The 110,170-nt window shown below is 43.6% G+C and overlaps 2 protein-coding genes across 3 annotated transcripts; one reads left to right on the forward strand and one right to left on the reverse strand.

Moving 5' to 3' along the window:
- Positions 1-15,473: 15,473 nt before the first annotated feature.
- Positions 15,474-56,641, reverse strand: UBAC1 (UBA domain containing 1). Its single transcript, XM_040324190.1, has 10 exons — positions 56,402-56,641; positions 32,631-32,751; positions 30,431-30,504; positions 29,733-29,840; positions 29,129-29,231; positions 26,082-26,190; positions 23,568-23,787; positions 21,237-21,323; positions 20,913-21,051; positions 15,474-15,667 (listed from the first exon to the last, which is right to left on the reverse strand). The coding sequence occupies exons 1-10, from the start codon at positions 56,537-56,539 to the stop codon at positions 15,552-15,554; spliced, it is 1,215 nt and encodes a 404-aa protein (XP_040180124.1). The 5' UTR covers positions 56,540-56,641; the 3' UTR covers positions 15,474-15,551.
- An 8,209-nt stretch (positions 56,642-64,850) lies between these two features.
- On the forward strand, positions 64,851-97,322 carry SURF4 (surfeit 4). 2 transcript variants are annotated; one of them, XM_040324193.1, is made up of 7 exons: positions 64,851-64,970; positions 80,074-80,082; positions 85,017-85,203; positions 86,994-87,070; positions 90,667-90,710; positions 95,094-95,280; positions 95,615-97,322. In XM_040324193.1, exons 1-7 carry the CDS (start codon positions 64,923-64,925, stop codon positions 95,879-95,881), a joined length of 819 nt encoding a protein of 272 aa, XP_040180127.1. In that variant the 5' UTR covers positions 64,851-64,922; the 3' UTR covers positions 95,882-97,322. The 2 variants fall into 2 exon arrangements, with proteins under 2 accessions (XP_040180127.1, XP_040180128.1); XM_040324194.1 differs by lacking the exon at positions 80,074-80,082.
- Positions 97,323-110,170: the final 12,848 nt, after the last annotated feature.

Below are 110,170 nucleotides of genomic sequence, written 5' to 3' on the forward strand. Positions count from 1 at the left end.
AGTGCAGGTCACTCAGCAAATGAAACCTTTCCCTTAACTTAAAGGGTAACTCCACGGTCATGAAAAAATAAACAAATAAATAATATAGCATATATAATTGCAACACAAGCCATATTGTAGTTAAATGTAAATAAAAAATGACCTTTCCTTTTCAAGCTGAATCGCTGTCATTTTCTGTAAAATTTAATGCAATATGGCAACCTGGAGGCAATCTGTACGCAGATGGTGTGTGGATCTCCCCCTAGAAATGTAAGTTTCCTGCTTGTGTGATTGGTTCACTGATTAGAGTTTGGGCATCCCCTGCAACAAAAATATCATTTTTGGCGAAATGCTTCAAAAACAATGCAGACCCTGTAACTTTTCTTATTAGAACACTGCAAATGCATCAGCTGATCAGTAATAAAAAAGTCACTCCCATTCAGGATCAGAATCCAAAAGCCACAGAAGAACAAACAGCCTTTTCTTCAGAGCAGAAACGAGTAGGACTCTGCAACAAAGCTTGTTAAAAATCCATGCAAAGTACATAGATCACCCAGAGGTAATTGTATTTTCCACAACAAAAGTGGAGTTACAGAGCAACTTTTTATAATCAACTCCATGACGATGCCACAAAAGCATCTTGTCCTCTTTTTGTTGCAAAAAAAACACCTTGGGAAACCTCCAATTTTCTCTTGTGGCATATTATTTGGGGTGTGTAGCATCTCTAGTTCTATGTGTGTGCCTAGTTTCTAAACTCTACGAAGATGACCCAAAACAGTTACTTACCCCAATGCTGCCTCTTCTTCTTTCAACCTCTTCAGGGTCCCTGTCTGATTCCTGTGCTCTTACCCCCCATCACCATTTTGAAGTTATTTTCTGGTGTCCACTCGCAATATTGTCCTACTGTTAATGCACAAGATAGAGCACATGGGCCAAATGACATTTTGTCGATTTAAAAAAAAAAAAAAAAAAAAAAAAAAAAAGGATCTCGGGGGAAGGCGCTTTGTTTTATAAACAGATTAATGCGACAATGTACAATGCATGTGCAGAATGATTTGCATGACCTCGTACACCCCAGGAAGTGAGAGGAAATTCCCCCAAAGTAGTTCCCCCTGGTTATCACTAGAACAAGTGTCCCCATTGGAAAACTCCCCCTATATTCTTGTTCTGAATTTGGGATTTTCTTTTACTTTCAAAGATAATAGAGAGGTTAAATTTCCTTAATGGGGACATATACAGCAATAACTAACAGGTGTTCTAATTCATCTCCACTCTATCCAAATTTAAAAACAATTATATTATATTGTCACCCGTTATACTAATTCAGGGCCCCCATTTGCCCATTACTGTTGTATTCTATCCTGTGTAATATTACAAAAGAGGAGTGCAGAGATAAAACCGTTCATTATGTGTCCTCCTGCGTCACACCGGTGGTTTCCACCGCATTCGTCCAAACACAGCTTTCCTTTTTGAATATCTGACTTGGTTCTTAGCTCAGCTGGAGCTTGTTGTGTTCTCTTAAATACATTCCTAAGTGGTTGCTCAGTGTTCTCAGAACACATCTATTGAAATAACAATCTTACAATTTTTTTCCTTCTCGACATTAAATTAAGAACATTCAGCTTGTGATCAGCGGAGAGGCTGAAATTGTTCTGTTGTAAGAACCACCCACAGCCTGCTATAAAATGATCAAACGGCGGATTCCAGGTGGTGCTGACGTATTAGAACCAGCCAATAAACACTGATTAATTGAATAGGCTGCCATATTTTACATCTCACAAACTAATAAGGCATCCTTTACACTGTTTGTATAAAGATCTTCATTATAAAGAACGACTGCTTAAAAATACGCTGCAAGGAAAGGGAATCTGAACTGACAGTAATATGCCATTGCTGACTTGTTTTTCAAGATGACATTTCCAGGGCTGTCATTCACTATATTCCAGACATATGCAGTGAATCAAATCTAATGAAGCAAATAGGACAAGTATGGCAGCCCTAGAATATGCACCAGTAAAACAAAGCAGCTACCATAATTCTTTCCCAATGGAATCCATTAAAACTGGAATTTCAAACCATTTTTTTCTAATTCTGGAGTGTGGCAGGGAGAGAACCTCTGTTTACACACGTCTGCCAGCCCGATCCGATAGATGGAAGAGAATGGGGACCCTATAGGTCTGTTTTAAGCAGACTGGATTGGATGTTGGCAGGTGTAAAGGGACACATCCATTTACATACGCAGCTCCATAGAGGAGATTGGAAGTTCCATTTGCCTGTAAAACAAACAGGCAGACCTAATTTGAAAGGCGTTTATTTGGGCGATTTCCAGCACGGACAAAACTGCACCAGTCCTTAAAGGGTTAAAAATAATTGGACAAAACAAAAACAGGCAGACCTAATTGGAACGCTAGTGTGAAAGGGACCTGAAGTTTCACTCCTGGTGCTGCAGCGTTGGATGAATATACATGTTCATATCAACCTAGAGCCATCTGGGGTCTTACACTCAGAGGTGCCATGCATATCAATTAGTTCTGGTTATATTTAGAGGATTAAAAAATTTTTACTTCTGATGCATCATTCACATTGACTTGTTAAATTGGGACATATTTTCTTTTAGCTAAAAAATAAAAATGTACATTATTTTTTCTACACTGCAGCCTGAAAGCATTCACAATCAGCAGATCAAGGGGGTTTAGGGAGAAAAAGGCTCTGGATTCAAGGGGTTATAGAGGAGCGCCATCCAAAAGGGGAAGCGCCACTTGTTTGCCTGCTTACCACATTTGGCACCTTTCGGGGTAGCTGCTGACATTACATTTTTTCTAAAGGAGCCTAGTGCCCCGCTTTAAAGAGGTTCTAAGGGCTTAAGGTTTTTTACATTCATGCATTCTATACATAAAGGTTAAAAAAAAAAACTTCTCTGATGCAGCAGCTCCCACTAATACTCACTGAGACCAATTGCGATCCAGTGATGTGCACTAGAACCTCGGCTCTCTCTCCTCATTGGCTAAGACAGCAGTGGGAGCCATTTGCTCCTGCTGCTGTCAATCACAGCCAGTGAGCCAATGAGGAGAGGGGGGCAGTCCTGTGTGAATGGCCACGCTGAAGCAGTGGCTCAGGAGTGAGCCTGCTTGGATGCCCCCATTGCAAGCTTCTTGCTCTGGGGGCACTAGGCAGGAGGGAGGGACCAGGAGCACCGGCAAGGGACCGAGGAGGAGGATTGGGGTTGCTCTGTGCAAAACTGTTGCACAGAACAGTTAAGTATAACATGTTTGTTATTAACCACTTAAGCCCCGGACCAATATGCTGCCTAAAGACCCAAGGGGTTTTTACAGTTCGGGACTGCGTCGCTTTAACAGACAATTGCGCGATCGTGCGACGTGGCTCCCAAACAAAATTGGCGTTCTTTTTTCCCCACAAATAGAGCTTTTTTTGGGGGTATTTGATCACCTCTGCGGTTTCTATTTTTTGCGCTATGAACAAAAATAGAGCGACAATTTTGAAAAAAATGCAATATTTTTTACTCTTTGCTATAATAAATATCCCCCAAAAACATATTTAAAAATATTTTTTTCCTCAGTTTAGGCCGATACGTATTCTACCTATTTTTGTTAAAAAAAAAATCGCAATAATCGTTTATCGGTTGGTTTGCGCAAAATTTATAGCGTTTACAAAATAGGGGATAGTTTTATTGCATTTTTTTTTTTTTTTACTACTAATGGCGGCGATCAGCGATTTTTTTCGTGACTGCGACATTATGGCGGACACTTCGGACAATTTTGACACATTTTTGGGACCATTGTCATTTTCACAGCAAAAAATGCATTTAAATTGCATTCTTTATTGTGAAAATGACAGTTGCAGTTTGGGAGTTAAACACAGGGGGCACTGTAACATTTAGGGTTCACTTTGTGTGTGTTTACAACTGTAGGGGGGTGTGGCTGTAGGACTGACATCATCGATCGAGTCTCCCTAATAAAAGGGATCACTCGATCGATGCGCCGCCACAGTGAAGCACGGGGAAGCCGTGTTTACATACGGCTCTCCCCGTTCTTCAGCAATCGCGACGGGGCGGCTATAAACGTATAGCCGCGCCGTCGTCCCGGATCGCTCCCCGAGGCTTGCACTTTCAGTGCTCTCGTATTTTGATTGCCAATTAGTGATGCAACAGTTTACCCAAACAAAATTTTTATAATTATTTTTTCACACAAATAGAGCTTTCTTTTGGTGGTATTTAATCATCACCACTGGGTTTTTATTTTTTGCGACATAAGTGGGAAAAAAAGCAAAAATATTGAAGAAAAAAAAAATTGTAATTTCTCTGATAACATTTTACAAATAAGTAATTTTTGTTAATAAATTTGGGCCAAAATTTATACCGCTACATATCTTTGGTAAAAATAACCCAAAGAAGTATATTATTTGATCTGTGTGAAAATTATAGCGTCTGAGCCTAGGTTCACACTACTGCGAATTCAAAATCGCGGTAAAATGCGCGATTTTACCACAATTTTGCGGCCGCGATTTTGCCCGCAATTTTATGTAAATCGCGGCCCGAAATCGCAAGAAGTAGTACAGGAACTACTTTTTTAAATCGCAGATGCGGCGTCGCACCGATTAGGACAGTGCCATTGCCGACAATTGCTGCCGATTTGAGATGCGATTTGACATGTCAAATCGCATCTCAAATCGTACCCAGTGTGAACCAGGGCTAAAAGCTATGGTGCAAATCATTGAAAATTGATCACACCTGATGCACCGATCTCATTTCTTGAGGCCCTGAAATGTAAGGAAAGTACAAATACCTCCCAAATGACCCCTTTTTGGAAAGTATACATTCCAAGATATTTAGTAATAGGCATGGTGAATTTTTTGAAGTTGTAATTTTTTTCCCACAATTCTTGGAAATTTAATTTTTTTATTTTTACTGTATTTTGTACACAAAATTGTCATAACAACAAGGTTATTTCAAACACACAGCATGTGCATTCTTCCAAATAAACCCCAAAATACATTCTGCTACTCCTCCATGTGTGAGACTTTTACACAGCCTGGCAACATAGAGAGATCCAACATGCAGGGAGCACCATCAGGTGTTCTAGGAGAATAAATTGCACATAAAATTTCTTAACGACCTATGACACTTTTGAAGGCCCTGGAGCGACAGGACAATGAAATTACCCCCAAAATAACAAAATACCCACAACATAGAGAGGTCCAACGTTAAAGTAGTACCTTCAGGCGTTCTAGGAGCATAAATTACATTCCTTTCACATTTTTGAAGGTTCTGGGGTACTAGGACAGTGGAATTACCCACAAAATGACCCTATTTGGAAAGAAATCACCCCAACATATATTCTATAAGGCATGGGATGCATATAGGTACTCGGGTACTGATGTGTGGTGACAGGACCTCTTTATTGGGGGGGGGGGGGGTGAGTGTGATTGGTGTGTACTGTAGGCGGTAACGACCCTCTTTACACATGATCAGTGTGTGAGGAGGAGAACCTGGCAACAGCTTGTTACCGCAATTTGTTGACATTCTGTTACCGGCTGTGATAGAACACAGCCAGTCACGTGGTAAAGAGCCAATTTAATTGGCTCTTTACCGCAATCAGGACTGGGCTGTGTCATGGTGACAAGCTTCGCCCCCGACCGTCGCTCTGCACACCATGCACGACGACAGAGCATGTGGCCTGCAGTGTTTGGACACAGCCGGGCATGTGGTAAAGAGCCAATTTTTATTGGCTCCGTACACTGATCTGGCAGGGGTGTGTCCCCCGAGGGACACGCCTCCCCCCGATCACAGGCCCCCAGGAGCAGCAAGAAGCCCAAGATGTCATAGGATGCCCGCTCAGGATGGCAGAGTGCTCCTGTAGACCTCATATGACAATGCCCAGTATGGAAATGGTTAATAACACTTCAAGGTCTATGTAGTCAACTTCCCTAGTTGTTGTTAAAAAACAAAAAAACAAAACAAATGTAACAGATGGATAGTGTGAATGGTAGACATGTTAAGAACAACTTGCAAGGTCAAGGTATAAATCAGTGTCTGATGGCACTATCATTCGCTTTTTAGGGGCCGTGGGCTCATGGGAAGAAGACCCATGACAACTATATTGTTGAATGAAAAACATAAAAAAGCCAGACTCAAATTCAATAAAATGCATACTGAAAAGCCACAATGTTTCTGAAAGAAGAGACAAAAATGTAACTTTTAAATAAGTTACATCAGGTCTATATTCAGAGATAAAGTAACGTTCAAAGAAAACAACACTGTACCTACTGTGAAACATAGGGGGTTTAATTAGGTTTTGGGATTGCTGTGCTGTCTGGCACTGGGCACAAAGGTATCTGTGCAGGGCACAATGTAATCTGAAAACTACCAAGAATTCTGAAGTGAAGCATACTACTTGTACTGCTCAGTGGCAGGTCATAGGTTCTCCAACAGGATAGCAAGATAACACAAAAGCTTAAAGCACCAAAGAATGACTAAGAAATATTGGACCATTCTGAAGTGGCCCTGAGCTCCTCCATGCCTCTTTTCAGGTTGGTTGATCTTCTCTGCATTTCCTCCAGTTCCTGGATATCTTTTTTTGTGAACTGGTGCCCAAATCTGCATATTCCAGGTAAGGTCCTTCTATATTATATATATATATATATATATATATATATATATATATATATATATATATATCTCTATATATCTATATATATCTCTGGAGTCTACACCTCTCTTAATACAAGAAAGGACTTTTCTTGCTTTGGAAACTGCAGCTTGGCATTGCATGCTTTTATTGGGATCTGAACACCCAGATCCTTCACTACGGATTCTACCCAGCTGTACTCCCCCTAGTATGTATGATGCATGCATATTGTTAGCCCCCAAGTGCATAACTTTACATTTATCAATAATAAACCTACATTTTTCCACAGTCGTCCAATTAAACAGTGCATTGAGGCCAGCTTGTAAGTTGGAGATATCCTGCATAGCTTGGTGTGAGACTGAAATTGTGCTTTTAAAACACCCAAGCTCAGCTAAATTTAGAAAAAAACACATTTGAAGTTTCCCAAAAGCATGTGGGAAAATGTGTTATGGTCTGATGAAACCAATTTTGAACTTTTTGGCCATAATTCCAAAAGATATGTTTGGCGCAAAGACAACACTGCACATCGCCAAATAGGAACACCATACCCACAATGAAGCATGATGGGGGCAGAAACATGCTTTGGGGCAGTTATTTCTTCAGCTGGAACAGGGGTCTTAGTCAAGGTAGAGAGAATTATTAAAAGTTCCAAATGCCAGTCAATATTGGCACAAAACCTTCAGGCTTCTGCTAGAAAGCTGAACATTTCAGCATGACAATGACCCAAAGCATACATCCAAATCAACAAAGGAATGGCTTCACCAGAAGAATTTTTAAGTTTTGGAACAACCCATCCAGAGCCCAGACCTGAATCCGATTGAAAATCTGTGGGGTGATCGGAGGATGGCTGTGCACAGGAGATGTCCCTGCAATCTGACAGATTTGGAGTGTTATTGCAAAGAAGAGTGGGCAAATATTGCCAAGTCAAGATGTGCCATGCTGATCGACTCGTACCCAAAAAGACGGAGTGCTGTAATAAAATCAAAAGGTGCTTCAACAAAGTATTAGTTTAAGGGTGTGCACACTTATGCAACCATATTTTATTTTTACTTCCCTCCACCTAAAAGATTTCAGTTTGTTGTTCAACCGAGTTTTATAGCTTATCGGTCACATTAAAAAGGTGAAGAAAAAAAATTCTGAAATGATTTATCCTTGTCTTTTTTTTTTTTTTTACATAACAGAAACCCGACATTTTAACAAGGGTGTGTAGACGTTTTGTATCCCCTGCATATAATAATTCATTTTGGCTGAATATTTAATTAGACTTTTGGTAAAATAAACAGAAGTTTAAAAGGGTTGTAAAGGTTCATGTATTTTCAACTAAACACCTCGCTGTCACGGGCCCCCCCATTTTAATTACCTGAGCCCATTCACCTGCTGTGCACGTCCCCCTCCCCACTGCTTCTTGGCGTTGATTGGATAGATTGATAGCAGCGCAGCCATTGGCCACTCTTATGATCAATACATATATATATATATACACATAGAGTTAAAATGTACTGGGCGATTGTGTTCACCCATGTGATTTAATTGTTTTTATTCATAAGTTGTGATGCTGTCGTTTCTCTTTGCTGCCTATGCACAATGCGGACCATGGACACTTATCCAACCCCTCCCTCATCTTCCTGCCTTTCTGGGGCCAGCCCCCTCTGTTGGTGCACTGTTATTACATATATTTTTTTTATGGGCGCCGCCATTTTGTTGCCATTGGAGCATGTGCAGTGAACTATGACCCGCGGTATGACGTAATTTCTGGGTGTAATGATGCACTTCCTGTGGGGAGCACTATATAAACAGCAAACACTGCTGCTCTCCTCTTACACACGGGATCACGGCGCCTATGCACGGACCTCCGTTTTTTTTGCTGGTCTCTTTTCCTGGCTGTTTCAACTTCGTTATGATCAGGTACCTCTCTTATGGCTTGCGATTTATGGGCTGCCTGGGGAAATCATATCTATATAAAGAAAATCTCCCTTTTTTTCCCCCTAACTTAATTTCCTGTGCTTTCTCTGCAGACACTGTTCTACTTAATGACAGATTTATTTTTCTGTCGGTAGCTGTTGAGGTGGTTACCTCCCCTCTACTGTCTGGCCAATTGGCAATCTGCCATTTGGAGTCTACTTCAGTCCAAGGTCTGCCAGTGGGATCCCGGTTAGGGCTTTTATGCCCATTTACATATACTGTTTACCAACAGTTTGTACCATAGTTCTACCTTTGTACCTTCAGACACAACGGTGAGTCACCCCCCCCCCTTTTTTTTTGTCGTTACTGAGGTATTGTCTTTTCTCTCCTTGTGTCCTCTTAGAGTACCTACCACATGCCCAGGAGACTAGTTAGGTTAAAAACGTTGTACACTCTTTTCCACACAATCAGTGGTTGGATCGACTCTGAGATTCGATTGATCCGTAAGTTCAATAATTAATCATTTATTTTTGTTTTAACGCTCGTGTATGGATTTTTTGTTTGAATGCCCAAAAAAAGGGTGTTTTTGTAGATAAGGCTATACCTGTATGAACCATCTAATCTTGTTTCTGATCACACTATATGTACCTCGTATGTGATTGGCTACTGATTTGTTGGGTTTCTTACCTGAATTTTTTGCACTTGATGTATGGGTTGGTCCGTTTATTGCATGGGCAGCAACATGTTAACAGCTTTTTAATCTTATATTTGCGATTGACATCTTTTGATGTTTCTCTGTTTGTTATGCATGTCCGTTATTAGACCTTTATGCTCCTGATGAAGCGTCCTGTACGCGAAACATGTCAAGAGTTAATGCAAGATCTACCATTATGCATATTGGATTCAGCTTCAAACACAGAGTTCTATACCTTCTTGACGCTATGTGCTTTTATGCCATGAATGTATCTGTACAAGTATAAATTTATCTCTTACTTTGTGTTAGATGCACTGATATCATATGCTGATATCGCTTATGTATACAAGTTTCTATTTATGCATTTTTTACAAAATAAATATTTATAGATCTTTTACATTAACTACCTATACTGCCAAAAGTCCAATTTATTAGTCCATTAATTTCCATTCTCAAGTATGACATGTTTGTTATTTAAAAAAGAAAATGGTAATTAAACCTTTAAAACCACTTTAAGAGATTTTAAAAGAAGGGAATTTATATGAATCTGTTGGGCTTAGCCACCTCATCTTTTATTTAGTCATTACTAGGTGACCAACGTTAATATCCGCTAGAGAATCCATAAACTTCTTTGCAAGATATTCCACATTTCACCCACGCAATCATTTTTTAATTCAGACAGCGCGACAGACCAAAATCTCTGTTCGTTTTGACCTGCAGGAAATACAAGCTGAACGTCAAAATTAGGCTTGCAGCAGAGATGCCTGCTGTTTACACTGCTGGGCAGGTTTTGGAGGGATTTAGGTGACCTTACAAGGAAAAAAAACTCCAACTATTTTCATCATAAGCTCTGCAAAATTGCATGCTATATGTACAGGAGCATGTGCTGAACATATAATATACTGTATATGCTTTAATGTACACATCTTTTGGCAAGCAAAACATGAATTTATACATTTTTAAAAGTAGATTTATCTGTCTGGATTCAGTTTCTCACTAAAATAATAGAAAACACTTGTTAAACGCAATAAAAAAGTGACAATACGACAGATGTCAATGTTACATTCATTACCATTTCTTCAATTGACAGAAAACAACAACAAGAGATTGAGGCAATAAATAAATATATTTTTCCTTCGGATAGGAGGTATATCAGATTGTTAAAAACATTTCATTAAATTGTGTAAAAATGCACGATACATCCTTAGTGACTCTGATGATTGTGGGATGACATCCGAGACGGTTGATGTTGAATGGCAAGTCCCAGCATTATCAAATAAGCAAAAGAAGCTTGTGAGGGGAAGAAAAGGCATTCATCTAGTCAGAATTTAAAGGCTGTTCAGCCGTTTCACACCAAACACTTTTTTCCAAATGAAATGCAGAAAATGCCAACTGTAGAAACAGAGAGGACTGTATTTCCAGGTATCCTTTGTGATAGCACCCTTTACCCAACAGAGGGATCCTACTTATCTTATGTGGCAGTAAACTGGTATCTTTAAAAGTCCTGCCCTAAAATACCTTTTCAACATATCCTGCAGATGTGTAAAATAAAGCTCTGGTCTATGTTACATGAAGCAATATACATGAGGTTTCCTGGTAATAAAATACTGACATCTGATTTATTCTTCTAACTTATACACCCCAACAACATTTATTTGAGAGAATTACAATAGAAACATAGTTCCTCCCAGCATTAAAGGGTCACTAAAGGATTTTTTTTTTAGCTAAATAGCTTCCTTTACCTTACTGCAGTCCTGGTTTCATGTCCTCATTGTTCGTTTTTGCTCTGATGTTGCTGTAATCCTTTTCTGTTCTGAACACTTCCTGGTTGTCTGTTTCCCGATGAAAAAAGTAATGGGAGCTTTCTCTCTGTGGTCACTAATCAAGGAGGTGTGATTACTGTGTGTCAAACCCCTCAACACCAATCAGTTTCGTTTTAGAACCACCACTGCCCTGTATTGGCTCTGAGTCTCTGTACATCACAGAAGCAGGAAACCGCATGCAAAAACGAAACTGAAACTGTAGGTACATTATATGATTGATTTTTATCTATTTTTAATAATTTTTAAAAGGAATCAGTTAACTATTATGTCTCTATACCCTGTAAACAGTAATTTCAGCAAAACATTTTTTCCTTTACAACTCCTTTAAAGCGGGAGTTCACCCGAAAAACAATTTTTAACATTAGATTGAGACTCATTTTGTCAAGGGGAATCGGGTGTTTTTTTTTTTAAATCGAAGCAGTACTTACCGTTTTAGAGATAGATCTTCTCCGCCGCTTCCGGGTATGGTCTTCGGGACTGGGCATTCCTATTTGATTGACAGGCTTCCGACGGTCGCATACATCGCGTCACGAGTAGCCGACGTTCGGCTACTTTCGGAAAATCGTGATGCGATGTATGCGACAGTCGGAAGCCTGTCAATCAAAAAGGAATGCCCAGTCCCGCAGCCCATACCGGACAGCGGCGGAGAAGATCGCTCTCTAAAACGGTAAGTACTACTTCGATTAAAAAAAAAAAAAAAAACACCAGATTCCCCTTGACAAAATGAGCCTCAATCTAATGTTAAAAATTAAGTTTTTGGGTGAACCTCCACTTTAAGTCACCTATATGACTTAAGATATTGTTAAAGATGACTTTACACACTCATCTAAAGATAATACCTCCACCAACTTTACACTCGGGCAGCAAAACACTGGGCAGGTGTGCGAAGGTTGGCAATTTTAAACTCTTTGCTTTCTGTAGGATTAGGAGGTAATCTTTTGGGTAAAGGGTGCTTGTCAGGAAGGACAAACTAAAACTTTCCAAGTCTCATTATTCACTGATGCTAGCAGCTGAGAAAACCTTGCTGTAGAGAGCAAACAACTACAATATGATGTGGGTGGCATTAGCAAAGGCTTGCATGTGCAACTCATATTCGAGATTAAGGCACATGCAGTCAACATGTTTTTGTAGAAACATTGTTCAGACAGGATTACAAAACATTTCCACTCTTACCTTCACACTCAACATGTGGGATATGCACCATTGTTGGCATTTGGCAAGGCTTGGCAAAAGCATGTGCAGCTGTGCATAGAAACCAATCGGCTTCCTTTTTTTTTTGGTCAAAGCTTAAAGGGGTTGTAAAGGTTTGTTTTTTATTTTCTAAATAGGTTACTTTAAGCTAGTGCATTGTTGGTTCACTTACCCTTTCCTTCGATTTTCCTTCTAAATGTTTTTTTTCCTTTGTCCGAATTTCTCACTTCCTGTTTCTCCTCAGTAAGCTTGTCCCCATCATCTGAGCCATTCTGGCTGGGGGTTAGTCAGCCAGAAGAGCTTACCGAGGAGGAACAGGAAGTGAGAAATTCAGACAAAGAAAAAATAAACTTTTAGAAGGGAAATCGAAAGGAAAAGGTAAGTGAACCAACAATACAACTAGCTTAAAGAAACCTATTTAGAAAATAAAAAACAAACCTTTACAACCCCTTTAAATTGAACAAACTAAAGTTAGAAGCCGATTAGCTACAATGCAAAACTGCACCAGATTTTGCACTCTCCAGTTTGAGTAAATCAATACATTTCTGTCCATGATCGTGCCCTATAAAGGGTCTGGTAGCAGTCACTAGAATTTGCGTAGCAACTCAATCTTAGGACATCTACCAGGCACTGGAGGGAGTATAGAGATTCAAAAGAAAACTTGCAATAAAATGAAACAAATGCGCTGCTCTTACAAAAGCTCCTTCAGGCATGACTATCAAGCTGAAGCTCCAGTTTCAATACAGTCACTGACTACAAAAAATTATGCAGAAGGTGAAGTGAGACCCACAAATTTCTTTCATGCTTCATTTAAATAGTTGTAGTGTCTGCTTATCATTGCTCTAAGGGCTGTATTAAGAGAGCAGTGTATTGGTGGAACTCCCAGGAGGCAGTAGGATCCCAATGGCAATAGTCACCTATGAAGAGCAAGCATACAGATTTCACAAGACAAGATTTTCATGCTTGCATCAAAAAGACCCCCTCCGCAACGGCAGGAAAATAGTACCTTAGACATTCCAAATTTTGCAGGAGCATCATAAGACTGACCAAATTTTGGAAAACAGTGTTCTAGCGTTGCCCAACTGGCTGCCTTCAAAGCCAATGAAAGTTAAGAAACAGGGCAAGTAGCTTCATTAAGACTGGTCTGGTGGGGATTAACCAGATGTCTGAAAACCATGCATCAAGGTGGACATGACCAAAGACTTGTTGTGCAAATTAAGAGATCACATGACAGTACCGCATCACCAACATGTAAAATCAGCCACAGCTCACACCCATCACTGTATCCGTTAAAGTGCAAGTTCACCCGTTAGTATATCTGCTGTGCGTTTTTCATTTTTCAGCTACTGGGCATTACCTTTTCACCTTTCTTTTGCCTTTCCTCCTTCTCCTACCTTTGACAAGTTACAGGTTGCCCCAAGGACACTGGGAGTTTGCCCAGCTCTTCTAAATGCCTTTGTCTTAGCAGGAGAAAAGTGGTGTCAAAATGCATCTAGACACGTCAAGTGCTTGGTTCATTGTTTTTCAACCAAAATATGAATTTATTCTGGCCATTGAAATGACTGAACACTCACACGCATGACATTGCCTCACATTTAGATGCATTGGCCATTTTTATAGCAACAAAACACTCCTCTTCTGAACACGCGCTAGCTCCGAGTTTTTTTTTTTCCTGCATGTAACATGGGACACATAGGCCAACATGGAAGGGTGTTTAGAGGCAGAAAAAGAAAAAACACCCTTAAAAATTATATTTTTGATGCCCAGTGTGCATGGAGCCTAACTCTAAATTTGTATGTGTGGGAAAAAGAAATTAATAAGTAAAACAAACACATCTCATCTCTGCAGCACATGCACAGTTCCCCTATGTTTTGTCTCCTTGCCTCCTGCAAGTATAAATAAATACACGTTCATCCAGCCAGAAATCTGGCAAGCTCCTAACTTCCTGTAGTGGGCCAACATTGCTACCTCTGCTGCACTAAAATTCAATGCAGTGTAAGCCCTGTCTGAGTTGTCCCCTGCTGGACTACCGAACACCTCCCTTTATCTTCTTTTCCATAACACCTCGTTCAGCAAGGAAAATCTTAGTCAGGACTGACAAGTATATCAATGTTAGCACCACCTATAAGAATCAACAGCTATAAAGACCAAAAGATGTGTGTGTTTTTTTCCCAAAGATAAAAAGGCCATTGTTGGAAACAAAAGTGAGTTGGGGCTCCCCTATGTAAGCCCCCCCCCCTCATCTCTTCTGCCACTTCAAGTGCGTAGTGAATTAAAGGCTGACATTAAAAAAAAAAAAAAAAAAAGTATGTATGTATGTATGTATGTATATATATATATATGTGTGTATGTGTGTGTATGTATGTATGTATGTATATATATATATGTGTGTATGTGTGTGTGTGTATGTGTGTGTGTGTGTGTGTGTGTGTGTGTGTGTGTGTGTGTGTGTGTGTGTGTGTGTGTGTGTATATATATATATATATATATGTGTGTGTGTGTGTGTGTGTGTCTCATTGAGCAAAATATTCTATGCTGAAATAAATCTAGTCTCTTTAAAGTAAATTTTGTAGGCGATACATGAGTAGCTTTTAAGGCCCCCCACTCACCCGAATGCAGCCCAGTTTTAACTTAACAAAGCTCTGACATGGTTTTGTATTGTTTGAGCATGTCCATTCCCTACTTTTAGAGTAAAGGCCATCACAATTCAACTGGTCCCACTTTTTAAGGGTGAATTTAAAAGTGAGCCTATTTTCTTAAATTTTACATATGCAAGCAAAACTTTTAAATATGCCTTTTAGGATCCATCATCTCATATTCCAGCAGTAAGTGCTACATACAGTACATTAAATCTTCAAGAGAATGTGGGACCTATAGGAGGGATGGGAGTACTCAACACCGCCACTACTTGAGGGCTTCCAAACGTAGGGGAATGTTATTTTTGCACCATGGGATATATATATGTATGTATACATATATATATATATATACACACACACACACACACACACACACACACACACACACACCATGTTTGTGTCTATTTTCCTTCTTGAAATACAAAAAGGTGAACTTGCAATTTAACAGCCTCTCAATCTAATCACAAAACAACAGCAATACACTCACAAATCCAAGTGGTTTTTGTGATAAAAGAAAATTCACACTCACACTCTCCTGAGCTGAATAAATGACAGGGGCCAAGAATAATAATAATAATAATAAAAAAAAGTAATGCAATCATTAAGATTTTGGTATTCTTTCCCCAAGTCCCAGGACACAATAAAGCGAAGGTGATTTCTCCTGCAGTGCCAGCGCCTCCTACGTGCGGTTTAAGGTCTGAAAAATTCTAGAAATTTGCAGCATGACGGGACCGGTTTCAGAGTCATTCATCCACTGCGTGCTATTTAACGGGTTTTCAAGCATGTCTTCAAATGCTGAAAAATAAAAAAAAATATATAAAAAACGTATATAATTAGCAAAATTTGGGGTTGGCAGTTCAATAAACACAGTAGCACCATCATATATTTTTGGGCTGAACCAGCATTCCAACATCTTCATCAATCTACAAGCAAGATTATAGTCTTGATTCGAAAGAAGCGGGATATGTTTATAATATTGTAGAACTGATGGATTAACAAGACCCACAGGTTTAATTAATACTATACACTGTATTTCTGCCACCATTCAAGACCCTATAAAATGTTAAAAGGGAAACGATAATATCTTTTGGACCACAAATGTATAATTTTCTTGGTTCTATAAAACAATAGGTTTCTTTTAGGAATGCTGGAAGCTAATCTAGCTGGATATGTGAACACCAGAGCTCCATCTGCTGGCAGGATAGAAGACGGCATACAGAATATATAGAACGTTTACATTTTAGATTAAGGCCCCTTTCACACATACGACAACCACCGCCCAGGGTTGTCCGGAAGAGGAACTTGTCCCCATTAACATGGCATGCCCTCAACAAAGCACCCAGCCCCCCCCCCTCCCATGTTGAGGGCATGCGGCCTTGTATGGTTCAGGAAGGGGGGGCACTTGTTCGCCCCCTCCCTTTCCTGCCAGGCTGCATGTTCGGATAAGGGTCTGGTATAGAATTTGAGGGAGACCCCACGCGTTGGGGTGGTCCCCTTCTAATCCATAATAGACCCAAAAGGGTCTGGTATGGACATGAGGGGGGGGAACCCCCATGCTATTTTTTTTCACAATTTGACAGCTGATGACTTATTGGTTGTTAAGGACGTGACGGCCAGCTTCCTGGCCCCCTCCTTGGCAACCAGCTAATATACAGTGTTTGAAGTTTAGTCACTTTTTTGGGGGAAAAACTGATGAATGCTTCATCCGTTTTGACGTGACTGAACTGATGAAATGTACCTTGTGCCCCCTGCAGGCAGAAGTAGGTGTGTGTATATACACACACACACACACATACATGATACAATGAAAAAAAAATAATAATAATTAAGTGCAACTGCCCCATCATGACCTGAATGTTGCAGTAACAGACAGAAAAGAGGGATTGAGAAGATCACAGTAAATGCTTTATCCGTTACGTATTCTAGAAAGAAGTTTCAGGTTTGTTATTGTATATAATCACAGATTTGTGGTTTGACATTGTATATTCCAAAAAGGTAAAATGTTCCCGTTGTTACTTCAGGAAGGGCAGAGAGCCTCTAAAACCTGCTTCAGTTTGAACAGGGAACTCCAATAGGGCAAAGTTATTAGTGATGTTACTATTTAAGCCCTGGCACAGCCGTGCACTTGAGATCACAGCCAAGAATTGTACAGTACTATGATGAGAAATCCTGTGTAACTGAGCTCACAATAAGATTATCAGCAACACTAGATGTGCCAGATGAAGGAAAGACACGGGGGCTAGCAGCACAAACACTAAGGACTCTTTCACACTGCTGTGACTTGAAAGTTGCGTGATTTTTCAGCAAATTTTAGGGAATGCCTGTGTAAACTTGAGGTCTAGGGACCTCAACACGCATCAAAGTCTGACCAAAGTAGTACAGGGACTACTTTGAAGCCGGTCCCAAGTCGCAGGAAAAGTCGCGTAAGTGTGAAAGGGGCCTTACCCATATTTAATGATGGCAAAGGACTCTGGGAAATTAAATTTAAAGAAGTCTAAATAAAGTAAAAATAGTATCTGCTAAAATTGCCATATACAGCCAAATAACAGTTTTCTCTTCTCCCCTCATTGGTAATTAGAAGGTAGCCAATGTGCAGTCTAGTACCAAACACCCTCTCACCCCTGACATCACAGCATACATATAGCATATTGTGGAGCTTCTAAATTTAGCTTGTTCAATTAACCACTTGCCCACCAGGTGAATTCTGGCACTTCTCTCCTTCATGTGAAAATCACAATTTTTTTGCTAGAAAATTAATCAGAACCCCCAAACATTATATATTTTTTTTAGCAGACATCCTAGGGAATAAAATGGCAGTCATTGCAATACTTTTTGTCACACCGTATTTGCGCAGCGGTCTTACAAGCGCACTTTTTTTGGATAAAAATCACTTTTTTGAATTAAAAAATAAGACAATACATTTTGCCCAATTTTTTTATATATGGTGAAAGATAATGTTACACCGAGTAAAATGATACCCAACATGTCACGCTTAAAAATTGCGCCCGCTCGTGGCATGGCGTCAAACTTTTACCCTTAAAAATCTCGATAGGCGACGTTTAAAAAATTCTACAGGTTGCATTTTTTGAGTTGCAGAGTAGGTCTAGGGCTAGAATTATTGCTCTCACTCTAACGATCGCGGCGATACCTCACTTGTGTGGTTTGAATACCGTTTTCATATGCGGGCGCTACTCGCGTATGCGTTTGCTTCTGCGCGCGAGCTCGTCGGGATGGGGCGCTTTAAAAAATTTTTTTTGGTTTTCTTATTTATTTTTATTTAGTTTTATAATTTTTTACACTGAAATAAAAAAAATTGATCACTTTTATTCCTATTACAAGGAATGTAAACATCCCTTGTAATAGAAAAAAGCATGACAGGTCCTCTTAAATATGAGATCTGGGGTCAAAAAGACCTCAGATCTCATAATTAGACTTAAATGCAAAAAAAAAAAAAAAAAAAAAGTCATTTTTTCAAATGACAAAAAAAAAAATGTTTCTTTAAGAGGCTGGGCGGGACTGACGTTTTGACGTCACTTCCGCCCAGCAGAGCTATGAGGACGGGTGAAGGAGAATCCGCCGCGGAGACCGCCATTATCGTGTACACCACCGCCCCCTGAAAAGATGAATATCTCGGTTGTGGCAGCAGCTGCTGCCGTTATCGAGATATTCAACTTTAAAAACAGGACGTCTTTTTGACATGGGGCGGTGGTCAAGTGGTTAAGCTTTGGAGGAAAAAAACTAAAACCTGGAAGCCAGTGTTGCCAACCGTCAGTATTTTTGCTGGCAGCCAGTAAAAAAAAAAGGGCACTTTTCTCCTGCTAGCAACAGGAAAATGTTGGCAGTAAAAAATATGGCCGTGATGCTCGGCTTGAAACTGCGCATGCACAGTTCTGCTCTGGAGCCACCCGAGACCATCCGAGTGTTTGCTACAGTGTTCAGGCGGCAGAGGCAGTGCCTGCGCACGTTGTATGATGTCACAGTGCAAGGAAGCCGAGAGGAGTCTGCGGGACAGGAGCAAGGCAAGCATTGAGCAACTGTCAGTGCTGTTTGGACTGAAGGGACCACCTGCCATGGAGAGATACTGACTCAGGAGTCCAGTCCCTGAGCTACCATATTTGCCGGCGTATAAGGCGACTGGGCGTATAAGATGACCCCCTATTTTTCAAGTGAACACATAGCTTTTGGGCTATACTCACCTTATAAGACTACCCCCTTCCAAGGCAACACCATTTAAAAAAAAAAAAACAACAACCCATGGATTCAACCACATATTAACCATCGACCTAAATGTAGACACATGGGCATACTTTACATCCACCACAATATTTTTCGCTATTCCAACAGGTGTTAAAGTCACCTGTGCCCCCATTCCAGCCTCTGCTCACCTGTGCAGAGGATCATCACAAGGAAGAGAAAAGCTGTGGGATTACAGAGCGGAAAGTCGGCTGTTACAGCAGAGTTTACACATTATGAATGCCTGCGCTCCGCTCGTGGTTACACACAGCCCTGCCTCCTGACCTCACGCTTGTAAGATAGAATGCCAGTCAAATGCTGGGACGTGTTCTGTCTATCTTACAGGCACGGGGTCAGGAGGCGGGGCTGTGTGTAACCACGAGCGGACCGGAGGCATTTATAATGTATACTCTGCTGTAACAGCCGCCTATCCGCGTTTTTTTTTAAATGTAAAAAAGGTCATCTTATACGCTGGAAAATACGGTACTTACCATTTAAAAAATAAAAGAAATATGTTTTTGCCTTATCTACCTTAAATCACATTGCTAACTGCATATTGTACTTGTTTGTAGCCTGAATAGTGAAATTTGCACTTAAAACTGTAATTGTGTACCTTTTGGAAATGCCAGTAAAAACTTGGCTGTGCAAGTAAATTTTGGGTGCCGCGTCAGTAAATTGTAATCTGGTAGGTTGGCAACACTGCTGGAAGGTGATTGGGAAAAATCTGATGCAGTTCTGCAAAGAAACCCCTCTCCAGTTTTAGTAAATCAACCCACTTGCGTCAATGTATAGGGAATGTAAACATTCTATATGCTCTATTGTTAAAAAAAAAACCCACACATTATATATGCAAGCTGTATTTCCTGTTTAGTAATGTCTGTGTGGCTATTCAATCTAAATTCAGCATCTCCCAGAAGGCAAGCAGGTCTTGGGCTAATCTATTAACCTATATATGAAATACCGTATTTATCGGCGTATACCACGCACTTTGTTGCCCTGAAAATCAGGGCAAAATCGTGGGTGCGCGGTATACGCCGATACCCGCGCCAAGTTTGAATACTGCGCCGACATATACCGAGCGCAGTACACTCGGGCAGTCTCGGCTCCTTCCGCGCTCACGTCCTGGACGTACAGGACGTCAGCGCGAGAGTTGCCGAGCCTGCCCGACAATACACGAGTGTACTGCGCTCTGTATATGTCGGCGCAGTATTCAAACTTGGCGCGGGAAACGAGCGGGGAGGACGCCGCAGATGGACGCCGGACCCGACGAAGAGGACAACCGAAGCCGCAGACTGACGCCGGACCCGACGAGGCCGCCGCACAAGACACCTAAACTGTAAGTACAAAAAAACTTTTTTCCACAGGAATCCGCTGCAACTTTAGGGGTGTGCGCTATACCCCAATAAATGGTATAAGATTCATATATATATAAAAAAAAAAGTCTGAAACCTATCTCAAAAATGATACTAAAATAATACATGATGTAACTGAAAATGCACAATAGTTTTCATTTAAAAGCAGAAAAGTACTTCATATCTGAGCAAAGCAAACAGACGGTTAAACCCATGATGCCAAATGTAAAGGTCCTTCACACCCATACACAAGCCTGAAATCATCCAGCTTGACAACAATCCTTCAAACTCTGAGGATTCCATTTACTGGAACAAAACATGCTCACTGCAGTTCCAACACCACACACACACAATAACGTTCAATAATCTAATGGCTTCATGTGGTGCCATCTTCACCACTCCTGGATAGGGCAGACTGCAGCACAGCTTTACGAGTGATTCCAAAGGACACCTACCTAGCAAGGTCTTAGGGTTGGTTAGGCCTAGTTGTACAACAGGGTTGTCTAGGATGGCTTGGAATAAAGGACTAGCAGTGTCAATTCCCTTGTCCAGCTCCTCTGGGGATGGTTTTCGGTCTCCCAGAAGCCATTCGCACTGCAGAAACAAACATGAATGACTACATTGTTCTAGGAACCGATAAGAGAAAGAAAATGTAATTGGGGGAAGGAATACGAAAAAGGCAATAAAAGTAATGAGAACGTAAAAGTGATGAAAGTGGAGGTCAGCAAAACAGAACAGAAGGGCAGAAAAAGATCTTAAGATATCAAACTACTACTCACAGCTGCATCCTGCTGGTTGTTGTTCACACGGAGTGCGTCAATCACTTCCTTCTCATCAAATCCCATTTCCATCAGAGCAATGACAGCCTAAGAGGATGAGGAGCAATGACACTAAATCAAAACATATACTGTACAGTAGAATGACAAGGGCTACACACATTCCATCCCTCGCCTTTGTGCATTACCCTGTAGCCCCCAGCAATACAAACACAATTAGTTCTATGTGACACGAGCCCAATTCTACTGCTGGTGATGGACATAAACAAAATTGGCTTTTATTTTACAGTTTATGGGTGAACGCACCATACTGCCCCACCTTTTGGACTAGTAGCTGGTTATCCCTTACAAAATTTTCACATTTCAGCTGTGGACCTACTGATTTCATATGAACAGTGCCATTATTGATACAAAAGCAAGATGTATATTTTTTGGGGGGCATGGCTGGTGGTATTCCCCTTCAAAAATGTTATTCTTCCACTCTGTTCAGTTACTGCAGAATTTAACCGGTTTATCATAACCCAAAAATTACATTTCTGGTACAAAGCATAATACATTTACTTGTAATTATATTTTTACAGTGTGTTTAGTTTTTTAAATAAACAAAAAAATCACCTGTAAAAAGTAAAAAAAAAAAAGAAAAGAAAAGAAAATAAAAGAAAAAAGGGAGAAAAATAAGCTGCAGATTCCATATCAATATTCACGTCTATTATAAGTGTTTAATTAGCCAATCTTTGAGCTCGTACATATCTACATAGAACCGTGGACAATTTATCTCGTTTTCTGGGACCAAATGCTATTAAGTCGATACCCGTGCGTTTTGGGTCTGAATGAATGTGTGGTTGGTGTTGCTATCCGTGTCATGATAACGTTATCATTCTTTACAATGTATGGTGGAGGGATCGCTAGACTTTTCTATAAGGTGGAATCATTTATAATAATAAAATGTATATTTTTTGCTAAAACCAGTTTTTGTTCCTCTTTGATGAATCCTGTCTGGGCTGTTTGCCCTCTCTTTTCCTTTTTCTATATGCATTAATCCCGATTCAGAGGCACACGCCTTAATTGATTTCATTAATCTATTTTTTTTTTTTTTTTTTTTTTAGGTGTATGTTTTAGCATTTGGGTAGTTAAAGAATTTATGATGTATTCTGAAAAATTACTAATTCTTTCTACCCAAATCTATATATTAGGGTGATACTTTTCTCCCGTTTTTTTTTCAATCTGCAATAACAGCTGGAACATTTCAACTTGGCAATAAAGTGTTGCAAATTTACAATGTATGATTGCTGTAATATGATTTTGTGTGTGATAACTAAATCGCTAAAGCAGTAACTGCCACTATTGGCTTTATTACAGACGGAAGCTTTACCCGTCAAGCTGACAACCAGCTCTGGCTAGTGTGCACTGCAAAAACAACCTGTCCGCAATGCAACATAAATGATCTAAAGACTTAAATGGGGTTGTAAATTTACAATTTTTTTCCCTAAATAGCTTCCTTTACCTTAGTGCAGTCCTCCTTCACTTGCCTCATCCTTTGATTTTGCTTTTAAATGTCCTGATTTCTTCTGAGAAATCCTCACTTCCTGTTCTTCTGTCTGTAACTCCACACAGTAATGCAAGGCGTTCTCCCTGGTGTGGAGTGTCATGCTCGCCCCCTCCCTTGGACTACAGGAGAGTCAGGACGGTCACTAACACACAGCTCCTTTATCTGCAACGTAGAGAGCATCCTAACTCTCCTGTAGTCCAAGGGAGCAACGTAGAGAGCATCCTAACTCTCCTGTAGTCCAAGGGAGGGGGCGAGCACGACACTCCACACCAGGGAGAAAGCCTCGCATTACTGTGTGGAGTTACAGACAGAACAGGAAGTGAGGATTTCTCAGAAGAAATAAGGACATTTAAAAGCAAAATTAAAGGATGAGGTAAGTGAAGGAGGAATGCACCAAGGTAAAGGAAACTATTTAGAAAAAATAAAAAATGTTCCTTTACAACCCCTTTAAGAGAATAGTATTCCGAAACAATGGTTTTCATGACCTAGTTCAGAAAATGGTTACCAGGATGTCTCTGCCCTAAATACTTGAGTCACCGACTCAGCAGCATAAAACTAGTTTAGCTGGAAGTCCTAATAAATATTCTTATTCTGGGCCAATAAATACATTGAAATGTTTTTTGGGTTAAACTTACAAATGATATCCTCAAAGAGGGTTCTGCAATGGCAGCCAATGTATTTTACGATTACAGGTATCCTGTAAGTGAATATCTCAAAGGCTTTTATATACACCATAGCAGGTTTTTAAATGCTTAAACATTTTCTTACTGAACTAGTTAACTCACCCGAGGATCAGGCCGAAATTCTCTTTTCCTTCGAATCTTTTTAAAGATTTCTGTGAGTTCATCTGTTGGCTCCTCTGCTGTGGCTCCTAAGCTGGTTTTGGGATCAGCAGAGGCTGAATCTCCTGCTGCTTCAGGTATATTCTCATTTGGGAGAGGAGCGTCTGCTGCTGGATCATCTGCATGCTCGATCAACCACTCCATGGCCTGAGTCACCGACATGCTGAAACAATAACAAAAAAAAATAATAATCAGAAAATGATAGAGGGAATGAAATGGAGTCCAAGAGGTACTAACAGATTGATAAAAACAATGGAGCAGCAAGAACCGAAGTCCCAAAAAATAAAATAAAAAACTAATTTAATCGCGCAGTCAATCTAGACATAAAACCATCATACAATGTCCATGAACCCTCATAATGCTTTAAACAGTAACCCTGCAGTACATGCAAGTGTTCAAGCCAACACTACTGACCTCTCCTCCTGAAAATGCCATTCACCTGGCTGTCAGAGTAAACCAATGGTTTTCACATTTTCAAAATCACCGATTCGTAACAAGCAAGCAGATTAAAGGGATTGTAAAAGTGTTTTTTTGTGCAGCCTCACTCCTGAGTCGCATTGTCAGTGTCTGTAGACAGTGTGGCTTGGCCCTGCCGCCGCTCAATTGTCACTGGCTTTGATTAACAGCAACAGGAGCAATTGGTGAGGGAGACAAGAGCTGCAGATGTACACAGCGCTGCATCTAATGAGAGCTCAAGTAAGTGTAATGCCCTGTACACACAATCGGAAATTCCGTCAGCAAAAGTCCGATGTGAGCTTGAAATCCGATTGTCTTTAGCAATTTCGACGTGCAAAATTTTGACGCATGCTCGGACGCATTAAACTTAATTTTCTCGGCTCGTCGTAGTGTTGTACGCCACAGCCTTCTTGACGATCAAAAGTTCAGAGAACTTGTGTGACCGTGTGTATGCAAGCCACGCTTGAGCGGAATTCCGTCAGAAAAACCATCCAAGGTTTTTTCCAGCAGAAAATCTGATCAAGTGTACAGGGCATAAGGGGCATTTTTTTTCCTTAAAAGGGATACTAAAGCCTTGTTTTTTTTTTCCTTCTTAAAAATAACAAACACATTATGCTTACCTGCTCTGTGCAGTGGGTTTTGCAAAGAGCAGCCCGGATCTTCCACTTCATGGGTCCCTCTTTGGTGCTTCTGACCCCTCCCTCAAGCAAGCCCCCTGTCAAGTGCCCCGACAGCAAGCAGTTTGCTATGGGGGCACCCGAGCCGAGCCTCAGCTCCCTGTGTCCATTCAGACACAGAACCACAGTTCAGTCTCACCCCCTCTTCTGATTGGCACACTTTGACAAGTCAGGAGGGAATGTCTCAGACAGCCGAGACACTCATGCACATCACTGGATAGATATGGGGCTCAGGTAAGTATTAGGGGGTCTGCTGCACACAGAAGGATTTTTTATCTTAATGCATTAAGATTAAAAACCTTCTGCCTTTACAACCACTTTAATGCAAGAAGTGTATTAAGTAGGGTTGTCCCGATACCACTTTTTTAGCACCGAGTACAAGTACCGATACTTTTTTTCATGTAGTCGCCGATACCGAATACCGATACTTTTTTTAAATGTCATGTGACAGTTTTCAAACCACAATACAGACTAAGGATATTTTCTTTAGAATTATGAAGAACTCTAACTCAAGACATTATAAAAGAATAAAAATGAGTAAAAATGAATAAAAATGTTTTATTTGCTTGTCACGCAGTAGTAAAAAACTCAAAGAATTTTCATAGAACATGTTGATAAATACAAAAAAAGTATTCTATTTAGGTATCGGGAGCATTTGCGCGAGTACGAGTACTCCCGCAAATACTAGTATCGGTATCGGGACCGATACCGAGTATCGGTATCTGGACAACCCTAGTATTAAGGTAAAATAGTTTAGGCTTTAGAACGACCAAGATCGACAGATTTTTCCTGACCCAAGACACTGTCTCAAAGCACCAAATTCTGAGACAGCCAGGAAACTAGCATTTTCAAAAGTAGATCAGCAATTGTAACCACAGTATTTCTCACATTAGAACAACAAAAATGCTTCAGTGCAGTGCAGCAATCCATCTGGTAGAGATGAGCAAAATCTCAGATAAACCATAATTATTTTTTAATAAAGGGCACCAAGACCAAAGAGTATGCTATTCAATACAACAGAGATGAAATACCCCAGTATGTGGTGACCCAAAGTGGGTATATACATAACATACGTTGAGACAGTAAACACCTTAAGATTTTATACAACTACTCAGAGACTGACTGCTTATCTGCTGCCATATCAGAACTCTGACATCTGCAGATTCACTGGAAGGAAAGGGCCCAGTACAGATTGCCACTCTGTTTCAGGTTTCATTAGTTGCTCAGAGTATCTGCTGATATTACATCCAGTACTGGCTTCTGCAATGTAACAAAATGTATGTGCTGCGATAAGAAGCATTATTACAAACTCAGAAGTACCTACTGATTTAACCGGAGGGACTTCACTGCTCGGCTCTCAGGAAACCCCATCTCCGTCAGCTGCCTTAGTGCGATCTCATCCACCCGATCCTCCTCATCTTCATCTAACATGGCTGCAAGGGATGAAAAAAGAATGGTAAAGTACCACATACAAAATCATTTTATCTGTAAATGAATGCAAATACCCTTCATACACATTCCTTCTGCGCTATATGGCAGTGTAACATGAAGAGGATAAAAGCACTTTTCAGAGCAGCAACTGTGCAGTGGTGTGACCCTTTTTATTTATTTTATTACAGACACTTGTATAGGATTGTCAATTTATGCAGCGCCTTATAAATACACTCACATGTAGCAACTCCATGCATTTAGACATGGTAAAGACGACCTGCTAAAATTCAAACAGAGCATCAGAATGGGGAAGAAAGGGGATTTAAGTGACTTTGAACATGGCATGGTTGTTGGTGCCAGACAGGCTGGTCTGAGTATTTAAAAAACTGCTATTTTACTGGGATTTTCACGCACAACCATCTCTAGGATTTACAGAGAATGGTCCGAAAAATAGAATATCCAGTGAGCGGCAGTTGTGTGGACGAAAATGCCTCAATGTCAAAAGGACAATGGGCAGACTGGTTCGAGATGATAGAACACCATCTCTGGTACGCACCACACATCGAACCTTGAAGCAGAAGACCACACCCGGTGCCACGCCTGTCAGCTAAGAACAGAAAACGGAGGCTACAATTCGCACAGGCTCCCCAAAATGTGACAATCGGAGATTGGAAAAACGTTGCCTGGTCTGACGAGCCTTGATTTCAGCTGTGACATTCGGATGTTAGGGTCGTCACAATTTAGGATAATCATCATGAAAGCATGGATCCACCCTGCCTTCTATCAGCAGGCCAGGCTGGTGGTGATGGTGGTGTAATAGTGTAAGGGATATTTTCTTAGCATACTTTGGGCCCCTTAGTACCAATTGAGCATTGTTTAAATGCTTTAAACTGCCTGAGTATTGTTGCCGACCATGTCCATCCCTTTATGAAAGGGTTGCCCAACCGCTGACCTGTGGGCCTCGCTCTGATGTGGCCGGTCACTTCCTGCTCTGGGATGGTGGGTTGGAAAGCCAAGATCATGGTTCCTGATCCGCCATCCCTGAGCATCGGTGTGAAGAATGGAGCCGACTCTAGAGGAAGCAAATTATACCAAATGAACTCCACCTGACCTGGGACAGCAGCTGCCAGCTACACCCACCAGTAGTAACCACCAGCCTTACTCACCCAGGGGGGCAGCCGGCAGTACCTGCCAGCCACGCCCCCCGTAGGGTAACCGCAGCAGCAGGCCATGCCAACCCAGGGCAACATTTGCCAGCCACATCCAGCCATACCCATCTTAGAAACACCGGCCCTGGGGGACAGCAGCAGCCGCCAGCCACACCCAGCCATACCCATCTAAGGGACACTCCGCAGCCGCCAGCACCATCCACCCTGGGGGAAAGCAGCAGCCGCCAGCACCATCCGTCCTGGGGGAAAGCAGCAGCCGCCAGCCACATGTCTCATTTAGCACAACTACCCAGCTAAACATGCCTATCATTTTGCCAATCTCTCCTAATAAGCCTGTTAACAATCACAAAGAAGTTCTGAAGTGTCTAATAGTTGATAAGTCACCTGAAAGGAGACAAGCCAAAGCAATTGTCACAAAAACCAACAGATGAAGAAGTTTCCTAAAAGGCCATATTTTAGGGGTCAATATAGTCTTTGAAAAACATAAAAAGTCATCTTCAAGTGACAGAGCAGTTGTACAGCAGACAAAATATAGAGGATATAGCGAGCAAGACGCTAGTGATGGTCCTCTGTTACTTGAGATACTGGAATGTTACTGTAAATAACACCAGGACAGAATTATCCCTGAGCTTTAATCACCACAAATAGCACACAGTGCACCAAGGCAAGAGCAGGCAAAGATCCACTAGTCATGCCTTAAGAAGCAATAAACCACATAAAAATGCAGCAACAAATTTTTCCCTTATAGAAGAACTCCAAGAAAAAATTGTAACCTAAATGATATGGCCCACAAATATGTCTTAAGCTGGCCAAACACTGTGCGAGTTTCATTTGGTTCTTGTGGGACTGGACGAAATTCACTCTGCCGGGGCACTGTCTGTTGGACAACAGTCGATCAGTCTACTCAAAGAAGACTGCTGGAAATTATTAGCAGAACTGACAGTTAAACAATAGCGAGAGATTTGATCATCCGCACTGTAAAGTATGATAGGAGCACGCTTTTATTTAAAAAAAAATTGCTGCAAGCATTGCAGTTTTGAACCACATCTTCCACCTCATCGATGGTCTCCAATCTGACAGGTGACCCGACAAATGTCTGACAAGCATGCAGCAGCCGACCGCCTCCAGATCAGTGCCCTCAGCCAATGGTGGAGAGGACTGATCGGATTGTTCTGGCGGGGGGGGGGGGACCCCCCTGTCAAAATACAACAGCTCAGTGTGCGAGAACGCTGTACTAATGTCAGAGCGTCTCCGACTGGAGCTGGCAATTTTTTTTTTTCTTTCAACCAGGTATTAAGCGCAACAGGATTGGGTGTACACATATGTTCGACAGCTCAGCCACATGTCCTGTTTGCTCATATGAAGCAAGATGCAAGTGGGAGGCAAGTGGCACCGACAGAAGCTGCAGCCCATCTCTGCTGGATTGCACGGAAAAAACCCTGACAGCTCTGGTCGGGAGAGATAGAGCTATATATATTCCACCCACTTTTTTTTTTTTTATTATTTAGAATATATTAAAAATATGTAAAATTACAAAATATTAAAATTATGCTAAAAAGTGTTTTAAATGTGTTTAATATTTGCCTGGAGTAATGCTTTTAAGCGATCAGCACAGTGGAAAATAAAAGGGTTCCAAAGGAGTAGTGTTTACTATATAAAAAAAGGCAATAAGTACGACCAAACAACCAGTGCCCAGTCATTTGACCAAAACCCAGCCAATAAAAACAGCAGTTTACCGAGTAACTTGTCATTTGAATTGCCTTCAACTCACCGTTTGCCTTTTTAAAGAGTTCAACAGCATCAGGGTTCAGAGCCAACAACTTTTGCGCAACTTCAATAAGGGACACCAAAATCTTTCGTAGCTCTGTCTGAAACTGTAGAAGAACAAGATGAAGACATATTTTAGGTTTGGCTACTGTAGGGGGCCATGCTGCGTTAGCGGTAAAGTGCGGCTAGTTTTAACTGCGCTTTACCATCGTTTTAGCTGTGCTCTTTGGGAGCGCTTTTAACCCCCACTGGCGGCTGAAGCAAGGGTTAAAATTGCCCGTGTTGCTGCGCTTCCGAAGCTTTGCCCATGCATTCCAATGGGCAGGAGTAGTGTGGGAGCGCTGTATACAGCGCTCCCACACCACCCCAAAGAAGCCGCTTGCAGGACTTTTTGTAACATCCCGCAGGCGCACCACCCCAGTGTGAAAGCACTCGGGCTTTCACACTAGGGTCACATGGGAGGCTTTTTTCAGGCGTCATTTTTAGCGCTAAAATGCCTGAAAAATGCCTTTAGTCTGAAAAAGGTTTTACACAGACAGTACTGAAAAAACTAGTAAACACACAAAAAAAAGTTTGCAACTAGAGTTTCACTCTAAGCAAGCACTTACATCTCTCATGTTGTGATGAGCAACTGAACGGTCCGCGTTGCGAACGGGTAGACCAGCAGTGGCCTTGAGGATGGCGTCCTTGTCTGGTGCTTTCTGCTCCTGCTTTCGCTGTCAAGAACAAGGACAGAATGTTTTCTTAAGAAACTATGATTGTTATGGTCTCTTTATAAATAAGTTTACTCTCTAAAAATACTCCTGAGGAAGTGGACATTAACGCAAAACATGTTGAGACGATATGGATATACTCCATGTAATAGACCATGAGAATATGCTTTTTGGTATTACTATGTAATTATACATCGAATTGAGAGCGTTTTTTGTGCCTTTAATTGGGCAAAATACTGTGTATGTTTTATCCAATTGTTGTAATAAAAGAAGAATTTTAGACCATTTACGTGTTGTTGTTCATGGAAGAACTATTTAAGTCCACACAGCCTCTAAATATTTATTTTCCATGAAAAAGGGGAAGTTCCTCTGAGCCTCAACCTCTATCCCATAGTAAACATGGCAGCTCCATACAGAGCTATGGGCAACAGAGCCGTGGCCTGGGTGAGGACAGTGCTGGATCCCTTGACTGGCAAGTGTCTTTATTAAAAGTCAGCAGCCACAGTATTTATTTGTGGTTGCTGAGTTCATTTTTTTTCCCCCAGGGTTAAGATCCACTTTAACCTAGCAATGGCAAAATGACACTGACCCACCTTTTCCTCTGCGGAAACCTCAGCCATCTTGGGTGGCGGAGGTGGTGCCCGCTTTTTAATTAACAGCAGGACATCTGTAAAGAGAGGACAGGAAAATTAGCATTCTATTGGCCTCAACAGATAAAGCAGCTAGAGCCAATAATAGGTTTTAAAAATGTATCACCAAAAGAAAATTTGTGTGAGTAAAATGATAAAAATTTAGTTTAGGTAAAGTGTTACATGACCTCGCAATTGCGACAGCGCTGAAAGCTGAAAATTTGCCTGAGTAAGAAGGGGGGTAAAAGTGCCTGGAATTGAAACATTGCAACATTGAAAAATGTTTGGCCTTTTTTTTTGTTGCAAAAAATAAATAAAAAATCCCAGTGGTGATTAAATACCACCAAAAGAAAGCTCTATTTGTGTGAAAAAAATTGATAAACATTTCTTATGGGTACAGTGTTGCTTGATCGCAAAATTGTCACTTAAAGTACAACAAGGTGAAAGCTTAAAATAGGCCTGGGCAGGAAGGGGGTAAAAGTGCCCTGTACTGAACTGGTTAACCACTTAAGGACCGAGCCTGTTTTTCAGACTCGGTATTAAGACGTTAAAAACAATTTTTTTTGCTAGAAAATTACTTGGAACTCCCAAACAATATACAATTTTTTTTCTAACACCCTAGAGAATAAAATGGCGGTCATTGCAATACTTTGTCACACAAGCGCCCTTTTTTTGGGGGGGGGGGGGGGGGGGAACACTTTTTTTAATTAAAAAATAAAACAGTAAAGTTAGCCCAATCGCTTTTTTATATTGTGAAAGATAATGTTACGCTGAATAAATTAATACTCAACATGTCACGCTTAAAAATTGCACCCGCTCATGGAATGGCGTCAACTTTTACCCTTAGAAAAATCTCCATAGGCGACGTTTAAAAGATTCTACAAGTTGCATGTTTTGAGTTACAGAGGAGGTCTAGGGCTAGAATTATTGCTCACTCCAACGATCGCGGCGTTACCTTACATGTGTGGTTTGAACACTGTTTTCATATGCGGGCACTACTCACGCATGAGCTCGCTTCTGCGTCGGGGCACTTTCAAAAAATGTTTATTTTTTTCTTATTTTACTTGATTTTATTTATTTTTACACTGTTTTTAAAGAAGAAAAAATTGGGTCACTTTTATTCCTATTACAAGGAATGTAAACATCCCTTGTAATAGAAGAAAGCATGACAGGCCCTCTTAAATAGGAGATCTGTGGTCAAAAAGACCTCAGATCTCATATTTAGGCAAAAAAAAAAAAAAAAAAAAAATTTGTCATTAAAAAAAAAAAAATTACAAAAATAAAAAAACGGCTCTTTAAGATGTATGGGCAGAAGTGACGTTTTGACGTCACTTCTGCTATGGTATGGAGATGGGTGGGGTCACCTTGCCCTGACTCGTATCCATACCCTGCCACGGAAAGGACCCGATCGCCTCTGCCGCTACCAAAGGCTCTGGTAAGCCTCTCTTCTGCCGCCGATAACTGATCTGTATCCGCCGCAGAGACCACCATTATCGTTAACCGGACCACCACCTGAAGAGATGGATACCTTGGTTGTGGCAGCAGCTGCCTTCAGTGGTTAAAGTTTTAACTTTTTACATAATTGCTGAATATTTTGTGTGACTTTATTTCATATCAAGATTTGCGGGGGAAAGTGGCTGTATTTACATCAGACAGTGAAATCAGCATCCTTGCTGAATGTCTGTTAGGAAATCAGCAACAGCTTACATCACCTAGAAGCTTTATTGTTTGGGGGGAAAAAATAGAACTAAAAAGGAAAATGGTTTCCTTTTTTCATTTTGGATAGAGTAAGGGGGAGGGAATATTATCGCTCTCATTTTTATATTTGCCATCTCTGTCCAATAGAGGAGATTTTCCTATACTTCCTGTCCCAGTCAAAACAAAGAGGGGAGAGGAAATCCCTTTAAAGTGATGGGATCCTGGGGGTGTCACCAGAACTAGTGTCCTCATTAGAAGCTTTTCCCTCAATCCCTATTCTACAGACAACCCAAAATTTGGGATTTTCCTTTACTTTCAATGATAACTGGAAAACGGGACAAAGAGGGTGAATCTCCCCAACCGGGGCACAAAGAGCAATAGAAACACCACAGGTGTTGTTTTTCCTTTAGTTACACTTTAATAGCAATTGACAATAATTCCGAACACTTCACAACACATGGATCACCTCTGTCCTGAAGGTTTTCTTCTGCAACGGTCTTGGTGTCAGACAGGACTCGCTCTGAAGCGGCATGGACTAGCTTATGATGTGTTAAGACCTTGGGATCTTCTAGGCTTCCGTGTGCACACTGCCAATGAGAGAAAAATATGTATCAGCCGATTATTAACTGAGGACAATGATTAAAAGACAATTCTTACTAGCATAACAATCTGCAATCCACATTTATGTGGAATTGGTTACTTTTTATTTAAATACTAAATTCACTTTTAGGAAAAGGTTACACCCATATCTAGAGTACATGTAACAGTGCCCCCATTCACCCATGTCCCACCACCAGAGCCACCCCTCCATGTGACAGCAGGCCAGGAATCTGCTCCCTGTACCTGCTGTCACATTTGAAAATGGTATGGGTGTATGGGGCTCTGTCTGCACAGCCTTGTCATTCATTCACAGAAATCAGTGAATGAATGAATTATAAGTCCTGTCTGCCACAACAGCAGACAGACTTGTAGTTTCAATAGACAGCGAGCCTGCTGATCAACACACTCGCAGTCCAATCACACTACCATTAGCTTAGTAACTGAAAGCCCGCACAGAGGTACAGGCAACAGAGCAGAGGCAGTGTGTGCAGGAGCCAGACAATCCACTCCATCGTGGGTGTAAGGCTGTGCAGGCTCCTGTAAAGAAAAAAAAAAATGCACTTTTTTTTCTCTTGTCAAAATATGAGCATTTATTAAAAAGCTTCACTGGTATGAGAACCTATGTACCCTATGTTGCTGTAAGAGGCAGATTTGGTGGATTGTTGTGATGCCGCTATCCTGGTGATATACTGCCATAATATTATAGGGTGCTGATCCATTGGCCTCAGTGTGTGCTTTTTTTGGGGGGTCAGCCCTGAGTGATTTGCAGTAGATGGAAAAGTGACAAGATACATTTAGTTTTTATCCAAAATCCTTAATAATACCAAAGAGCGAAGAACAAAATAGTACATATCAGTCCACATATCATAAGAGTCACAGGAGATCCAATAAGGACAAATACGGTCAGATCAAGACATACAAAAATAAAATATACAGTCACGTAGCAGCTCTATTTTTATTATGTCACAGCATAAGGACCTAATCCATTTCAGAGCAGATAAAAACCCAACTGGTGGGTACAGAAACATTACCACTATTAATACGGAAACCATTAACACTCATAACTGTAGGAGCCCATCCATCACCAACCGTGGAGGGGCCAATCTGAGGGTGCCCAACCAACTCTGTCATATGAGATCAAATTTACACAGCGCCTTACGATGGTGATAGGCAAGCTTTTTTCATCAGCAGGAGAGAGTTAACATAATCTACCAACTGTATTACAAGACATTTAATATCTAGTACCAGTAATTTGTTTTCTTATTAGATACAGAAGACGAATGATCATAAAATAAAATACTTGGTTGCTATAATTCAGCACCCAGAGCCCCTAGTAAACACACAACAGATCATTAGGAATGGGAACTTGTGCAAAAGTAGAAATTAATTGTAAAACCTTCCCCAAGTTTTGGGCAATGCCAAATCATGTGTATAAAGTCGCCTCTGTACATTACGTTTAGGGCAAATGGACATATCTCTTCTTCCCCAATCAAACAATCTAGCAGGTGCCTTAACAGTAGCACCGGAGAATAGCTAAGCAATATACCAAATGGCCCCCCCGTCTCCATTCATAAAATCCCCGTAAATTACTGAGCTTTGGATATCGGCGGTTGTGCCATAGAAGAGAAAATTTGAAAAAGCCAGGAATGGACAACGTGTCCTTTAGGCATCCCATACATAATCTGTTTTAATACTATTGGCTTGTTGCACATTATACACACTGGCCCAGATTCAAGAAGCTATTGCGCCCGCGCAACCATAGGTTGCGCGGCGCAATAGCTGTTTTGCTCCCGCGTAGCGAATGCCCCTGATTCAGGAACATCGCTACGCGGACTGCAGCCTAGGATATGACAGACATAAGCCTCCTTATGCCTTCATATCTCAGGCTGCATTCTTGCGTTGTCCGCTAGAGGGCGCGGCCATTGTGATCGGCGTATAGTATGCAAATTGCATACTACCACCGATTCACAAAAGTTGCGCGGGCCCTGCGCACGCAAGGTACAGAGTTTCCGTACGGCGACTTTAGCGCAAGGTTGCTCCTGCTATAGCAGGGGCAGCCAATGCTAAAGTATAGCCGCCCTTCCCGCTCGTGAAATTTAAATTTCACGTCGTTTACGTAAGTGATTCGTGAATGGCGCTGGACGCCATTCACGTTCACTTAGAAGCAAATGACGTCCTTGCGACGTCATTTGCCGCAATGCACGTCGGGAAAGTTTCCCGACGGAGTATGCGCTGTTCGCTCGGCGCGGGAGCGCGCCTAATTTAAATGATTCCCGCCCCCGGCGGGATCATTTACATTAGGCGCCCTTACGCCGGGCTATTTAGCATAGCGCCCGCGCAATTTACGGAGCTACTGCTCCGTGAATCGCGGGGATATCAAAATATTTGCGTGGGCGCAGAGCAAAAATCGTTGCCCTTTGCCCACGCAAATATTGCGCGGATCTACCTGAATCTGGCCCAATATATTCATACCCAATATACCGCTGAAGAAGGAATTTACTTGAAACGCGCCAGTTGGTCCAATACCTGGGAATGGTTCCAACTTCCATCTTACTCTGGATATGCTCTCATAAGTTCTAAAGCTATGGACTGCTAAAAGGGTATCCTATATAACTGTATCCCACCAAATGTGTTTTTTATATTACATATTTGTGTGGATTAGTGTACACATTGCCTCCAAAGTCCCATTAAAACGTATATATTTGTCACTGTTGACGTGTGCATTACAGCAGTAATGTGCTAGCTCCTCCTGACACCCCCCCACTAGGTGGTGCAAATAAAGGGGAAAAAAACAATCTCAGATAAATGTCAAAATAATGTCAGAAAGCTGCACAGTAGGTGGAGTCTAACAGAAAACGCCTGTTCTTTAAAGTGCACAAAGGACACGCAATTAAAAGGGCTGTAAAGGTTTGTTTTTTATTTTCTAAATAGGTTCCTTTAAGCTAGTGCATTGTTGGTTCACTTACCTTTTCCCTCGATTTTCCTTCTAAATGTTGTTTGTTTTCTTTGTCTGAATTTCTCACTTCCTGTTCCTCCTCAGTAAGCTGTTCTGGCTGACTAACCACCGCTTGGATGATGGTGGCAAGTTTACTGAGGAGAAACCGTAAGTGAGAAATTCAGACAAAGAAAAAAAACATTTAGAAGGGAAATCGAAGGAAAAGGTAAGTGAACCAACAATGCACTAGCTTAAAGAAACCCATTTGGAAAATAAAAAACAAACCTTTACAACCCCTTTAAGTAATTCACCTACAGAGGGTTATATTGCTGTCTACAGGAGATTGGACATTGGCAAGCAAAGCTGAAAGGGCAGCCTAGTATAATCTCCCCCACTGCAGCTGTGATCCCATCACAGTCCTGTGCCTTGCAGTTGCCATCTGGGGTCCATAGATTTCAATTGAACACCTTCCCCTGCAATTTGTCTAAAGACAGCAGGAGCCGATCGCTCTGTCGTCTCAGGTGCCCAGAGATTCTGGGAAGTAACACAGATCAGTGAGGACTGGTGCCAAAAAACAGGCCTTTAGGGAATTGGGGGCACAGATAGGTACTGGGGCATTTTTTACCCTAATGTAGAGAATGCATAAAGAAACACCCAACCTTGAATACCACTTTCAGTCCATCTGCTTTAATGAGTTTCTGAATCCTGGTAAAATAGAACCACTAGGGCCAAGATTCCACCAGATGAGTGCACTGAATCCCTGGACCTGTAAAGCGCCCTGCAGCTGACTCGCGTGTTTACACGTGTCCACTGTTCAAGAACCCATTACAGCCCAGCCATGCTTCTTACTCTTAGTGGGACCTGGGTACAGCTTTCATGGCATTTGAAGAAACCGAAAGGGATCATTAGAAGAATGATCATGATAAAAAGGCAAGAAAAGGTTTAGCTTCTCTTTAAGGAGAGAAGACATCCATTCTCCTAGGACACGCACAAAAAAAATGGTAGCACGATGGGAGTGGAAGGAGTTATTCTAGGTTGCCCTTACAGCTTTGTTTGCCTATGTCCAATCTTCTTAAGGCAGCAGTATAACCCAATCTACCTGAATTACTTCATCCTGTGTCCCTTAAAGCGGAGTTCCTCTGAAAAAAATAAAAAGTTAAATTCAGCAGCTACAAATACTAAGGACACTGATCTGTCCAGGGCACCTGCGATGTCCTCACCTGAAGCCAACCCATCCCTTGGCTCCAGCATCTTTAGTAAGGGAATCAAGAAGTGAAGCCCTGCGGCTTCACAGCCTGGTTCCCTATTGCGCAAGTCGTGCTGCGCATTCTGAATAGTCACTGCTGTCTTGTGGGACATGTGTGTCTCTCAGTGGGAGCAAATACCTGTATTAGACAGGCAACTGCTCCCCCCTGCAAGGTGCTAAATGTGACACCGAAGGGGGAGAGGAAGCGGAAGTTACTTCTTTTGGGTGGAACTCCGCTTTAACATACAATTAAGAATTATAGATTGCAGGTTTATTTAGGGTTATTTATATAGTTAAAGTTTTGAAAAAAAGCCATTTTGCTTGCCAATAAAGGTGTCTTTTTTTTACACCTCTTCATTAAAATAAGTAAATGTGAGAAAAGAGGACTGAGCTCATGGAAGAGTCCTCGGTGGTTATATTAGCACTCACTGTAGTTCTTTGATAATTCCCCTGAGGTCTCATACATTACAGTAGAATATTCTGTAACACAAATGCCTTCAGTGACTGCCAAACAATGATGTCAGCCTCTAAGAACTGCTCCTGGGATGCTCTTTGTTTTATCCACCAGTCCTGTGAAAGTCAGCACTGAAAAATGACTACCATTACAGTAATGCTACACCTCATCCAAATCCAGGCCCTCAATGGAATAGAAACACTGCATCATCATATGACGTTGCCACTCTCGGGCATCTAAAAATTTAGTATGGCTGTGTACAAGTGTGTAGAGCTCCTTCCCGTAGGCTGAGAGAGCTTAGGGCTTGAGACTACTAAAAAGCGTGCGACAGACAACTGGGTTCATATACTGTCCATTTAAAGACCTTAAATTGGGGTTTCGGGCATAATTTTATTTTTTTGGAAGCTAAAATTAACCACATTAAATAGTCCCTAAAATATATTAATAGCTCCCCAATCTTCCAGAAATCATTGCAAACACTTGCCTTATATCCTCCCAGCTCATGTTGTGGCCATATCCATCATATGTGTGGGCATGTGAAGCCCAGTTCCCTTTTCTTCCTGGTTTTTAGGGAGAGGTGCATTCTGGGTGATTTTTAGGTCCAGTAATGCCCAGAGATGCCTGGGAAATGAGTGTCATAATTTCCTAGGAGGCAATGGGCTCTTAGGACAGGAAGTTGAACCACCGCGGACTAGGAACTAGGCAGATTATGAAATCTGGCTAGTAAAAGCCAGATAGAAGCGAGTAAAAAAAAATTTACATTTTTTTTACATTAAAGGCAAGCTGTTAATAGAAAGTTCATTTTTAGAGCCGGTTCACACACAGGCGGCACAACTTTGGGGGCGACTTGGCAAGGCGATCTCAAGGCGACTTGAGAGGCAACGTGCAAAATGACTTCTGTATTGAAGTCAATGCAAGTCGTCCCAAAGTCGTACAGGAACCTTTTTTTTAAGTCGGAGTGACTTGCGTCGCTCCTATTAGAACGGTTCCATTGACTACTCCGGACCGCGACTTGTCAGGCGGCTGAGTCGCCTGACAGGTCGCCCCTGTGTGAACTGGCTCTTAGGGTGGAACTCTGCTTTAAAAAAAAAATATATATATATAATTTATTAGACCCCGTTTGCATTAAAAAAAATCCAACTGCAGCTGTATAATGTAGTATACTCCCTTCTCCCGTGCTGCAGCCTCCATTGCACTCCTCAGCATTTAATACCTTCAGAAGTGCCATACGATTGCTTACTGTGGTTCCATCTGGTAGCCCCTACATCACTATAGGGACACAGCAGTAATATATGGACTAGAAGACGGAACCACATTGTGCAGCAGGGGACACAAGCATTAAAGGGATTGTAAAGGTTGTTTTTTTATTTTCTAAATAGGTTCCTTTAAGCTAGTGCATTGTTGGTTCACTTACCTTTTCCTTCAATTTCCCTTCTAAATGTTTTTTTTTCTTGGTTTTCTTTGTCTGAATTTCTCACTTCCTGTTTCTCCTCAGTAAGGTGTTCAGTAAGCTGTTCTAAATGACTTTCCACCACTCGGATGATGGTGGAAAGCTTACTGAGGAGAAACAGGAAATGAGAAATTCAAACAAAGAAAAAAAACATTTAGAAGGGAAATGGAAGGAAAAGGTAAGTGAACCAACAATGCACTAGCTTAAAGGAACCAATTTAGAAAATAAAAAACGAACCTTTACAACCCCTTTAAACACTCCTGAAAGGTTAAAATGCTAAAGGGTCCTACAGAGGCTGCAGTGCTGGAACTGAGCAAACATTGGAGGCACAGGCCACAATGCTTTGCCTTTGCAGGGAAGCTGCAATTGGATTTTTATAGGTGGCTGACAGGGTCACTATAAGGGCTGGATGATTATATTTAACGTGTGTGAGAAACAGTGAATGGATGAGATTGAACATCTAAGCCAATTTTACAATGCGATTTTGTACATTTTACAGTTTACAATGTACAAAGCAACTGTCCATTCTACCGGTTTTTATCTATGGAAGGGTGTTGGATTATACACTCAGAACCACTGCGAGGGAGAAAAACAACCTTTTTGCTGCAAACCTCAATCTGTACTGGGTGCAAAACTGCACGAAAAATAAAGGAAATGGATTAAAAAAATAAAACTAAAATGCATATTGCGGTCAGCTTGAAAGCCACCTTCAGAAAAATCTTATAGGCCGAGACACAGCCCAGCTCTGTATCCAGCGAGATGGCTCAGGTGTCTTGGAGCACAACAATAATGTGAAATCCAATATTGAAGAGAGAGGCAGAGACTTAAGATTTCTGTTACATGAGTGGGTGCACTTTGACCAGCGTGCGATAAATAATTGCATGCTTACAGTGCCCATACATGCGCACCCAAATGCTTGTCCTTCCATTTTAATTAGAAATTGAAAAACATCTGATACCCATTGAACAATGCTTGAAGTTTAAACTTACTGCCCGATTTTAAAGCCCAACTTTGGGAAACGTATAAATGATTCCTTGCAGTAGAACCGTTCCCTGTAAAAATTGCTCATGTAGGTCTGGAGAGAACATAAGGTTTACTTACTAAATCCTTTGTGCTGCTTGACCGTTCCCCACAGTGTCTTCTCCACCATGCTCCAGATGTTAGCAAATCCAAACTAGGGTCCAAAGCCCTGCACCTGACATAAAGATGCCGAGGGGCAATTCACCACCAAAGCATGGGGGAGCACTATATTCTGGGGGAGCAGAGGATCGGATAGGAAAGAAAAGATGAGCAGTTACTTTGCAGTGTAGGCCCAGCCCCACTGTAAGGGATAATTTAATGTTTCCCAACTTAGAGTTGTAAAGGCAGATGCATTAAGATAAAAAAATAACTTGTGTGGCAGCCTCCCCAGCACCCCCTAATTACTTACCTGAGCCCCATCTCTCTCCAGCGATGTCTAAGGCGTCTGGGACACTCCTCCTGATTGGCTGCGACAGAGCACGGCTATCAAAGTCAGTCAGCCAATCAGGGGAGAGAGGGGGCAGGGTCTGGGCTCTGTGTCTGAATGGACACACAGAGCTGTGACTCGGCTCCAGTGCCCCCATAGGAAGCTGCTGACTGGGGGCACTCGATAGGAGGGAGGGGCCAGGAGCAGCAAAGAGGGACCCGAGAAGAGGAGGATCTGAGATGCTCTATGAAAAACCAACTGCACAGAAGAGGCAAGTATAACTTTTTTTTTTTTTTTAGGCTTTACAAATCACTTTAAAGCGGATCTCCACTCTAAAGTGAAGTCGCGCTGATCGGCACCCTCCCCCCTCCGGTGTCACATTTGACACCTTTCAGGGGGGAGGGGGGTGCAGATACCTGTCTACAGACAGGTATCTGCACCCACTTCCGGCCCTACGATACGGGCAAAAGACGGGTTTTTTTCTTGCTTCCCGTCCGTCCCCCGTTGTATGCTGGGAACACTCGGCTCCCAGCACACAGCCAGAGCCAATCGGCGGGCGCAGCGTGACTCGCGCATGCGCCGTAGGGAACCGGGCAGTGAAGCCGGAGCGCTTCACTTCCTGGTTCCCTCACCGTGGATGGAGGGGGGAGCAGCAGGGTGACGAGCGATCGCTCGTCATCTGCTGCGGACGGCACTGGACTCCAGGACAGCTAAGTGTCCTTAGATTAAAAGTCAGCAGCTGCAGTATTTGTAGCTGCTGGCTTTTAATATATTTTTTTAGTGGCACATCCGCTTTAAAGTGTTACCAAGGTCAGATTTTGTTTTTTTAATTAAAATAACAAACATGTTATACATACCAGCGATCTTGGCTCCTCCTCTTCTTCTTAGGACAACCATAGCCAACCACTTGCCATGGGGAGAAACAGTTTGCATTCTCCGGACCTTACACAGCGGGAATTAGGCCTTTTGACTGCATTTGGTTGACAGCAGCCAATGGCTCCTGCTGCTTCTCGAATGATGTGCGAGGAGGAAGTAAGGGGAGAATAGATGCAGCCGTGCACAGCGCTCATCTCTTCTCCCAGGGAAGGGGGGCACGTGTGTTACCTTAAATGGAGAAGTCCAGCCTGAGCTTTTTAGGCTTTTCCTCTGGGTCACAGGAGTGCAATTCAATTTGCATGCCTGTGACCCGTTTTCAGCGGAGTCAGTTCTCTGTGGACTTCAGCCATGCGGAGTGACAGTCAGCATCGCTTTGCTCGGGGAGGAGTGAGAACCAAGCCATCGGTGGTGTTTGGTTCTCAGTGCAGAGACGTCGGGGAACAGATGCAGCATTGGTCTGATGCTACATCAACCAAGGTAAGTATGAATAGCCCCCCCCAAAAAAAAACACTTTTGATGCAAACAATGTATTAAGGTAAAAAAACATTTTTAGGTTTACTAACACTTTAAAGGAGATGTATGACCATTTTGTCTGTACTTCTCCTACAGAAGGCAGAAGTTCTGCACTCCTGTGACTCATTTTCAGCTGACAGCGGGTTAAACTCCACTGCCAATGGCTTCCACTGCTGCCAAGCCTCCTGTGAAAGGAGAGGGGGCAGAAGAGCTGCTGCAGACCGACACAGCGCTGGATCAAGAGAGGGCTCAAGTAAGTATTTAAAGGGGTTGTAAACCCTCACGGTTTTTCACCTTACTGCATTCATTGAAAAAGCTTTTGTGCTGTAGTACCCCCCCCCCAGAACCCCCCCCCTTTTTCTTACCCGAGCCTGATCGTTCCAGCGATGGGATGAGCGCAGTAGCTCCAGCCACTGTCTTGGGTCCTCATTGGATAGATTGATAGCAGCAGGAGCCTTTTTAAAAACTCTATGTATACCAGTATTAAGACAAAGTTTAAAAAGGGATGCATTTTTATTAAACTTTTCTTGCGCTAAAAAGGTGCCAAAAATGGCCGACAAATTCATATTAAAGTGGAGGTTCACCCGGAAATTGCTATTTTTAACCTTAGATTGATGCTCATTTAGTCAAGGGGAATCGGCTAGTTTATTTAAAATCGAAGCTGTACTTACCTTTTTACAGAGCGATCTTCTCCGCCGCTTCCGGGTATGGGCTGCGGGACTGGGCGTTCCTATTTTGATTGACAGTCTTCCGAAAGGTTTCTGACAGTCGCATCCATTGCGTCACGATTTTCCGAAAGTAGCCGAACGTCGGTGCGCAGGCGCAGTATAGAGCCGCACCGACGTTCGGCTTCTTTCGGCTACTCGTGACGCGATGGATGCGACCGTCGGAAGCCTTTCGGAAGACTGTCAATCAAGAAGGAACGCCCAGTCCCGAAGACCATACCCAGGAGCGGTGGAGAAGATCGCTCTCTACAATGGTAAGTACTGCTCGGATTTTAAAACAACTAGCTGATTCCCCTAGACAAAACGAGCCTCAATCTAAGGGTAAAAAAAATGTATGGGTGAACTCCCGCTTTAATGATATTAAATTAAAAAGTCAAAACAGAATACAATATATATATATATATATATATATATATATATATATATTTTTTTTTTTAACTGTAATTTTAGGTTTTCCGCCTCAAAATATCTAAACTGAAATTATGCTTCATCTATGTAGAAAGTAATGGGTTCACTTTAAAGTCAGCCCTGCCACAGCATATACCCGTCTCCTCTTCCCTCCCCCACTGCTCTGTCCACCAATAAAGGGAATAAAGAGTATGTAAGATCCAAGTCCATCATGGTCTGAGGACTCTCTCCCTGTCCCTATGTGATGCACTGAAGCCTGACCCTCCCCCCCCCCCCCCCCCCCCCCATACCCACAAGTACACAATAGTGCTCTTCAAGCCTGGTGGTAAATGGAGTGCAGGGGAGCAAAGGGAGGGTAATCACACACCGAGGTGGAGGCCAGCATGAAAGTCAACCTGTAGCTTGGAGACGTACAGCTCTATATATTGAGGTCCACATGACCTGCAATATACAAAGGTGATATACGAGCATTCGGGGAGTAATGGGTTATATGTATTGGGGAACAGACAGAGCCAACTTAACCGTTTGCCAATGCTTGTCACAGACTTCGGGAACGGTGAGAAATAAAGAGAAATTAAATATAAATACCGATAATAATGGGTCACACAGCATCCCGGAAAGCCATGTGGTTCTAAATCTGTTACAAAAACGCTACATAGTTTTAATGTATGAAAACTTGGCTGGAGAGAATCTTTGTAGCCATTTGTTTAGTTTGTATTCACAAGATGAATAATCATAAAGGAAGGGTCAATGATTGTTGTCTCTGTTTACAAATTAAAGCCAATTTTGCTGTTTATTCTTCTAATCTGCCTTATGCCCCGTACACACGATCTGAAAATCTGACGACAGATCGACTTTTTTCGCTTACTAGTCGCAAGTAGAAATTGAATAGGTTACTAAAGTCACGGAAACTCTCATACGACAGAAAAAAAATACAAAAACGGAAGTGATGTCATGTGTTGTAATGTATTTGTGTTGTATTTTCGGACGGCAACTGTACTGACTAAATCGTACGATTAGGAATCGCATGAGAAAAGTTTTTGTGCATGTCCGATAAAATAATATCGGATGAACTGTCATGATCGGCTCACGGAAGCCCTGTACCAACGATCCGATTATTGTACAATGCTTCCTCGAACGCTATTTTTCATACGATATTCGGATCATGTGTAGGGGCCATTACTCTAAGGGCTCATGCACACCGAATCTCACAGAAGCGCAAAGAAGCGGCTACAACAGGCTTTTGAGCGCTTATTTTTACTGCCTGGAAACTCCCCTCCATGTTAGCCAATGTGTCAATGCACACTATCTATTTTTCAGTTTACAGGCATATGCTTTTACAGGCAGAAAAAAAAATAACGCACCAAACTCGCACTTCAGAGGAGCTTTCAAGCAGAAAAGACACCCAAATGCCCAAAAATGTGCCAAATCGCACCAAAGAGCATAAAAAAAAAGCTCAAAGAAGCCGGAAAACGCTAAAAAAATAAAAATAAAAAAGAAATTGGAGAAACGAATGCTTATGCTCCAAGAAGGCTTAAACCAGCTCAATAAAAACATGCATAAGAGTCCAAAAAAGTTCATGCACGCTGCACCTCAAAGGATCTCAAGGAAGCGGATCCTGCAGGTTTTTGAGCTCTCATTTTTTCTGCCTGGAAACTCCCCTCCATGTTAGCCAATGTGTCAATGCAGACTATGGGCCAGATTCTCGTACATCCGCGTAAAATTGTGCGGGCGTAACGTATCTGATTTATGTTACGCCTCCGCAACTCACACGGGCAAGTGCTGTATTCTCAAAGCACTTGCTCCGTAAGTTGTGGCGGCGTAGCGTAAATCGGCCGGCGTAAGCCCGCCTAATTCAAATTTGGATCAGGGGGGCATGTTTTATGTAAATGTACTGTGACCCGACGTGATTGACGTTTTTCCCTAACAGCGCATGCGCCGTCCGTGGAATTTCCCAGTGTGCATTGCTCCAAAGTACGCCGCAAGGACATCATTGGTTTCGACGTGAACGTAAATGACGTCCAGCCCCATTCACGGACGACTTGCGCAAACGATGTAACTTTTTCAAATTTAGACGCGGGAACGACGGCCATACTTAACATTATGCCACACTTATGCCACCATATAGCAGGGGCAACTATACACCGGGAAAAGCCTAACGTAAACGGCGTAACTTTACTACGTCGGCCGGGCGTACGTTCGGGAATTCGCGTATCTACCTAATTTGCATACTCAAAACGGAATTCGACGGAAGCGCCACCTAGCGGCCAGCGTAAATATGCATTTACGATACGATGGTGTAACCTGTCGGATCTAAGGGAAATCTATGCGTAACTGATTCTAAGAATCAGGCGCATACATACGACAGCGCAACTTAGAGATACAACGGTGTATCTGGAGATACGCCGTCGTATCTTGTTTAAGAATCTGGCCCTATGGCTTTTCAGGAGTTTACAGGCATATGCTCTTACATGCGAAAAAACCCCAAACTCATGTTTTTGAGAGGAGCTTTTGAACAAAAAAGATGCTCAAGTGCCCAAAAACACGTGAAAAAGCATGAAAAAGCTCAAAAATGCAAAAAAATATAATAAAAAAAAAAAAGAAGATAAAATGAGCTGATGGGAGGGTTTGTGAAAAAAATGCTTATGCACAAAAAAGGCCTAGTTAGACTTACCGGTGACGGTATTTCTAAGAGCCTTTCAGGACAACCTTGGAGAGAGCGCAGCTCCGCCTCTTCTGTAGGAAACACCCACAGGCTTTAAATCCCTCCTCTTCCACCATGGCTTCAGTTATTGTGTGGCCTCCGGCACTGGAAAACAAAGCACAGAGAACCACAACACCATGATAGATACATACTTTACTTTTTTATACACATTTAGGGAGGGAAATAGCGGTTGTCCTGAAAGGCTCTTAGAAATACCGTCACCGGTAAGTCTAACTAGGCCTTTCTCAAATCGCCTTTCAGGACAACCTTGGAGAGGATAACCAAGTAACTTACCCTAGGGTGGGACTACTGCCTGCAGTACCTTCCTGCCGAAGGCTTGATCTGCGGCCGACAGCAAGTCCAACCTGTAGTGCCGAATAAAAGTTGAGAAACTGGACCAAGTAGCAGCCTTACAGATCTGATCAGGCGTAGCACCGGCCCTTTCGGCCCAGGAAACTGCGGTTGACCTTGTCGAGTGAGCAGCGATCCCAGAAGGAGGAACTTCTCCTTTTGCTTGATAGGCTTCAGAAATTGCTTGTCTAAGCCACCTACCGAGCGTACTCTTAGAAGCTTTTTCCCCTTTTCGGGAACCGGAAAATACCACAAAAAGAGCGTTTGATTTCCTGAACTCCTTGGTGACTGAAAGGAACTGTAACAGACATCTCCTTACATCCAGTGTATGGAAAGCTTCTTCTCCTGCATTAGCCGGAACTGAGGAAAATGTTGGTAGAATTATTTCTTGCGACCGATGGAAAGTTGAGGCCACTTTCGGTAGGAAGGCTGGATCCGTTTGAAGGACCACTCGGTCTGGCAAAACTCTAAGGAAGGGTTCCTTAATTGCTAGAGCTTGGAGCTCACTGATTCTCCTTGCTGATGTAATGGCAACTAAAAAAATTGTTTTGAGAACTAAACTTTTTAACGATGCACTCTGTAAAGGTTCAAACGGAGCTCCCGTGAGACCTTGCAAAACAATATATAAGTCCCAACAAGGGAAAACTTTGAGGGCTATCGGTCTATTTCGAGCCAGAGCCCTAAAAAATCTAGAAATTAAAGTTTCTTTGGATAAAGATCTTTCAAGATAAACTGAGAGAGCCGCTACCTGTGTTTTCAGGGTGCTGGCGGCTAGACCTTTCTCCATTCCTTCATGGAGAAATTCCAGAACTGAAATAGTACTCTTGATTTCGAAACTTTTGGAAGAACACCAAGAGTTAAATTTCTTCCATACCTTGAGGTAGATGGACCTAGTTACCTCTTTTCTACTTGATAGTAGAGTTTTAACTACTTTATCAGAAAGTCCTTTAGATTTTAGAAGGTCTTCTTCAGAAACCAAGCAGTTAGATGTAGCCTGCTTGCTTCCGGATGGCACACAGAGCCCTGTGTCAATAGATCCTTCCTGTATGGTAATCTCCAGGGAGGTTTTGAGGCCAGGTTCAAAAGTGTTGCAAACCAAGGCCTTTTTGGCCAAAAAGGAGCGATCAGGAGCAAGTTGGTGTTTTCCTCCCTGAATTTCCTTAGGACCAGAGGGATTAGTGGAAAAGGGGGAAAGGCGTAACACAGCCGGTAATTCCATGGGTGTGCCAGGGCATCTATCCCCACTGCCTGATCCATTCTGTGAATCGAAAAGAATTCCTGGACCTTCGCATTTTGTTGACTTGAAAATAGGTCCACTTGGGGATGTCCCCATTCCTCCGATATTATATCGAACACCTCCTGGTTCAGACTCCATTCTGCTTCCACCACTCTTTTTCTGCTTAGCAGATCTGCTAGGAGATTTTGTGATCCCTTCAGGTGGACTGCCGATAGGGAGGCCACATTTATTTCCGCCCATGACAGAAGTTGATTGGCTAAGTCCATGAGCCCTTGGCTCCTGGTTCCCCCTTGCTTTAGCACATAGATCACTGCTGTCGTATTGTCTGACAGAATCTGTACATGATGTCCTTTGACCTCCTGTTGAAAAGCTATCAGACCCAAATGAATGGCTTTCAATTCTCGCCAATTTGACGATTTTCTTGCCTCTATTTTTGACCACTTGCCTTGAGCGGTTTGACCCTCCAGGTGGGCTCCCCAACCCCAGGAGCTTGCGTCGGTTGTTAGACGCTTGTCCAGGGGAAAAAACCATGGGAGACCCTTCGTTAGATTGGAAGGGTCCCTCCACCACCATAGTGCTCGTTTCACTTTCGCAGAAAGTCTGAAACGCTTCTCGAACGGCACCTGGTGTGACCAGACCTGCAAGATGTTTTTCTGAAGTGGTCTGGAGTGCAGTCTTGCCCACTGGACTGCCGGAATTGTAGCTGTAAGAAGGCCCAGAACTGACATAACTGTTCTGACTGGTACTGAAAGGTTCGTCTGGATCTGACCCACTGCTGAAAAGATTTTGTCTATCTTTTCCTGAGGCAGGAACACTTTTTGCACTACTGAGTTTAGGGTGTAGCCCAGAAACCTCATCTCCCGAGAGGGATCTAGATGCGATTTTTCTAAGTTCAAAATCCAACCTAGATTTTTGAGATGAGTCTGACGTTTGGAGGTTCGTCACAAGCTGATCCCTGGAATCTGCGAAGAATAATAGGTCGTCCAGGTATGGCACGACCGAGATCCCCCTCAGTTTTAGAGGCTCCAGGGCTTCCGCCATAATCTTTGTGAAAACTCTGGGGGAAGATGACAGGCCAAATGGTAGGGCCCTGAATTGGAGATGCCATACTGATGTTCCCAGATTGATGGCCAGGCGAAGGAACTTTTGGGAGGCTGGTGCTATTGGCACATGTAAATAGGCATCCCTTAGGTCCAGGGATGCCATGAAGCAACCTGGAGACAACAGTTTTGTGATGGAGTAAATTGTGTCCATACGGAAGTGTTTGTACCGTATTGATCTGTTCAGGATCTTTAGATTCAGAATCAACCGGTATTTGCCTGAAGGTTTTTTTACAAGAAATATATGGGAATAAAACCCCTGACCCTCTTGCTGTTTCGGGACCTGGACAATGACTTCTTGTTGAATCAGATCCTGTAAAAGGTTCATCATGGCCGAAGCCTTTTCCTGGTCTCTTGGAAGGGCTGTAATGTAAAACCTGCTTGGCGGACATTCCGAGAATTCCAGTTTGTAACCTTGTGAAATGATGTTCTTCACGAAAGGACTTGTGGATATTTGACTCCACTGAGGGAGAAAGGATGACAGTCTTCCCCCTACTGGAGTAGTTACGTCATTTGTCTTTAGGGTTTTGATCTGGAGGAGATCTGAAGAGAACCCCACCTCTTCCCCTACCCTTTTGAGGAATCCAACGTTTTTTGTTGACATCTTCTCTATTTTTGTAGGGTTGTTGAACAGCACGAAAATTCTTTTTAAACGTCTGTTTCTTCTTGGCTGGGAAAGCCTTCTTTTTATCGGCCGTTCTATCTAAGACTGTTTCCAGGTCTGGCCCAAAAAGAAAATCCCCTGAAAAAGGGATGCCACAAAGTTTAATCTTTGAGGCTGTATCCCCTGACCACGTTTTTAGCCAGACTGCACGCCTAGCTGAATTGACAAGTGCTGAGGATCTGGCTGCCATTTTAATTGATTCGGCTGATGCATCAGCCATGTATTTAATTGCATTAAGGATTAGAGGAAAGGAGTCTAAAAGGTCTTTCCTATGGGTGCCTGCTTCAATGTGGCCCTTCAGTTTCTCTACCCAGCATTCCAGGTTTCTTGCTACCACCGTGGAAGCCATGGCTGGTTTAAGGCTGGCGGATGCGGAGTCCCAAGCTTTTTTAAGGAGAGCATCTGCTCTTTTGTCCATCGCATCTTTCAAGACCCCCATGTCTTCAAAGGCCAGATCTGTCCTTCTAGAAACCTGCGAAAAGGCAGCATCCACTCTGGGTTTCTTATTCCAAACCTCAGTTTCTTTGTTTTCAAAGGGAAATCTTCTCTTAAGAGATTTAGGAAGGAAGGGAACTTTTTCCGGGTCTTTCCATTCTTTCTTAACTGTGTCAGATAACACTTTATGAACAGGAAAAACTCTATGTTTGGAGTCATCCATACCCTGGTACATTTTATCATGGACTGATAGTTGTACTCTTTCCTCCTGAATGTCAAGGGTAGTGTAGATTGCACCTAAAAGTTCATCCACATCCTCCAGGGATAATTTATATTTAGAGGTTCTGCCTGCATCCTCTTCTTCCTCTTCCTCAGAGTCTACAAGTGAGGGAAGAGTACTTGTCCCCTCATCCCCAGAGTCCACCACTACCGGCCTGGAGGTGGAAGCTCTTGGGCTTGCTGGTGGTTGCTGGGGCTCAGTATGGACCGCACTCTGTACTAGCATGGATTTCACTGAACTAAGTGAGTCCGAGAGTTCCTTGACAGATGAAAATAATTCTTTAATTTGTTGAGAAGATTCCTCTTCAACTAGGTCTTTAATACATGATCTACACATGGCTTTCTGCCAAGAGTCTCTCAAAGGGTTTTTACAGGAAGGACATTTCCTTTGGCTTGGTGGATTTGCTGGTTTAGATTTACTAGCAGTTTTCTCCTGAAACGAGAAATTAAACTGACTTAAATCAAAGCTCTATTAGCTAAGCAAGGGAAACCACCACTGTGCTAATACCACCACCAGAGTGGAAAAAAAAAAAAATGTCCCCTTTAAGAAGAAAGATAGAACATAGCAACCACCAGAGTTTCTGCTAGATGGCCCAGCATAGGCTTCCATCAGAGCAGAGCAGGCTCCCATAAGGAGGAAAACAACCAAACACAATAGTAAGCCCATAAGGATAAGAATAAAGGCACCATTGTACCCCTCTTACCTGGGCCTGACCGGTGCTGACGGCGCCTGCATCCGCCATCGCTGTAACTCTTTCCTCCATTGCAGAGAGACAGCTGTAGAGGAAAACGCTGGGCTTTTGAATTTCCCGGGCTCCGCGTCATCAATAGGAGCCGGAAACGGAAGCGCCGGTCAGAGAACCCGCCCTCCAGTCCCTGCGTTCCAGGCGCCAGGAGCCACGAGCGCCACGCCTCCACAGGAAACGCCGCGTCGCCGGCGTGACGTCACCCGCCAGACCGGGACCCGGAACCGACATGCAGGAGATGTTTTTTAAAAGAAACGGTACCTGCCCGACCACCGGGGTCAAAACCTGCGGACTCCGGGCACCAGACGCAGCGTCCCCTATGGATCCTAAAGCTCCCGTGAGCAGGCGAGACCAGAGGACTCCGGAGCATCCCCCCTTAAAGGTACAGCGGAGGAGCTGGGATGGTTCAGTCACCACCTTACAAAAAAGGTAAAACAATGAGGGAAAAGCCTGTCTCCAGCCTTGGAGAGAACGCAGCTCCCTGGCTCCAACCTGATGCTTCCACCATGGCGGAGGAAACACAATAACTGAAGCCATGGTGGAAGAGGAGGGATTTAAAGCCTGTGGGTGTTTCCTACAGAAGAGGCGGAGCTGCGCTCTCTCCAAGGTTGTCCTGAAAGGCGATTTGAGAAAAAAGCTCAAAGAGCTTGAAGAAGCTCAATAAAAACGTGCAAAAGAGCACAAAAAAGCACAAGCTTTTTTTAAGCCAAGGCAGAAAAGTAAAAGCAGCTTTTTTTTTAGCTGCTGTGTGCATGAACCAGAGCAGACCTTCCAAGCCAATCTATGGAAAGCAATACAGGTTTGCGATTCTTCCATGGTAAGAATGGCGCAACAATGCCAAATCCCCATCACTGAAACTAATTACATGAACATTAGCCATGCCAGTAACCAGATGAGACTAAGGCCCCATACACACGATAGAATCCATCCGCTGAAAAATCCCAGCGAATGGGTTTCAGCGGATAGATCCTATGGTGTGTACACTCCAGCGGATCTGTTTCCGCGGATATTTATCCCCTGGGATGGATTTCCAGCGGATAAATAGTTGATGACATGCTATCAAATCTATCCGCTGGAATCCATCCCAACGGATGGATCCGCTGGTCTGTACAGACTCACCGGATCCATCCGTCCGAAGGGATCCCCCGAATGCGTCGTAATGATTCGACGCATGCGTGGAATTCCTTATATGACAGCGTCGCGCACGTCGCCGCGTCATAATCGTGGCGACGGCGCGACACGTCATCGCCAGAGGATTTTGGCGCGGATTTCGATTCGATGGTGAGTACACTCCATCGCATGGAAATCCGCGCAAATCCTCGAGAGGATTTATCCGCGGATACGGTCCGCTGGACCGTATCCGCGGATAAATCCTCTCGTGTGTATGGGGCCTAAGAGTTCTGCTGCTGCATCGGGAAATAAACTCAGTCTCAAAAACAGAATACTTTCATCCTAAAGGTAAATTTTTATAAATTAGTGCAAATGTGAAATTGGATTTGACCTTTCTTCCCGTAATTTGCTCAAAAGAATGAAAAACCTGAAGTTGGATTTAGTGTCGTTGGCCAACGTTCCACATACGTTTGCTCCAGTGGTCCAAATGGATTCCCGCGATATATCCCAGAAGTACAAAAATAAAAGCAGTTCTTCCTTCTTCGATATTAAAGTAGAGCTATAGGCAAAACTTTATTTTCCCCCATTTTGGATAAAGTAAGGGAGAGATATAACCCGTCAGTTTTTTTTCCCCCACTGTCCTATTGCAGAGATTTCCCTTCACCTTCTATCCCATAACCCAACAGGAAGTGAGAGGAAATCCCTGAAAATTAAGGAAATCTATTGGGGGCCCCTAGGCCATCAGAACTAGTGTCCCCATTGGAAGATTTACCATTACTTTTATGGGGACAACTCAAAATTTGTGATTTTCTTTTACTTTCAATGATAATGGTAAACAGGACAAAGAGTGAATCTCCCTAATGGCTCATGTACACGGACTAGGCTGACCATCCCCTAAGGAATACGTAAAAGTTTTGCCTTTAGATGTACTGTAAGGCTGGGTTCACACTACGGTTTTCCCGTCCGTCAGCCGCATACGATTTCAGTATTGAAAACGTACGGGCCCGGACGGGAAAACGTATAGATAGAGAATGCATTGCAAATCGTATGCACTCAGATGCATCCGGGTGCGTACGATTTGCTGGCAAAACGTTTTTTAAACGTCCGCAAAACCGTGTTCAACCACGGTTTTGCGGTCGTTTTTAAGACAGTATGGCAAACGCATACGTTTTCCTTTAACATTAATGTTAATGGAAAACGCACATGTGTGCGGTTCCATACGTTCCCGTCCGTTTCAGCCGCATACGGTTTTCCATATAAATCGTATGCGGCTGACGGACGGGAAAACCGTAGTGTGAACCCAGCCTAACAGAAGTCCATATATTCTACCCAGATAAAACCTCCAATGACCCCACCTAAAGGAAACAACCTTCCCGCAAATGTCAGCGGGTCACATCCACCTCTTACACAACAAAGGAGGACATCTTGCAGAGGACCAGATTGTATAAGCAAGCAACAAATCCTTCTAATCTGGCTACAATAATCCAGAATTCTACCAATCTCCATCTACAATCCTACTAGTCTCTATATACGATAATCTACAATCCTACCAGTCTCTATATACAATAATCTACAATCCTAATAGTCTCTATATACGATAATCTACAATCCTACCAGTCTCTATATACAATAATCTACAATCCTAATAGTCTCTATATACAATAATCTACAATCCTAATAGTCTCTATATACGATAATCTACAATCCTACCAGTCTCTATATACGATAATCTACAATCCTACCAGTCTCTTTATACGATAATCTACAATCCTACCAGTCTCTATATACGATAATCTACAATCCTACCAGTCTCTATATACGATAATCTACAATCCTACCAGTCTCTATATACGATAATCTACAATCCTACCAGTCTCTATATACGATAATCTACAATCCTACCAGTCTCTATATACGATAATCTACAATCCTACCAGTCTCTATATACGATAATCTACAATCCTACCAGTCTCTATATACGATAATCTACAATCCTACCAGTCTCTATATACGATAATCTACAATCCTACCAGTCTCTATATACGATAATCTACAATCCTACCAGTCTCTATATACGATAATCTACAATCCTACCAGTCTCTATATACGATAATCTACAATCCTACCAGTCTCTATATACGATAATCTACAATCCTACCAGTCTCTATATACGATAATCTACAATCCTACCAGTCTCTATATACGATAATCTACAATCCTACCAGTCTCTATATACGATAATCTACAATCCTACCAGTCTCTATATACGATAATCTACAATCCTACCAGTCTCTATATACGATAATCTACAATCCTACCAGTCTCTATATACGATAATCTACAATCCTACCAGTCTCTATATACGATAATCTACAATCCTACCAGTCTCTATATACGATAATCTACAATCCTACCAGTCTCTATATACGATAATCTACAATCCTACCAGTCTCTATATACGATAATCTACAATCCTAATAGTCTCTATATACGATAATCTACAATCCTACCAGTCTCTATATACGATAATCTACAATCCTACCAGTCTCTATATACGATAATCTACAATCCTACCAGTCTCTATATACGATAATCTACAATCCTACCAGTCTCTATATACGATAATCTACAATCCTACCAGTCTCTATATACGATAATCTACAATCCTACCAGTCTCTATATACGATAATCTACAATCCTACCAGTCTCTATATACGATAATCTACAATCCTACCAGTCTCTATATACGATAATCTACAATCCTACCAGTCTCTATATATGATAATCTACAATCCTACTAGTCTCTATATACGATAATCTACAATCCTACCAGTCTCTATATACAATAATCTACAATCCTAATAGTCTCTATATACGATAATCTACAATCCTACCAGTCTCTATATACGATAATCTACAATCCTACCAGTCTCTATATACGATAATCTACAATCCTACCAGTCTCTATATACGATAATCTACAATCCTACCAGTCTCTATATACGATAATCTACAATCCTACCAGTCTCTATATACGATAATCTACAATCCTACCAGTCTCTATATACGATAATCTACAATCCTACCAGTCTCTATATACGATAATCTACAATCCTACCAGTCTCTATATACGATAATCTACAATCCTACCAGTCTCTATATACGATAATCTACAATCCTACCAGTCTCTATATACGATAATCTACAATCCTACCAGTCTCTATATACGATAATCTACAATCCTACCAGTCTCTATATACGATAATCTACAATCCTACCAGTCTCTATATACGATAATCTACAATCCTACCAGTCTCTATATACGATAATCTACAATCCTACCAGTCTCTATATACGATAATCTACAATCCTACTAGTCTCTATATACGATAATCTACAATCCTACTAGTCTCTATATACGATAATCTACAATCCTACCAGTCTCTATATACGATAATCTACAATCCTACCAGTCTCTATATACGATAATCTACAATCCTACTAGTCTCTATATACGATAAGCTACAATCCTACTAGTCTCTATATACGATAAGCTACAATCCTACTAATCTCTATCTACGATAATCAGCATTATGATTGTCCTCAAAAGGGCCGGTTGTATACATGTCTCAGTCCCCCCCCCCCATGTCACATACATGTCTCAGTCCCCCCTCCATGTCACATACATGTCTCAGTCCCCCCCCCATGTCACATACATGTCTCAGTCCCCCCCCCCTCATGTCACATACATGTCTCAGTCCCCCCCCCCTCATGTCACATACACGTCTCAGTCCCCCCTCCCTCATGTCACATACACGTCTCAGTCCCCCCCTCCCTCATGTCACATACACGTCTCAGTCCCCCCCTCCCTCATGTCACATACACGTCTCAGTCCCCCCCTCCCTCATGTCACATACACGTCTCAGTCCCCCCCTCCCTCATGTCACATACACGTCTCAGTCTCCCTCATGTCACATCTCAGTCCCCCCCTCCCTCATGTCACATACACGTCTCAGTCCCCCCTTCCCTCATGTCACATACACGTCTCAGTCCCCCCTTCCCTCATGTCACATACACGTCTCAGTCCCCCCTTCCCTCATGTCACATACACGTCTCAGTCCCCCCTTCCCTCATGTCACATACACGTCTCAGTCCCCCCTTCCCTCATGTCACATACACGTCTCAGTCCCCCCTTCCCTCATGTCACATACACGTCTCAGTCCCCCCTTCCCTCATGTCACATACACGTCTCAGTCCCCCCCTCCCTCATGTCACATACACGTCTCAGTCCCCCCTTCCCTCATGTCACATACACGTCTCAGTCCCCCCCTCCCTCATGTCACATACACGTCTCAGTCCCCCCTTCCCTCATGTCACATACACGTCTCAGTCCCCCCTTCCCTCATGTCACATACACGTCTCAGTCCCCCCTTCCCCCATGTCACATACACGTCTCAGTCCCCCCTTCCCCCATGTTACATACACGTCTCAGTCCCCCCCTTCCCCCATGTTACATACACGTCTCAGTCCCCCCCCTTCCCCCATGTCACATACACGTCTCAGTCCCCCCCTCCCCCATGTCACATACACGTCTCAGTCCCCCCTCCCCCATGTCACATACATGTCTCAGTCCCCCCCCCTCCCCCATGTCACATACACGCCTCAGTCCCCCCTCCCCCATGTCACATACACGTCTCAGTCCCCCCCTCCCCCATGTCACATACACGCCTCAGTCCCCCCTCCCCCATGTCACATACACGTCTCAGTCCCCCCCCTCCCCCATGTCACATACATGTCTCAGTCCCCCCCCCCCTCCCCCATGTCACATACATGTCTCAGTCCCCCCCTCCCCCATGTCACATACATGTCTCAGTCCCCCCCTCCCCCATGTCGCATACACATCTCAGTCCCCCCCCTCCCCCATGTTACATACACGTCCCTCCCCCATGTTACATACATGTCTCAGGCATTGCTCCTTCAGCCTCTCCAGGGTCAGCTCCTCGGTCACCTCCTCCAGCCACTCGGCCCCCTCCATGGTGCAGACATGGAGTCTGATCACCCGGCCGGGGAAGATCTTCTCCTCCTGCACGAACATGGAGCGGCCCAAGGACAGGGGAACAGCAGCCTGTCACAGGATCCCCCTCTCCTCTGTCACCGGAACCCCGCCCGGGGCATGCCGGGAAATACAGCAGCCTAGGAGCCACCAGCAGACGGCGAGAAAGAAGAGCCATAAGAATGCGATATACGCAGCCGCCGCCAGGTGGCGGAAAAGAGCAGCACAACGCCCGTGTTATATAGCGTAGCCCTGCAGCAGGTATTGAACGAGAGCAGCCAGTAGATGGCGAGGGAGAGCAGTATAATGTAATGGATAATGTGTTGTAGACCAGTAAAGACAATCTCAGATGAATCTGTCAGTCGAATGGAGAGGGTTAAGCTTGAATGGTACAGTATTTAATAACAAAAAAAGCAACAAAACATTTATAGAAGTATTTAGCTACATGATAATGTAAAGAAGTGTCATTCACTGACTGGGGGCTCAATTATTTTCCCTAACTAGGTGTGACCCCCCAAATATCTTTATGTATGTACACAGGGCATGAATAATACTTCCCTCCTTCTCCCCCCATCACTCACATTCTCCAGCAAGTCACTGCTGTCAAAACCAGCTATTCCAACAACTGCTGGTCAAACATGGATACCTGAACACATTGTTTATAAACATTGGCCCAGATTCAGTAACAATTGCGCTTTTTTTACGGAGGCGCAGGGCAACGTTTTTGCCCTGCGCCCCCGCAATTTTTTTGCGCTGCCCTCGATTCACGGAGCAGAAGCTCCGTAAATTGCGCGGGCGCGCCGGCAATTTTGCCGGCGTAAGCGCGCAATTTAAATGATCCCGTAGGGATCCCGTAGGGGGCGGGAATCATTTAAATTAGGCGCGTTCCCGTGCCGATCGTAGAGCGCATGCTCCGTCGGGAAACTTTCCTGAAGTGCATTGCGGCAAATGACGTCGCAAGGACGTCATTTGCTTCAAAGTGAACGTGAATGGCGTCCAGCGCCATTCACGAATCACTTACGCAAAGTACGTAAATTTCAAATTTCGCGACGCGGGAACGACGGGTATACATAACATTGGCTGTGCCTGCTAATAGCAGGGGCAGCCTTTCGCGAAATCCGCCGTACGGAAACTGCGTACGCAGGGCTCGCGCAACGTTGTGAATCGGCGTTAGTATGCAATTTGCATACTATACGCTGAGCACAACGGGAACGCCAACTAGCGGCCATCGCAAGAATGCAGCCTAAGATATGCGGGCATAAGAGCTTTATGCCGCGCATATCTTAGGCTGCAGTCGGCGTAACGAGGTTCCTGAATCAGGAGCATTCGTTACGCCGGGGCAAGTAAGCAATTGCGCTGTGTAACTTATGGTTACACAGGCGCAATTGCTTCTTGAATCCAGGCCATTGTTCAGACTAAGGCCATCTTCACACGACTTCCGATCCAACTTTACCCTGCAACTTCGGATCCGACTTCCATGAGACTTTAATGAACAGGATCCAATTTTGATCCGACTTGACATGAGTGTGACTTGTACTTTGACCAATTGCAACAATTCCCTTGGCTCTGGAATGGATGAAACCTCATGCCAAATTTATAAAAAAAAAAAAAAACATGTGAAGTCCCTCCCCAAATCCATACCAAACCCAGATCCCTTCCAAATCCATATTAGACTAGGGTGACCATGTGTCCCGGATTGCCTGGGACAGTCCCGCATTTTGCAGGTCTGTCCCGGGCACATTCATTTCAGGACAATACAGTGCCCTCCTTCTTCACATGAGTTCACTACACCAGGGGCAGCTGCCGCACCTCCTGCCCTCCCCCTGTCCCAGTCCTGAGTGCAAGTATACATATTTCAGTATCTCATACCTGAGGGACTGCTGGGCAAGCTGACAACTACTGTAGTAGTTGAACTGAGTGGCTTCTCCTCTGCACACTGAGGGGGTTGCTTTTCTTGGCACTACTACCATGTGCAGAATGCCTTTTATTTTTTCCACTACAAGGCCTTCACTGATAGGATGAGGTGGAGAGGAGGGGGTGTAGTAGAACTATATTCAACAGATTCATATGCTCTGTGTATGGCATCATTCTTTATAGAAAATGTGTTGACAGCCTATTTACTGTCAATGAGTTGCCAATGCACAGTGCCCTGGAAGCTAAAGTTAAAGGGGGTTTCCAGCCTGTAATTTTTTTTTTTAAGTTAGCACTCAGCAGCTACAAATACAGTAGCTGCTGACTTTTAATGTAAGGACACTTACGTTATAAGACAGGGGTCTCAAACTCAAATTACCTGAGGGCCACAAGACAAGTTTCCATATCCCATGGGGGGGGCCGCATGCAAACTTTCAAACTTCAAAAACAACAGTACTGGTGTCAGCGAACACATTATTAACCCCCAGCACTGGTGTCAGCGAGCGCATTATTACCACCAGCACTGGTGTAAGTCAGGGTTTGACAAATTTGCTTGGAATCTAGGAGCCAGCTAAAAAAGTTAGGAGCCAGAAAACGCACCCCGTCCCGACGAGCTTGCGCGCAGAAGCGAACACATACGCGAGCAGCGCCCGCATATGTAAACGGTGTTCAAACCACACATGTGAGGTATCGCCGCGATTGGTAGAGCGAGAGCAATAATTCTAGAACTAGACCTCCTCTGTAACTTAAAACATGCAACCTGTAGTTTTTTTTAATCGTCGCCTATGAAGATTTTAAAGGGTAAAAAAGTTTGTCGGCATTCCACAAGCGGACGCAATTTTGAAGCGTGACATGTTGGGTATGAATTTACTCGGCGTAACATTATCTTTCATAATATTAAAAAAAAGGGGATAACTTTACTGTTGTCTTATTTTTTAATTTAAAAAAGTGTAATTTTTTCCCAAAAAGTGCGCTTGTAAGACCGCTGCACAAATACGGCGTAACAGAAAGTATTGCAACGATCTCCATTTTATTCTCTAGGGTGTTAGGATAAAAAATATATATAATGTTTGGGGGTTCTAATTAGAGGGAAGAAGATGGCAGTGAAAATAGTGTAAAATGACATTATTGCTGTTTAACTTGTAATGCTTAACTTGTAATACCAACGGCCACCACCAGATGACGCCAGCTCACATCTGGTGGTAATAACTTGTAATACCAACGGCTCACCACCAGATGGCGCCTGCTCACAAAAACAAAAAAAAAACTTTTTTTTTTTTTGCTCCCCCCACTTCCACCCTGCCTGCGGGCCATTTATAACTGGTCCGCGGGCCGCAAATGGCCCGCGGGCCGGTACTTTGAGACCACTGTTATAAGATCACCGGCATCTTCACCAAGAGAATCAGGAATGTGGAAGTCACGCTGCACTTTCTGAATGATCCCACTGTCTTCTGGGACCTGTGTGTCTCCCAGAAAGCTCCCCCCTACCCCACAAAAAGGGCCAATTGTGGCAGTGGAAGGGTGCGAACAAGCTGAGCTTCCCTAATTGGTGGAGCTCAGCTTTAAGCCTGCCTAAAGCTGAACTCCAGGCAAATAGAAATATTACCTTGCAGTGAGGCTGTGCCCACACTGAACAGGTTAAAGCGTTTATTACCCCAACACTTCATATTCCCGATATGTGCCTGCTGTACCATGTACTTGTATGAGAATGTGTCTTACTCTCTTTGTATTGCTTCCTTTATGTGAAATCCCTGATGTTCCTGCTAGTCCCCCCAGCTTTCCTATTAAAAACTGACCACACTAAGCAGGAGAGCACAGTGTGGTCAATTCTCTAGCTATGCTGGGACGCTCAGTGTACTCTCCTCCAAGGATCAGACTTGTTCTGACACGCCCCACTGCACAGTCATTCACCGGGAAGCCCAGTGTGCTGCTGCTTCTCCTCCCCCATCTCTTTTGCAGCTGAGAAAAGAGGGAATGTGATCACGTATAAAAAAGGGAAAAATGTTACCTATGATGTTTTTTTTTTATATATCTATGTTTTGCCTTTCATTTCTATTTTAAACCAATTGGGTTGTTTTACAAGATGATCATTTATAATCACGTTAATTGCTTGTTTTGGTCTAAGGGAGAGGAGAAAGAAGATTTACTTACAGTGGGTACGGAAAGTATTCGGACCCCCTTAAATTTGCCACTCTTTGTTATATTGCAGCCATTTGCTAAAATCATTTAAGTTCATTTTTTTCCTCATTAATGTACACACCGCACCCCATATTGACAGAAAAACACAGAATTTGTGACATTTTTGCAGATTTATTAAAACAGAAAAACTGAAATATCACACGGTCTTTCAGACCCTTTGCTCAGTATTTAGTAGAAGCACCCTTTTGATCTAATACATGAGTCTTTTTGAGAAAGATGCAACAAGTTTTTCGCACCTAGATTTGGGGATCCTCTGCCATTCCTCCTTGCAGATCCTCTCCAGTTCTGTCAGGTTGGATGGTAAACGTTGGTGGACAGCTTAGGTCTCTCCAGAGATGCTCAATTGGGTTTAAGTCAGGGCTCTGGCTGGGCCATTCAAGAACAGTCACAGAGTTGTTGTGAAGTCACTCCTTCGTTATTTTAGCTGTGTGCTAAGGGTCATTGTCTTGTTGGAAGGTAAACCTTCGGCCCAGTCTGAGGTCCTGAGCACTCTGGAGAAGGTTTTCGTCCAAAAAAATCCCTGTACTTGGCCGCATTCATCTTTCCCTCGATTGCAACCAGTCGTCCTGTCCCTGCAGCTGAAAAACACCCCCACAGCATGATGCTGCCACCACCATGCTTCACTGTTGGGACTGTATTGGACAGGTGATGAGCAGTGCCTGGTTTTCTCCACACATACCGCTTAGAATTAAGGCCAAGAAGTTCTATCTTTGTCTCATAAGACCAGAGAATCTTATTTCTCACCATCAGGCAGTTCCTTTAATCTCATGATTCTCATTTGCTCTGACATGCACTGTGAGCTGTAAGGTCTTATATAGACAGGTGTGTGGCTTTCCTAATCAAGTCCAATCAGTATAATCAAACACAGCTGGACTCAAATGAAGGCGTAGCGCCATCTCAAGGATGATCAGAAGAAATGGACAGCACCTGAGGTAAATATGAGTGTCACAGCAAAGGGTCTGAATACTTAGGACCATGTGATATTTCAGTTTTTCTTTTTTAAAGCGGGGGTTCACCTGCAAATTTTATTTTTTTTAAAGCCAGCAGCTACAAATAAAGCAGCTGCTGATTTTTAATAAATTAACACTTACCTGTCCAGCACGCCCGCCGAAGCCGAGCGGTAGGGCATTCCACCATTGGATCGTGTGGTAGTGAGGTTTGCCGGTAGAGAAGAGGATCAGGAGGATCTTTTTTTATTTTCATTACATACCATATTTTAGACCAAGTGATATCATCACTTGGTCTCTGTGCTCTTCTATGCAATGCAAGCATATTATGGCTGGTGGGAGGAGCCAGCAGGGTGCACTGCTGTATATAGTTTCCTGGAAATATCACAGTGCCCTGCCTTAGTACTCCATTCAAGAGCCCTCAGTCCATCAATATAAAGAGAGATTTCTACACTGATACCAATGTAATAGGAGCATGTACACCAACCACCCGTGTAAGGGGGAATATACAATGACCTCCATGGAAGGAGGAATGTACACCCACATAACAATCACATCTTTTATGGACTGACACCACATAGGACATCTCATGAAATGACATTTTCAGTCCAAAGTGACAATCAGTGACTTTCCAAATAAGCAGGATAGTGAAATGTAACATCTCTCCAGCTAATACTTTACATGGGCTATGGTAATGTGTTTGCCCGGGGGCAAGGCCACTTTACACAAATACCACGTCCTGTCTTCCTGCCCAAAATGCTGGGCTGTCATTTTATTTTATAGTTTCCTTCTCCAAGTCTGTCCATGTTTTACCCCCTGTACTCATTCTGTACCCCTGCATCTTATGCTGTACCCCATCCAGTACCCCCTGTACTCATTCTGTACCCCTGCATCTTATGCTGTACCCCATCCAGTACCCCCTGTACTCATTCTGTACCCCTGCATCTTATGCTGTACCCCATCCAGTACCCCCTGTACTCATTCTGTACCCCTGCATCTTATGCTGTACCCCATCCAGTACCCCCTGTACTCATTCTGTACCCCTGCATCTTATGCTGTACCCCATCCAGTACCCCCTGTACTCATTCTGTACCCCTGCATCTTATGCTGTACCCCATCCAGTACCCCCTGTACTCATTCTGTACCCCTGCATCTTATGCTGTACCATCTGTACCGCATCCAGTACCCCCTGTACTCATTCTGTACCCCATCCAGTACCCCCTGTACTCATTCTGTACCCCTGTATCTTATGCTGTACCCCCTGTACCCCATCCAGTACCCCCTGTACTTATTCTGTACCCCTGTATCTTATGCTGTACCCCATTCAGTACCCCCTGTATCTTATTCTGTACCCCATATAGTACCCTCTGTATCTTATCATGTACCCCCTGTCCCTCATTCAGTATCCCATGTATCTTATACTGTACCCCCTGTCCATTATTCAGTACCCCCTGTATCTTATCCTGTACCCCCTGTCCCTCATTCAGTACCCCATGTATCTTATCCTGCACCCCCTGTCCCTCATTCAGTACCCCCTGTATATCATCCTGTACCACCCCCTGTCCCTCATTCAGTACCCCATGTATCTTATCCTGCACCCCCTGTATCTTATCCTGTACCCCCTGTCCCTCATTCAGTACCCCATGTATCTTATCCTGTGCCCCCTGTCCATCATTCAGTACCCCCTGTATCTTATCCTGTACCCCCTGTATCTTATCCTGCACCCCCTGTATCTCATCCTGCACCCCCTGTCCCTCATTCAGTACCCCCTGTATATCATCCTGTACCCCCTGTCCCTCATTCAGTACCCCCTGTATCTTATCCTGTACCCTCTGTCCCTCATTCAGTACCCCATGTATCTTATCCTGTACCCTCTGTCCCTCATTCAGTACCCCCTGTATCTCATCCTGTACCCCCTGTCCCTCATTCAGTACCCCCTGTATCTTATCATGTACCCCCTGTCCCTCATTCAGTACCCCATGTATCTTATCCTGTACCCTCTGTCCCTCATTCAGTACCCCATGTATCTTATCCTGTACCCCATGTATCTTATCTTGTGCCCCATGTATCTTATCCTGTACCCCCTGTCCCTCATTCAGTACCCCCTGTATCTCATCCTGTACCCCCTGTCCCTCATTCAGTACCCCCTGTATCTCATCCTGTACCCCCTGTCCCTCATTCAGTACCCCCTGTATCTTATCCTGTACCCCTGTCCCTCATTCAGTACCCCCTGTATCTTATCCTGTACCCCATTTCCCTCATTCAGTACCCCCTGTATCTTATCCTGTACCCCCTGTATCTCATTCAGTACCCCCTGTATCTTTGCCTGTACCCCCTCTCCTTGATTCAGTACCCCCTGTATCTCATCCTGTACCCCCTGTATCTCATCCTGTACCCTCTGTCCCTCATTCAGTACCCCCTGTATCTTTGCCTGTACCCCCTGTCCCTCATTCAGTACCCTCTGTATCTTTGCCTGTACCCCCTCTCCCTGATTCAGTACCCCCTGTATCTTATCCTGTACCCCCTGTCCCTCATTCAGTACCCCATGTATCTTATCCTGTACCCCCTGTATCTTATCCTGTACCCCCTGTATCTCATTCAGTACCCTCTGTATCTTTGCCTGTACCCCCTCTCCTTGATTCAGTACCCCCTGTATCTCATCCTGTACCCCCTGTATCTCATCCTGTACCCTCTGTCCCTCATTCAGTACCCCCTGTATCTTTGCCTGTACCCCCTGTCCCTCATTCAGTACCCTCTGTATCTTTGCCTGTACCCCCTCTCCCTGATTCAGTACCCCCTGTATCTTATCCTGTACCCCCTGTCCCTCATTCAGTACCCCATGTATCTTATCCTGTACCCCCTGTATCTCATTCAGTACCCCATGTATCTCATCCTGTACCCTCTGTATCGTCCCTCATTCAGTACCCCCTGTATCTTATCCTGTACCCTCTGTCCCTCATTCAGTACCCCCTGTATCTTATCCTGTACCCCCTGTATCGTCCCTCATTCAGTACCCCTGTATCTCATCCTGTGCCCCACCCAGTAGCTCCTGTATACACTCCAATGTGCTGTCCTCCTATACAATGTACATACAGAATACTGTATATAACACTTTGTATCCTATACGAAGTAATTACTCCTCCCTCTCAGTAGAAACCCCTCCCCTCAGTGTACGCCCCTCCTTTCCTATTCTCATTTTATCTCACGAGTACTGTACAGTACCTCCAATTCCAGGCCCCGCCCATTATCCATCCCACTTCGTCCCTGCTCCTCCCAGGTCCCGCCCTCGGCGGGTCTGATACGTGGCAGGCGGTGGAGCGGGTCGCTGTGCGGAGGGGGCGGGGCTGTGCCGCCACTCATCTCTCATCATGGGACAGAACGACATGATGGGTGCCGCCGAGGACTTCGCCGACCAGGTGAGACAGAGGGGACCGAGACCCCCGGGGTTCTTCCTACACACTCCACGTGTCACCGGCTCCCCCCCACCCGCGCCACATCCCCGGGGACATTGATAGCCGGCCAGGGTGGGCTCCATCTCCTAACACTGGGGCCCCCGGACCCCATTGTAGCGACACACCGCATGTCGTGTTTATGGACTATATCTGTACACTGGGGCCCCCACTACATTCTCTGGGCCCTCACATGTCATCTATACACTGGGGGCCCCCACTACATTCTCTGGGCCCTCACATGTCATCTGTACACTGGGGGCCCCCACTACATTCTCTGGGCCCTCACATGTCATCTGTACACTGGGGGCCCCCACTACATTCTCTGGGCCCTCACATATCATCCGTACATTGGGGGCCCCACTACATTCTCTGGGCCCTCACATGTCATCTGTACACTGGGGGCCCCCACTACATTCTCTGGGCCCTCACATGTCATCTGTACACTGGGGGCCCCACTATATTCTCTGGGCCCTCACATATCATCCGTACATTGGGGGCCCCACTACATTCTCTGGGCCCTCACATGTCATCTGTACACTGGGCCCCCCACTACATTCTCTGGGCCCTCACATGTCATCTATACACTGGGCCCCCCACTACATTCTCTGGGCCCTCACATGTCATCTATACACTGGGGGCCCCACTATATTCTCTGGGCCCTAACATGTCATCTGTACACTGGGGCCCCCACTACATTGTCTGGGCCCTCACATGTCATCTGTACACTGGGGGCCCACTACATTCACTGGGCCCTCACATGTCATCTGTACACCGGGGGGCCCACTACATTCTCTGGGCCCTCACATGTCATCTATACACTGGGGGCCCCCACTACATTCTCTGGGCCCTCACATGTCATCTGTACACTGGGGGCCCCACTATATTCTCTGGGCCCTCACATATCATCCGTACATTGGGGGCCCCACTACATTCTCTGGGCCCTCACATGTCATCTGTACACTGGGCCCCCCACTACATTCTCTGGGCCCTCACATGTCATCTATACACTGGGCCCCCCACTACATTCTCTGGGCCCTCACATGTCATCTATACACTGGGGGCCCCACTATATTCTCTGGGCCCTAACATGTCATCTGTACACTGGGGCCCCCACTACATTGTCTGGGCCCTCACATGTCATCTGTACACTGGGGGCCCACTACATTCACTGGGCCCTCACATGTCATCTGTACACCGGGGGGCCCACTACATTCTCTGGGCCCTCACATGTCATCTGTACACTGGGGGCCCACTACATTCACTGGGCCCTCACATGTCATCTGTACACCGGGGGGCCCACTACATTCTCTGGGCCCTCACATGTCATCTGTACACTGGGGGCCCCCACTACATTCTCTGGGCCCTCACATGTCATCTGTACACTGGGGGCCCCCACTACATTCTCTGGGCCCTCACATGTCATCCATACACTGGGGACCCCCACTACATTCTATGGGCCCTCACATGTCATCTGTACACCGGGGGCCCCCACTACATTGTCTGGGCCCTCACATGTCATCTGTACACTGGGGGGCCCACTACATTCTCTGGGCCCTCACATGTCATCTGTATACTGGGGGGCCCACTACATTCTCTGGGCCCTCACATGTCACCTGTACACTGGGGCCCCCATTACATTCTCTGGGCACTCCCATGTCATCTGTACACTGGGGCCCCCCACTACATTCTCTGGGCCCTCACATGTCATCTGTACACTGGGGGGCCCACTACATTCTCTGGGCCCTCACATGTCATCTGTACACTGGGGGGCCCACTACATTCTCTGGGCCCTCACATGTCATCTGTACACTGGGGCCCCCATTACATTCTCTGGGCACTCCCATGTCATCTGTACACTGGGGCCCCCCACTACATTCTCTGGGCCCTCACATGTCATCTGTACACTGGGGGCTCACTACATTCTCTGGGCCCTCACATGTCATCTGTACACTGGGGGCCCCCCACTACATTCTCTGGGCCCTCACCTCCAAGACATCCCTGTCACCCCCTAGACATCCCTGTCGGTGACATATAAAGTGGTGTGTGCAGATGTTAGATCTTTGTGGAGAGACATGGTTGGCTGGGTTCATGGATTTCCCAGTTCTCCACCAATCGGCCAGATCTGCTGTACACAAAGTCCCACTTGACACATCACAGAACCTCGCACAATGACAACCCTCATGTCAATGTGCCGTGTGGGGCCCCCTGTGTTCTGTGCCACCAGCCCCCTGATAATGGAACTGGCTTGGGCCAGGCCCTCTGCTGCCAAGTGGGCATCTCTATCTTGTGCCCTGTGTATGGTGTGTGTTGGCAGTATGTGTCCCAGCATGGTGGCAACAACCTTAGTTTGAGGACTTGTTGTAGCTGGTAATTAGAGGGAGAATCCAAGTAATGTTCTAGAGAGACGTGGACACACATCGGAATAGAGGGAGAGTCCAAGTAATGTTCTAGAGAGACGTGGACACACATCGGAATAGAGGGAGAGCCCAAGTAATGTACTAGGGAAACGTGGACACACATCGGAATAGAGGGAGAGTCCAACTAGAGAGACGTGGACCCACATCGGAATAGAGGGAGAGTCCAAGTAATGTTCTAGAGAGACGTGGACACACATCGGAATAGAGGGAGAGTCCAAGTAATGTTCTAGAGAGACGTGGACACACATCGGAATAGAGGGAGAGTCCAAGTAATGTACTAGGGAAACGTGGACACACATCGGAATAGAGGGAGAGTCCAACTAGAGAGACGTGGACCCACATCGGAATAGAGGGAGAGTCCAAGTAATGTTCTAGAGAAACGTGGACACACATCGGAATAGAGGGAGAGTCCAAGTAATGTTCTAGAGAGACATGGACACACATCGGAATAGAGGGAGAGTCCAAGTAATGTTCTAGAGAGACATGGACACACATCGGAATAGAGGGAGAGTCCAAGTAATGTACTAGAGAGACGTGGACACACATCAGAATAGAGGGAGAGTCCAAGTAATGTTCTAGAGAGACATGGACACACATCGGAATAGAGGGAGAGTCCAAGTAATGTACTAGAGAGACGTGGACACACATCGGAATAGAGGGAGAGTCCAAGTAATGTTCTAGAGAGAGGTGGACACACATCAGAATAGAGGGAGAGTCCAAGTAATATTCTAGAGAGACGTGGACACGCATCAGAATAGAGGGAGAGTCCAAGTAATGTTCTAGAGAGACGTGGACACACATCGGAATAGAGGGAGAGTCCAAATAATGTTCTAGAGAAATGGGTACACCCGACAAAGGCTGGGTGAGGCTATAGAGAGATAAAGTATGAGTTGCTGGGTGAGGCTATAGGGTGGGGGGCAACTTGGGAATGGCTTGGTGTGGTTATAGGGTGGTCGGCACACTTCAGAACAGTGGGGTGAGGTTATAGGGTTATGGACACACATTGGAATGGCTGGTTGAGGTTATAGGGTGTTGGGCACACATGAGAATGGCTAGGTGAGGTTATATAGGGTAATGGACACGCATGAGAATGGCTGGGTGAGATTATAGGGTTGTGGGCACAGAGGTCCTAGAAGCAAATGCACACATTGGCTGGGTTAGGGTATAGGGTGATGGGCACACATGAGAGTGAGTATAGGGGGGGTGGGCACACATGAAAATGGCTGGGTGAAGGTAAAGGGTGGTGGGCACACATGAGTACAGCTGGGTGAGGTTATAGAAGGCCAGGCACACATGAGTATGACTTGGTGAGGGTATTAGGTGGTGGGAACACATAAGACTAATTGTATGGGGTGGTGGGCACACGCGTACAGCAGGGTGAGGTTATAGAAGGACAGGCACACATGAGTATGACTGGGCGAGGGTATAGGGTGGTGGGCACACATTATTACCGCTGGGTGAGGGTATGGGGTGGTGGGCACACATGAGTATGGCAGTGTGATGTTATAGAAGGACAGAACAGTCCTGTATTGTTCTCTCCAATCAGGGATGGAGGTGCACTTCATATGCACCTCATTTAAAGTCCCCAACTTCCCCCTTCTTCTTTCAGGTTATAGAAGGACAGGCACACATGAGTGGTTAGATCATTTTAAGAAGGAAGGTAAAGTCTTTTAGCAATGGCACGGCATTATGATGACTGGGTAAGAAAAAGGGTGAAATATATAGTACAGTATTTGTATAGCGCCAACCGTCTGCACAGCTCTTTCCACAATACAATTCAAGAGAAATCGGAGGGCCCTGCTTGGTAGAGCTTACAATCTAAGAGGGAAGGTCAAGTGATACAAAATATGGAGGGTGAGAGGCTCAGGAGAAGTCTTGTGGGGTCTGAAGAGACTGGTTTGGTTGGTACTTTGAGACTAGGTGAATGATGTAGCTGGGGGCAGAGTTGTGTGTGTGTGGTTAGTATTTTGAATTTATTTGTTGGGTGAGTGGCAGCCAAGTGAAGGATTGGCAGAGGGGTAGCAGACGCTGAACAGTTTGTAAGGTGGAGGAGTCTGGCAGCAGAATTTGTGATGGACGGATGGGTATGTAAAGGTAAGCCAATGGGGAGAGAGAGTTGCATTTGGGCATCATCAGCATAGAAATAGTTATGAAACAAGTGTTGTGTGGCACTATTGTATATGCCACTCTCTGTGATGGTATGAAAAGTAAAGTGTTTTCCTCTTGGGGTGGAGTAGTCCTAACGTGCCTGTACCTGTTGTAGCAGAGTCGTCTGCCATTCTCTGCTGTGTGCTCTATGGCTCCTGTATGAGCTGCTGCCAGAGATGCTGAGATTGATACCAACATAGGCCAATCCCTCTGTGTACACCAATAGCAGTAATCGAGTACGAAACTCCTAGGTTCCGTTCACATATATGCAAATTGGATGTTTTAAACCGCATCCGAATTTGATACAATTTCACACATGTCCGGGACAGCCGTGGTCCATTTTTAAAGAGTCCTGTGCGATTTAGGTCCGAGTAAGGTGGAAATTCAAGTACAAATTTGCACTTGAACCGGTGAACAAATTGGTTCTGAACTGCAGCCACACATGTGTGAATCGGCTTTTACTGCAAAATTTACGTTGACTATCATTGCTGCTATCTTAAAATTCTATATTTTTTGCTGTGTCGTGTGTTTTTGTTTTTATTATTGTTATACAGTGACATTGATCAGTTTGTTAGGAGACGCCCATTGGAACACATCTTCAGCTGGTGAATTCCTGGGCACATTGACATTTTCATGTAATTCCAGTTATTGCTCCGCCCTTAAAAGGCTCATTCCCACTTCAACATACACTAAAGTGCCTACCACTTCAACATGCTTTTTTGATGTGTTTTTGGTGATGCTTTTTTAAGTTTTAATGAAGCTTGGCAGATGCCCTGTGTGTGTGTATATCTCATACCTGCAATTTCTCTAAAACAAACAAAGCTAAAGCTAATTTAGCCCAGGTTCACACTGGGTGCGATTTAATTCGATTTGAGATGCGATTTCACATGTGAAATCGCATCTCAAATGCCTCCAATTGTCGGCAATGGCGCCGTCCTAATCGGTGCGACGCCGCATTTGCGGCGCTGCACCGATTTCAAAAAGTAGTTCTTGTACTACTTTTTGCGATTTCGGGCCGCGATTTACATAGACATCTGTGCAGAAACCTGCACAGATGTCTCTTAAATCGCGGCCGAAATCGGGACTGCCGGCGGGAGTGAAATCGTGCGAGTTCAGCTGAACTCGCACGGCTTCACTCCCGCAGCCCAGTGTGAACCAGGGCTGAAAGCTTAAAAAAAGCTTTAGGTAATTCAAGCAAGCTTCTATGGAGGCTTTAAACCACTAAAGCTACCTCGGGTATCATTTTTTAAACAAAGGCAAGGTGTAAACATGACTGTAAGCTAACCATTTTAATTAGTGACATGCGCTTTGACTGGTGTTCAGAGAGCTTTAAATAGGTGTCGGAAGCCATGGTTTGAAACAAGTGTAAACGAGCCCTTAGTATGTTGATTGGATTATGTGCTGCATTTGGGGCACTAGTGGGCCGAGGGGTCAGTTGACTCACTCATATAGAATTGGGTATGGTATGCATCTTTTTATGCTTTGTTTCCAGGGGCAGAACGTATGGAGACCTTTAGCCTGGCAGAGCAGACAAATGCTCTCTTGTGTTAAGGCAGGGGTCTCTAACTTTCTAAATGAAGAGCCAGTTTACTGTCCTTTGGCCTTTTAAAGGGGCTGGACTGAAAAGGATCCCATTGTTAGTGGGGAAATAATAATGCCCCATGTCTGGTGTCAGTGGGACAAATTGTGCCTCATTATTGGGCCCCATTGTTGCTGTCATTGGGAGGAATTGTGTCCCTCCTTTGGTGTCATTAGGGGGAAAATGCCCCATCGTTGGTATCTGTGGAAATCATTTCTAGGTAAAAGCAAGCAAAGGGCTGCAGTTTGGAGACCATTGAGTTAAAGGTTAGCTTAAAGCGGTTGTAAACCCGCGATTATTATTTATTTTTATTTTTTTCACCTGAAAGGCAAAAGCCATAATGAGCTAGTATGCACCGCATATTAGCTCATTATGAAATACTTACCTCGGAATGAGGTGAGAGGAACTTACCTGGTCCACGCCGAGCGAGATGTCATCTTGACTTGGCATGTCTTCCTGGGTATCGCCGATCTAGCGCTGTGATTGGCTGGAGCAACGATGACATCACACCCGCGCATGCGTGCGGGAGACTTCAATTCGGCAAGGTCCGGTGGCTGCCGGTCCTTTCGCGGAAGATCCCCGCTGCGCAAGCGCCGCTGCAATCAGCGCCGCATTGCGGGGGGAATATCTTCTAAACCGTACAGGTTTAGGAGATATTCTTTATACCTACAAGTAAGCCTTATTATAGGCTTACCTCTAGGTAAGTCATAAAGTGGGGTTTACAACCACTTTTAAATATTTTGCGATTAGTAAATAAATCTTTGGACATGTTGCATGACAAGTCATTCCCCATGTTTTTCCAAAGGATAACCATTCATATATGTGTGACTTAAAGTTGTAGCAACTGCAAAGTAGTACATATACTACTTTTGGTCCAACTTGAGGGCCATAGACTCCAATGTTACCTGAATGTTGTACAGTGCAACAGTTGTCCATTATAGCTGGTCAAAGCCAAGGTCGTTGTCAATTTGCAATCCAAAATCAGCACAACTTTGGAGTCATAAAAGTGTGAATGGAGCCCTAAAGTGGTTGTAAAATTTCAATTTTATTTTTTTAATAACAACCATACCATACTGTGCAGTTTGTTTTGTGTTCGTCCTCTTCTGGGGTCCCACGGTGGCTGTCTGGGCTCCTCCCTGCAATAGCTAACCCCCTCTGGGAAGCTCTCTCCCGAGGGGGTTACCTTGCAGGCGTGCTCCTGTGTAATACACTCAGTGTACATATATCCGCTGAGTGTATGACTCGGTCCTGCCCCCCCTGGCACCTGCATCATTGGATTTGATTGTCAGAAGTGCCAGCCAGTGGCAGCTCTGCTATCAATCTGTCCAATGAAGAGCCGAGAAGCCAGGCAAAGATCGAGCACGTTTGCGACGTGCAACTTTTCATAGCTCAGGAAAGTAAAACGGGGGGGGGGGGGGGCGGGGGGGTCGTTAAATGTCAGATTTTTTTTTTCATCTTAAAGGGGTTGTAAAGGAAATGTATTTTTTATTTTTTCATAATAAGCATCCTTTACCTGCAGACATTCCTCTTTTCACTTCCTCATTGTTCGTTTTTGCTCATAAGTTGCTCTATTTCTTCTCTGTTCTGTTCACTTCCTTCTTGTCTGATTTTACTGACCACCGTGATGGGAGGCTTTACTGCGGTGGTCAGTGACATGCTCACCCCCTCCTAGGAACTACATCTGTGTGGCAGGATGCTCTCTCTACGTGTTAGAGACTTCAAGGAGGTGTGAATTACTGGGCGTGCCGCAATGCATACTGGGAAATGTAGTTCTTACACGAACGAGCGATGCAAACCAGGAAGTGAATGAGAGAACAGAAACAAGAACGCCGGAGGTGATATAGATGAAGGAATTTAATAGGTATTTACTTGTTTTTTAACAGAATCATTACACTATTCTGTCTGTCTACCTTGCAGACATTCATTTTAGGCAAAAAATGTTTTTCCTTTACAACTCCTTTAATGTATAGGATGAAAAACCTGCAAGAATAATGCACAATGAGCTAGTATGCATAGATCGAAGGCCATGGACATCTGTTCCAGAGCTTACTTCCGGGTATCGCTGCTCCGGTGCTGTGAGCCGGAGCCGCCATGACACATGTGCGCGGGAGCTGCCGGTAATGGCACATCTAACTGAAGCAACGGCATGACGTGCCATTGCTTAAGTGCACATGTGCTGATTATTTTGGCACATGCAGACACAGGGGGATATCTCCTAAACCGTGCAGGGTAGATACAGGTAAGCCTTAATATAGGCACGTCCCTGCGGAGGAGATGAACAGGATCAGGTAAGTAAAATGGGGGCTAGGGGGCTGGTGACGGCCAGGTGTTTTTTCACCTTGATGCATAGGCTTACAACCTCTTTAAGCTGGTTACACAATAACATTTTTCTTTTAGATTTTTATTTATATCTTTTTACCAAAAATGTAGAATGAAGTCAAACCTAAAGGAAATCGAACAACAAAAGTTGTATAGTGTGTATCCAGCTTTAGTTTACTTTTTGCCATTTATTACATGCTGCATCAGAGGAAGATGGTTTTTGTAAATAATTTCCCACAGAAATATTATTAAACTGAAAACATTCTAGTGTGCTTTCTGTCACAGAATCATCTCCCTCTGGTCAAATGTTACATTTGTATTTATTTCCTGAGCTCACGGCAGAACAGTGCCACACTGATACATTGTATACTTTTACCTTGCTGCCCCTCATTGTTTTGTACATTGGTTATTTATTACCTGGCTGCATGTGTGTGCTCTTTACAGCCCTTTCACATTGAGCCGTGGGCTGCATTAGCGGTAAAGCCACGCTAGTGTTGTTTTAGCAGCGGTATTCGGCCCCAGCGGATGCTTTTAGTCCCTGCTTGTGGCCGAAGAAAGGGTAAAATGCGCCCGAAAAGAGCCGCTGCTAAAATGCTTTGCAGGCGCTTAGGCAGCAGTGCCCATTCATTTAATGGGCAAGGGCAGTGACTGACGCTGTTTGCAGGACTTTTTTTTTTATCGTCCTGCCAGCGCAGCGCTCCCCAGTGTGAAAGCACTCAGGCTTTCACACTGGGGAGGCTTGAGACATTTTTCAGGTGCTTTAAATGTGCTATTTTTTGCACTAAAATGCCCCAGTGTGAACGGGGGTCTTAGTGAATTAGATCTAATGATTTTATTAAAATAAATAAATAAAATTACTTCAATTAATTGACTCTTATCGTGTGTGATATTTCTGAATAATAAGTTGTGACATTTAAATCACACGCAATATCCTTTAGTGAATTGGACTGGACATGACAGCCAGGCAATGGAAGGGGCTTGGCAATGACAGTCGCTTCATTTTCTTTTCACTAGCTTTAATAATACATAATGACTGCCATTTGGGCTGCACATTTGAGACCTGTCCAAATGTACATGTGTATATGAGACATACCTACCCATCTATACACACGTGTAAATGTGTCATGCCTATCGATCTATACACACGTGTAATTTACGGGACTAGCGGTGTCTGAGAACGTCTTGTAATTGTATGTCAGACTGAATCCCAAATAGATCATTATTGCTTTGCTAAATATTGATCATCCTTGGGCAGTAATTAGTCCATGCATGATTTTTGGCTGTTTGTTATTGTTAGACATCTGCATATTATTATTATTTTTTTTTTTTATTGATTTGAAAGGAAAACCTGCCACATACGATCATTTAAAAAAAAAAATGTTTTCCATCTAAGCGGGCCAAACAAAAAGGTTGCCGTACTATCACAAGCGATGTTAGTGCAGCAATCTCCCCTGCTGTGCTATTGTATTCAGACAGGGGGACTGCCACCCTGTTAGAACATTAGCGCTGCAACTAACGATTATTTTTATATTCGATTAGTTGGCCGATTTTTATTGTTTTGGTTAATAAGCTTAAAAAAACCAGTGTGGCCATATGTCTTCCTTAAAAAAAAAAAAATAAATAAATAAGAACGTTCGTTCGGTTTTTCTTATTGTCAATGGGGTCAAATCGACGTTCGTGTTCAACCACAGTGGTGGGATTTTTTCTTTTTTTTTTTAACCCATTATGTTACTGGCTGATCGATTTTTATGAAAATCGTAATCCATTTCATAATCGATTTGTTGTCGATTTAATCGATTAGTTATTTCGGCCCAACAGAACATGCTCACAGCCATTGGCTGCCAGCGCTGATTGGATGCTGATTTTCCAGCCTGCCCATTCGGCATACGTCGGTTAAGAAAACCGGCTTCTGTAGCAGACGACTGTACACATGGGCCGAACCGACTCATTTTAGGCAATTTTCAGTCTGTGTGTACAAGGCTTTGTGTTAAACCTCCTGCAGTGTAACGTTGGGCAGGGTGACCAATAACTAGACAAATTGATTTGTGGTAGTGACTTTATGGTGAATTGGAAAATGTTCATGCCTCTGAAGATATCCCCATAGAATGAAACGTGTAAGGCTGACCGACACGAGCACGATATGAGCGGCGGATTTTTATATTCCTTGATGCCCTTTTTACCTGTATGTTTGTAAGTACCACACAATAAATTGCTTATTGGTTTTATCCAATGGGCTTCACTATTGTCGTTTCCTCTCTGCATTTTATGACCACATATCTGCTGATGAACGCAATGTATGCTTTTGGACCTTCATGACATTCGAGATGTTATTTCATCATTGATGCTGCCTGCGGATAACCGTTTTCACCTGTACACTCTGTTGGAAGTGCGATTGCCATTGACCTGCACGTTATTTGATTACATGCCCATAACGTTTTTGTTCTGGTAAGCGGATTGTTTGCACAGTGGTGTGGTGTGCTTTTTCCGTATCAACACACTGAAACTTCGGTGGAGGTTCTATATCTTCAATTTCATTGATGAACATATCATTTGTGGACTTTACACACATATTGTTTATTTGGACTAATTTTCCATTTTCATTTATTTTGAGCGCTGCACTATTGGATTAATTTGGAAAATGTTGCCTGTTTGCAGAGAGTCATACCCTTGTGTGATTGTCTGACAATTAAAATCGGCCTTTTTCTTCCAGGGGCCTTCAAGTTTTTTTTTCAGGGCAGTGGCGGTGCATCCATAAGGGGCACAGGAGCACCGCCCCCTCTCTCCTGTCACCCCTCTATCACCATAGATGGATTCATGCAATGCATGAGTCTGTCTATGGTCGCCGCTGTCGCCCCCTATTCAAGGGTCCGGCCCATTGCCGGGAATCTGAATTGCAGAGGCGGGGTTGTTTTTGGAAGCACCATGGGCTCTAATAGGCGTCCCGATTAGAGCCGTAGGCTTCCAAAATGGTAAACAGCGGGCGCAATGCTGTGCATTCCCTGTTTACTTAGTGTTGTGTTAGGCAAGTGAATAAATCGCTTTCCTAACACTGACCTGCCTCTCAGCCAATCAGGTGCTTGGGGCTGGTTACCTGTCATCTGATTGACTGAAGCGACAAGCGCTGTGATTGGACGTCTATCAGGCGTCCAATCAAAGCGGAGGACGGGAGAAGACATAGAGGACTTGGAGCGTGAAGGAAAGCGCCTTGAACTGAGACAGGCAAGTGCTGGGTGGTGGTTGTACACTGGTGGCATTTGATGGGGCACACTAGCGGTGGCAGTTGATAGGCACGCTGGCAGAAGGTGTAGCGGCAGTTGGGGGCACAGTGGCTGCAATTGATGAGCAAAATGCCCAAAATTGTATACAAGTCAGCACGTGGATCAGGCCTACCTTTTTAGTTACACAAAGCCAAAAGTTTTCTTTGCGCACCATTACAACCTTCTAGTCGCCGGCTTCATAACAACCAATGATGTAATCGGTTGATAGGGGCGCTGGGAACCTGCACAGCATTTTTGTTTGCTCCTCTCTATCAGCATTGGGGGGTCAAATTAGCTGAGTGAGGGAGAGAGAAACATTGGATCAGTACCAGTGTGCAAAGGTGTATTTGTTTGGCAGAATAATTCACCTCTACTCACCTTGGGTGTCCTTTTAATATGTGGATGCTGCTGCTGCATTATGTAAAACTATCAGTTTTAATTTTTTGTGTTTTAGAATGAGTTGCCAAGAGATTGTGCAGAATTCTAAAGGGTGCATTGACTAAATGACAGTTGAGAAACACTGGATTAGACAAGTGTGTGTGTGTGTGTGTGTGTGTGTACCTTGATGAATGGTTGCTATACTTAAAAGAGAAATGTGTTTTATGTTTTTTTTATTATTATTATTCTTGCCTAGGTGGATGCTGCATTTGTCCCCTGCCAGCTGTAAGGCTGAGGACTTGGCAATCAAACTCTGCTGATTGCTCAGGTCTCCCTGCGGCTCTGAGGTCTGATTGTCAGGCACCGCTGCCTGCTCAGCCAGCCAGCCAGTACCCCTGTCCCAGCACTGGACTGTGGGGGGCAGGAGTGGCTGTCTCGGGCCCTCAGCGGCTTGCTGAGCGAGCTGCCAGTCCAGGCTCCTGGGTAGAACCCGACCATATGGTCACGATCTTTACCAAGCCTGGACCGGCTCTGTGAACCCGCTGTCGGCTGAAAACGGGTCACAGCAGGGCCTGTGATCCATAGAAATAAAGCCGAACAAGCTTTGACTGTACTTCTCGTTTTTAAGCTGGCAATACACAGAGCAATTTTCATCCGGCTTCTAATGCATTTGCTGCATTGTGTCCATTTCTCACAGGCAGATCCTTTCAGAAATTCAACAGAACGGCTTTGTAGGGGTTAATTTCCTTATCACTGAATATTTATTTTTTATCTTTACTAACTGTCAGCAGATGTTCGCTATGGAGGTTTCCTGGAAACGCACTGACTCACTGTGTCTTTACAGGGCACTAATGAGCGAAGGAGAGCTTTTTGCTGGTTTTGAAGCAAAAACTGGTTTGTTGAATGTTTGTTTAAAAAAAAAAAAAAGAAGCATAATCCGTTCCAGAAGGATGCTTGTAATCCAAAGCACTTGTATATCAAAGCGAGTTTCCCCATAGGACACAGTGAAAACTCGGATAATTTGTTCCAGTGTCACTGCTTGTGTATGTGGTACCACATGTTGCCGGGGTAAGAGGGGGTCACTGGGGACACTCAAAGACCACTCGGAGACGCTCGGAAATGGAGTTTCTCTGAGTGTCACCGGTGCCCCGCCCCTCCGACCAAATGCAGTACTGCACAACCCAGAGGAATGAATCCTGCTCATCTTGCGAGACAATGCTCACAAACTGAGTCAGGATTTAAAAATAAAAAAAACACTTGTATTGAGATATTGAGTTGTCAACAGAACAAGATGTGAGGGTAAATCTTTTATTGGAAACCTCCGTTTCAGCAACAATCGGCTTAAAGGGGTTGTAAAGACAAAAATATTTTCCTCTTAAATTAAAGTCTGACAGTAGCTGATTAAGTAAAAAGTAATGTTTTGCATTATAACTAGTTTGATACCTGTTGAAATCGAGCTGTTTTATTCACCTCCAGCACTCCTGAATCATTATTCTCACTGACTTCCTGGTTTGCGGTGCGCATTCATTCTTGCTACATCACGGCCTAATGGGAACTACAGTTCCCATTAGGTTTAGCCTCCATGCCTGTGAGGGATAAGAGAGCATCTTCACGCAGGGCTGTAGTCATAGGGAGGGGGTGAGCACATTCTGCTTTCCACCATGCAAAACAGCTCAGATGCTGGTGGAAAGCAAGAAGAGGAGAGACAGGAAATGGCATTTTCAAACCTGGATTACTGAATTTTGGAGGTCAAAAGGAAAAACGAGGTAAGTGATATTTAAATGCTCTAGCTTACAGCAATCAATTGATCTAATAAAAAACGAACCTTTAGTGTTCCTTTAAAGGCAATTTCCCTCACTTCCTATTGTGTCTGTGGAGCGGAAATGAAGGGAACTAGCATGTATAGAACAGACGGAGGGAACCCTTCCTATAGCGTTCTTGTGACAAATTCTATCCCACGTATGGCAGAAATGTGTTCTAACTTCCTGTTGTGTCTTCAATGGGACGTGCTCAAAGTTTGACTTTATTTTCTTTTATTTTTTTGAGTTGGCCCAGGATAATCTGTACATGTCAAAGCTTTATTGCATTTGGATGTAGTGAAAATCTCCCCATCTGAGACACAGCAATAAAAACTATTTTATTGAAAAGTATTATTGTTGCTGTTGGAGAGATTCCGCCCTACTTTCTGCCTCGGTGTCACCAGAACAGGATGTGATTGGGAAACCTTCCCAGTGGAGACAGAATAAAACCAGGGTGAAGGCTCTAACTCTTTCTTGCTGTCTTTTAAAACGAGAAAAAAGTTTTGAGCATTAAAATAATTAAAGGGTTAGATTCTCTGTATTTATTGGTGTCCCAATCAGGGAAAATGTTCCCGTACTTCTGTCTACTGAGACACAACAGGAAATGATTAGAAATCTCCCCACAGTGAAGGGAAATCCCACTTGTAGTGTTTGTTCCAGTGACAAACTTCTCTACGGCGCTTCTAGTTTTGAGTGCCTCTTCACCTTCTTCCCCAGGGACAATAGTTCTTGGCACCCATGGTGAACAATGCGGGAACACAAATACATTTGTAATAAATCTTTAGGTCCCTCCCACATTGTGCGACTTGTCCTACGACTGCAAAGTTGTACCCCATGATTTCCAATGAGTATCGTTCATATCTGCAACTTTAAAGTAGTCCCTGCGCTACTTTGGTCCGACTTTGATGCAACTTAAGGTTCATAAACCTCAAGATTACACAGGCATTGCATCAAGTGGCATCGGGTCACTCAGGTGGAAATGTTTTTGGCCGGAGTTCTACTTTAATGAGGTCTATGGGGGAAGGACATCAAATCAGCTTTGCTATCAGATGCTGAAGAAAAGGGCTTGTGTAGATCAGACTTCCAAAAGAAATGTTGGAACATGTTTTGTATCATACACAATTTTTTATTTTTTTTGCTGAAAATGTATACCCCTCTTCTCTTTTGCAGGCTGCAGCGGTTAGTTACTCAATGTCCTCCAGAGTGCTAAGTATTAGTCTGCTGCATGCTGTGTGTGCGCTTTGTGTTGGACACCAAGTGCACAACGCACACTGCTGATGAAAATAGCTGCAGCCGTGACCCCGGCGAGGCCTTGAAGATGATAGTTCTTGCTGTAACAAGAATTTGTGCTGTAATTCACTTTTGGATCACTAGGGGTGTACCCGTATACGTTTAGGCCCACCTTTTTTTTTTATATTTATACATACATACATACATACATACATACATACATACATACATACATACATACATTTTATTTATTTATTGCCTGAGTATTTCATTATTTAGTTCAGCTTGGGTGGTAAAGGAAACAATAATTTCATTCCTCAGGCTTTGTGCATGCTGGTGTTCCGTTGAAGCATATAGTTCGTAGTATATAGTTCGGCAGCTTCAGATGGCTTCAATTATCAGCCTTTCCAGCCTAGTGTAGTGCTTACTGGAGTTCGCCTCCCTAGAAGGCGTTAATTCAAATGCAGTGAATCCTGATCATCACCTGCTCAAACACTGGTAACGGGTACCCACATTTGTGCGCAAAACGTTTCTTTGGAAATTAAAAAGATAATTTGAAGCTGGCCTTTGGGGAGTTTACACAGGGCTCCCTCCGCACTGGTTACATGCTTGGTTTTGTTCAGGGTAATAAAAAAAAAAAAGAAAGAAGTTTACTTTATCTCTGGTCCCCACAGGCTTCTCCTTTTCCATGCCACTGGACCCCCAAAGCTGCTTCTCTTTAGCATTCTGTGTTGGCGTCCTCACACAATGCAGGACCCGGCAGTCCTGCATTGTAAGTGAGGATATTGAGGTTCCACCCACCTCCCGCTGTGTTGCAGGGAAGCTCCAGCTGCCAAGAGGTCGCATGTTGGGGTACAGTGCTTTGTGAAGTATTTACCCCCCCCCTATTTTGTTTTTCACGCTTTGTTGTATTACAACCTAGAATTAAAAATGTTTTTTGGGCTTTGTGCAATGTGATGTATACAACATGGCTTTGACTTTGGTGCAAAAAAACTTTATTGTGACACAATTTTTTTTCTTTTTTTTTTTTAAGACAAACCTGAGGTTCACCTATATATACATAAGAGCAATGGGCTTGCTGAACATGTCTGAGAGATGTATGTGAAGACGTATAGACCAGGACCGGGTTGGGGGGGAATCCCAAACTTTTCATATTTCCCCAGAGCACCAATCTCATTTTATAACCAAATGTAAAGTTCAGACCAGGCAAGGCGGGACTTTATAGAGGCTAAAAATAAGAATACACACTTGGTGTTTGCTAAACAGTATGTGGGAGACTCCCCAAAAAATGAAGAGGTTTTCTGATCAGATGCTGGTACTAAAATTGGACGTTTTGGCCATCATGAGGATTCATGGGAAATGTAGTTCCCTGTGGAAGGAAATGACAGACCCACTCTGCAGAACTCCTCCCACCATCACTAACATTATCCAGCAGAGAATGAATGGGAAAGGGATTGGAGACCCCAATTTCAGCTGTATTGGTAGGAAAATAATCATTTCAGATATTTATTACCACGTGTAACTTTCAGGTAGTTATGAGAATTTACTAAAATGTGTATGTTGCTTTTAGCTTTACTTTAAGGGCCATTTGCACTGTTGATTTGTGGTAACGCACATTATTGCATATCTGTGCATTCTGGTGACATTCATTTTTAATGGTACCCACCCCCCCGTGTGTTGTGCATTGTATTGCAAAAAAAAGGTGTACATGCAGACTTTTTGTTGCATTGCCAAGCCCATTCCTTTGAATGCAATGCATGAAAAAATTTGCATTTTCACACATGCATTATTGCAACACACCAGGGCACCAAGGTGTGAAAGAGTCCTTAAACTTACTCAAGGGGGAATACTTATGCACACTCTAGATTTCATTTTTTGTTAATTGTTTCATAATAACTAAGTTTTGCACCTTCAAAGTCATAGGCATGTTGTGTACATCACATGGTACAAAGCTCCCAGAAATACATTTTAATTCTAGGCTGTTGGCCAACAAAACAGGAAAACGCCAAGGGGAGCAAATATTTACAAGGCCCTGTAAGTAAAACTGCTGGTTTCTAAGGTACATGACACATAAATGAGCATTTAACCTGTGCAGTGCGAGGGACCCCTACTACAAGTGTGGTTTTTGTTATTTCACAGGAGCTTAGCTTTGAAGTAACATTAAGTGTGTGTGTGGTGTGTTGTGTTTTTTTTTTTTTTTATGTAATATTAATAAGGCTTGCCTATATATATATATATATATATATATATATATATATATATATATATATATATAAAAAATATCAGTAAGATATTTACTGTAGATGTAGCTGGCGATGTTACTGGTGCATGCGCTCTGAAGGAATGGCATGCCCTTCAGAGTGGCGTCATTGCGGCTCTGGCCACTCTCAGACTGAGTCTGCGAACCCAGGTAAAGATGGAAGTGCCTCCAGCGGTGACAGCGCACTGCTTGAGGGCTTCGTTATGAGACGAGTTTCACATATTGTGCTAATATGCGATGAATGCTAGCACATTATGACATTTGCCTTGTACGTTTTTATAATAATACAAAAATAAAGCCAGCGGGTTGCTACCGCTTTAAGCTGCCTCTCCAAGCTCTCCCTGAAAGTCTCTAGCTGATTGTTATTTGCTGGCCTGCATTCCTCCTCTCCTGTAAGGTGTCATTTAGTAGGGATGCATTTGCATGGTTGTGGTGTGTTTAAAAGGTGTTGAATGCCCTTGAGATATTGAAAGTGCAAAGAAAAGCTTGCTGCATTATGTTTTTTGTTTTTCAGTGTTCTAACATCTCCAGCTTTGTCAGGGGGAGAAAACGAGTCTTCTGGTTAGAGATGTACACTGGAAATATATTGCCAAACTTTATTGCCTATTCTTGCCAGAATCTAGAATGTCTTCTCTGCAAACTGCTGGGTATACCTTAGAGATTAGAAATAGTTGTACCTGTTACACGTTTAGTAATCTTCTACAATATCCTGGGAATTCCCACACAAACTAATTGCTCTGTTGTGTAAACACTACTTTAAAGTGGTAGTAAAGGTTTTTTTTTATTTTTATGTAAAATAACAAACCTGTCATACTTGCCTGCTCTGTGTAATGGTTTTGCACAGAGCAGCTTTGATCCTCCTCTTCTCGGGTCCCTTGCCAGCTCTCTTGGCTCCCCCCTTGACCAGTGCTCCCAATAGCAAGCTGCTTGTTCTAGGGACACTGGTGCGTGCTTGCTCCCGAATCCCTGTTCTGTGTCCATAAGACACAGTCGTGGCTCCCCCCGCTCCCTCCTCATTGGCTCGCTAGCTGTGATTGATAGCAGTGCAAGCCAATGGCTCACACTGCTGTTTCGGCCAATGAGGAAGAGGGAGTCTCAGGACAGACAAGGCTCCTGTGCACATCACTGGATCGCTAGGGGCTCAGGTGAGTATTGGGGGGCTGTGAGGGAGCAGCACACAGGTGTGTGTGTGTGTGTGTGTGTGTGTGTGTGTTTTTTTTATTTTTTTTTTATTTATTTTTTTAACCTTCATGCATAGAACCACTTACAATTTAAAACGCTTGTGCTGTGGCATGTCCCTCCTCCCCACGTGACATTTTGTAGTCACCATTACTTTCCGTGTAGCTTCCTGGGTCTTTTTTCTGCCTCCAGCTTCCTCATTGGGCGGTGAATCGGCATCATCGCACATCTGTCCAAAGAACTAACCAAAACCGCTTCAACACGGTATGAAACCCAAAAGCAAACCTCCAAGCCAGCAAGTCTGTTCTTTTTCAGAAGAACACTTTCTTCTGGAGAAAATATCAGTTATACAGATGAGAAAACCATTTACCACTGACAGTGTTTTATTTTTTTTTTTATAATGGTTAGCTTTTCTTAATTTATGTAAAACCTTTATCCCAAAAGGAAGGAAAAAAACTATAACTGCTTATAAAGTATTAGCTGGAGTTTGGCTTCAATTTGTTAGTGTATTTAAATAACTAGTACATCTAACAATCCTGTCCCCCCCAGACTGACAGAGTTGCTGTCTGCTGTGCCCCTTCATCCAGAGTGGGGCACTGTAATACAGGAGGTGTGTTACTGGCCAGATCACCAGATGAAAACAGGGGGGAAAAACCCAAGAAAAGAAAACTGATGCAGCCACCACATCTAATGATTGGTAAGCTGCAGTACCTGTATTTATTTGGTTAAATACCGCTTTGATGGCGATCTTCCTGAAAAGCATGTGAGTGTATCCCAAGAATGGCTGGTACAAATGAAAGGCCTTTTTGGCACCTAAATTGGTAGACCTATAGGTCTAGTCCCTGAGAATGAGGGATGCCACCTTATTCTACAAAATGTCACTGAATTTCCTTCAGAGAATTTCTAGAAAAGTGAGATCCCTGCTTGGGTAACCATTGGTAAACCATGTATGGTTTGTCTGTTCTCTCAGCTGTGTTTCCAGTGCTGCTTTGCTGGTGAATAATTCAAGAAAAATTGAATGTTCCAGTCACTAAATACAGCTTACTTTTTCAGTATTGGCATGGCCCCTAACATGCAGTTTGGTGCCTTGTGCCCTCACAAGCTATGTGTCTACCACCCCTGTCACATTATGCTGATGGACAGCCCTGCCCATGTAGGTGCAGAGAAGACTAGGTGCATGACTGAACATTGGGTGAAAACTGTTTACCTAACAATCGGAGTGTCAAATTTTTCTTTGTGTGTTTTTTTTATTTATTTATTTTAATCATATAAAGTAGTGTGACTTGCATGATTATAGTAAAAAGTATATAGTTGATCTTTGGATCATGGAACAGCTGCAACCTGCACAAAATCAGCTGTGAGGCAGCAATTTGTTTTAGATGGCATTACGAGGACCACTAAACTAAGCCTAATGTGTTCTGTATCACTTGCCTTTTTGTTGCAGTTCTTACGGGTTACAAAGCAGTATCTGCCACACGTTGCACGTCTCTGCCTCATCAGCACGTTCCTGGAAGATGGCATCCGCATGTGGTTTCAGTGGAGCGAACAGAGAGATTACATCGAAGCCACCTGGAGCTGTGGCTACTTCCTAGCCACTATTTTCGTCCTTGTTAACTTGTTGGGGCAACTGGGTAAGTCTCTAATTTTCTTCACTGTTGTCTGAGGTTAAAGTGATTATAAAGGTAAAAAATGATATGTCTACCTACCTTGCTCTGTGCAATGGAATTGCACTGAGCGGCTGCTAACCTCTTCTTGGGTCTCCTGCCAGGCTCCTGGTCCCTCCCCTCTGTCCAGTGCACCCATGGGAAGTCAGGTGCGTGTGTGTGTGTGTGTGTGTGTGTGTGTTTGCTCTCTCCTGAGCCCGGCTGCTGCATCTATGGACAGACAGTGGGACTCTGCCCCGACTCCCGTGTCACTGGCTTTGATTGCCCGCACTTGGAGCCAACGGCTCCTGGTGCCTCGGAAAAGCCAGTGAGATCCAGAAGTGCGATGAGAGAAGAGCTGGATTGAATGAGAACTCGGGTGAGTAAAGGGGGGGGGGGGGGGGGGGGGAAATCCTGAAACCTAAAACCTAATTTTTTTTTTAACCTGGAATGCATTAAGGTAAAATGTTTAGGCTTTAGAGCCACTTAAACAAAATGGATGCAGATTTCCATGTTGGAAGGGAGGAACTTGTTAATGGGGCAGAGAGTGAACCCCTACACCCTACACTAAAAACGTTGTTTTTCCTGGCAAGATTCTCTTGCCAGCCGAGTGTACACGCGTACGATTCAAAAGAACAGCCGTTCTTTTGAATGGCACGAACGCGGTGACGCCATCGACTACACTGAGAATGCGCTCGTCACATTCAATGCCGTCGCCGCCATCTTGCTTCACCCTACCTATGCCTTGGAATCTACCGCGCATGTGTCGAAGTCATTTCGAGACTGTGCGGTTTTCCATGGAGACAGGTAAGTATACACACGTTGGAGCAGGTTCTCTATTTTTCTCGTCTAGATTCTGGGCAGCTTTCTTGACGAGAAACATCAAAGCCTCGTACACACGCACGGTTTACTTAGCAAGAAAGCTCTGCCAGCAGTTTTCTTGCTGGTTCTTGCCATGAAAACCGTGCATGTGCACGAGGCTTGAGAGATGGAAGTGAACACTTGAGATTTCAGTACATGAACGCTTTAACTCAGGGCTTTCTCATGACTCTTAATTCCCTTTTGGGACTGCACACATTATGAAGGGTTCCCCCTGTTGGATTTGTATTTTATATTAATACAAATATTATATTGATACAAAACGGTGTACTCCCAGCACAAAGACTGAGCTGTCGCCAACGGCTTTAGGTCTGGTGGGAGGAGGGCAGTTCCCAATCGCCTGATCATTGTGATTGTCTGTTATTAGCTAGACTTGACTGATCTAGACAGCTGCTAGATATACAGTATGTGAAACATGGTCATGAAGCTGTGTAAGATGTGAAATCTGGATCAAAAATTACTTTTAAGTGACTGTTGAAGTAGAATTTCAGCTTTCCTATCTCTTTAAATGGCTATCTGGGCCAAGCTGGCCAAACCAAAAAAAGTTCAGTTGTGGTCCTTTGCTAGCCTTTTTATATGGCCCTTGAGGCATTATTTCTGCCACTGACGCAAACGTTGGGGCATAATTCCTTCCACTGACGCCAACAACCCCATAAAATGTTACAATGTACAGAGCAGCGGCTACATCATTTTGTAATAGAATGTTTTGTTTGGGGCCAGCTTGTCCCAATGAACTATTTTTTAAGTTGATAAGCTAGAATTCTATTTTAAAGTTGTCCTTACCCAACACACAATGGGTTACCTGATGCTTTATGACCCTCCTAGATTATAGTAACAAGTATATAGTTGTGTTGGCACGAGGTATGGTCCTTCTCTGATGGCTTCATATTATTTTGCAGGTGGTTGCATACTGGTCCTTAGTCGAAACTTTGTACAATATGCTTGCTTCGGCTTGTTTGGAATAATAGCAATGCAGGTAAGATCGGATTTCCCTTTGTTTCATCCTATATAGCTCATGTAGTATTTGTTTCCATTTGGAAACGCATGAAAACACCAGTGCAGTTGTTTGTATGCTTAGATATTTCATCACTTTACCTCTTGCAAGTGTCAAGGTTTGGGCAAAAGCAGCTGCTTCCTGAAGGCTCATCTAACAGCTATCAGGACTAAATAGACCTGAGGAGCAGGAAGATCCAATTTAAACACATAAATGACTTGTGAAGGACACACTCCTTCCTTTCTTTAGTCTATATGCAAAGTGTCTCAAGGCATATGCAGCTAGTTTCCCAGCCAGCTTTACAAACACAATGTCATGTTTGTAGACCATGTGACATGCTTAATTTTGTTGCCTTTAATAGTTCACCAAAAAAACATTTTTGTGGTTATGAGGAAAAGTAATTATTGTCTTTTAAAGATGCATCATTTAGAATTTACTGTATTAAGGTTTCACGTTGTTCTAACTGTTGTAGCTAGATTAGCTTCTCTGCTGAGGGAAGGATAAATGTATTGTTTTACTTTATCCCTCTTCTATTGTCAATGATGGATCATCTGATTATTAGCAGAACGGAACTGTAGTCTTATTTAACAGCAACACACACATATATATATATATACCGTATATACTCGCAAAAAAGCCGACCCGAATATAAGCCGAGGCACCTAATATTACCACAAAAAACTGGGAAAACCTATTGACTCGGGTATAAGCCTAGGGTGTCCATCTGCATGCCTCACTGTGCCCATGACTAGACTGACGTTTAACATGGGAGTATATGGAAGGGGTGACCGGCTTTGTAAGATTGGTGCTCCCCAGCCGTAGGTCCCCCAGACAACAATCTTGTAGAGGAGAAATGGGGCTCGATGTGTGCCAAGTTATGGGTCCCCAAAGTCACTGGAGAAATTACCGTTTAACATGAGTCTATGGAAGGGGTGCCCGGCTTTGAAAAAATCGGTGCTCCCCTGCTGTAGGTTCCCCCGAACAAGAAACTTTGCACACTTGTGGAGGAAGAGTGGGGCTACACGTGTGCCATTGGGGTCCGGGGGACCTACGGCCGGCACCGGGTCCCCAAAGTCCAGGAGATCAGGTGCAAAAAGGTGACTCGAGTATAAGCCAAGGGGGGCATTTTCAGCACAAAAAAATGTGCTGAAAAAATTTGGCTTATACTCGAGTATATACGATAATTAAAATCTATAAACCTATATTATGTGTATATACAGTGCCTTGAAAACGTATTCACAACCCCCCCCCCCCCCCCCCCCCCCCCCCCCCCCCCCCCCCCCCCCCCCCCCCCCGAGTCGATACTTTGTAGAACCACCTTTCACTGCAATTACAGCTGCATGTTTTTTTGGGGATGTCTCTACCAGCTTTCTGTGAACCTCCACCCCAGTCTCAAGCCTTTTGCAGACTCTAAAGCCCCTACCCACGATCGGATCTTTGTCCGACCAAAATCTCATCGGAGCAAAAGCCATGTTCTCTATCTAAACTCTGATGAAATTACTCCGATTGGGAATAAACACGGTCGGAATTTCCGATGGAAAAGGTCTGTCTGAATTTTTCCATCGGAAATTCCAACCGTGTGTACAGGGCTTAACATCCTTTTTAACATCTTTTTTCTTTTAAGATTGCCCTGTATTCGGCTTCATCCATCTTCCCATCAACTCTGACCAGCTTCTCTGTCCCTGCTAAAGAAAAGCATCACCACAACGTGATGCTGCCACCACCATGTTTCACAGTGGGGATGGTGTGTTCAGGGTGATGTACAGTGTTAGTTTTCCACCACACATAGGCCCGGATTCAGAAAGAATGGCATAACGTTCGGCGGGCGTACCGCATCTCATATACGCTACACCACCGTAACTTAGAGAGGCGAGTACCGTATTCAGAAAGAACTTGCGCCCTAAGTTGCGGCGTAGCGTAAATGGGCCGGCATAAGCCCGCCTAATTCAAATTATCAAGGCAGTGGGCTTGTTGTATTACAATGAGCCGCGACCCCATGTAAATGAGTGGCCGATCGAACGCCGCATGCTCAGAGTCGCGTCGCAAATACTCCCTAAGATACGTCGGCTCAATGCTTTGTCGACGTGAACGTAACATACGCCCAGCCCCATTCACGTACGACTTGCGCAAATGACTTAAAATACGACGCTGTTCCGACGTCCATACCTTAACATGACTTACCCCTGCTTTTATGAGTGGAAAACTTGCGCCGGACCGACGCCTTACGTAAACGGCGTAGCTAAAGCCGACGGGCGCAAGTACGTTTCTAAATCGGCGTACTTATTCTAAAACTGGAGATACGCCGTCGTAAGTCCTTTCTGAATCCGGGCCATAGTGTTTTACTTTTAGGTCAGAATGTTCAATTTAGGTTTCATCTGACCAGAGCACCTTCTTCCACATTGTTTGCTGTGTCCCCCACATGGCTTCTCGCAAACTGGAGTTCTTATGGCTTTCTTCTTGCCACTCTTCCATAAAGGCCAGATTTGTGGAGAGCACGACTAATAGTTGTCCTGTGGACAGATTCTCCCACCTGGGCTGTGGGTCTCTGCAGCTCCTCCAGAGTTACCATGGGCCTCTAGGCTGCTTCTCTGATTAATGCTCTCCTTTCCCAGCCTGTCAGTTTAGGTGGACGGCCATGTCTTGGTAGGTTTGCAGTTGTGCCATACGCTTTTCATTTTTAGATGATGGATTGAACATTCCCCCGTGAGATGTTCAAAGCTTGGGATATTTTTTTTTTTTATAACCTAACCCTGCTTTAAACTTCAACTTTACCTGACCTGTCTGGTGTGTTCCTTGGCCTTCATGATGCTGTTTGTTCACTAAGGTTCTCTAACGAACCTCTGAGGGCTTCACAGAACAGCTGTATTTATACTGAGATTCAATTGCACACAGGTGGACTCTATTTACCAATTGGGTGACTTCGGAAGGAAATTGGTTCCATTAGATTTTAGTTGGGGTATTAGTAAAAAATATTTGTAAAATATATTTGTAAACAATAAATAAAAATTAAAGCATTTTTTACTTTCCTTCCACTTCATAATTTATGTGCCACTTTGTTGGTCTATGGCATAAAATCCCAATAAAAAACATTTACGTTTTTGGTTGTTGCATGACAAAATGTGGAAAATATTTTAAGGGGGTATGAATAATTTTCAAGGCACTGTATACACTATACTGTATTACTAAAATTATTAGGATGCCTGCTTTTACACGCACGTAAACTTTAGTGCCGAGACTTCTAGCCAGGCCTTCTCGTCCACATCAGCACCCGACCCCACAAATGCACTTCTGGAAGAATGGTCAAACGTTCGCAAAGACGCACTTCTAAACCTTGTGGACAGCCTTCCCAGAAGAGTTGAAGCTGTTATAGCTGCACAGGGTGGGCCAACTCAATATTGAACGCTACAGACTAATACTGGGATGCCATTAAAGTGTGTGTGTGTGTGTGTGTGTGTATATATATAATATATATATATATATATATATATATATATATATATATATATATATATACTCTTTCTAGGCTTTAAAAAATACTATTCATTAACTTGTAATCTGTAATTTTTGTTTTTGTTCAGACTATTGCATACAGTATCCTGTGGGACCTAAAGTTTTTAATGAGGTAAGTTCAAGCTACCGTATTTATCGGTGTATAACACACACTTTTTTACCCTGAAAACAGAGGGTAAACCGTGCCTGTGTGTTATACGCCGATATCTGTGTTTTTTTTTTTTGTTTTGTTTTTTTTTTACCAACAGGGGGGCGGGGATCGGGCCGTCCGCCCAGAGTACCACCTATTGGGAGGGTGTCAGGCCGCCAGCCCCACCTTTCCGCCTCTCCTGGGCGTGGGACAGCGCTGGCAGTGAACGTAAAAGTTCAGAAAACAATACTGCTATATTTCATCATATACCGCTCTCCTGTGTAACTCCCAATGTAAGGCTCTGAATCCCTTAATCAGCGCTGCTCGTTGTGGCTGCTCTCCTCCTCCCGCTCCACCTCCTCCTTGTGTGTAGCTTTTGATTGGAGGAGGAGAGCAGTCACGTGACGTCAATGAAAGAGAGGAGAGCAGTTGGTTAGTTTGTGTATAAGAAGGGGCTGATAGACTGACAGTGTGAAGTTTTTCTTAACTTTTAGAGAGTGCTGGCAGCACTGTCCCAGTGCAAGGGGGGTCTTTATAATGAAAGGAGGCTGTGTTCTATGCAGGTGGTCCGTGTAAAGTTTTTTTTTTTTTTTTTTTTTCCCCTGAAACTTCCTTTTTAAAGTTAAGGTGCGTGTTATACGCCGATAAATATGGTATTTCCTAAATATACATTTTTTCAAACCCTGCATTTCTGCAGAATGAATCGCTACTCCTGCCTCCTGTCTATTGTTTGGACTACTAGTGACATCAGTCCACTGGTGACATCTGCATATAGCTCTACCATGTAAGCCCAACTAAGTACTTCCTCTCCCAGTTTATAGTACAGGCTTACCCACTGCGTAGCTGACTTTAGTTGCTAGACTTTAGACCCCTTTCACACTGGGTCGTTTTGCAGGCGCTATTGCGTTAAAAACAGCGTCTGCAGACTGACCTGAAACTGCCGCTGCTGTCTCTCCAGTGTGAAAGCCCCTAAGGCTTTCACACTGGAGCAGTGCGCTAGCAGGACAGTTAAAAAAAAGTCCTGCTAGCTGCATCTTTGGAGCGGTGTGCATACCGCTCCTGCCCATTGAAATCAAGTGGTTTTTAATCCTTTCTCTGGTAAAACTGCCCCGCTAGCGGCTGAATAGCGCTTTACCGCCGCCCCCGCCACAGTGTGAAAGGGTCTTTACTTATTATACGGGCTCATAAAGGGTATGTAAAACCTAATAATGGAAAGGAAGTGCATTTATGTCCCTGTTGTAACTTTTATCAAGATGACCCCGACTTCCAAGCCCCCCCCCCCCTCCCTTCTGTTGTGTTTTTTTTTTTTTTTTGGGGTGGAGGGTTTGTAAATTTTGGTAATTGACCTCAAAACTGTCATTGATCCTTCCAGCCCCCTTCACTTTTTTTTCTGTTTTCTGGCCATGAAGCAATCATTAGTTTGCAGCCTTCTGATGGGAACTCAGGACAGCTATAATCGGCATTGCTGGAACTTATGAAACGCCCTGGTGTGACTTTTTAATTGTTGACCTCACATCTACCTCATTTTCTACCTCAAGCTTCCGACTTGCATATGATTGTGGCGGGTTAAATTGTTTAAAATAGCTGGTTTCCTATCTTAACCTTCCATGAAGATTTTGTACTCCTGATATTTGAGCTGGATGGCTGTCTCTGAATGATGTAACCTCTGACCTGAGCCACACACTGGCTCTTGTGTACTCTTGTGTGGGTTGGGTGTTATGGCCAATCCGGTTAGAGGGAGTGTACATTTGAGGCTGCTATGTAACCTGAACCACCAAACTATTTAAAGGGCATGTCAACCTAAAACAGTTACTGTATGGCATTCAGAGCAATGTATGCAGAAAGCCCCACACCAATACAGAAAAAGAGTGTGTGTGTGTGTGTGTGTGTGTGTGTTATTTTTTATTTATTTTTTCTCTATGCATTGTTGTCCAGCTGCTATTTACGGCTATGGAAGGCTTTCCTGAGACAGTAAGCAGACTTCTATTATGGGATTACAAATAAGAAGTGAGATGTGTACTGAAAAATACCCTCCCCTGCTAGGGCTTACAGCAAAGTCTGTAGTAGAGCTATTTCAGGGTTGTTGTTGACCATCTTCTGTAAAATTTGAATAAATTGTATTTCTGAAAAAGGGTGCCTTTTGGAAGATCAGCGCTTGCATACTTGTTTCATGTCACCAACTCTAAAGTATAGCCAGAGAAATCAAGGCTGAAAGCATTTTGGCATTGTACATGTTCCTCTTGGTACAGATGTACAGCAGTGTTTCAAAAGAGAAGAATTGGTTAGTAGAAATAGCAGAGTGTACTCCGGCAGCACCAAATATTTAACCAGTTAAAGACCAGGGGCCAGATTCATGTAGATGAGCGGATCTTTAGATCCACCAGATCTACGTGTTTTACGATCCGCCGGTGCAATTTAGCGAGGCTAGTGCATGATTCATAAAGCACTTACCTCGCAAATTGCACCGTCGGATCCTAGCTCCCCCCGGCGGAATGCAAATTCCGCGGCTAGGGGGAGTGTACAATTTAAATCGGGTGCGTTCCCGCGCCGATGGCGAAAAAGCCCAGTGCGCATGCTCCAAATGATGTCGCTAGGACGTCATTGTTTTCGGCGGCTAGGTTATTTACGACCATCCGTATTCCCGACGGACTTGCGCAAACGACGTAACAAATTTAAAACTCGGCGCGGGAACGTCGGCCATACTTAACATTAGCTACCCCTCATATTAGCAGGGGTAGCTATCCGCCGGAAAAAGCCGAACGCAAACGACGTTGAAAAAGAGCGGCGGGCGTACGGACGTGAATTGGCGGTTCTCCTCATTTGCATATGCGACGTGTAAAAAAAAAAAGCGACGACACCTAGCGGCCGGCGGGAGATTACAGCCTAAGATTCGACTGGTGTAAGTCACTTACACCAGTCGGATCTAAGGGAGATCTATGCGGAACTGATTCTTATGAATCGGTCGCATAGCTCCGACCGTGGGATCTCACAGATCCGACCGTCTGCTCTCACAGATACGACGGCGGATCAGGAGATCCGCCGTCGTATCTCTTGATGAATCTGCCCCCAGGTCTTTTCTGGCACTTTGTTTACATGTAAAAATCTATTTTTTTATTTTTTATTTTTTTTTACTAGTAAATCTTTTAGGACCCCCAAATTTTATATAAAGTAATAAAAAAAATGTTTTGTTTCTCATGGTATTTGTGGAATGTTTTTCCTGAAGAAAATCTAAAATACACTTTGTGCGTTTAAAAAGACAACAAAAAAACACAATAATAAAGGGACTTATCCCCGGCGCTACTATGTGCAGAAAACAAACGATCAACAATAAATCCTTATGTTGGGGTATGCCACTGTGTCACCACATATACTTGGCTGAGAGTGAAGACTGGTAAAGCACTACCCCTGTATTTAATATGCAAAGCAAGAAAACATACAATACAGCAGTGTATACTATTAGTGAGTAATATTAATCCAAATCGGTAAACAGAAGAATATGGTCATATCAAATGACAATTGTGATCTTGTGTATTGGGACTACATACCCAATGATCATAATGTGATCTCTATGTAGGTGTATACATGACAATCTGTGATTATGCTCCTTCTGGTAATGAATAATAAACCTGAAAAAGGAAAATAAGGCCAATATAGAAGTGCAATCTTCTGTTAAGTCATTGTGGATTTTCATGAATCGCTGCAAGTGTCACTCCACCTTTCCAACTCTGCGCTCACCTCCAGTTTAGACCTGCTACAGGTCACTCTGTGCCTTCCCCTTTTAAAGGGTGGATAGATGGGGAGATTATATTATAATATATGTAATAATCTCCACCAATAGCTTCTCAATGTGCTTATTTAAATATAAGTTGGTCCGTGCAGCAGCACTCAAAGTAGAAAGGCTAACTTATTGAATCGTATAAAAACATGATTTTTTATTCAAAACTTCAGAACGCAGAATAATAAAATTACTACTGTAAGCTCAATTATGTCATAACCAGGCCACAATTTTAAAGGCCTAATCAGTCCGAAGGCTGTTTTTTTTATTTTGAACATGTGACCAGCATTAGACTAGGACTAGAAGCTGCTCCTGCTTATGTTTCCCTGCAGACAGGCTGGGAAAGATCTGGGTCATGTGACGGCTGTATATCGATTAGAAAAAGGGTACTTCTTTTTTCTTTTTTTTTTCTTTTTTCAAAAAATTACAGTGCCATCATCCACATACAGAAATAGAAGGGACAATGTAAATTGTGTTTTAGTATCGCTTTAAAAAGAAGAGTTGGCACAGTACAATGTTTATCAGGAAAGTGGCTTTTACAGGTCATCTTTTAGGCAGTGTTGTAACAATTGTGGTTTTCCTTTTTCTAGGAACTTGGCTCTGGGTGGAGGGTTATTGCTGCTTCTGGCGGAGTCTCGATCGGAAGGGAAAAGTATGTTTGCAGGTGTGCCCACCATGGGGGAAAGCTCTCCTAAGCAGTACATGCAGCTGGGAGGCCGTGTGCTGCTCGTCCTCATGTTCATGACTCTTCTCCACTTTGACGCAAGCTTCATCTCCGTAAGTGTTTTGTAAACTGCCTTCTTTCCTTATACCTTTTTAGAAAAAAGGCCACAGAAGTGCTCTGTGCTCAACCTCAAAGTATCAGGACATGACAGGTGTTTATGATTCCCCCAGACCCTGCACAATTTAAAAACTGGTGGCCATGCCATCTCCAGTATTTTTACTCTAACGGCTCCTCTTTATTTTAAAAGGGGGTGAATATAATATTACATAATTACAAATGCAGGTCTGTGGCCTTTTTTATGTCTAATGATCCATATTTAACACTACATTAAACTAATTAATATATACATATATTATTATTTTTTATTTTTATTTTTTCACCCTCCAGATCCTACAAAACATTGTTGGTACGGCTCTCATTATCCTGGTGGCCATTGGCTTCAAGACAAAGTTGGCTGCCCTGACCTTGGTGGTGTGGCTCTTCGCCGTTAATGTCTACTTCAATGCCTTCTGGAACATCCCCGCCTACAAGCCCATGCATGACTTCCTAAAATACGACTTCTTTCAGACCTTGTCGGTCATCGGCGGACTGCTGCTGGTGGTGGCCCTGGGACCTGGTGGGGTGTCTATGGACGAAAAGAAAAAGGAGTGGTAGTGTTACTGGCACCTGGAGTCTTCTAGAATATTCTGGATGAAAGCAGAGTCCTGTTTAACATCTCTTCCCCCTCACCATCTTTGGCACAACCACCTCCATCTTGTATCATCGCCACCAGCAGCCAGCTGTATTATGAACCGTCTCTCGCACACCACCAGGAACTGGCTTTGTGGTTCCGTTACAGGCTGGTTTAGAAAATGTTACAAGATAGTCTTAAAATGCAGTATCATGAGTTTTAAGGAGAGATCTCTGCTTCTCTTTAATGTAGTGTTTTTTTTGTTTGTTTTTGTTTTTTTTTATGTGAAATTTTCAGAGTCCGAAATCATTGATTCATCATGTTTAGCCTTTGGTTCTGAAATGCTTACATAATCCTTCACGTGACAGGCATCCATTTTGTGCAGTACTAAGATGAGAACGGTTATCGTACTTGGTTTCTACTCTTCGGTTGGAGCACAAGTCTCTGGTTTAATTTAAATCCTTTGTTTGCCCCCAGAAGCTGACACTGTATGTTGTGTCCCTGGACTTTGAGTGATCCCTTCCATCCCTCTCTGTGTGTCTGGCCAATCGGAAGAGATTCGTTCTGTGAATTATGTCATTAAATTGAAATCGTACCTCATCTTGAAACAACAAGCCCTTTTTTTTTTTTTTTTTTAAGATGGCCAATTTTTTTATTTAATTCCCCCCCCCCCCTCCTTACTGTTTGGCCACTCTACACAATCAGTTGCCAAAACATGAGTTTCTTAGAAATTCTCGAAGTTTATTTCGTGTTTCATTTTGTCTTCTAGGCTTATTTTATAGTAAAATGTCAACTGTTTGGCGTAAAATGAAAAATCCTAAATTCTGAGTGTTGCCTGTCCTCTGTTCATGAATGCATTTCCATCTATATTGACCTGGATTTCACAACTTTGGCATACAACCTTATCACTGAGCCCTTGAGTTTTATGTCCTTGCCTCTTTTTTTATTGTTGGAGAAATGTAGAGTACAGAGTGAGACTTAATACCATGTCTTCTACTATTAAAGGCCTGGGGTTAGAATGACATCCATTTGACTAGCATTTTCAGGCGAAAGTTTGTAATGCTAGCCTATGTCAGTTTAACATGACCGCTATTTTACCTGCCAAGAGATTTGCATTTCTGTCCATTATTAGTCCAGAGATTTACATATACTTTTCCGTACAACCCTGAAGGTGACACCTCCGCCCATCAACTGGACAGTGAAGAAACATCATTTATCCATTTCCTCTTACTGCCAGCTTGCGCCTCATCAGCACATTTGCATGTAGCAAGGCTGATTTGCTACTTGAACTTCCGCTCCTTCTTCCAGTCTGAGAGCTGCTGTACAGGGGATTGTAAAAGACTAATGCCAAGCCAAATTCAAGTATTTTACACTAGATGAAGTGCAAAAACACATTTGAATAATTTTATTAATAAATACCTAGCTATATTAAACTGTCTGCTTATAGTTTAGCTGGCCTAATGTCAGAATCTTGATCATCCTATTTGGTTTGGTCTAAATCCAGTATGCAAATTAATTTCCTGACATCACTGCAAAACTAGATGTGTCCCAACCAGTGGCGGAACTACCGCCATAGCGACCCACGCAGGCGCTATGGGGCCCGCAGCCGAGTGGGGCCCGCCGATGGGGAGGCAGATCGGTGCGCTGTGACAGTTACAGAACCGATGCTGTGTTTCTCTCCCTCCTGTCGGCAATATTTCTGTCACAGCGCACCGATCTGCCTCCCTGTTCTAACCACATGTGATCCTCTATGTCCTATAGGTGCCTGGTCTCCCCCCAGCGCTGCCTGTTTTCCTCTCCCTAAAAGCTGGGAGATTCGTCAGGACACTGTGAGAGCGGGGGAGAGCTTGCCTGTCTTAATGCACAGGCACTTCTGTGAACTGCCCAGGGGTCCTAGGTGCATGGGGGGCCTTTGAAGTTTCCTCCCAGCAGGTTCGGGCAGCAGTGGTAACATCTCCTCACGTTGGCTCTCTTCTGCTACAGTGTACAGGTCAGTTCTGTTATCTGGCTGTGTCTGCAATGCTCTCCCTCCCTGGCATCTTCCTCCCCTCCTCAGCCACTATCTGGCCATCCTGCTCCCTGTCGTCCTCACACAGATCCATTCATCTTTGCCTGTCACACTGCTCCTCTCAGATGCTTGTTATCTCTCCCCCTCCCTTCCCTGACTTTTCCCCTGCAGACACTTTACCTTCACACATGTGTGTGTCCCAGGATCTACAAACATTACAAATGTCTGGAACCCCCCCACCCCACCACCTTGCACACCCCCAACACTGTTTCTTTACTAGGCAATGGAGATCACTCCCTCTCCCCTTCCTGCCAGAAAGCCCATTTACTTTTTATACTATGGCTATTTATTACCAGCTTAGAGTATGCCCCATGCCCATCTCTGATTATCCCTCTCCAGTCTCCTTGACAGCGATCTATCTGCCCCATCTCATACCCACCCCCACTTTTACCCCCCCCCCCTTTTTCTCCCGTACCCCATGGTTCTCATTCCCACCACATTTTTTTTTTTTAGGGCTTAAGGAAGAACCCCGAGGTGGAGCATCTTACTACTGCTGCTTGTGTGGGTGAGATGTGTACTGTGTACTGCGCCAATCCCTGCTGACCCTCTTCTCCTATTCATCCCATGTGATTGGCGCAGTACACATCCCTGACCCACACAAGTAGCAGTAGTAAGATGCTCCACCTCGGGATCCTTCTTTAACCCCTGCAAAGCACCAGAAGAGAGACAGAAACTCTGATGGTCAAGGAAGAGGGGAATTGTCTTTCCTGTTGTATATTTAGCCCAGTTCCCCTGTAAGTTTATACGTTTTTTTTGTGCTTGTGTATGTTAAAAATGATTTTTGTGGTGTATTGTTAGCAAAAATATTTGTTTTGATATTTTTTTAGGGGGGCCCTGTCAGGTAGGCTGTACGGGGCCCCGTGATTTCTAGCAGCAGCCCTGGGCGCTGCGGCAACACGGGTGAAAAAATCCTCTCTACTGTCACTTGTCAATACAGAAGCGCTGCTGTATTTACAAGTGACAGCGCTCTCCTCCTGACAGCCGTTTAGAACCCTCTCTGCTCTACAAAACACATTATCTATCTATCTCTATGTGAAAGCGGAGGGGGGAGGGGGGAAGGGGTGGGGGGGTGTACACAGACAGGAGCTGCTCCACTAGGGTGACCACATTTCCAAACTACCATTCAGGGACACACCCCCCCCTCCCAAAAATCAGGTGGGATTTATGATTTCTCCAATCACAAGAAGGGGGCGGGGACTGTGCTCCTCCAGGCATTCCCGGCCAGGGCAAATACCGTCAGTGAGTAAAGCGGTGATGTGACAGCCTTTTTTGGGGTCATAAGATTGGCCGGGGGGGTGGCTGTGTCAGTTTCATTCCGGGACACTGTATTGTCCTGGAATGAAGGTGCCCGGGACAGACCTGCAAAATGTGGGACTGTCCCGGGCAATCCAGGACACGTGGTCACCCTATGCTCCACGGACATGCAGTGAGTTACAGCTTCTCTTCTGCAGCCCATCTCTGATGTTAGTTGGGTGACCGGAATGCTCACTACTGAAAGGGGGAAGAAGGGGGGTTGATGCCAGAGGAATGTGTATTGATGGAGGGTGGGCTCCAAACTAATCTGGGGAGAGGAGAGCTCTGTACTTGGGAAGGAGGGTACTTGCATGTGCACAGATCACCCCTAAATCCTGCACACCGTACACAGATCACCCTTAAATTCCCCCATACACAGCTCACCCCTCAATCCTTATACATTTTATATGTAGGTCCACCCGTATGATTTTTCCGTGCGCTTTCAGGGTTGGGGGACTTTTAGTTTTTTTTGGGCGGGGGGGGGGGCGTCATTGAAGGACCCGGCCTTGGGGCGGCAAAGGAAGTAAATCCGGGGGGGGGGCCCCCATACAACATTTTGCTATGGGGCCCTGTGATTTCTAGTTACGCCCCTGGTCCCAACCCTCTTTAATATAATCACATTAACTGCTTAGATTATGCAGAAGCCAAGAAGGGTAAGTTGCCTTTGATTCATGGAATTGTTGCCCTTTATCAGGGGTCTCCAGCTATGACACACCAATGAAGTGGTCTAGTCTCTCACAGACAAAAATGTCAAATGAATGCACATATAGGCATGTAGAGGCCAGTGCAAGCTATTTTTTATGTTTTTTGTATCTTCATCCAAAGGTTATTTCTTAATCCTACAATACAGGACACAAAGATTCAGATGACTGGGTTATAGGCAGGTTCCTTCAGGTGATTGGACAGTGGCAAAGAAAAGCTGTGAAGACGCCCAATATTATCACATTATCAATTGAGAGCCTCAATTCTTTGTTAGTGTCTTAAGGTGTTAGGTGTTTTCTCTCTAGCGAGTGTACTGAGACTGTTGACTACACTTACTGAATTACTTCAATCACGTTTTTGGCACTGTGTTCTGGGCTTAGCAGCATCTTACAGGGTTTCTAGATTGGTGTCCCACAGGGTGAGCTTCAGCGTCCGTATTCGGACCCTCCCAGGAAAGTGGGGGTACCAGCCTGTAATGTAGCTTTTGGGTGCTGGGTCCTGCATTTAGGCACCTATTTTGGCATTTAGTGTAGCATGTTGGGGATTTGCCCTTCTGATGCACTGGTGACCCTGTAGGATCACTTCTCCCTGATATCTTTCCTCTTCTAAAACTCCTGTGATCTGATTTTGATGGCTTGGCTGTTGAAGCGCAAGTTCTGAAAGATAGGTGGAAAGAAATATAGCTGCGCTGTAATGAATGATCAGGGTAAAAAATACTAGTGAAAGTAATATAAACATATATTAAATATGTATCAAAAGAACAAACAAATAAGTGAATGACAAATGTAAAAAAAAAAAAAAACTCTATTTGCAATAAGTCCACCCCAAAAAATCTTCATAAGCGATACTGATAAGAATCCACCACCGAAATTTAAAATGCCATAAGAAATGCACGCTTACCAAATGGCAAGCAAGGATAGCTTGCGGCTGAAACCCCAGCCCGGGCCTTTAAACCGTAGATAGCTGTAACCGCCAATGGTAATCAAAGGAAACTCCAGATGATGGATGTCACCCAAACAATATGAGGTACCGGAAAGGAATAAAGGCTCACCATAGTGAAGTTCCGTAAATAGATACAATTTAATAAAGGTAAAAAACTTACAAGTACAGAAGTTTATGCAGCATGTAAAAGAAGCCGGCCGGCTAAGCGAACGCCTGTCCGCTCGGACTCCAACGCGATGATGTCAGCACGTCTCCTCCCGATGCGCGTTTCAACATACAAATGACGTCTGTGCCCCTGACGACGTCATTTGTGTGACGAAACGCCCGTCGGGAGGAGACGTGCTGACGTCATCGTGTTACAGTCCGAGCGTTAGCCGGCCCTGGCAGCGAGTTTGACTGAGTCCAACTGTCATTTGCAAATGCGTGCAACTAAACCTCTGTTTTTAACACACACAGTTAGACAGGTGAATTTGGTTGGTTGCTGATTGGTCGGTAAGTTTGAGCCTGGATATTCTATGTTTTTGTATGTATATGCGCCCATTCCAGTGCTCCTTATTGTATAGACCAGTCAGGTAGGGGCAGTGACTTGCCCACATCTTGTTTCTTGTCTGGTCATTTAGCTTTGTTGAGAGCACTTGCCAGGAAGGGAGAGGGGCTGTCATAAGAGGGTTCAATGAGAGCTGCAGAGCTGGAAGTTTGTGGCTGTAAAGCCAGGATATGAACAAGCACTAGCTTCAGCTGCCCACAGTTAAAATGGCTGCAGCCAGACTTTTGGAGGGAGGTTTCTGAAGCATATTTGGAAAGTACAGACTCGCAGTATATATAAAATAATATACAAAATGGTTGGCGGGAAGCGTCAGAATGGCAAAGATGTTTTTATTACACATTATGTGAGTAGACTGCAGTTCCTCTTTAAATTGTACAGGACACTGGCTCGATAGCCATAGACTCTGGGGTATAGGCTGGTACATTCAGGTAATTGGACACTGGCAAAATGTTGCTGGATATGTGCCCGTATAAACTCCACCCCACTCTATCGGACCTCAGTTTTTGTATTTTTTTTTTGTTTTTTTTGTGATGGCTCTCTTCTTCCCCATGGAGAAATTTATTTATGGGCAAGTAGTTTTATTATTTAGCTTCGGATTCATCAATCAGCTCCTCATTGTCATCTAACTAAACAACAGAAGCAGTTTGTCTGGATTGGTGCAACCTCTGTAAAACTTCGGGAGCCACCTAAACCCCATGCTATGGGGACAGCCTGTAATGTTGTTTGAGCGCATGCTTTTGCAACACGTGTAGTTAGCTGCAGGCTGACACAGATCTGGAGGTAAGACAGGGTTACTCTGTACTATACTTGTACTGTGGCTTTATTTAAGACAAGCTTCCTGACTATTATTTGTTTTGATGTATAAACTATTAGGAAACCGTTGTGTTTGAAAGTTATTCATTTTGGAGTTTTAAACTTTTCCAACTTGGTGGTAAATATGTCATCATTCAGAATTTAATCTTGGCTGCATGACTAAATGTTACATCACACTACAGGTTGAATTCTTACCACCAGGTCCTTTTTATAAGGTACTTGGGCATATCCTACTGCCCTTTTGCCCAAACTTCATACAAGATGCTCGACACCTGTGTTGCTGCATTCTCTTTCACAAATGTGAATGCCCTTCCTGATGCCATGGTGAAAACCAGGTGTAAGAGAACCACAGCAAACATTCGGGTAAACACTCCGACTGCCAGTCCAGAAAAAAAACTTGAACCACTCAGAATCATGATACTTTTCTTGCATTGGAGCACAGCCCTATTTTTTAACTCTGGCCTCTCCATTTCTAGCTCTCCCAGGCATGCAACAAGCGGCCTATCTGACCTAAGACTGATTTTTCTGCAACTGTCAGACATTCATGAACAAAGAACAACTTTAATACAGCCATCACTGTCATCAGCACAAAACTGCCAAGCTTCTTTTCCATGCCTGCTGCCAGAGTTGTAAATGTAAATGGGATGCAGTCATTGAGGGGAATAAAAATAATCCAGACACGGTGATAAAGGCCATGGAAGATTTATTACCCCCAGCCTCTCATAACCTGTTGATATGACTTCATGCAAAATGCTTTTTGATGTAGAAATGCTTGCTTCAGTTGTGTGAAAATGCTTCGCATTCTCACATTTAATTTTCCTCTTATTTTGTCATGTTCTCGTGGTTACTAAGGCACCTGCTGAGTTTAAAAAAAAACATTCCCCATTCATGAACAAAAAGAATGGGAAAATGATGATAATTGGGTTATCCGTGAAAAGTTTTCATCCCTCTGAGAATCCTTGATGAACTCTGTCCAGGAGAAAAAGTTAATTAAAAGTGCTATGTCATGTTGGTGGATCCTGTTGTCTCAAGCTTATACTTCTTGCTGTGCACCAGGGACCAGATGAATTTTGGCCTGTCGAATTTTCCCCACTTGCTTAGTGCCAAATGCTATATAGCCTGCAATGCTTACCATGTACTGTGACAGCGGGGAGTCTCTCTGCTGTTGGAATACACTAGCAATGCAGGAAGGGTTCCCCCATCTACATCAAAGGTGTGGATGAGGGAATCTAGTATGTTTCTTTTCATTCAACCTGTTCGTTGAACAAAAAGACTATCATCTTTGGGCTGCTTTACTCGTCTGTTTTGATGCCCAAGACAAATCTCCAGAATGGATCTCATTTCTATCTATGTGCATAGAATCTTATGCTTAAAAGCCTGGTCTGCTTGCACATGTTGCTTCATATATATGATATTTGAAGGAAGACATCTATTTAGTAAGATGCTTGACAAATTCATAAAAAATTTCAGGAAGCAAAGACCCTCCACAACAATGTCTCATCGCTCCCCTTAGGCTTCATTTTCAAAACCAAATCTTAGAACTTCCTTTTGGCACCCAAAACCAATCTTTGCAATGAAAAGGTGTGGGTCGGAGCATCTGTTAAAATTTGCCTTTCTCTGGGTCACAAATGTTCCAGAACCTTTGGTCTAATTGCTGGTTTCTAAGAGGTACAAGATGGAATTCAAAACTCTACCTTGTCATCATTTTCTTTCAAACTAACCGAAATCTTATCAAGGGAGAGTCCAATTTACAGACTGCTATGACCATCCCTTGTTCCAGGAAGTGGTCGTTCTATAGATATAAGGAAGGACAGCCGCACTCCAAAAAACATAAGGTTGTCTTTATTGTAAAACAAGCAGAACACAGGGAAAACAGCCTACACGTTTCACACTCCGATTAGTGCTTAGTCATGGCTAAGCACTAATTGGAGTGTGAAACGTGTAGGATGTTTTCCCTGTGTTCTGCTTGTTTTGTAGTGCATTTTTTATCTATTTTTTGCAATAAAGACAACCTTATGTTTTTTTTTTTGGAGTGCGGCAGTCCATCCCGTTACTTTCTTCCCTTGGTCGTTCTATAGGTGGGCAGGTTCAATAATCCAGTGGGAATATTTATCCTATTTTTAAACAGGTACCTGCAATTCCAAGATGTTGCATGGAGTTTGCAAGATCAGTTATTGTCTCTGAAACAAGGGGAATACTTGGCATCAGTAGACGTCAAGGTTGCTTATTTTCTTTATTCCCATTTATGCCTCATCATCACTTTGCAGTAGAAGATAAACACTTCCAATTTGTTGTGCTTCCATTTGACTTATCCTAACACTCCACCCTACTCACTTTTAGTCATAAAAGGTTTTTTACCCTCATGCATAGTGTTAAGAGCAACTAAGATCAAAGAAACATCCCTCAGTGAGCTCTGAAAGTACTGAGCCTCACGACAGACTTTTGAGGCTGTCCCGCTTACTCAATTCTATAAAAGGCCTCTTCAACATAACATTTTGTTGGCCTGGAACAAGCAAATTCCTTCTCTGTACCTACAGCAAAGCAAAACATTCCCTAACTTGGTGGGTGTCCAATCCAGCCTTAAAGTATGGATTTAGAAAAAAAAAAAAAAAACATTATCCTCACCTAGGTGGATGCAACATCAATTGGATGCTCTATCTGTCCTCAAAGAAAAAAAAAATACGCCATCTGCTCACTACCATATACATGCTGCACCGCTCTATGTGTATGCTAGTGCAGCGTCCCCAAAGTTGCCGACCCACCAATGTTGATGCGGTCTCTGTAACTAAATGGACCGGATTAAAATAAAGGGGGTGAGAGGGCCCCTTTAAAGAAAAGTTACAGGCAGACCAAGCAGCTTAATTTGGGGAATTTGTTACATGAAAAGTATTAGAAAGATCTGGTTAACCCACCACCAAACACATGGACCAATAAGAATTGAGATACAATGTTTAGTGAATAGCAGCTGCATCGCGCTAGGTATCAAAAATACACCATTTACATACATTATTAGTCCTCTGGGGTCAAGGTTAGATAGGTAGATATAGTTTAAGTCCCGGTGACGAGCACCATCTGGAAACGCAATTTTTCCCTATGACAAATAGCCACAAAAAGACCCCCAGTCATGAAATCTGTGTGTGGACAAGAGGACTTGAGCTCCAAACAGTTGTCTACACCCTGGGACCTGATATAACAGGGTAACCAAATATAAAGTTGGCCTGTTATTCAGACATCACTGGTGGTATGTGAATATGGACCGTAAAGTGTCAATACAGAGCAGTTGATATCAAATCAGGCCTTTTATTCCAGAGTGGGCTAAGGATAACAAAATGAACAGGTATATCATATAGTGCATAGTCAGGGCATTGATAGAGCACTGGATAGGCTAATAATTAAGGACCAAGTGGTCTGCTCACCCGACCGTAGACCGGATGATCCAGGGACAGATGGTTTTCCTCGGTATCCCAGTTAGAGCCCGCCTAGGGATAGATGGCTCACAGTGACCAGACTGGGTCATCCATATGGCTCAAGTCCTGTGCCAGGGGTCTGTAGGACGTACAACAAGTGTACTGTAATTATGAGGCTAGTGGGAGCCATTTTGGTGAAGGCAAGTAGGACGATACACTGATACAAGTTTTACGTCCTACAGACCCCTGGCACAGAACTTAAGCCATATGTATGACCCAGTCTGGTCTCTGTGAGCCATCTATCTATATTGGGTTAATTTACCCCTGCCAGGTGTGATGAGGATAACAGGGGGTAGGGTGTTAGTAAGGTTGCAGTGGGTTGCCAAGTGTGATGAGGAAGAGGGTGACAGGTGGGGTGCTAGCAAGGTATCTGTGGGGTACCAATTGTGATGAGGATGACAGTGGGTGGGGTGCTAGCAAGGTTGCAGTGGGGTGCCAGGTGTGATGAGGATGACGGGGGTATGGTGTTTGCAAGGTTGCAGTGGGGTGCCAGATGTAATGAGGGGGAGGGGTGCCAGGTGTAATGAACATGAGGATGACAGAGTGTGGGGTGTTGGCAAAGTATCAGTGGGGTGTTAGCAAGGTTGCAATGGGGTGCCAGGTGTGATGAGGATGGCAGGGGGTGGGGTGTTAGCAAGGTATCAGTGGAGTTCCAGGTGTGATGAGGCTGACGGGGTGAGGTTTTAGCAAGGTATCAGTGCAGTGCCAGGTGTGATGAACATGAGGGTGAGGTGTTAGCAAGGTGGCAGTGGGATGCCAGGTGGGATAAGGATGACAGGAGAGAGAGAAAAAGAGGAAAGGCACAGAAAGAGAGAAACAGGGGTCACAAATATGAAAAAAAGAAAGCATAACACATTTTTGCCATAATCTGTATTATTTATGAATTTAAAAATTAGGAAATGTATTTTTAAAAGTTCAGAAATATCTGTTTCCTCAATATGCACGTCTGCAGACTGTAATTGATGCTGCAAAAACAAGTACAGTGGTGGTTTCTCATTTATGTCAATCAAAGCCTCTTGAAATCCACTATAACCTGTGTCCTCATGCCTTTATGGGAGGCGGAGCTTTCATCAATCAAGTTGTGACATCCCACCCACTGTTTTTGTTTTTTTTAAGTTACTGGGCATGGAGGAGAAGGGAGTGACTGGGCTGCCATTTAGGATTTATATACACATACAAATGTGTGATGTCAATACCATGTGACCTGACCAGCTCAGCTTAAACAGGAAATATTCTCTTCAGCAATAGAGACCGAACTGAGCATGTGCATAAAGGATCAAACAGCCTTTTTAGACAATGCAGAGGACTAATCACTTAAGTCCCACAGTAAGTATATACAGACACATTTTACTGTTGGGGGTTTAGTCACACTTTTAGAATATCCATCCCCCTTTTTCAAGGGACCAAAAGTAATTGGACAATTGAATCAAAAGCTGTTTCATGACTAGGTGTGGGCCTCTCCTTCTTTATTTCTTCATCAATTAAGCAGGTAAAATGTCTGGAGTTGATTTTAAGTGTGGTATTTGCATTTGGAATCTATTGCTATCAACCTACATCATGCGTTCAAAGGAGCTGTCCATGCAAGTGAAACAGACCATTGTAGGCCTTTAAAAACGAAACAAATCCATCAGAGAGATGGCAGCAACATTAGTAATGGCCAAATCAAGCGTTTGGTACATTCGGAGGAAAGAAGAACGCACTGGTGAGCTCAGCAACCTAAAATTGCCTGGACGTCCACGGAAGACAACAGTGGTGGATGATCACAGGATACTCTCTATGGTAAAGAAAAACCCATTCACAACATCCAGACAAGTGAAGGACACTCTCCAGGAGGTGGGCGTATCATTGTCAAAGTCTACAATCAAGAGAAGACTTCATGAGAGCAAATACAGAGGATTCACCACAAGGTGCAAACCATTCATAAGCCTGAAAAATAGAAAAGTCAGCGGGACTGACGTAGATCTATGTGATCTCGCCAAGCAGAGCCGACCTGATGCCGTAAAACTGCGGCGGCTGGTCGGCAAGCGGTTAAAGCTGAAAGTTTAATTCAAATTCATTTGGATTGTTTTGTTTTAATTTTATTCTGGTGGCATACAGACATAGTAGGACAATTGTGCCTGTTTTCAAATATATATGGACCTAACTGTGTGCACATATATTAAGCTGCTCCACTATATGTTCTTGCGAGTGAAGCCCAAACTAAAGAGTTACTCACTTTTGGTCACTTGAGGGCAGCAGTGTACTTAATGGAAACTAAACTATTGTAGCTGAGACTTGAACCAGTAATGAGAAGTGATAAAACATTGGATAACATGAAATTTGACAGCAAATTAGACTTCCTTGGTAGTTATAGCAACTTCCAAAACAATACTGTATATACGAAAAACAAGTAAAGGCTGCTCTGAATCAAACTTTCCCCAAAACAAGTGGATATAAAAAGTAAGCTCCCACAGCCCTGACTTTGTTGCTATCTTTAATTGACCACTTGCCGAGCGCCGCACGCACGCACATATACGTAGACAGAGTGGCACTCCTGGGCAAAAGGATGTACCTGTACATCCCCTTTAAGGAAGCAGCATTGTGGACGCAAGCTCCATGAGACCGACCGCAGGTCCCACGGACTGGATCCCCGCCGGGATGCTGATGTAAACAAGCATCTTCCCGCTCTGCCTAGTGACAATGACAGTGATCACAGCTTCCTGTAATCGGAAGCCATGATCACTGTCTTGTCACACACAGCCAACCCCCCCTACAGTAAGAAGCACTTCCTAGGGTACACTTAACCCCTACAGCGCCACCTAGTGGTTAACCCCATTCACTGCCAGTGTCATTTTCACAGTACTAGCATATTTATAGCACTTATCGCTGTAAAAATGACAATGGTCCTGACTACTGCCATTGCTAGTAAAAAGAAAAAAAATTATTAATAAAAATGCCATAAAACTATCCCCTATTTTGTAGACGCTATAACTTTTGCGCAAACCGATCAATAAACGCTTATTGCGGTTTTTTTTTAATTCCAAAAATATGTAGAAGAATATGTATCGGCCTAAACTGAGGGAAAAAATATATGATTTTTTTTTCAAAATTGTTGCTCTATTTATGTTAATAGCGCAAAAAATAAAAACCGCAGAGGTGATCAAATGCCACCAAAAGAAAGCTCTATTTGTGGGGAAAAAAGAAGGCAATTTTATTTGGGAGCCACGTCGCACGGCCGCGCAATTGTCAGGTAAATCGGCGCATTGCCGAATCGCAAAAAGTGGCCCGATCTTTGACCAGCAAAATGGTCCGAGGCTTAAGTGGTTAAAAACTGAAATCAGCAGTTTCTTGTAAAGCAAACAGTAAGTACTTACCTGTCCTGATGCCCACAGCACCAATTGAAGAGAGAAGCTTATTGAAACATGTTACCATCTGGCACACTTCCAGTATGCCTGGTCTCCCCTTGCACTCAGTGGTTCCTTCCACCAGGAGTGTCATTTTAGCGGCCGAATAAAGGGTTAAATGCGCCCATGTAGTGCCACTACCAAAACGCTTTGCAGGCGCTTCAGCAGCTGTGCCCATTCATTTCAATGGGCAGGAGCAGTGGAGGAGAAGTGTATACACCGCTCTTTCACCGCTCCAAAGATGCTGCCCAAAAGCGCCTGAAAAACACCCCAGTATGAAAGGAGTCTTAGAGCCGTCAAATGTCGGAGCAGGCATTCAGCGGTTATGCCACGTACACAACGTCGTCTTTTCTCATGAAAAAAATACGTTTTTCAAACTTCATTTTAAAAAACGACGTTGCCTACACACCATCGTTTTTTCAAAATGCTCTAGCAAAGCGCGGTTACGTTCAGCACGTACGGCGGCACTCTGTTCCATTCAAGTTTGCGTCATAACTTGCCTGAGCATGCGCGGGTTTAAAAACGTTGTTTTAAACGTCGTTTTAGCCCACACACGATCATTTTTTATGACACAAAAAACGAAGTTTTGAAAAACGACATAAAAAATTTAAACATTTTCGACAGTTCGAACAGTTCGAATTTTTTTCCCCCGCTTTTTCAGAAAACATAAAACAACATTTTCCCCACACACACGGTCATTTTAAATGACGTTTTTAAAAATGACGTTTTTTTTTCATCACAAAAAAACGACCGTGTGTACGCGGCATTAGCCTTCGTCGTGGGCGGATCGCCTTTATTTTTTCCATGATTGATGATGGATCTACATCGGGGGACGTTTTTTTTTTAAAAGATTTTAACCACTTAAGGACCACCTAACGCCAATATACGTCAGCAGAATGGCACGGCTGGTCACAGGTACGTCGCCTTTAAGAGCCCAGCCGTGGGTCGCGCGACATGCACACACGCGACCCGGTCTGAAGCTCCGTGACCGCAGGACCCACGGAGCCGATCGCCGCCGGTGTCCTGCGATGGATCACATGAGCTGAAGAACGGGGAGA

The sequence above is a fragment of the Rana temporaria genome, chromosome 9 (genome assembly GCF_905171775.1).
Source record: "Rana temporaria chromosome 9, aRanTem1.1, whole genome shotgun sequence".
Taxonomy (NCBI): domain Eukaryota; kingdom Metazoa; phylum Chordata; class Amphibia; order Anura; family Ranidae; genus Rana; species Rana temporaria.

Excerpts from the sequence above, each read along its gene's own strand:
- UBAC1 (XM_040324190.1), bottom strand. The coding sequence starts at position 56,539 with ATGTTCGTGCAGGAGGAGAAGATCTTCCCCGGCCGGGTGATCAGACTC. Across the intron at positions 30,505-32,630 it reads AGAAAACCTTCAGGACAGAG|ATGTCCTGCTGTTAATTAAA; the intron begins GTGATCCATGTG and ends CTCTCTTTACAG. Across the intron at positions 15,668-20,912 it reads CAACCCTAAGACCTTGCTAG|CATTTGAAGACATGCTTGAA; the intron begins GTAGGTGTCCTT and ends TTTATTTTTCAG.
- SURF4 (XM_040324193.1), top strand. The coding sequence starts at position 64,923 with ATGGGACAGAACGACATGATGGGTGCCGCCGAGGACTTCGCCGACCAG. Across the intron at positions 85,204-86,993 it reads TAACTTGTTGGGGCAACTGG|GTGGTTGCATACTGGTCCTT; the intron begins GTAAGTCTCTAA and ends ATTATTTTGCAG. Across the intron at positions 90,711-95,093 it reads GACCTAAAGTTTTTAATGAG|GAACTTGGCTCTGGGTGGAG; the intron begins GTAAGTTCAAGC and ends TCCTTTTTCTAG.